Genomic DNA, 144,179 nt, shown 5'->3' with positions numbered 1-144,179 from the left:
AGGATATGTCTAGTGCTGGGTTTATGGTCCAAAATACAAAAAAAATAAGAATCATTCAAGACTAGACTAGCTGAACTCATGAATTTTCTACCTTCCCAATGAACTGTGCACTTGCCAGCAATCGCTCCTTGGCTAACAAATAAAAATCTAATAGAGCGGGTAGAGTTCTTGGTTTGTCTGCCAAGGTTGCAGTGAAAAGCATTTATAAGGCTGTATTAGTAAATCAGACGCCATTGCGTCCGATTACCCTCTTCACCACAGACCAAAGGAGAAGCTCCCAGAACCCCTCCTGAGAAATAGCTGACACCAGAGTGAACCAAGACCCCTTTGGCAAAAGTTCTTGTGAAACTTCCATCCATATTTCCAGACGAAAAGGTTCAGTTAATTCCGACGTTTACCTTGGGCAGCCCCATCCCATACACATATCTTCTAACTTGAGAGCTTCAAAAGTCGGTGGAAGCAGAATGCCACCCTCCTACTTCAGCAATGGCAAAAGCAAATGGCCCAGGCCCCCTCAAAACCCGTGACTCCCCATGGGAAGTCCTCAAGTGTAAAACTGAAGAGCTGAACCTCTTTGATTTCAGCACACTGACAGATCTCTAATCTTACCTCTGGCTTCCCTGTTTGTTTTTTAATCCAATAGCAAACATGTACAGTAGAGCTGTATCTTAACATATTCTTGATTTGTTTGGGGGATATTTATTTTTTTTTGCTGTTTTAATAAACTCCCAAATCTCAATTACTTCTTTATACAGCATTTCACCATTCCCCTAAGCAGAGAAAACCCCAGTTGCAGTTATCTGTGGGAACAAACCAGGTTATTTCAGGGCTGCTTCTGGATACTGTAAGACTACATATGCAATTGCTTAAATGTTCAGAATCTGCCAGTTCCACAACACAAATACAAAGGAACATCAGAAAAATAGAAAACAGGGGTGACAAATGCTCTGTCCAATAGCTTCTGCAGTTTTCAGAGGGTTTCCAAGAGCCCATGTAGCCCTATGAACATTCAGAGCATTCCTGGTATTTATCATAATATCTCAGACCGGTATTTCATCTCACCCAATTTGCTGCCTGTAACTTGCCAGAAAGGTGCAAGGAAGGCCTCACTAAACTGCTTCTAGAGAATGTGGACTCAGAAATGTCAATCAGAAGAGTTCGTACCTATTTACAATAGTTCTTATGAATCATCTCATGCAAAAAAACTGGTTTAGTTTGACTGACTTTACATGTCGTCAGCTGATGTCTCATATCAATAATTTCAAGACAAACTGGAATCTTCAAAGTTCATGTTCTCTTCCATCAGTTCCTTCATCCAGCATTCAGTTCCCAGAATTCAAATCTCCTTGTCTGTGGGTATTTTATCACAACAAGGACCAGCAAAACAGTGCAATTAGGTTCAAAGCCTAGGAGCGCAGCATATAAAAGCAATGGCATCTGATTTACTAATACAGCCTTATAAAAGCTTTTCACTGCAACCTTGGCAGACGAACCAAGAACTCAACCCAAGATCTCCAGCAGAGCTGTAGGAATAATTGATTTTTCAGCTCAGTAGCTGAATTGGAAAACTAAATAGTTTGAAATTACCCAAAATGCTTTTTGTTGTTTTTCTCATTAAAGTGAAACACAGGGTGAGGATATGGTACTTCTCCTTCACCCAACAGCCTGGCCATAAGGGTTTTTTTCAGCCAACACGTAGGTGACCCGGATTGAACCCTTTGATTCCTCTGCCCCTCTGAAAGAATGGCTCTTATCACCTTACAACATATTTGGAAGGAGGTTGCTCTTGTTCTCTCGCTGTTCTTGTTTCCATAGGCTATTTCAGCACCCATTAAAAGAGAAAACCAGGAATCCACCCACCAACACAAGAGATGTGTCCCAAATACCAGGTAATGGAATTACTCTTGGCACTCGGCTGCCTTGTATCAAGTGAAGTGTCACAGGAGAGCTGTCTACTGCAGACGGCCACATATGCAACGGCCGGGATGTTCCCCTGAGAGTGGAGGAAGAGTTTCAAATCCCTGCACACTGAACCCCTGTTTCCCAAATGAAAACGTGGGCTTCTCTTGTCTGGAGCTGCGGCCAGCCATGAATGCCTACAGAAAAGTGTAAGAACAGGGAAAGCACGTACTTACATTTCTCAGGAATACTCCCCCAGGCTGCAGCAATTGCCAAACACAGTTCAATCCTTATTTAGCAGCCTTCTATGGATACTTTTCCCAATGTTTTAACTATTTCAGAATGCCTTAACAGTTTGCTAACTTACCATTAGCCATCAGCTAAGAGGGCATCCTTCCCCTCCTGAACTTTGAGTCTAGCCACTGAAAAAAAAAAACCCCAAACAAATCAAAACACTTTAAAATTTGACCAAGATTTCTGATTACTTCCAGGAAAGCAACAGCCCCATTTTCCAGGTTTTGGAAGACCAGCCAACACACTAGAGCTTAAATTGTACCTCTACAGCTGGAGCTGCAACAAACCCAAGCCTTTGGTGCTTTGGTCCAGAAGGGAACTCTGTTTACACAGCCACCAGCCAGTCCCTGGCACGTGTGTGAGCATCAGCTTCCCGGGAACAATTGCACAGGCTGGCATCAACGCAGAGTGAGTACATTTTGTAGGCAGGCAGACTGGTGAAAAACAGCACAAAGGTACCATTAAACGGGAATGGCTTTTTCTTGCTGAAGTCAGATAGACAGGCAATTGAAGTGACTGCCCTTAGTTGGAAGCTAGGCACACTGTTTAACTGTAAATAGTAAAGATTAAAAACTACAGAATAAAAATGATCTCTGTTTTGAATTAGAAATGCAAGAAATGTAAATTCTTCTTTATAATATATTTATTTAGAAAGATAATTATCTAATAAATAGAAATGCTTTACAAAATGCTTGAATATGTTCATTCCAGTATTTTCTTAAAACTAATTGAGTTAGAAATCCCTAGTTTCCTTTTATAAACAAGGTCATAAAATGCCTTAAAAATCTCGCAGGAAATTCATGAAAATTTATTCAGTATGGTATGAAAGAGTAAATCTCTGTTATGCTTATGGATACTTCCCAAATACTTGTACATTTTAATTAATCCCATTAATTTTACAGGATTGCTTGCTTGTTCAACCTCTAAAGAAAGCAGCTTTTTTGAATGGAAATTAAATTTTGAGCTTCAAAGTATGTTTTTTTTACAATAACCAACACTGAAGAACACAAAACATTTCTTGCTGCATCGAAAGCTTGATTTGCTTTTCTCATCTATATTTTCACAGCAGTGACGGCAATTGATAGCATAGTACTTGCCTGCTATATATTATGCTATGCAGGACATGAAATAATTATTCATTTTATTATAGGTCTACTGAGGGAGCTACATTGGAGTTTGAGGTTAATATGACAATCAGATGAAAAGTATTTTCAGCTTCTTATAACTTTGGAATAATAGCTCTTTCCAGCTGGCAGTTGTATATCTAGTCTAAGATTGTAGGCTCCAAACATTCAAAAAATATTCACTTCTGCCACTGCATTACACTCAGGAGGAAAAAAAATAAATCAATATGGATCCCTTAATTTTTCTTAGAAATGGTTTTATTTACTTTAAAAGCTGAATTTAAACATAAGATTTATTAGTCCTTTAACATTAATCACTTTTGCTACCTGAAAACACCCACCATCCTCTGGGTTGCTGTGTTATCTTACACAGACACATTCAGCTCCAAAGCAAAGATATTGCCTCCAACATGGCCAGTCACTAAATCAGAGACATCATCTGAAAATGCTCCCTCAAGCTCGATGTGATTCCAAAGGATACTGACCAAAGGCACATCAACTCTTAGAAAATAATATATGAGGTCATAGGAGGTATATCCACGTGTTATTCTACCTTGCAGGTCAAGGTTTCTAAACCTCTTATTGTATCCTGACTTGGTTTGATTTTTTGCAGCAACTACTCTAACTTGGAGATCATATTTTATCTCAATCTTTATCAGCACTCAAGAATTCAAGATCAATTGAAACATCCTAAAGGAAAAACAGGTATTTGGTTTCATGATTTCTCCTAATATTCCATTGCTTGTCAGATTTACTAGGCTCAGTGCATTCATTAGTGCTCATTTCAACTTGATAAGCAAATAATCCAGAATTTTTGTTCAATTAAATAGTTACTTGTAATTTATAAATACGTTTTCACACATACAGAAGTTATATTGAGTAGTATGGTATAACTGTTAAAAGAACATTTTCGCAAGTAGAAAGGTGCAAGAGCCTTATATGATACCAGGCAATGTGTCTGTGTGTGTGTGTGGGGGGGGTGTTACCAGATATTTGTGTTTCAAAAATATTCTTTCTTTGAGTTCATCAGACACCATAAAAAGTCAGGACTACAACTGAAGGTATAGCTTTTTCTGGGATATCGTTCTCTATTTTCACAAAAATCCATGCAAAAACCATCACACAATACAGTTTAGTTAGTCAGACTTTAAAATCTTGGTATTTTGTGCATGCTGTAATGTGTGTGCTATGTTACCGATGGCACAAAAAACAAGCCTTACTTCAGTGTAGGGATTTAAATTGTGAAAAGAATTCCTCGTGTCTTCATAAAGACAGCATAAATCATGGCAAAAAATCATTATACATCCAACAGAACAAACCCATTCCCCAGCCTGTCTTTCTCTAGGCCTTTTTTTCCAGGCTGCCTCCAGAACCTGTCTACGACTATCTGAAGAAAATCATAATACACAATATGCTATGAAACCAAGTTTCATTTAAAACATCTGTAAGTTGATTGTATGTATTTGCTTGTAAAAAAAGCTAACAAGAAAAAAATGCAAATGCTTTGCATTTGTTTTTTTCTGCTAAATATGCTGGAAGCGTATGACAAATACCGATAATAAACTAACATCTCCAGGTGTAATGAAAGGGAAACTTGTTCAAGACTGCAGGGAAGTGGCAGCATCGTGTATCAGGAAAACCATCTAACAGCACAGGTAACAACAACAACATGGCTTGTCATCTGTAATTAGGTGCTATGAATCATAGGATGTGTTTTTCTTTGAACCAAAGCATATATACTGATTTTTTTGTTGAACAACAACCAAAAAAAAAAAATTACAGGGAATGGTTAAGTCTCATGACTTCCGAAATTCATCCCCTACCAGGCAATAGCGTTGCTCCTGGGGAACCAGGGGGAGCGAGGACTTCTCTACAGCTGGACGCGGGGTTCATACTTTGGCCAGACGGCGACGACCCGAGCAGAGGCTGGTCTGGCGGAGGGAAATAAGCCCCGAAGGCCGAGCCCACGATGTGACGACCCCGGCACATCCCAGCACATCCCAGCCTCCGCCGGCAGCGCCGGCTCCCGCAGGGCGACGCGATGCTCTGCCCTGAGCTGGTGATGAACTCGCAGGCAAGGCTGCTGCTGGACCTCTTCCAGGAAAACAGCTTTCAGAGCAATTAGATTACTTTGTAAACTTTAAACCTTAGCAATCTCTCTGGGCTGTTCAGATACTGCAGGATTATTTGGTAATCCCTTGGCATTTTTCTACTTCTGTAACTTCAACATTGCAAGGGCACAAGTAGGAAGGATGGGAAAACTCAGCAAGACCTGAGCCTGCAGCCCGGCAGCCTGCAGAAGGCACCCTGCGCACACCCCCGTCACGACTGAGTGTGCGAGGAGCGAGAGGCTGGGCTCCAGCATTGCATACTGAACTTGCGGCGGTGCAAAAATATAGACCAGAAGCGTACTGGAGAAACCGTGTGTTCACATCCAGGTTGACTGACAGACATCAGCTCTAGGAACAAACCGAGGTGCACTGGCAGAGAGGGGCAGAGGAGCCAGCACAGGCTTCCAGCCTCGAGCCTGGCACTGCAGCCCGAAACCATCCCGAGCCGCGGCGGCACACACTGCAGCCCCGAGGCTGCTCCCAACCGGCCACACGCCACCGCAGCCGGGAACGTCTCCCCTCCTCCACCTTGCTCAGCTGCACAAGGGGTGGGAGCACAAGTTCAGGGGGAAAGAAGGCCCCTTCTGCAAATGCTAAGGTTAAAAATATCACTCCTATAGCCTGTAAGGGAATCTGCCTTTCTGATACAGAATGTACTTTTCTTCTTGTTTTTCTTGAAGTTAAAATTATTTGATAGTGGGTATACCCTGCCATTCTGGTAGCTATGTGGTAGCAGCAAAGACAGAGACTTATTTGGGGACAGCTCAAGAAAACAGAAGCACATTTTCATGAAGAAAACTGTCTCTCCCTTCGGTGCACTACTTGGCAGAGACCAACAACCCGTGGATAACAGATGGTCAGCAATTTCACAATAACCTGGCAGGCCTGACACACTACCTACTGGTACAGGATCTGTGGCAAAAAGATAAAAATGGCACTGCATAACGGATGGGAGAGGTCTGAACATTCAAATACATTTGCAGAGCAGCTAATTAGATCTTAAATTATCAAAATCCTTGAAAGTGAAGTCTTTTTGGACTCTAGGCGTACAGGTAAATTTTCACAAGCAAATAATCTGATCTAAGCATGTACCAGAAACTGTTCAGACCCCACAGTTTTGACAGCAGTGGGGAAACAAGAACAAAAGCAGCATAAATAATATGCATATAAAGCTCATTACAAAGGCAGAATAAAGCCAAGCATTCCTAATAATCCAGCATGTTTTTAAAATAACGCATACAGGTTCATGGTCATTTAAGTAAAGCAGTCAGAAATAACCACCCTGGACAGAAATGCGTAAAGCAACAGTGGAAAGAAGGAAGAGCAAAATGAGCACACCAGAAAGCGCACGGAGTAGGAGGAAATTAGACCAAAAGCCCAGTCCAGAGATAAAACAACGTCAACATTGGAACAGTAATAAGTGTTAGCAGTTTTACAGAAGGCAAAATATATGTTCTTGCCTTAGCAGCTTAATTTTCTTCACAAGCCTAAAGAATATCAAAGCTGAGAACTTGCTAGGCGAGAGGTAAGTCACCGCATGCTCCCGCCACCCTAAGCCACGGCAACGCAACAGAGCGGCCACGCTCGGTGTCTCCTTTGATTAGTTTCTGACTGCAGACCGGATTATTATTTTTTTTCCCCCCCCAACCTGAGACTTTCTCGCACGTTCTGCATGGTGTCATACTTCTTATCTTGAGCCCTTGGTAATCCTAGCCTTTGAGTTTTTTATTCTTTTGCTGTGCGTACAGTACGGAGAGACCGCTTGCATTATCATTTCAGACAGCTGCAGCCAGGGAAGGTAGGAGCTTCGGGTATTACGTCTTCAGAAAGCAGCTCCAGCCTCACCCAGGCTCCGTGCCCAGGCGCAAGCCGAGTTTTCAGCTGAATAGCAGTTAACAAGACATTTCAAGACAAACCTGCTATGAATCGATAGCTTTTACCTAATCTGGCTTCCCGGGCTGCTGCAGACTGCCAAACCGCGTCGCAGATGTTCCCAGCAGCTGTGAGCTGCATCACAGCCTCGGCTTTAGCACCCCCAGCTCCCGGTGGGGCACGGCAGCGCTGGCAGGGATGGGGTGACGGTCAGACTCGACGGTCCTAAGTCTTTTCCAACCTAAACGACTCCATCATTCTGTTCTATGGGTGCTAGCGAGCCCTGCGTGGGGAGATGCTGAGGGTCTTCCCACGCCTCTGCACCCCTGGCAAGCCCATGCCCCAGGAATTTATCTGCTCTGTCCCCCTACAGATGAGCCTTGCTGAAAAACCTTACCACAAACGTCTCATCCTGTATGAATTCATACTCGTTAAAACCCATGCAACCGTCCAGCACTCGTAATGCACGATGCGGGGCAGGGTTACAGAGCCTAACATCTCAGCCAGGAGCAGAAGAGTTAGGAGCAAGTAAGAGAGATCCGGGAAACAGACATTATTGGCAGACATGAATTACAAGCCTGTTTGATACAGTTGGAGAGTCTGAAACCACTCTCTGCAAAGAGGTGCTTAAATCACAGCCCTGCGTGCCAGCAGCCAGGCTCTCCTTTCCTGGGGGGAGCTGCCTTTTCTGCTGTGTAGTATAACAAGCTAATGGTGAGAGCGGTTGCTGGGGAAGAGGGACCATAAAATAAAGCTGAGACAATGCTGAAGGAGAAATGTAATATTTATGAGACTGAAGAGACAGAAGGGGGGAGCCTGGCTCCACGGCTCGGTTGCACGGGCCTCAGGGATGGGGAAGCTGGCTGGAGCGCTCCCCGCGAGGCGGGGTGGGAGGCTGATACCCCCCGTCCAGGGACAACACTGAACCCGCATCTTCTGCTTCCACGGTAGGTGCTCTCACCACTAGGCTGTTGCAGAATAACAGCACGTGAACATAGGTTTTTGCATATTAGAGGCATACCTAAACTATAGAATTCTAAACAAATTAATATAAAATAAATATACCTATTGTATATACCTGTTTATATAGAAATTAAACACTGCTTCGAACGAAGCTTTGTGCAGTTCTGAAAGCTGCAGGGGTGCAGCAAATTCACCGCACCGGGACTTCGGGGCTCAACCTCAGAAATTAGAATTTCCGCAAGTCCTGCACCTTGATGCGGGCAAAATATTTGCTCAACCACACAGCAGGAGCTCTCGGCCCATCCAGCAGCCTGTCGTTAAACCCTCGAGAGCTGAGAAATCGTGCAGCCCCTCCTGTCTCCCTGCGTGCGGAGGGAGAACGACCCAGTGTAGGTCTAGGCTTGATCTGCAAAGCCGTAGTCCTGCCTTGCACAGCTGGCTTTAGCTCTCACAATGTACACACGCCACTTACGTGGCTGTTTACTACACAATCCCACTTCCAAAGTGCATTTTTGTAGCACTTAGGTGTTCAAGGTCCTTTTTCTTGGCTCTCAACTTTCCTTCACCAGAAAATCATTGTTTCTCTCTCTCTGCGTGAGAACAAAGAAAACAACAAGGCTAAACTGAAATTCAGGGAAGTTTTCTCCACCCCAGTGAATTAATTAATATTTGGAAAACAAAATCTCAGTCTTACTCAATTTCAGTACTTTGAGGGTTAGTCTCCCCTGCTGCAAGTCCAGGCCTCGGAAATTGTGTGAAAATCCCAATTCCTACTTTCAGCCTCGCTCTAAACCCTAAAAACAATTGCTACTCTCCATTTTCAGTTCTTTGCCCAAGGCTCCTAAAACATCATATGGGGATTTGGGAGCCCCATTTGAAACAAATTGTTTTAATTAAAATAGTAATTTTCAGCCCCAAGAGATGTAAACTATTAAAGAGTTGCCAGGAGGGAGATCTACTAATGGAGAGCAATGAGCAATTATAGCCAATCTGCTGCAGGTTCTCCAAGAAAAACACACTGGAAAAGCAGAGCAGCCACTTGCCAACTGACTATTTATCACTATAGACAGCATTTAACGGTATACAGGTTTTTCCTTCCATAAAGGCTCAGCAAGTGCACTTCATTTTCTCATGTGTCATCAAGTCATTTTGATATAAGAGGGGAGATCAGCAAAAGGAAATGTAAGAAACAAATCTCCTCTCCCTTAAATAGCTCTTCAGCACCTGAAACAATGGGTGTGCAGAGAACAAGGGAGGCAGATGAAAATGTTTTTCCTCATGAAAGGGAACCCTCTGTCTCAGACAACCCTGCTCTTTTTCTCCCAGACACCCAGTATTTCAGGAATATTCATATGGGGCATACCAGATTTCAGGAATATTCATATGGGACAAACCAGATTTCAGGAATATTTAGAAACCCCGACAAGTTATGTTTCCATTTTCCCACACAAAGTCAAAAGTGGACGTTATCCAACCCAAAACTAAATGCTTGGGTGCTTGCCTGGAAAGGTGAATGTGAGCAAAAGGAAGAAATGAAGAGGCATTTTGTGAGTTTCTCTTCTTTCTTTCTTTTTCCCCTCCAAATTACATCATGGAAGAAAACCACCAAGAACAATAACAACTTTGGCACGTTATCTGAGAGCCACCTGCCTTCTTCCTTAAATTTACCTTCACTGTTTTAATTACTTATTCTGGACTATACACAGATTCACTGGAAGGACAAACCTCAGAAGACAAAAATAGCTTGCCGTTCCAAAGGTCCACATTTTTGATCAACACTCTTTTCATGTTTCAGGACTGAATGTATGCCATAAATGTAGCTTGAAGCAATTTTACTTCTGTTCTGACTTACGGAATGGTTACTGTTACGAAGAAATGTTGGCTTGGTTTTATAGCCTCAGGTACACTGCTGTTCACAGACCCAATAGCCTAAGAAGAATACGATCAGCTGGAAATCAACAGAACAAAAGACTGACATCGAAAAATAAAAACATTTGCATTTTTCTAGTCCAATCTGGAAATCTGTCTGCTGAAGTATAGTTCAGCATTCATCGACAGCATCACTATGGTCCCCTTGGAGATAAAAAGGTACAAGTGTGGGGTGTCTGTACGTATATACAAATGTCTGCATATGCACTTTCACATATAGATACGTGCGTATACATACACTGACCCAGTCTACATCTCCAAAATTTCATAGACTTACCATATTCAACTAATTTGAATAAAAGCATCCTACTTCAGAAGCCAGGAGATCAGGTTTTCACTTTTAGGTGGCACCATCTCTACTGAAATAATCCAGGACAATCTGTATTTGGAAACAAAAAATAAAAATAAATTAAAAGTCATTTTTCATATGTGGATTGCTAGTGTAAAAACCAGTTCAGTTTAATACTGAAAAAGAAAACATGGTAGCAAGCTTCCTGGAAAATAAAAATAAAAAAAACCACACACAAACTTTTTCAAAATAAAAACTCCATCTATTTTCTGTAAATAACATTCAGTTATTCCTTGTTTTTCTATTCAGGAACCACAGAGCATCTGCCTCTGCCGCCCACAGACACAACAGAGAAACACATTACTCCAAGGAATATCTATTCATGTCAGCGCGGTGACCTACTAGAGATAGCATCAAGATGAAAAGTATTATTCTTTTTTATAATTCTCTTCTCGCTTGATTCAAACCTCATTAAATCAAGAGGAATGTTAACCATACATCTAAGCATGTGTTGCACGAGGCCCTTTTTTCAGAAATGCAGGCATTGTTTATTAACAACGGTGTCATCTGACTCTCTTAGGTAATGAACACCAGCAGATGACACTGTATTTCACCCGTGGCTATACTGTAATAATTAAATAATATTAAGTAGAAGTACCAGGGTTGGAATTACTGGAGAAATCAAGACTCTTAAAAGAATTCCACTGAAGGATGTTTAAACAGACATTCCACAAGGGCAAATAGATAAATTAAGTTTTCCCTTAGCAATCCCTGTGACAACAGGAGAATACTAAATAGAGAGCGTAAGGGACGTGTTATAGCAAAATGTTTTGCCTTATTTTTAATTTAAATGTAGTTATATAGATGAAGAGCCTGGAGGCATCAACCATTGCCAATCAAAGCTTACATAATGAATAAGTCTTACAAGTACACCGAAATCACCAGTGCCCAGAATTGCTCAAGTCATCTGAGGATGAATTTTTTCAGTATAGACATGTACAAAGTCTTTTTTTTTTTTTTTTTTTTTTAAAGTATTTTTGAAAAACATGATTTCTCTTTGGCAAAGAAATCCTTTGAAGCAGTCCAAATAGCCTTTGAAGTTAAAATAGAGAAGTCATTTCATATTCACGCACTCATTTTACCTCCCCCTTCCTAAAAAAGAAGGCATATAGGGTAGTGAAAAATGTATATAATGAAATAGGTGGACTCATCTCAAGACATTAGAAGCACTCAAGCAAACAAAATGCCATTAAAATGGAAGTGTATATCTCTTTGCATGTAAATCAAAGACACTGTGAACTGAAATACTGTGAAAAAAACAAGCTTAATTATTTCAGATTAAGAGCTATAATCTGCAAGTCAGAATACTGCAATATATGTAGTAAAGTGTATGCAGCATTACTGGATTGGTAAATAAGTTCTTGATTTGAGGAGTTGTCCTCACTCAACAGCCTAACTTAGACGGATTAAAGCTGGGTGCCTGTTTCTTTGCTAAATCACAAAGGCTGTTAAAAACTCATGGAAGTGGTAGATGTCATTCAGTGCATTAGTAGTAGGATTTTAACACCATTCTTTTCCTCCTTCCATTCCTATAAATGTATTTCTCTCCTTTACCATATTTCCTAAGAGTCTCTTATGTCAGAGATTTTCCCATGTACATCTTTCCAGAGCCTCAGAAAAATGAGAACGGCTGATCTTACTTGAAAACTAAAAGCTCTGAGATAGTTTTCTGTGGAATGATGAAGGATCCCACAGGTTCAAGAAAACAATCAGTAAATACAGGCTTCTGCTTCTATAAAATACAATTTGTTAAATACAATTGTTTGCTAATGGAAAGGGTTTTACTGCTGCAAATACAAGACTGCTTGAAAGACAATATGAAGTCAATAACCAAGCAGTAAAAGCAGCAGCACACACATATATGGGGGAAAAGTAAATAAAAGGCATGTTTTGCCACTTTTGTATGCCTTCTTGAAGAGTTACAACATTTTTGTTTATCCATCTACAGCGCAGAAAGTCATGTCTGTATTCAAACTCTACATTACTCTGACAAGTGTCCCTTCTTATTCCACAATCCACCATTCTCTTCTACACAAAAATGCCATCAAAAAACCAGCTTAAACTTTTTACCTGAGCTCTCCAGTGGAAGAAACAGTGACCTGATTTATTTATTTATTTAACAATACCTCACTACTTTAATCCCTTTTTTAGTATACTGGATGTTTAGGAAGAGAGAGATGGTCTTCTTGGGGGGGAGGGGGAGGGAAGCAAATAATTCACATAACAGAAATGTTCATAAATCTGTATTTATATTGGAAGAAAAGTAAACTCACCAAAGATGACTTACTGCCTCTTATAATGAATGTGGCTATTAGGTCCTCAGATTTTATTAGCACTGTGAAAGAACATATTTTATGTTCAAATATTTAAATACTTGTAGAAAGCAAATGAAAAAATATTGTTAATATTAAGCATTCAATTACTTCAAGTTATGTAAAAATTCATTGAAAAATAATTTTCTGCCTGCGGAACAATATATTGCCGAAATCTGAAACGTCGACTTTACCAGTGAATCCAACAAATTTGACAGCTCTATTTGGAGTCTAAATGAAGAAATGTATGCACTTCTCACAGAAACAGGCAGGACAGCAGTTGACATTTGGAGCGCTGACCACAGGACAGCTTCGGGGATTAATAATGAATCACTTCAACAGAGGAGCAGAATATAAAAGTACCAACTCCAGCAACAGGTGGAGACATTTCTTTCTCAAAGACAGTTCTTGGCTATGTCCATGCTAACCAATCCACCAGCAAAGACTATCACCCCCCCCCCCCCCCCCCCCCCGAAGTTTTTCCTGAAAATTAATTTCCAACATCTTACAGCAGCCCACGTGGCTTTGAAACAGCCACAGAATTGTGAGGCAAAACCCATAATTTCTGCCTTGCCCATGTGGCAGCCATCCCGAACCCAGAGAGCCGGGGTTAGCACAGACTTGTTCTGCGAAGAGGAGGAGGAGGAAGATGCAGGAAAGCAAAAGATGACCAATACCTTCCTCAAAACGAGTAGGAACGGCAGCTTAGACTTGCTGATGGCTTGCAGTAGTGGTGTGGAGAGAAGCAAAGATTTCTTGTGCTAAGTCCCTGTGATCGCAGCTTTGTTCTTTCCTAAGGGATGCCAGGATGATGGTGGAAGATGAAGGTAAACTACAGACAGAGAGAGCTGCTTCAGTGACTGCGTTAAAAATAAAATGAACAGAAACAGTCGTAAGGGTACTGAAGCAGGAAGATGCAAGTTCAGACAGTAGTCTGCAAAATAAAGCAGGAAAGCCTACAAATGTACTCATTTAACATCTCCCATGTTCAGACCACCACAGTTATCAGGACACAAAAAGAGCTTTCTTCTTCTAGATGAAGAGTTCTGGGGATTTTCAACTGTTCCGAGTTTAGCTCAATCCAAAACCAATGTTAACGACAATAAAACTTCAGCTCATCAAACCGCATTGATCTGCGGGGTTACGCAGGAGGATGGAAGAGTATTCTTGTTGATTTTATGTTATTTGAATTGATTACTATCTGCCTACTTACCTTAAATAGCCAGCCGCAGTGCTACTTTATTTTTCAGAGCTTCAATAAAGAAAATGCTTCCATTTTGTAAATTATAGTCCTGCAATTGATAGCACTATTTTCAATGTGGTTATCTCTGGCTTAAATCAAATCAAATACATACCTTAATGGCAAACCAACATTTTTCATGTGACCCTCCAAATCTGAAAGGACAAAATTCACTAAGAAACATTACGTATGATCTAACTTTATTGCAAAGATGTGTATGCTAAAGCATGATACAAATACAAGGGTACGGCTGGGGTTTTTTGCAGCCCTCCCCCAGGAGTCAGTAATGAACCCTATCAGTTAGGCAGGAGGTGGGCAGATTTCTATACCCAGCACTACTGAAAGCGCCAATCATTTCCCCATTGCCAAAGTATTTTGTTTTACATTGTGAAAACAATTACATTTAATTAGTTCTGTTCCTCATAACCCCTCTAACAGACTTTTAGCCATGAGCTCAAGGGCAAAACATTTTTAATTGTGCAAGTGTAATCCAATGGTGAGCTAAAATGTTATAAGACTTATGAAAGAGTAAAGAACTAGCAAGTGTGGAAAAATCAGAAAGATACTTAGTTTGAGTTTTGTGCTTAACTTTGTCATAGATAAACAAACATTGCCTTTTGCAAAGTTTTTCTGGTTTAGTATTTAACTGAAAAATTAGTTGCAGAAAATATTGATTTGAGGAATACAGTACTCATTTTTCTGTAGCTTCCCTTCCAATATTCAGGTAAAATGAATACTGAAAACAGAATTTCCTGAGGTATAACTGCATCCATATTAAGCTGGTGAAGAAAAAAAGAAACTCTCCCTATATTTTTTTTTCGTTCTGGATCATCCTCCTTTTCCCTTACTGTAGGGTCCAGCCCGGGAAGGCATTTTCTAGACTGCAAAGCAATGCACTGCTACGTGCTAAGGGGTGCACAGTGACAGAAGGTCACTTACTTTCTCCTTAGTAAAAAGGCTTTTCCACCAGAAAATAAATATTAACTATTTCATAATGTATCTGCTAAGAGCATCGAGGATGAGTGTTTTAAATCGCTTAAAGAATCACCATCAAAGGTATTAGCAAAAGTGATTTTAATATGATGCTGTAAAAGTGAAACTTAATGAAGTTCGATGGCAAGGTTCATTCTATTACTTACTACACACAAGAAACACAGAAAGGAAAACCGAGTTAGAATTGAGCTAGAGTGACTTGCACAGAGACCAGAGACGCAAAAGGAGCATCCCTTTGAGTCATGAGGTTCAGAACGGATGACCTTGCTTTCTAAACTCCTGACAGAGCCCAGGTGCAGCTAGGTCCAGTCTTAGTCTCAGACTTGGACAACGGTTTATGTCTAATGGAATAATCTATACAAAGTTTATATTAATTAATATTCAGTAGCTATATAGATTAGTAATGTTTCATTAGTATTATTAATTCAGCATGCTATCAGTCACTTACCAGGGATGTGTCGCAGGTAAGGGGTCTCTCTGCCTTGGGTAAGGAAGGATCTTGGTCGCAGGTAAGGAATCTCAGACCTCGAGAGGAGTCCCTGCTCAAGGCAGATCACCTGCCGCGCAGTCCAGCTGCAGTCCAGGGAGAACTCAAATTGGGCTCATCCAAAGACCCATCACTGGCAAAAGGTCTCTCTGCCTCAAGGAGCAAACCTGAGAGGCGTCGCAGGCCAAGCGGAGATCACTGCCATGCACCCACGCTGCCTAGCAGGGAGAGCTCAAAGGCAGCTCACTGAGGCTGCCACATTTATGAAATTAAGTGGTTGGCTCACAGTCAAACCGCATACAATGGGAAAGGTATGCATGAGACTCCTTGTACCCGCTACTTTCTTTGCTCCTTGATAAATGAGTCTTGGAAAAGCCACCCCGTATTCGTGCATTAATGGCATGATGGGTGTTCCAAGCTCATATGCACCGATGCTCACTGTGTCGCTCTGCTCCTTTGTGGGTTTTCTAGAGGAGTTCTTGGCCTGGCTATGGCTTAGGTTTTTACCTCCTTTGGACTATGGCTTAGGTTTTTACCTCCTTCGGACTATGGCTTAGGTTTTTACCTCCTTCGGACTATGGCTTAGGTTTTTACCTCCTTCGGACTATGGCTTAGGTTTTTACCTCCTTCGGACTATGGCTTAGGTTTTTACCTCCTTCGGACTATGGCTTAGGTTTTTACCTCCTTTGGCGCCTGTACCAAACTGCTGCTGGTTTGGTTAAGGGGTCTAATGCGTCCATCACACTCCACACCGTAACTACAGTCAATCCACTTTGACTCATAGAGTGGTAGTAGAGTTACCTCTTGCCTCTATATCATAAATATGCAGCATATTGCAGCTTAGTCGTAAGACTCCAATTATTTAAGCTGTTTAAGTGTCATAATTAATGTTAGTGATATACTATGTTGGCAAGCATGCAGATCCATGATAAGCAAACAGCTTTTAGTACAAAATATTACAATTAATTACATTATTGGGTGATTTCATGTGATGAACAAGGAGTATTTTCTTTGTTATGTACCAAAACTTTATATATAGAATGATTCCAAGTAATAAACATATGGTCAAAACTAACAAAACTATAATTGGATGCAGCATCAAATTCAAAATTCCAGTTGCTGTTGGTAACCATCCAAAAAGAATTTCCCACCAGGGATATTCTCCACCTTTCTTCACTCTTTCTAGGACACGTTGTATCTTCTCTGCATCATGATAGATGGTAATCCGGGTTCTTTGACCCTTGTGACTTCCTTTTGGCAATTGACTCAGGTCATCAAGTTGCAACAGTTTTCTTACCAAAGTGAGATTTATCCCAACAGGGATAGGCAATAAAACTTGATACATTTATAGTTAGATTGTAGCAGTTGGTGGGTTGTGACGGGAGCTGAATAGTTAAAGTAGCATCCCATAATTTTGGTAATATTAAGAATACAGATATTTGGTTGTATCTAGATTGTCTCCATAGAATCACAAAGGGTTCTTATATAAATACAGCCCTGTCCAACATATACAAGTACAGTCTCAGGGGTTTGATCAGGATCTATTTCAAAATGACAAATGTTTTGTTCAGTGTCAAGACAAATGTGTTGGGCCTCAATGGTATTACTTTCGCGAGTAAATCCTTGTTGTTCCCGTACAACACATGCATCAACATCAATAGTGAGCCATTTGTTCCCATTTCGTTGGGCCCATACTCTTGTGTTCTAAGAGAGAGAGGACAGTTCCAAACTTTGTCACGTGCAACGTTAAAGACTCTTCCCGTCACATCCACAATTCCCTGGGAGCTCTGAGATTTCCTTACTTCTTTTTCCCCCATGATGAATTTCTCTGAAACCTGTTCAGCTAGGAAGGACTTGCTTTCTGCCGATGCAGACTGCCATTAACTAGTCAGACGCCTTCACCTCATCAGCCTGATCTTTATTCAAAAAACCCTGCTGCCTCTGTCCTCTGCTTCCTGCCACAAAAAACATAGAGCTTTTCCTCGGGAACTACCAAGAATTTTTTGCTACCATGCAAACCCAGCTGTAACTGCAACACAGATGCTGATAAGATCAACCAGTGCAAGTACCAGCCTTGACTAAGCAGGGTTTCTTTTTGATACAGCTCCTAAGGGGCAGAAGTGCAGCCTCCAGCAAATCAACAAGGACTTCCCATCATTTTATACATGCATTTTTTTTAAATACCACCACAAAACAAGCTTTTACATAAGCCTGAAATTATCAGGAACACTGCATTATAACAAATGCAGCTGTGGAAAATTCCCCCTTTATTTAAGTTTTGAAACATGACTTTAGAAGCCTAAAACTAACTCCCACTGAATTTCATAATGAGCAGGGTATGCAACAGACTGACAGCCATCGTGCTCTGGCAGCTTACGAGCGTGTTACTCTACTTAAAATGCTGCCTGGGTATGGACTTGTAGCTTGGAGTATCTGAAATGAACCTCAGGTTTTATGCTCACCTTCCTGCTAAATGACATGGGAAACTTAACTCAGATTAATGCATGTTTATACATTTTAATTGTATATTAAAGTGTGTTTTGCGGATACATAAGAAACATCAGTAGCATATTAACTTATATTAGCTTTAACAAAAAAAAAAAAGCATTGACATATTTGCAATTATTCTGCAATTATAATGAAATTACATTACACGCTAATTGCTCTGACAGGTGCCTAATAGCTTCTCTAAACAGGGGGGTGAGAATTTACCCATGGGTATTCTCAATTATTTTGCTTGACCACCTTTTACCTCTCCTTAAAGCAATGAAAATATGAAGCAGCAGTAACAAGTTTCTGTTCTGCTGTTGTGTTTTTGGTTTTTCCCAACACAAATCGATGTGCTCCTTCCTCCATGCCTGCCTCCGTGCATCCCCCAGCTCTGTGCCACTCACCAGGGGAAGCCTTTCTGCCTCTGGCAGCACTCCTGAGCCTCTAAAAGCTTCTCCACCTTCGTTCCTGAAGTATCTATGGTCAAACTTCAGCAGCTCTTTAAGCAAACGGGGCCTGAGGAGGGGACCTTGCCGTGCCTAGCACGCTCCGCAGTCCTCGGTATGATTGTGTGAGCATAGCTAACACTTAATAAAACCTCCCACACATACCCCAGATACAAATGATCTCAGGCCAAGTACAGATAAACAAATAACCATCTTTTGTGTGTGTGTTATTTATCTCCATTAATTTGAAGACTCTCCTTACTAGACAACCATGCCATGAGGAAAAGGAATGGTCGTATTTCTGAGGGGTCCTGGCCACTAACTGATAAGAGTATTGAAGCTAACTGGCTGTAGGAATGACGACACCGGTGGAAAACGCTGCCCATACAGCTGACAAGCATGCACGAATATCATTTTACCCTACTGACAGGTTTACCATAGGTTGCTCTGGGACAGAACAATCTCATTTCACATCCCGCCTGCCAGTGCCCCAACCTTCCCTGGGCAGGCAACGGGACACACTGTCAGGTTTACTCCTCAGGCTACAGCGAAAACATTTTTCCTGTCTGAAGGCAGAGTGCAATCAAATGAGACAAGATGCACGTGGTTTCCCTGCCGTCGGGGAAGGACTCTAAGAAAAAGCTGTTGCAAACCAGTGACAAACCGCAAAGAAGAGGCACCAGCCACTGGGGATCCAAAGCTCCTCATTGGCTTTGGTCAGTGAAAACCTTTACATATTCTCAAATTAATTTTTCATGGTCAGACTTATGCTATAATGTTATTACAGGTGTAAGCTAAAGAAACCTGGAAGAAACAGCCTGTCCTATAAGTAAAAACCAGCAAGTGCCATTTCAGTTAATACCAAGCGCTCTGCCGTCCTTCCCAGAGACCCAGCCTCCCGAGTACTTCACCACTACAGCCCTCTACAAATTGAAATTTTATGTACATACTGTAATATAAGCCCCATATGTTTAATATAGTCTCATTGTGAAAATGCTTTCCAGATTTGTTTGCAAACTCTGTAATACTGAAAAACAAATGCCAACTCTTGCATTCAAATGAGAGTATTGCCTGTAAAATTGTGACCTTTGTTTTATATATAGACATCCACAGCTGTTAACCAGGATTATCTATACATCCCAAGGTGTATTTCATCCGAAATGCAAAGCATTTCTTTATTGCACGTATGGTTGACTGGGAATAAAATGAGTTTGTTTCCCTGTGACTGAAAGCTATTTGCATGACTTTCAGATATTTAGAGGTGATTTACAACTTCTGCATTCACATCATGGACAGATAAACAGGAAAACTGTACCGTGTATGACAATTACTATCCTCAACATCTGGTTTATCCTAAAAATAATTTCATGTAAAAGAAATCCTACCTTAATTATTAGGGCTGACTTAATTTTGTTTTCCTTTAATGTTTGCTTTCGATGGCACAAGACTCATCTTTTGTACAAGGCACAGACAGAATTTGTAGATATATCAACTGGTCACTTTGGAAGACATACACAGAACTTTTTACAGTCTGTGTTACACATCACACTTTTCTTAAAGAGAAGTTAGATGCTGATCGCTATTGCCTTACAGCAAATATGAACTGTATGGATAATTTGACTGGTGAAATTAAACTCAGCGTATGTCTCCGCCGCAATTAGGCAGGGCAATAGCAGCTCAGCGGCACACCGACATTAATTTTGACGTTGCCAGCTAGAGCAGAAAGAGCAGGGCAGGTACAGCTGCAGACTGCAGTGCCTGTTGCACCCTGAAGCCTACGCCATCGAGACCTCATCCCACAAGCAAGCGTGCCCTAAGCGACCCCGGCGATGCTTTACCGGCTGCAGTCAAAGCTCGGGTGCGCAGACCCCCCCGCAGCAGCGCCAGGGAGCGGAGCACGGCACCGCAGCTCCGCCGGGCAGCGGTGGGGGAGCTCGCTCACGTCCCACTCAGGTGCCTTAAACAGAAGCATTATTCAGCATCGGCACGTCAAAGAGCGATTCTTTCGCTGCAGAATGAGCAACGTACAGCAAGAATTCTTGTAATAAAAATGCTTGGCTTCTCCTTATTAACTTCTTAACTTCAGGGGGGTGTTGGGTTAAGAGGAGGTGGAGGGTGACAGACAAGAGTCACTGAATCTGTGGCCCTCTCTGACTGCCCTCAAGCACTTCTTGTGTTTGAAAATAATTCAGGCTTGCTTCAGCACTCTTATAATTATATCTATCCGCAATTAGTTACGGCACTTTAAAAGCGCACTTGAGTGACAATTCTGATGACACAAAACCTTTTTCTTCACAGAAAAGGTCTACAGTGGGCAAACACTGGGACAAGTATTCCACTAATTTATGCAACTGAGGCACCTGAAAACAAAAATATACCACGCTTTTTATTTTAAACATATCTGAAATAAGTAAGCTTGACCAGTTCTCATCCTTTACTATTTGGAGAATTCTCTTGCTCTGCTATTCTGCCTGGCAGCACTCTCACCAGATCGGTCTTAACACTACATGAACATAACTACAATACATTGCAATTGCACTGAGCTCAGAACAGTTTGCTTCCAATTTCCTCCTCACAGCCTTGTTTATGCTTTGGGTATTAGTATTCAGAAGTTGAGCATTCTTGCCAAGCTTACTCCAGGGACTTCTAATGGCTCCAAAGCCTCTTCTTTGCTCCTAACACATTAATAGATAAGCTCTGCGAAGCAGTCATTTATAGCTAGTCTTTGCCTCGACGTTAACTAAAGACATAACTCAAAACTTTGCTTCCAGCTCAGCTCTGCTACACACCCAAACCAGGTAAAAAACAGCTAACGTGAACGCTCTTGACAACATTGCAGCACTACTGCTCCAAACATTATCCCGTCTTCCCTGGTGGGTTGCACAGCCAATGCTGCTGGCCAGGACACTGCCACGGGAGCCAACCTGCCAGAATTAAACGTGGGCCTAAGTGACCACAGCGCACATACTACCTAAGCAAATGCCATAAGCTTGCATGGAGGAACCGAAGCGCGAGTGCTGTCGGCTCCTGGGGCGGTAAAGCAGCGGTGACGCAGCAGATGGGAGCTCCCACCATCCCGAGACGCTCGTCGCTGCTGGGAGTCCCGTCGCGTGACAGGGCTGACCTCGCTCCTGCTAGACAAGCTTGAGAAGTGCTTTACGGCAACGGCGAGCCTGGGTTGGACAATAACCAAAGTCTCTTTTCTTAGAGCTCGCTGCAGTCTTCCTTATTCAGATATTTAGGCTGATATCTTCCACTGCTAATGGCATTTCCTACCACCTTCTGTTGAATGCTCAAGGAAGTTAGCAAATCCGGGGAAGTACCAAGTTTTTCAGATGATCCAAGTCTCCCTCCTCCCTCCTTTCTCTCCTCTTTTACATTGTAGTAAAATTATTCCCCACGTCTTAAGTCAGCTTCAATGTCTTCAAAAGACCTATTTTACTACTACAGCTATAATTTTGCACTTTTATCAGCAGTTCGACCACACACCTTCAAGCTGTTTTGCTCATGATCTCTTTGAAATGGTTTCTTTCTACAGGTATGGCACTTCTATCATCGTCTGCTGGGTAGACCGTTTGGTGCAAACACCCTATGATTCACTAAGTGGTATTGGAAAGATCAAGAGGGCAAAAGTTACAAGAAGAGGGGAGGGAGGGGAAAGAGAGACTTGTTAATATCGTTGTCCCAGATTCTACCGTTCTTCAACTGAGAAAGTTAGCAGCAGCTGGAAATTCAACCTCTCATACGCATCAAGCCATCCATTCAGTATTTTGAAATGAAACAATATATGTCCAAAAAAAGGGAGAAACATGGAAATGGAAATGAGATCTGCTTGAAATGTTCATTATTTCTGAAGAGTATTTTTGAAATTTTTCTATATGCCTCTCATATGCAATACCATGTGATTAATTAAAGCAAACAGAGTGCATGAAAAGTAAAAAGTACCATATGCATACTTACATTTCAATACACATGAGAAATTCTATACAAGAAAAAGCCCTGAAAGCTCCCATTTCATTCAGGCTTTGAATTTGCGAACACTGATGAAAACTCTTCAGGCATTGGCCAATATTCACATTGCTTTTTTTAGTCTCCCCTTTATGTATCTTGATATACAAAAATTAAGATTTGTAGCTTAAGACAGAGAAGAACCTCATGAAAAGAGATTGTGAAATTACCATTTTTTAGTTCAATCACATTGCAATGAGCTATCAGAAAAAGCAAACATTGGAGTGCTACAGGTTTTCTCAGGTGGCAGGTACTTCTTCATTAGTGTACCCGTAGTTCCTAATTCCCTGTTAAAACTAGAATAACTGCTGGACGTGATGCTTTTGGAACTGGACGAGGCTGAAGGTACAGTACTCACCAGCTCTTTGTGACTGACAGATGTATATGGTCTGTCCAGCTTTGTCATCAGAGCATCTTAAAACCTGTGAAGTGTTTACCAGCCGACAACTGATGTCTGTCACTTTCTAGAAATCACAGATTTATCAGGCAAGGATGTCCTTTTGATTGCAATATCTTCTTTCTCTCAGAAGATCAGCAAGCTTTTGTGAAGTCCGAAGCTTGGTATGCAACATGGAGATATTTAACTTTCACTTGAATAGAAACTGTGGAGCAACTTTCCGTGCTAGATAAAACCAATATTGCACTCCCCAAAGTGCAGTACTCTCATAACAGCACTCGTGCTTTCTAAAACTTATATTGATCAAGACCCACATAGTAAAATCCAGCTATGGCATGATATTTTGATATCACACAGCGCAGAAAGCATCACTCTAACACAATTCCTACAGTTCCAGTGTAGAGCCCTACAGAACTCAAGTGGTTTGTTCATAAATATGGCATATATATCAAATTATACCAAACAGACCATATTACATCATAAGGGTTATGACTGATAACCAACTTAGAAATATGTTGTCCATGGGAGCAGTATAAGAGTATTGATATATACAGTAAGTATAGTCATTAGAAGGCACTGAAAAATAACTGCCTACTCCTGTGCTTACAAAGAAATAAAGGCAAGAAAGATGACTTTGGAGGTAGGAAAATCAGATGTAACTCAAAGATCAATAGAAAGACAAAGACTTAAATTAGAAAGACTGTGACACTAATGAAGGATAATGCTGTCTTCAGCTCTCAACAGTGAGAATGGAAACTCTAGGATGCTCGTAATCAGATTCACGGAATGAAAATCTAAACTTTCCATGTGAATGTAACAGCAATCAGAATTACTCTGAAAAATAAATTTATGTCAGGGGCAAAATAAATCAAAAGCATTAATGAGAAAATTAAAGGCTTTGTAGGAGCTAGCTGTAAGGCATTCAAATTTCTCTTTTTTTGTTAAGAGCAGTCTTGTAGGAATGTCAAAGAGTAAATAACATAGTGAAGTATCATTACAGTAAAGCTAATTTAATGCTACATTACAGCATATCTACTTTGACTATTGTAAATCTCCTTCTATGCTTCCTAGTAGTTACTTAATGAAAAAGAAGCAAAGGGATGTCTATTGCTATTGCTATGATATGTGTTCCTATAGCACCTAGAAACCTTAGTGCCACTGCAGTAACCTTTATTCAAACATGACAAAAAGACAGTTTCGGCATTGAAACAGGAGTGATCTTCATCAATCCCAGTGCAGCCAGTAAAAACACAGTATTTTTTGCTTCTTAAGATAAATAAATCTTTAAATATTCATGCTATAGCAAAAATTCTCTTCTTAAACACATACATAACTATGTAAGTCTACCCTCAGTTGTTCAGACACAACTAACATTTTCAGGGAAGAGACTCAGTAATTGAGGCCAAACGAATAAAAGCATACGGGTAAATAGAAGCTTAATTTCATGGAAGAGCTGTCTAGAAACAGTTTCTGATAAACCTAAGGTTTTTCTAGAATGGTATCCTTTCTTTGAAAGTGGCCATTAGCTGATACCTCATAACTATAAGAACAAGAAACACGTACAATGTTATTTTGCCTGGCTGTACCTTTTTATTTTTGCATTTTAAAGGTTACCCTTTTCCTGAACCCATTTGTAGTTTTTGCACTGTGCAATGGTTACAATTTCCCCAAGTTAAGTATGAACTGCATCAAAAAGTACTGCCTTTTATTGTTAAACGTCACCCTCTTCTATCCTACTACACTGTTAAATTACTCCACATTATGCACAAAATATCTGGCGTGTTCCATGTCGAATCAAGCATTAGCACAGCATATTATGCCTCTGTACACAACAGCAGGAGTAAAAGAAGTGTTTATAGTTTACTGAGCTAGCAAGCAATCCATTAGTTGAATTTTTTCCTGTAGTTTTCAAGTCTCTCAAATTAACTTTTACATAAGATGTTTAATTTTTGCACAGCAGACCAAACAACTTGTCTGAAACATGGCTTTAATTAAAGTGCTCCAGCATCTCATCTATGTGCATGCAGGGTTCTCTTAACAAAAAAAAATTAAAAAAAAATAGAAGGGACTGGACACTAGATCTGAGACAATGGTGATTGGCTGAAGGGAAAAAAGAGTCAAAAAGAGAGTCACACAACCACCAGGAAGGAATAAAGGAGAAGTGTAGAGCCAAGCCACAGACATCCAAACTGAAATACTTTTTCTGATGGGATCATCCTTCATCTCCCAAACGAATAAAAAAACCTGCTACAAGCATTGCACTTGGCATACAGTAGTTGCCTTCCTGCTCTGTGCAAGATAGAAAGCTTCTCACAGGGGCAATTTGGATCACGATAGAAAAATGCCTAAGAAGATACTGTAGAATTAGCCTACACTTAAGCGAGCTGCTGGACATCTACTTCAGGCTCTGAAAGCCCCAGATGTCAGACAGATATCCAGTAATGTCAACAGTTTGCACACAGACACATCAGTAACTATAAAATAGCTGCATACACAATTGCTTGGATGCCCTGTTTGTATAGACTAGTTAAAGTACATCTCAAACTATTACAAATGATTTGGCAAAGCTCCACAGCAACCTAGAGGAGATGCGAGTGCTAAACCAATCTCCCACCAGCTGGGCTGTGCTTTGGAGGCATTCAGCTCAGACTGGAATAAGCCTTTTCAGAAGCTAGTCAGGCTGCATTTAAAGCAGTTTGTACACATGAAAACCATCCACAAACTCAGGTCAAAATGAGTAACTAATTTAATTGGTGAAAGAGACAACAGTATTTCATCTAAACGTTAGAGTTTGACACAAATACTTTTTAAATATCCAAACTTAAATTAACTGTAAGTTGAATGACATATGCCTGAGGTACAAGGAAGTGGTTGTTCTCAGTAAAAGTATGAGCAAGTCATGAGTTTTGATGAAGAGAAAGTCCTTCAGCAAATGAAGCACAGGTCCAGAACTGAGAAACAGAATGACCGATTCTTCACCTTCCATTGCTGAAAACAGTGAAGAGGCTGGACAGTTCTCAAGTCTTAAAAAAATAACCATTTAAAAGATTTATCTGAGCAGTACTCCACAATTCAAAACTGGAGAGTGTTAAGGGAAAAGCTACAAAAACATATTAAGGGATTAGAAAGTAGGACCACAGAGAAAGATCTGCAGAGGTCATACTACTTAGTTTATCAAAGAGGAGGTGAAAGGGGAACTTTTATCACAGTTTAAGAACGTAAAAGGATAACAAAAATCTGCTACAGCAAGCACTTCAATCTAGAGATGAGTGTATATCAATTTCCAGGGGTTACAAGTGGAAAAGTGCCAGAATCACACAGGAAAAAAGAAACTCTTGAAGTAATGGTGTGAATAATTAATGACTGAAGAAAATTACCAAAGGTTCTCACGGACGCTCTATTGCAGAGCTCTTTAACACAAGACTGGGTGTTTCTCTACAAGAAACGTTCCAGTTCAACCTGAGTTATTGGACCCGAATTAGCTCAGAGAAATCCCACAGCCTATGTTGTGCACAGGGTTCCCAACTTTGATGGACCTCAACACAAAACAAAAACCAAATTTGCACTCTTGGGTTTTTTCCATAAATTGTTAGAAAGTACACACAAACACTCCAGGTACAGAGTATTTCCATTGAAAAATCTCATTATGGCTAACAGTGCAAAGAGCCGGCAAGTAGGCAAACTTTCTTGCCGCTGGTGCAGGAGCCATATTACTCCTTTCTAAACAGATTCAGAGAGAAGCATCTGGTGACAAACTTCTGTGCCCCAGAATCCATCTCTGCTCTTTCCAGAAGGTCAGGGACCAGATCTGATCCAAACTAAGTAACAAAGATAATTACCGTGTTCAGAAACACGCAGGTTGCCAAAGTGTGCTCCTCTTCCACCACCTGCTTCCTTGTCTTCTCCACCTCCCCAAACCACCTCTACTGCACAAATGGCAGGCTGGCTGAGCTCTGATACGGTTTGCTAAGTAACTCTCCCAGTGGCTGTTGCACAATTGGCCATCGCCAGCTCTATCCAACTCAAATTGCCTTCCACTTAATTGATTCATTAAGGTAATCACTACTGTCATATCATGTGCTCATTACGAACAACAACAAATTATTCAAAATATGTTTTCCCTTCTGAGCAACTGTATCAAATATATTAATCAAAAGTTGGTTGGCCATTTCAGCCGCTCATTATCTGCATGCCATTTATATAATAAAAAGCAAATGAACAAGCAACTTGCCATCAGGGAAAAATTAAATAGCCGACTGATGAGTTCTAAAATTTGTAAATTAAACAAGCAGTGGTGCTCCTGATTTATATGAGGAAGGTTTTGACCAAAAATATATTTCATCCATGGGCAAATCTGTTTTATATCCAACAACTTGTCAGTTTTCAAAAACTCTGCCAAAGGCTATTATTGATGGTAGAAGGCAGAACTGGTATGGAGAAGCCAACATTTTCACATTATACACAAGAAAAATCACACCGGCCATAACAAAATTGTTATTTAAGATGAAAAATGCTTATATATGAACTTGATCTAAATTCAAAAAGCACCCTTTGCCCAAAGAAGCAGTCATACACCACATCTTATCAGGTAGGTGTAAAATTAGCATGTAAGTGATTTATATAAATTTCTTTATACTATACCCTGAATTTGGTATCCTCTATCAGCACAGCAGACGATTAAGGTCTGCAGACTAGATAAAGCAATGAAGTGGGGCCATAGTAGTTTAAATCAGAGCAGCTGTGAATAATTCCCATTATGTCAGCTACGTGTTTCTGGCAGCTGATGTACCATCATCCAGGTCTTCAACTGCATGTCAGCCTTCTCATTTAAAATCCACACACGAGATTCAGCTAGATACCCACAGAAAGGCCTTAACTGACAGCGATTCCCTCTATTCTGAAGATTAGCAAATTAAAAGAATCGTGTGAGTGACTATTCCCTCTAAAGAGGAAACATTTCTTTCCAGAATTAAGTCAATGCATTATTTATTTCTTGCCACAGTACTATTCGTGTTTTCTCAAAATGGGATTCAGGGCAGGGGATGCTCCTAAAAGCCCATCAGGATACCGTGATTTGCTGCAAGCGTTCATTGTTTTATACAGCTCATTTTACACCACCCTTAGACGAGTCATCACAAGTTACCTTCAGTGCAAAAGGTGACGTTCTTTGGTTCCTCAGGAAGCACCAGCATCCAGGTTTCCAATTATCTTTGGCCTGGCAGATGACAGAACCAGCTGCACTAGCAAGCAGAGACTGTTGTGTCGCCTCGGGTAGACCAGCGTACACCATCTTTTGGGTTGCTGAGGCTCTCCCGGACACGTCGAGGAGCAAGCCGGTGACCATCCAGCAGCCTCATGCCATTCGCATGCCTGGCTGTTCCGCAAGGGCCGTACCCGCAGACCCGAAAAAAAGGTCTGCACTTGACAGCCCGACAGCCCAGGGCTTGCGTGCTCTGCTCAGCGGTGGGGCTGGCAGAGGGGCACGCTGCCCATCCACACCAAGCAAGCAAAATAGCACATCGCCTGCACGCCTACCCGTGCAGGCAGAGTTGCGTTTTTTGTGCTTTAAATGATGTTATGTTTCCATTTTCCCAATTTTTGAGGCAATCTACAGAGCGGCAGAGTTTGAGGGAGGGAGGGAAGAGTCAAGAGGGTGAGCGTGCAAGTATTGCAATAAAGAGGGATGAAATGAAGGATAAAGGAGATGGCCCGAAGTGATAGATTGGCTGTCCTATCAGAGATGATAGTCTTTCTACAAATCATCAGAGCTCCTGCCCTGAAGACGGATTGTCCAATTCATCTTCACGGGAGCACCGCCGAGACCCTGGGGGACGCGGAGAGCTGGCCAGGAGCCAGGATGGGAAACAACAGTTTTGCCTTGTTGGCACCCACGACGTTTGCCAAACAGCACTGGCAAATTGTTACTTTCTACTACCACATTATCATCCTCTCACTTCTAATAAGCTAATCATCTGAGGTAAATTAATTACAGCAAGAACCAGGGCAAGGCTAACAGATAATCACGTTAGCGACACTGCTAAACGCACAATGGTGCGGCTAGTCATGCTGGCTGGGAGTGGCAGCTGAAAGTGTTGAAAACAGACTGGCTTGTCACTCAGCTAGTCCTCTCTACAGCAATATTTCTTTGCCTTTTAAGACAATTTCTTGGTTTTCAGGGTTACCTGTGAAACAACAGATCTGAACTCTATTAACTCTATGCCTGACACACTGTTTATAAAAGATTCTGAAAGCGTCATCTGCTCATATTGAGTGCTTCCTAGGAGAAAGAAATACCCAAGGAACTGTAAGTCATGTAATTATTATAAATGAAAATATCAAGCCATAAAGAATACTCTAGCACTGTTCATATCGTTCAAAGGAAGAGAATAACAAAGTAGCACAGCTTTGTTTAAAATTTCTTTTTCCAATGTAATCCAAAGAAATCCTACGCTATCAACAGGGCCATGATATTACCAGACAGTGTTAAATAAAATACCAAGCAGGTTAAATTGTACTGTGAAGTACCCAGACAAAGGGTATTTTTTACAAATAGATGTGTAAATAGTATTCCTTGGGGATACAAAAAAATGTATTTAGGGGAGGAGACATTTTGAACTCTGTAACATATCACATATTATAACAGGACACCATAGGAGCTGTCTTAATTTTCACAATATTCAAAATTGTTTGAATGTGTGTTCGACTCACTAAATCATTTCATACATATATAGGTATGTATGTACACTATGAACATACACTATGTATGGAAAATCAATACCACATATCTCAAAGGTAGATTTAGCCCTGTACCCTATTTTCAGCACTAGCCAATTAGAGAAGTAAGAAAGAACAGGGCAAGTGTGTATGGAGAGTTCCCTAGGAAACTCTTCAGTCTCCGAAGTTTTGCAGCGTAGGGTAAGAAATGGTTCTTTAATACTCACAGACCTCTGTATTCTTTGCCCTTTAAAAAATTCAATCCTTTGGTGCCTTCATATCTTGGGCAAGCAACGGGTTAATGAAGAAAAGCATGTGAGATTACTAGAACAGATTTGCAGTTTCCCCTTCATACACAGGATCAGAAATGAAGTAGCAGGTTGACAGTCACCATGGCCCTTTCCGGGGGGGGGGGGGGGGGAAGTCTCATGCCACTTTAGGAATTAGAACTTAACAAATTTTACTTTAGGAATTAGAACTTAACAAATTTTACTTTAGGAAAACAGTTGAAACCTTGATTTAAATAGTGAAAATTATGCAGATTCTGAAAAGATTTGTTAGAAGTCTTTGAAATAAGAAGGGAGAATCAGATAATATTATTTAGACTTTCAAGCCTCTTTTAAAGACCATTATGAGAAGGCACCATAAAAACAAATTTTCAGAGGGCAAAATGAAGTTATACTGTGGTTAGAATCCAGTTAAGACGAAAAAATGAGTAAGAGTGAACACAGCTGATATTCAACAAGGCAAGCAGAGATGTTTTGCAGAACAAGTACTTGCATCTAATATACAACTGGTTTGGAGAAACACTTTAGAAATAAATGCATATCTGAGCAGAAGTAAGATATCCATTTTCCTTGTCAAATTGACACATCATACATGAACTTTCTCTGCTCATATATGATGAAGAAAAGTCTTTCACTTTTTTGATCACTGAAAGAGAGAAGAAAGAATACTTTTTCAAAGTTTTTCTTTTTTTATATTAGTGTATATAGAAAAAAAAACCCAACAAACTAGACCAGTCGCCTATGTGACTGCAGGCAGCTAACACACCATAGCACATTTTCATTTGTTAATTCCAAGCCTCAGCAGAAAGGCCACACTGGTACAGTCCAACTGTTCAGAGAAAAACAGCATAGAAGTGTTACAGGAAAATATGCTATGACTAGTCCATTTCTTGTAAGAAAAACATACAGTACTACTTGAGGCTACAATCTATGACCATGTCATTTAAAAAGCACCTAATAAATGTCATTACTTTCTTTATTCTTTATGGTTATGATTATTCTGATTTCTCTCTCAAGAATTATTTCCAAGGTAACTAGTGAGAGGAGAACAAGTCACATGCACGGGCTGGCTTTCTACTTGTTTCAAAGGTAAGATAAACTTAAAGGATCACCACCTCTTGCACTTCAAGCATAAGGGCCAAAAGAAAACCAACCGTTTATAATAAATTACTGTCAACTGAGTCATGAAATAGCTGAAACCGCAAGATCTACTGCCCACACAGAGGCAGAGCTAAAAGCTGAAGGCAGACAGCTGTATTCTTCAAACTGAGGGCACACGCATGCCAGGGTAGTATTCAAAAGAAGGGAAGAATCAAGCATAGCTAACTGGAAGTACAAAGGCAAGAGGTTCAAACAGGGGCATCTACGTTTTTGCCTCCAACACAGTTCGAAAGTAGACATGAAAGAGCAACCGATGAAAACAGACCTGGAATTCTTCAGAAAAGGAAGCTTTTTACTGGTTCTGCTTAGTTTGAGACAAATCACTGAAACACATTGGATACTGTTGAAACAAAACACATTCTCACCTATTGGCTAATTGCTTAGGTCAAAAGAGGTAATATTCTCAAAGCCTCCTTAGCGTGCTGCGCTAAGATGACCTCAGGTGACTACCTCTTGCTTCTAGCTGACTTATCTCAGCCCATTCCTCTGCTCTTTGGCCAGGTTCCTGACAAAGTATAGCCTAATACTTCAGCAGAAAAGCCATCAACAGTGGGATAGCTCATTACAATTGCGTGGCCAACATTTCTTGCAGACTCTGCGATGATCAACCTCAGGGTGAAGAAACCTACTGCAGCATGACCCTTCAGTGGCCAGATCAAAACATGGTTATACCAAGCCAAAACCAGAGCATGTCCATTTCATCCAGAAATACCATGTCATCCTCAAAGTACTTTTTCAATTTAAAAAGCCTTAACTTCATCCTTGTCCTGCCCTGTTGCAAGTGCCTCCTTGCCTATATGCCTTGGACGGGGCAGGGTATGCGGGAGTCTTCACAGAAAATGTCCCAGTCTTTCAACTTTAAAGTTTCTTCCGAATTACAGTTCTTAACATTTTTAGAGAACAAAATTTTTTATGTATAAGCGTGCAGAAGTTACCATCACCTCATCTGCTAGAAACTACCGTATTATTATAAAATCCTTTGCATAAATGAAACCTCTTCCACTCCAGGACTTTCCTGAGGCCATTGCCTTGTGTCACCAGACATCCATTTCACACTTCATCTTCCTTTTGTTTCCTAGCTGCAATATGGTCTGTTTAGGTTACCTTTTGCCTCTTTCATTTGTAGTCTTAAGATTGTTTATAGATATACACACATATATACATTATTTACGTAATTTCCCTATGGCTATGCATAGCTATATTTCTTGCTCTCTTTGTTGATTTTTCCCCTCTCTTTTCCACCTTCTCTGCTTTTACTTTTCCTTATCTGCTTTCTTGCACTGCACTTTCACCCCCTTCCCTATTCTCTCTCAGTTTTCTCAAACATATTCTACTCTCACAGCTACAGGCAAAAAAAGCAAGAAGGCAAGAGCAAAAAGAGACTGCTCATTGCAAGAGCTGAAAGGGTGACTGCATAAGAGGTGTTCCTATTGCAACAAAATACAGTTTGCTGTGGCTCTGTCCCTTTGCTACTTCACATGTTGTGGAATAGGAGAGCATTTAAAAAAATAATAAAAATAATCCAAGTATCCTTGTTGTTTAGTAAAAATTTGCACAGGGGTTTCTCAGTAGTCACCAAGATGTCAGTCCTGCTAAGAGCCCTCTTCACAGAATGACCACACGAGACTAATTTGCTGCAATGACGCCTTCAGGTTGTGATAAATAAACCAGATGTAAAGTAAATGTTCAACCTCCAGAAAAACACCAAAGTTGGCTCAGGGAAATAACATCAGCAACACAGTAGGAGGCAATCTGCTCTTTGAGTTAGCACTGGGCAAAGGGCCATGGCACACTTCTGTTTTCCCATGTATTTTTCTCATTGGAGAGAACTTTGTGGCCAGTGTTTATTAAGCTATTAATAACAGCTTTTAGCAGGAGAGCTCTTGACTGACATTTGAGCCAGTTCCAACAAAAAATTGTGTGCTGTTTCAGTTGGAGAAACCATTCTTTTCTCTGTTACTCTCAAAATAGTATGCTTTTTTTTTTGTCAAGGTAAACCTCACAATGTGCTAGTGATAAAAAAGGCTTTTTAAAGAAGACAGCAAGTCTAATAATTAATACCTGAACACCACCAGCCCAGGCAGATTCATGGCACTCTCTGCATCACTTGTACCTTTCTCCTCAAATCTTTGAGTAGGTAAGCAGGGAAAATTTAGCTCTTAGAAGGTTTTTAGATATCATTTGATAGAAGCAACCTGGGAGACATCTGACATCAGTTAGTTTTTTCAAGTTTCAAAAGAGAAGCAGCACTGTATTACCAGTCCTGTCTAGTGAATCAATGACATGTTCAAACCTGAGAAAGGAGCTTGTCCTGTAAGTCATAACTCATCAGATAAAATACTCCTTTAGGATCAAAATGAAATTTAGACCTGGAAGGAACATTTGAAACCTCTGTCTTCAATAGGGCAAAGATTACCCGTGCAGAACTATTACCTGAAACAAGAAATTAGTGTACTATCTCGCTCTACTGTGGGGCAATATTTCAAATAATAGCAAGCCCCTGAATGGGTTATTTTTTCTGTATGAACATTGGAATTTTCTCCTGTTACAGGCTCACTATCACAACCCAGCTTCATTCCACCAAACATATATTTACTCAGCCACATGAAAAATCTGGTGTCATAGGACTGACTTTCGGGAGTGCCATGCTCCCATATATGTCATCACTTTCTTAATTCTGGGAAAATGAAACAAAACAAAATATAGACACCTCAGACCTCGTATTCACTTCTCTCTGGTTTTGCAGCTGCTGCATTTTCTGCTTTACTTGTGTCTTTCTGAGACCCACCCTGTGCAGAAGGTACTGTACAAAGAAACCCTTACCAGGAGTTTTTGGGGTGTATGCATGCATGCACGTATGTACGTGTATGTGTGCACGAGTATATCTGAGAGTCCCAGGTTTCATCTAGAACAGGTTTTCCTTTATATAGATTTTTTGAAAAATCCTGATGTCCTAGGACTTATCAGGCACAGCCCTGAAAACAGAGTTCTTCCTGAGCTTTACTTCCCACACATCTCATCAGAGATTCTGTTTTGAGCATGCTCAAGGTTTGGCACTTCAGCAACAGCTACATGGAAAACCTCTTCCAGCAAGCTGACAGTTCTGTAGGACCTGTTGTCATCCACTTTTTCCCCCTCCTGTCCATTAGAGCTGCCAGCTGATCTAAGTTCACCTTGCAGACACCTCTAGACCAGCCATGCCTTGCAGGGTTTGTACAAACCAACCCACTCATCTAACCCTAATTTCTCAAAATTCCCATGGATGACTTCTGATTTCAAAAGACTGAAAAGAAAATAGAACAGAAATGATGCTGCTCAGAGAATTAGGAGGCCTGTACTGAGTTTTTTTGCTCTGCCACATACCCCTTCTGCAGGCCTTTAACAAACTACTTCAGCTGTTTGTTTCCCCTTCCACTGCCACCTTTGGTGTAAGGAGATGGTGCTGGTTGGTAAGGGCAGCTGCGGGACACCATAGACTGGCCAGGAAGACATCCATCCATGCTCACGGGTGCAAACTTATTACAGACCCCAAAGAAAAATGGCAAATCTAATGACCAGCTGCTACCAAGCAAACAGCACGCCTAAAGCATTAGGAAAACAGAATCTCACAGCATCACCCCCTAAACATTTTCCCAAAGATGAAAGGAACCAGTACCACAGTGAGAATTGCTGTGTAAAGCAATGACAAGGTCTCTTCTGAAGAGACTCATTAATCCCCATCTACTGAACTGTGACAGTGCCAGGCTCTGCAGTGGCAAGATGGACAGCAAGGAGACATCACCCACACCTTTCAATGATCTGCACAACCTGCCTTTTGCCCTATCGATACCAAGACACATAGTTACTTCCTGACTTTGTGCTACTTAAGTTAACAAATTATTACTGAAGTGATTTTCTAAGGTGTTGAGGTCAGCAAAGCACTAGGAAGAATCATGGCTAATGAGCAAGCCATCGCTACTGCCAAATGAAAATTGCTATAAGGCAGTGCAGAGTATCATATTAAAATTGGCCATGAATTTACAACTGCCAAATGGTATCTCTTGTTTCATGAAGGGTAGGGGTTTGGGTTTAGAATTTTTTAAAAGACTAACGGCATACAGCTTTTGAACTTAGTCCAATCACCTGCAAACACATTCTGAACTTACTGTGTTAGTAAAGAGAACAAAAGAAAAAAGAAGGGCTTATAGTTTCACTTTTTAACTTTCCTTGTATTTCTAGCTCTTAAACAATTTTGATAACTGGTTTCAGTGAGTTATGTACACGTCTTAACACTCAAGCAATGATTTCTTCGAGACATTTGTCATGCAAGTAAGGGTTCAAGATAGGCATTTTTGCAGTGAACATTCATAATTTCACTTAAAAGCAAGTTGTTACAGCCACAGCCGCTGTAATCCAAGAGCGGATCTGGACTAGGAAGAAAGGAGAAGCACTTCCAGCCACCAGGAGAACTTGGTCTGTTGGGCATTAGCATCCCCTCTGCAGCATCTGTGCTATTGCCCAGCAAGTCCCTCGGGAGCCGCAGTCTCTCCAGCCCAGCCTGGCAGTTGTGTGCTCATCAGAAGGGGATGACATCACCATAGACACACAAAAAGCAAAACCACCACCATTTCTCCAAGTAGAGTAAGTGGTGATGTCAAGGAGGTGGTTCCTGTCCTTGCTCTGTTCCTACCCAGTAAATACTCACAGCAGTTTACAGCCAGTCCTAGACCCAACTCTTGTGTGCCAAGAATTGAAAGGATTTCCCTGACATTTTCATCCCGGACTATCTAGAGTCAATGCACTTTAGCCCTAAAATGCTGACCCTCTCTCACCAATCTCCCCAAAACATAACTAATCTGTTTCATGGAAAAAAATCAGCCAAGCAGGGATCTTGTGATGCAGTTTGTCATAATGCAAGTTCAGTTTGTGGCATCTAAAATGGTAAAAATAATAATAATAGAAGAAGCAACACAACTGACATTTAAAAGAATTTGATTGATGCTAAAGCCTGTGGGGAAAAAAAACATAGATCTTCAGGGTAGGAATGCTACTCACTGAAATAGAGACTTTGAGACTTAAAGGTCTTAATCCTGGGGGGGGGGGGGAGCAGGGGGGGGACTGGGGAGAAGAAAAGAAGAAGATGAAAATAATTCCTAGGACTTTTTTTCCTACGGGACAAAAAAAAAAAAAAAGTAATGCTATTGAGGATGCATTTTCAAAATTGTGAGAAGTCCTAAAAGCCATAATACATTCTGGCTAGAAAACAAATTGTCTTCACAGTATTATAGGATTTAAAACAAGCAGACTTTGTCAGTGGCTTTAGCGTGATGAATCAGGTAAATTGGAGGCTGAATCATCACTATATCCCCAGGCATCTGCAGTGAAACAGAGAGGAAAGGAAAATAAAAAATTAGAGAAGCACCTAGAGGATGTTCGGGAAATCACAGGCAAACAGAATCACACTGATGTGGAATGTTTGCATCAGGTTTTTTAATGACAGGTAGTGTTTGGGGGCTATGAAGAGATACAGCAGGGGGGCTTCTGAACCTCCAACAGCTGGGGCTAAACCCAGCGAGAATCGGACCACCACAAAGCAGACCCCCCCAGAAAAGTGGAAGAACACAAAAGACCTCTGTGTAAGCAATTAGATAGAGGTAACAAACCGAAATCTCCAGAAATTATGAAGAAGGAACCCAAAATAACTCCACCAGCAGCTGGAGGGCTGCCCTTCACCCCCACTGCCCCAGCAGTGAGGGCTTTAGAACAGGCAAAGCCGTTCTCGCCCTCAGCCCGGGAAAGCTCCCCAGCCTGCTCGGCAGATGCTTTCATCACGTTTGGAAACAGCCCAGTGGCGATACCTTCTCCTGGCATCCTCCCCCTGTCTCCAGAACACAACTCTTCCGCCTGATTGAGGCGGCAGAGGAAACAAACCAGCCCCTCCGAGCTGGGCGTCAGCCGCGCTCTTGAGGAATGGGGAAAGCTGTTCTGCTGAGGTGCCGTGGGGATGGGACAGCAACACGATGCTGTCCATGCTTGGTGTCTTTTTCTTTAAGTTTCTCCCTGCCCCCTCCCCCCCCCCCCCCCCCCCGCCTCTTTTTCAGAAAACTTATGCCTGACCTGTATCAACCTAACAGGAAAAAAGATATATTTTTTTTTTTCAGATTGTTTATTTGTTCCCTTTTTCCCCCCACAGACTAGTAGCATCAAGACATGTGTTACCCTGACGGAAGAGACAAAAGTCACTCCAGTAATGCAAACCAACCCCACTCCTTGTTGTGCCGCACACCGGTCTCTGGTGGCTTCAGGCTGCCGAGGAAGGTGAAGGACAGAGAGCTGCAAGAGCCTTCCCACCACAGATGCCGTGAAAGCTCTCAGATCTCACTTCTGCTTTTCAGCACTTGTGAGAAAGGTACACCAGGACCTTTTCTTTCCGTCCATACAAAAAACAACCTGCTAGCTGAGGAATGAATAATATCTATTGTAAAGGCTGGCTGGTTTCCTGAAGCAAACTACAAAAATCACTTTTAAGCGATATGCACGGCTTATTCTGCACATTTTACACATGGCCAAATGGAAGTGCTAGATGGCAGCAAGGCCCCAGGTAGATCCCATTTTAGCTCTGACTCACTTAGGAAGTGCCTTGATATTTACTTGACAGTCATTTCAAATACTTGTCATTGGAATTTGTCATCTACATTTTAGATCTGGATGTCCTCAATTCATCAAAACTCTTGTGCCCAGAATAGCACATATGAGACTTCCAGTGACCCTCTGTGGGGAAGACTACAATTATTCCTTGCAATTCACATGCAGCCAGGTTTACCTGTGCCTGTCCCCAGTGAGAACACAGAGCATCGGCTTCAAAAGCACCGGTCCATAATTTCACAGATCTAAGAGTCGAAGCACAGCTACTGTGAAGCTTAAAACAAACAAAACGCAGGTTTGTGCCATTTACATAACAGAGAGAAAGTGGAAAGAAAACTTGCTCAGATCTTGTATGTTTGAACGTGGACTTCAGTGCGACTCTCTGAAAGCTCGATCTAAGATTGGAGCTGCATTGAAGAAAGCAAAACAAGCCGAAAGCCCAAGCAAAGCTGTCCTTCAGCTTAGGCACTAAAACAGGGTGACTGGTGGGAGAAGGGATGTGTCCTCAGCCCGCAGCCACGGCCCAGGTAAACTGCACACGTCCACGGTGGAGCAGTAAAAACACATAATCACTTTGGTTTGAAACTTCTCCTGAGAAGCCTTTCAACCTTCAACCAAACATGAGCTCATTAGCAATAGGTCAAAGCCACATGGTATTTAACTTTGGATTAAATATCACTCTCATTCTCAGCGGGAAGCCAGGGCATTAACATATGTCTTGTCATGTATTTTCCCTTCCTGTTACATCTGATTAATTATGCCTCTCTCCGAAATCTTTGCTTAGACTTTATGTGAAATGAAAACCCATGTCAATGGGAAGAGGACAAGCCTCAGGAGAGAGATGGCAGCAGGGGGAAAATAATTCTTCCCTCTCCGCAAAGCTCTGCCCTCTATTTAGAACTGCAGCAAAACCACAGGGAAGCGTTTTTTCTTGGTTGAACGTACCTTCCATTTTCCTAAAGACTTCACCGATTGCAAGACTTCGTTAACACTAATACAGGCTAAAAAACACAGGTTGTTTCCATATGGAGTGGTACTGGTCTCAATCACAGACTAACAAAACATACCGCAGTAATAATATATGTATATCACAACAGTGAAAATATAATGCCTACAGGTACTTCCACTTCTAACTGGAAGAACCAGTTCCATAAATTTCCCAGTTTCTCAGCTTTGCCACTTTTTTTTACATTTCGCAATAAATATTGTTCAGCTTGGTGACAGGATATTCCAAAGCTTTTAAAGCAAAACAAACTGTTTGATCGTTTTTCTAGCACAGAAACATTAAAGCTCTTTCACATTAGGTTGAAAGCATTTGGACTAATATTTTGATGTTAAAAACATTGATTTTTCTTCCAGAAAGTTAGCAATGTTATGGATGCAGCAGCTGATGTTCACACATGACACATTAATGGTCAACTTGATCAGAAGTTATAACCTCAGATTTTAAGGTGCCATAGCCTCTTTGTTTCATGGTACAAATTTATTATTTAATTATTTTCATTATACTTATAGAAACAGATTTGCATGTTCAGTAATAGCTGAGTGGAGCTTTGTAGAGCAGGTTTTAATACTCCATAGATTATCCAAAAAGCATTTGGAGCTGGAGATGTTCGTTTTCATGTTAAAGTGATAAAAACAGAGAGAGAAGTCAGACTGCATGTGTGAGAAACAAAAAAGCACTTCAAACAAAAAGCAAAGCAATGTCAGGAAGGTTGCAAGCAGCCACCAGCCATTCCCAAACTCACTCACATCTGCTCACGCAAACCCAGTCGCAAATTCTTTCTGCATTCATTTCTCCCAGAGGCTTTGTCTCTGCACCGTGCCATTCCTTGGGGGGAGAGATGCTCCCTGTGCCACGCACCACAAAGAGCCTGCCATAAGTTAACTGATAAATGCATTGCTCTTACCTCCTCCTGACTGGCAAAACATAGGTGTAGAGATTCTGCATCTGAAAATTAAAAAAAAAAAAAAAAAAAAAAAAAGAAGAAAAAGAAAAAGGAAGAAAAACCCACAAAACACATAAAACTGGCAAAGACAACATGAAGGTAGAACATATAGTATATAAGATACTATATATTACTATTAATAATGTATTACTACAATAATTAATGCATAACTATAATTATTGTAATAGTTTTATAATATTATTGTATTATTGACAGTGTGCTTATACATATAGTAATACCTATAATACACATATTACTGCGTAAGCAAAGAGACAGAATTGGCAGCTAGCACAAAATCAGGAAAACATCATCTGCCCAAAAAAATTAATGGCAACTCTTTCACCATAAAATTTGCATGGTAGATTACACACCTTCACAGCCTCTTCCCCATCATTTCTATCCTGCAACATGCGTCATGCAACCTCTCCTTACACGCAGCAGATGCAATGGGCTGCCACATCCATAACCACCGTTTTAAAAAAGTCCATTTCAGTTGTGTCTGCATGTGCCTACATGTCAGTTCTAATGCAAAGATGGAATTGAAGACTATGGTTCCTCTGCTGTCAGTTTTGGAGGTAAGCCCTCAGCACAAGCACTTCCGTGGGCGCAGCAATGCCCTGCCCATGAACGTCCCGGATTTCACAGAGGAAAGTTTTATGGAAATGAAGGATTTGTGCCTTTTGTAATGGGGCTTTTTACTCCAGTAAGCTGCCAAATGCACGAGTGCCATAGAGATAAAAGTGATTTTTAGGTTGTGAGGAAGTTATTTCAGGATTTTTTTCAAATAGCCTTTGAAGGAGCAAAGAGGTATTCACAGCTGAGTAGAGGAGGTAAGAGGGGATTTTCTCCCCAGTAATACATCACACAAAATAACATTGAAATTCATAAATGTAAGACGCTGTATTTTATACCAAGCCTCCAACATCTGACTATTCTCTAGGCTTCAAAAAAATCCAAGACTGCTAAAGTTTCCCTTTTAATTTTGGCTACAAACAATCGAGGAAGGTCTCCGATTATATTAATGGCTCTCATTTAAACACAGAGCCACTTTCTATCATCTCTGTGATCAGGGAGCAAATGATCCCAACAAAACAACTTTATTTTTTATGTCTTTCTAATAATTTTGTTATTGCTGAGTTCTTGTTTCAGAGATATCTCTGTGATTTACAAGTTATTGTTCTGGCTAGAGTATATTATCTTCAGCAGCAACAAACATAATTTAGTATCTATGGTGGTATGTACATATATGCACTTATAATTTTAGGTAGATGTATGCGTTTTATGAATGAATGCTACCTGCTAAAAATGAACCTGTTGCTTAAGAAATTAATTCCTCTGGGAAAAATAGCTTTCCTTACCCACTGGAGCCCCGGCTCCCCTGGGGAGTGCCCGCAGATCAAGGACACACACAAGCAGAAAAAGTGCATGGGATGCTTTACAGACAAATGCTGCTCGGGCACATTTCAGACCCCTAATGCACTAAAATAAAGTTCTTACTAATAACACAAAATTCTAAAGACCAGAGGAGAAAAATTTAACAACTGAGGCAAAACAGTCAATTGGGTTACAAAGCACCATAATCACTATTTATTTATATCTGTGCATCCACTGAAGCCGTTTGCTGGGGAAGGAGCTTGTGGTTGCTCGTACTGCACACACTGTGGGAATTTGGGATGAAGGTGCTGCTGTGACACCGCTGGTCCTCTCTTGGGTAGTGACCGCTTTGGAGCGCCTCCGTAATGCGCACAGATACCACGATGCTATGGAAACACTGCTGTTTTACACCAATTCCCTTCTTATCCCTGTGTTCTCTGCATCCCCGTCACAGGTTGTTAGCAATAACCTGCAAAGCAACGGAGTCTGCAGCGGATGCTGTCCCTCCTCAGGGACTTCTGGCTACCCATCCGCAGCCTCCACCGCACCATCAGGGCTTTGCTGTCCCTTCTCCCACCTTCTGCCACCCTACTACAATCTTCAACTATCAAATCTGGTGCTGAAACCCAGCTGCAGGGTGGGCTTTGAGCCTTGCAGCGCTGAAGGAGAGGGTCCGTGCTGTTTTGCTGCAGCGCATCATCATGCCCTGGGCATGCCAGTCCCAGTAAAGCTGCAGCCGTTACCACTCGACAAGGCAGGTTAGGCACCGCAGTCGGTCCTTGGCAGCGTCCGGCCAGCCCTGGCTGTCACAGCAGATGGTCGATGTCATCCTTGTCACCAAAGAGCTTCGTACCTCCTTATGGCGTGAGAGCACACGCCTCTTCTCTGCCCTCCTGGAGATGCCCAGCTGAGAAACATCAGACACGCGCACTGGGGTGTCCTTCAGCGCCATCGGCAGCTCTCGACGGTAACGATCCTCTCTCATTATCTCATACATAAAATTAGGGGTGCCTAAAGGGTTTTAACCAAGCCACCTTATGTCTTGATACGCAGAAACACCTATGAGTTTTTAGCACAAATTAGCATATATTTTTTGTAATATATATACACACCTACACTTTTTTATCTGTGTCTATACACCCACACATACACACTTTTCTTCTGCCAAAGCATTACTCTAGCCCTGAAAAAAACATTGTGGCCTTTGTAAGCCATCTCATTTTCCGTCTCAAACTCCCTAACAAAAATTTTACTTACCCTCCACCAGCCTTTTATGGGAAGACACCAGCCCTCATTATTTATCATGCTGGGAGCTCTCCTGCAGTTTCCTTCCCCAGCACCTCCAGGCCGTTTTAGCACAGATCCTTGCCAGGATGCAGACTGCAGACCGCTCGGCGGGTGTAGTCCTTTCGTGCTGTCGCCCCACGCTGTAGTACTTCGTCACAACGGCCAAATATTTTGTTTGCATGCACCAAAGGATTATAACCGCTACTCCTGACTGCCCTGTCATCATTATTTAATGCTCACCGAACTCTTGTCATCTATTTGTTTTATCACTGGTGAGTTTATATTTACTTAAAATACTATGATTAAATATATGTAGTGTGTGCGAGTCTATATATGTATACATACACATACAAGTCATAGGCAGTGAGGCTTTCATCAAGGAAAAGGTACCTTTTTTTTTTTTTTATCTGAACTTTGCATTTCTGAAGGGTTTTCCATGGGCAGAAACTGAAATTCTCAGCCCATGAGCAGCCACTCATGGGCAGCAGCAAAGCACTCTGTGGTGCAGCGGCCAAGCCTCCCTCCTCTGCATCTTCCCGGGAGCCACGAGCCCAGCAAGTCCTCTTCAGCCACAGCAGAGGGATATACGTGGGATTGACAACTGCTCAGTAAACAGGTTATTGCATGCATAATACTTTCTGAAATGTTAAATATTAAAACACTTTATCGTCCCTCATAACCAAAATAAACCCTGTACCGCCTGTCCCTCAGCTACTGTGCTACAAACCCCCCAAACCAACCAAGCTTAAGTTCTCTATTAGAAAAAGAAACTGAAATGATTTTGTACAACCGCAGCAGCGTGATGTGCTCCCCCCATCACCCTGCCGCTGCAGCCCACCCTGCGGAGCCTCAAGCCCTTCCCTGCAGCTCCCCAGTTACCTCAACGAAATCAGCACAAGTTACAGCTCAGCCTTGTCGGGCCTGGCTTACCTGAATAACTAATGTTTAGCACGAGGGTGTTTTCTACCTACTGAATGCAAACAACGTCTGAACCTTTCGACTAACGCAAAGCGTCCCTGGTTGCCCAGCCCAGCCAGCACCGGCCGCAGGGCAGGGAGCAAGGAGCTGCTCCGGCCACCCCTCCTGTCCAACAGGCGAGAGCAAGAACAGCGAAGCCTTCGCCCCACTCTGTGAGGAGGAAAAAGCAGCACATGGCAAGCATCATATGCAACACGGAGCCTGGTTTTCACCTGTTTTCATGGCAGTAAAAACTTTTAGGACTACCACTAAACCTAACACCCTGGGAGATGCTGCCTGCCCAACACAGAGGGATCCAAGTGCTCTTACATATCCTTCACCTGTGAGGGATCTTCTTACAGGTTTCAGTGGAAACAGGAGTAACCAGCACCTCTGGCAGTCCTTCCCCAATTCTCAGCTCCTGCTCAGGTTTCTTTGCTAGAAAGAAGATGAAGTATTTGCCGATGAGTGGGAAGCTCTGCAGCAATTCACGGTAGCTTCCAGAAAGCGTACCTTCCAGAGCTATGCCCTCTGACGGGCTCAGACGTAGCAGGTTACTTGGCAGCCAAGAGATTTTGGACCATGAGACGGCTCTGGAGCACAAGGACTATGAAAACAGCAGTCTCTCCCATTTAAACCTTGGGTTAAATTGAGCTCTCCCCCTCTTCCCTCTTTTCCAAACTGACTTCCAAGCACATTTTTTTTGCTTCTACATGCCAGTTCCTGCCCAAACAGCTTATCCTGACCCAGGAAATCCTTTCCCTAAGCTTATACTCTTTCTTTTCCAGCGAGCAATTTTATTTTTCACTCGCATCTCCTGATTTACTCTGTATACCCTTTAAGTCCAGATGTGCTTCATGCAATGATCCCTGAATTTAAGTGATCACTTATCTCACCTAACGCAAACTATAGAGATAACTCATTTTAAAAGCCTGCTCTTTTCATAGCATCCTCCAAAGCAGGGTGGCTTAAGACAGAAAGAAAATTGTTGCCGTAACTTTTTTTAGTGTCACTGCTGAAGTTTCTAGACTTTTTTTTTTCCCCCAGTTCCAAAAAACCTGAAAAATGCTGTTGTGATCCTAATGCAGGTTTCTTATATGATGCTTTTACTAGGGAGGTTAGTGTAGATGCTCATACAGTTTCGCTGCTTGTCAGAAAATCAAGATTAATTACTCCTCTAAAGCAACCACATGCAAGAAGTCCATCAGCATTGATACTCCAATGGCTGCAGCACTTCAGTGGGAAGACACTGAGAGATTTTTCTGGATATTCTCTGTTTAATGGCTTAAGTAGCCACAAACACTAAGAATTATGTAGCTTTATAACGTATTTTGCTATAGAACACAACATGCTGGGTAAGTCAGCCCTGAGAAACCAGTAGCCTTCCTCTACCGTCTGGCACAGCAGGAAGAGCCACTGCTGTGAATGTACTGTGTGACAGTTTATTAAAAATAAATCTCACACCTAGAGGAGGAATATAAATGCTATTATCTCATCATGCAAACAATTTTCAAAATTTTCTGTCAACAGTGTCAAATCTAATGACATCTTAGAAGCTGAGGGACAGCAAAGAGTAAAATGTTGGGCTTGTTCTCATTAAAAAAAGAAAAAAATTAAAATCTCTGTGGGGCAATGGAAGAACCCCATCCTGTGCCACATCTGCAGATCCATGGCTGATCTTTTTCAGTATCAATGACACACAGCCACGAGACAACCTTCCTCTGCGGGAAGCAGAGCGGGTGTCCTGGCTGCATCTGCACCAGGCAGAAGATTTGGGCTAGAATCTGTCCCTCTGATGTCCCAGCACAGTGCTGGGAGTGCATCGTCACTGATGCCAGCCCGGGGGATACGATTTTGAGCCTGGCCCCAGGGCGCAGCTGAGAAGCATGCGAGAGCACACGTACACCTCCGGTAACCTTCCCTGCTCCGGCTGTACCGCTGCCCTTGAGAGAACACCCAGCATGAGCAGAAGGTACAACCAGGAAAATGAATTAGAGCAGCGGGTTGGAAAAAAAATTAATTAATAGTTACAGGAGGGGGATAAAAATAGAAGAAAAACCAAATGATTCCCTATGTTTTTCAAGGGATTTGAACACTCACAGTCCACCGTGTCACCCAGCTGCTCTTCAGCACATCCAAGGACAAGGCTTCTCCACTGGGACGGCCATTCCCCCACTGGACACCCTTCGGCTCTCCTGGGCTTTCCACCTAAACATAAGCATCAAGACAAAGACCCTGCGTAAGGCTGCGGGAATCTCGGGTCTCACACCAAATTTCCCTGACACTCACGGAGCAGGGCCAGCGTGGCACATCCCAGGTGTGGGGGACACGGGGGGACTTCACCAGGGGCTGGCCTGGCAGGGACTGCGTGAGATCTTATAGCAAAAATGGGCTCAAACTGGATGTCTGTTCTTGGAAAGCTAGTAACTTTTTCTATAAATTTTCCTGAAATTAGGACCACTCTGCCCTAAGTAAACAGATTCCTTTATAGAAAAAGTAAGCAAAAAAATAAGAACTTTATCTTTTCATGGATAGGGAAGCAATCTTATTATTGCAGGCTATTGTAACTTTGCGGGTTCTATCAAAAAGTTCTCTATGGGAGATAAATATCACATTAAACTAGCCATACAGTCCCAGAACTCCTGCATTTTAAAATCACCCTGGAGGTCAGAAACTTACACAATTACCTCTACATCTTACATTCTCTTATGAACCTCTATATCAAAAAGGAATAGTCAATTCTATTCAGGGTTAGTATGGCTTCAAGATAGACACAAAATTTTAGCAGGAAAGGTCTTGCAATGGAAATCTGGAGATACGGGGGTGGGTTTTGGTTGCAGATAGCAGTATCAAGGTTACACTTGATTTTTTTAATGTGAATCCTGCTATAGTTTCATATTCATCATAAAATGCATGTATTAGTTATACTGTTTCTATTTGTGCTAGTTGGATAGGTTTAAATACGCCTTGGTTTCAATGTCATTTGTAGTAAGCCATGTTAGACTGAATCCATCCACCTTTGTATGCACAGTAAGCCTTTAGAGATGAGAGGATGCTGAAGACTAAAGCATAGTGGGGTTTCTTCTCCAAGAAGGACTTTAGTACATTAGGTAGTTAATTTACTTTTTCAAAGATGATCCAAAATAACTAGTATTTAAAAGATTCAGGAGCTACTATCTTTTATTATGTATTAATTTAAGCAATGTAAAAGCTAACAATTGTTAAAAAAAAAAAAAAACAAAAAACAGAAAAACATTTTTCCAGTTGGCTTATCCTTAACCCAAAAGTAATTTTTCCAATTACAACAAGAAGCTCCTTTCTGCTGATTTCACTTCCCTGGAACAGCTACAGAGCTAAGAACATTTCTGCCAGAAGTCCTGTTTAAGATTCAACTTGTATTGACTCACAACACTGGTTTTGTTGACTTCACGTGTATATAACAATCCTCTTATTTTGTCCTGTACTAGGAGCAGAAATATTCCACCTCTGATTGTGCAGTCTGCCATGCAAGTGTGTATAACTTGCATTTTCCTTTTGTGCATATAAACAGCGTTGTGATTTGTAAGGAGTAATTGGAAAGATGATCATTCCTGTTGTTATCTCATAATTATTACACACTTCTTGTTGTAAAGGCTCCCAATGAAATACCAGGGCAGCATCTTCTGCAAAAGAATTACATTTAGATCACCCTAAAGAATTGAAGAGCAACAAGGTTTCCTTAGAAGTACAGGGGCATCCTTTTATAGCCAAAGATGCACAGTTTATTCATTTATTTCTCCAGTATCTAATTTTCCAACATAGTAAGAGTATCTGCATGGATCCTTTGAGAGAGGTCTGAATTCTAGCCTGCATCACAATAAAGAGAAAAGAAGCAGTGTAGAAATGTATTGGCAAGCCACGTATAAGCAGCAGTCTAGGCATGAAAACAGAAAGCTAGACACAAATTAATTTATGCTTTCAGAAAAAGGAAAATGTTGCCCTGTGAATATCTGCTGCAGTTAGATTGCCTCTAATATCCAATTATTTCCGTGCTTTGCTGACGATTACAGGACAGAGTCTGGAGCTCTGATTTCTAATTTCGGGGCTGGGGGTGTGGTCTTCACTGAAACTATGTCCCATCTTTCAAGCCTGACATTAGCAAGTTCAGAGTATCCCCAAGTGCCACGGTGGCCAGAAAAGGGAGTGAGCAAGTGGTCCCTCTGATCTGGGGTCCTTATTTTTTTGACCTATAACTCAGATTTAAATATTAAAAGAGTACACAGGTAACAAAAGAACTATTCAGTTAGCCACTGTTATCCGTATTTCACTCAGATGAATTTCTCCGACAAAGATTTCCCTGAAAGGGTTTTTCTCACTTTTGCAGCTGATAGTAATTAGGAACACATAGCTAAGAACTTTCATTTGTACAACGAGGAGTACTTTTCCTTGTACTTTTAAGACTCTGCCCTACAATAGCTCGTTAACTAGCACAGCTTTAGTAATCGCTGCGAGACGGCACTGCAGATAAGAGGCAAACCCAGTCCCTGCTTCCCACAACAGACGGCGCAGGAGGTCAGCGTACACCACACAACTACAGAACAAAGCCCTCTCTTTTTCCAAATCACTGCTGTGATCCGTTTATTAAACACCCGTTGCTGGAGCCACCCAAGCAGTCAGGGAGTCCTCGTTCAGGGGCAGAGCAGAAGGGGTGTCCCTGGCAGAGGTATGGAGAGATTTGTGCCAGGGTCCCTTTTCCCACAGTCCCACGCAGACGCCCTGGACGCGATGCCACGGGGCAGGATGAGGGCATCTGCAGCAGCACAGAGATGCTGCTGCACATTGAACGGACCAGCCAGGGCTGGTAAGTGATGCCAGCAGCCCCCGACACACCAGGTTTCAGAGACAGCCAAGCCTCTGACATTACCACCCAACACATCTTCAGTTCCCCAGGAACTGGGATTTTCGTCTACTTTTCTCAACACCTGCTCAAAGACACACAACTGAGCCAGTTTCCCAGAAACACATCTTGTTTATATACACTTACTTTCTTCAAAGAGCTTCAGAATTTAATTTTGCTTTTCGTTCAAAGCCAAACAGACGTGGTCCTGGGAGATTCATTAGTGGCACAGAGGAAGCTTTCGCAGCACCCTGCTCTGCAGAAGGCGGGTGGGGAGTTTGTTTTCCAGTCCTGGCCCAGGGTCCAGCCTCACTGGCAACGTCTCATACAGATGCAGAGCTCTGCTTGTAAGGATTATGTTCTGGGGATTTGCCTATATTTTTGTTTACTCTTGCTTTATGAATTCAAAAAGCCATTTGAAATTTTAATATGATTCACTATTAATCGCTATTACATTTTTTTCTATCACCAGATAACACACACATTTCTATGCTTTTTTTTCTTTTTTGTTGGTGTTTTCCAGGATTAGTTTCTCATGGCATTTAGAGTGGCAGTGTAATATCACACATTTTGGGGTGCACCATGGGTGCCCTTGCACCCCTGTGGCACCAGTCCATGTCTCTCCCCCCTTCCACCGCAGTGGGCCACCACATCAGAGCAAACCCTTCCCATCTCATGCTTTTCACTTCTCCAGCCCCAAATCTATATCTGCTTTCATCCTTTCAGACCTCCTGTTGGCTAAATGGAAATTCTCATCTCATGCAGGTTTTTAAGCACATGAACTTTAATATAGCATAATCTCACTGTAAGATTCGTTTTCCTTAGGTGCTTGTAGTTTAGGGGTGAGGTGCATTACTACTCCATACCAGCTGCAGAACATATGAGTAACAGAACATCTCAGCCAGGATTATCCAGGTGATTAACGTATTAACCAATTAATTTGCTAAAAACCTGAAGGCACCTAAACCAGAGACCTGCTGGTCAGAAGCTTGGACATGCCCACCTTCCACCACCAGTCCCTCGTGGGGAGAAGGCACCCGGCTGACGAAACCTCCACGGGAGGGCTCTCCCTTCCCCTCAGCCATGCCCTCCTCCACGCCTACAAGCTCTGGACGCCGATGCGCAGAGGCAAGAGAGATACAAGGATATTTGGCTAGTTAACCCCCGCCATCCAACCACACACAGCAGACAGGGTGCCTGACACATACACTTTACGTGCTTGAAAGCAGATGGCATGGCAGCGCCCAAAGACATTACAATTTAAATATTCCTCCATTATTAATTTATACTTTCATGCCAACAGCGCTCCATGCCATCTCAATAGAGATTATTTTTGAGAACGGAAAGCTCAGCTTTTACTCGGCAGATTTGCAGCAATTAAATCTCTTAACACTGGCACTTATTTTACATTTCTTACCTAGGGAAATGTCTTTTTCGACCAATACAGCACCTGTTGTCTTATCAGATGGCCCTATAATGAAAGTGAACAAATACTGTTTAAATGATGAAGTAATAAACTATAAACTATGTTGCTTATTTAGCGAGATTGTATTTTTCAGATTTAGTAATACTGAAAAAATATATACATCAGAACTATAAAAACAGCAAGCAGAATCACAATTTTAAAAAACTGACCAAATTGTCATGATCAACAGTGCTATACTGACTGAAGTATTTAAGCAATATTTTATTCTTTTTATTTATCTTCTCCTGTAAGCACAAAGACATAAATCACTACAAGTTTTAGCAAAACATTGGAACAAAGCACAGACCCCTGAGGGGTTGGGGCTGGCAGGAGCTCAGGGGGCTCTGTCCCATCCAGCTCCCAGCAGGTCCCCACAACTGTTCGCTCAGTTGGGTTCGAGCATCTCCAAGGATGGAGACCCCACAATCGCTTAACACCCATCCCTGTTCTGAGAGCTGAAGACCCTCAAAGAAATCACAGGTGGTTCCAAGTACTGAATGGATTCACCCTAAAGAGTAAATAGTGGGATGTGGCACTGCCCCAGGATATCACACTCCCACATCAACGGTGCATTAAGCTCCATTCCTAATAGATTGCAAATCTCCATTTTTGGAAATAGTAGTGAAATCCGGCCATTTCTGTGCCTACGCCCAGACTCTGTCCTGTCCCTGGAACCAGGCTCTGCATTTTCAACCCAAACTAAACAAGAGATTTGACAAGTACTTGGCTCCCGGCGCATGGCTCCCTCTGGTCAGTAGATGCTTACCCCAACCTGTCTGTCCTCCATGCATCTCTTTCCAGTGATCAATACTGAACACTTCACACTTCATCAGTGCACTGGCACTGGTGTTCCTTTTTTTTTTTTTTTTTTTTTTTTTTTTTTAAAAATCTATATCATTCCCTCCATACTTCCACAACTCGGAAATAACAGGAACCATATTCTGGTTTAGGGTTTTCCCTTCAATTTTAAAATTACTTCTAAATTGTGACCTTGAATACCAAGATTTTGCCTGAAGCAAGGTTTTATTGCCATGTTATCAACTCCAGAAAATAAAACCTTCACATTATAAAAAGAAACAGACCTTTAATTAACTGCAATGATAGTTCTGGGTACCATTATCACACATTTTAGCTACAATAAAAAGCTTTTAAGAGAGTTGACAGCAAGTTCAGCCCATATTTCTCCCTCCTTCCCAGTACCTAGACTTAAGGAAGAAGGCAAGCTCTCAGCCCCCTCTGCAAAATGCAAAATTTGGAAACATCTCAGATACTTGAGCGGTTGCACTGTGAGTGCTATGTTAAACCCACACAAGCTTGAGGGCTGGTGTGACGGCATGGGCAGCTCCCTGGGAAAACCTCTAGCAGACATGGAAGAGTTTGTCCAAAGGATTAAAAACAAAACAAAACCAGAAGACAACCAACCCTATAATAAGCATTTCCTTCAGTATCCTGAAGAGAAAATGGCTTTGGGAAGGGCAGCCCCAGGCAAGCTCCTCTCCAGTTCACATCTCAGTTCTGTTTTCTCTTCAAGATTTTGCAATAATTCCTTTTTTTTTTTTTCCCCTCCTATCCCTTTGGAAGAAAAGTCTAGGTGAGGAGTCACATCTAACATCATTCCAGTTGCAACCTGAGGTGGAACAGGCAAACATCCTGAAAAACCCTTTTCCTGAAAAGCATTCTGACTTCGGGATTTTGGATTTTCACTTGATCTAAGAAAGAATTGCCACTAACTTTCAGCTTTTTAAACTCCCAGCCACAGTGGAGCTGATTCTCTCCTCCCTCTACAAGTCCTACTGGAATGAATAAGAAAGCATCGACCACAGGGCAGGTTACCACCTGGGAATGCAGCAGTCAGCCTGAACACTGAAGGAGCATCACTTGTCTCAGACTCACAGGCTGGTTGAAGTTGGAAGGGAACACTGTGGGTCATCAGGTCCGACCCAACTCCTTGGCTGTACAAAAGAAATTTCCTCAAAATACTTCCTGCAGAGAATAACAGCTTTTATCCACTTTAATGTTAAAGAATGTCAGACCATTATTTACTTTGATTATAGCCAACTGCATCACAGGGCACTGGCCTCAGTTGCTTTTCCAGGCACAGTATGCAGCGCAGGAGCAGTGTAAACCACTAGCCTTCAATACAGGAAAAACCAAAATTTGCCCTGGATGGCAAAGCATTTTCTGAATTTCCATTCTATCATCAAGATGGTTAGTATGCAAATTATAATTTGTCAAAATTTTTGCAGGCTACAATTACATGGCATGAAATGTATTTACATGCTGTATGGAACCAAACCGGCGGGACTAAAATTGCAGATCAGTCTCAGCATTTAATTGGACACAGTAAATTTAATGAATAAAAAGGACCAAGGCAGCATCACAATGGCAACATTTAGCACATAAAAATTAGTATGGAAAGAGAAACTGCTAGGAAGGGCTCTGTTAATGAAAAAACACTTGTTCACAAGTGAGCCATTAGAACAGCACAGGCCAGAGGAAACATCAAGTAACATAAAACAACCATTTAGCTTTGTGTCTCATTATCTGCACTTAGGGTATACCAGGAACCTTGGCAGACACAAGGGAGCCAAACCCTCATCTGGAGGCCACATCATCTGCAGTTATAAACTGGACCTCCTCCGGAGACTGCATCGTCTGCAGACCTACCCTGGGCAGCTGATAAAGACCCCCAGATTTGGGGCTCCTGCCTCGTGGGACCCACCTCTCCTGCTGCATGCCTCCGAGGACTGCATTCTGGTGAGGCCATTTTTCCATACATTGGCACTAGCACATAGTTTAAAACGCAAATATTTAATGGCCAAAACCGTTAAATCTAATTTTGGTTCAAACTTCTTCGGCTAGTTTGGCCCATAGGTGAGCAGTCTTCCCTCAGAAATAACGTAAAAAGACCAAGGGAGAGGGAAGAAACCCAAAAAGTCCGGTCTTTCCCGTCCCACATTTTCCCGATTCCTCCATCACAGGAGAAGGTCCCTGAGATTCTTCCATCTACACACAGATTTTCACCACGATTTCTAGATTCCTAAGATATAGTCAGATCTTTCAGTGATCAAGCACATCTTGTCCTTACACCCCCATTTTCTGTGATTTTGCTGTTTTAGATTGAAGGAAACTTGCCCTTGCGAGAAACCAATACTTGTTCTTACTGATGCTAGATTTTCCCTACGCTCTGGTAATTTGCTTTTAAATTAAAAGAAACTATGGTTTAGAATATTGATGTATTTCTCAAATTAGTTTTGGTTTTCCCAAGTCACTCTATGCCAAGTTATAATTACTACTTACGTACTTTTTCTAATCAACTGGTTAGATAATCTACACAATAATTCCAGGTAGGCAGTCACTGGAGGGGTTTTAGCCTGTATTTCTTTGGTGCTCCCTAAAGGTAATAGCCCCATTCTCTGCCACCTAACACCTTTCACCACGGGCAGGACAGAAGTTACGTTACCCTGTGCTGCAGCTCCTTTGGAGCTAATCTCTCAGTTAGTGCTGCCCTCAGAGTAAGAAATATCAGTAGCAATTTATTTTCTTAATCTACATCAAAACCTTCCAAAACAGAAAGAATGAAATTAGATTTTTAGCACTCCAAGATTGTTCCAGCGTCAACAAGGAGAAAACCCCTGCTACTCTTGAAATTAATGTTTTCATTCTCTAGCAACCCCAGCATCTCAGTCAAGGAAAATAACAGAAGCATTAATATAAAATACACTACTTGACCAGAAGGAAAGCATTTCAAAATTATGTAGAAAAGTGTCTCAAAGGGCACACTGTGATAAAATATATATATGGTTAAAAATGAATCGTACTTTAATATGTTAACCAGAAACAGAAAAATCAATAACAGCAATTTAAATTTGCAACCAAGAGAAAAAGACATGGTTGAGTGAATGTTCAGAATGCTCCACTTGCTGCTCAGTGTGCTTCATTAGGTTTTTCTATATGCTGGATTTGAGTAGATATAAGAAACAGAATTTCAAATGGACAGTAAGAATCCAGAGCTGTGCTGACCCTTTGATCAACTTTGCTCAGCCCATAGCTACTCAACATCATTTTTTAAAGGTGAACAGTGTACCAGACCAGAAGCACTTTTTTTGGTCATCTTTTTTAGTTTGATGCCACCTCATTTTACCACCTTTCAGAACTGGACATGTTAAGATACTGTGTTTCACATAGTTCTCTTTTTTTTTTTTTAAACAGTTAGTTTATGAATATTTTTGTTTTAAATTCAGAATGGCAACACAGCCATTCTGAACTCCTCTTTCTTGAGTACATCCCTGCACTCCTCTTTCTTGAGTACACTTAAGGTATTTCATTGCATCACAGAAATTATCAATTGCTTTCCATCTTTTTAAGCCCTGTCACTTAAGGCAAAGAGATGATGTCTTTGTGTGAACCACTGTCCGTTCTCCTGCTGTCCCCAATGTTCAGCAAACTGTGTCTTCGTTAGAGCTGTACTATCATAGTCACCTTCTCGCTGTATCTCATTGCTTTTCCCTGCATTGGTTTTCACCTTACTATTTAAATAGAGCTACTCAAGATAAATGCTAGCAGAGCAACGTGATCTAAATTTGCCATCAACTTTTGAACCCAGACTCTAGTTAGCATGTTCCATCAGAAAACAGTCATAGCTTTTTCTTGATATCCAATGCATCATTATTTTTTAAACAGCCTCAGAGAGCATTGCATGAAGTCAATTCTTCAAAGAGGCCAACAGGAACATAAAGATGATGTTGCTTTCTCATGGGTTAGGCTGGGAAGAACTAATTCCTTTATGATAGAAAGTTTCTAACCCTTGCAGAATATGAAGAAAGAAGAAGGTATTTCCATAATTAAATAGCACAAATGCCAGCTGATACAGAGGCTATCCCTCAGCAGACTGAAGTAAATTCCTGCTAACCAAAGTAATCACCTCTGACTTCAGAGAAAGCCAAACACTTGGAGAAATAGCATGAAAGGTAGAGCTGACTTTCTTGCAAATTTCAATAAAACCAAGCCTCAAAGGGGAAGTTACTCACTGGGAACAATTATGCCATGGTGTTTGATTCCACAAAAAGGCACAGCAGCACTGGCGAGCTGAAAAGGCCAGATCAACAACGTGGAACAACTAAGACTACGTTATTTGCTGAGTATCTTAGAAGTGCATGAGAAAGAAGTGACAAATTTACTACCTGCATTTCAAGGCATGAGTGGCAGGGCCATTGCTTCCTTACTCCCAGCATTTTCTATTATCTTATAGCTTTCCTCAGCTGAAGTAAACGCTCTTCTCCAAAAGCACTAACAGAAGAAGACTGAAAGCAAGTTTCTTAATATTACTGTCATCTTATCCACTTACCAAAGACTTGTTAAAAACTAAGCGTTCCCCAAGCATCTTTGCCCAAGAGCAGACAGAGCCACTATTGATAGTATCTTTGATAACTTAAAACTAGCTTGAAGCCCAAAAGTTGAAGTTGGAGCAGTACAAAGGAAACAGAACTTAGCTAGACACAGTCAGCTCTGATGAAAAAAGTTGCCATGAGTTAAAGGCAGATGGACAGGACAAGCCTTCTAGTAATACTTTGGTTGGCTCTGAGTCAGTGACTTATTCCTTGGTTTTTTGGATTCATACCCGTATCCCTGGCAGCTTGCAATGCCTGAAGACCTGCCGCTCAGACTTAGTGTGTATTATCACCTTAAAGGGCTTGATTGTGGGGTAGAGCAGAGGTCCACTCTTGCACATACCCATTACTAAACACTAACGAAATAGCTTCAAAGACTAACTTTTTGCACTACATGAAAACTTACTTTCCCTTTTACTACTGCTACAGTCTGTTAGGACACAGCTAGGTCAACACATGATCCACCAAGCTGGTCTTCTCATCCAGCACCTTCCCAGCCTTGCAATGCTAATGGTGCAATGCACTTCCATGAAACTCGATGGTAGAGGCCAATGTCAGAAAAAGCAAAATGTCAGAAGGCCATCAGTGAGCTTTGTGAAAAAAAAAAAACAAAAAAAAAAAAACAAACAGCACATTCCAAAACCTGTTTTTGCAGGGAACAAGACAAACAGACATCCCAGAAGCAGCTGACATGCCACAGAAAATAAAGGGCCAAGACACAAGAAACAGTGTCATCTAAATACCTTTACGAAATGATGCTACGTTTTTGAAATGGTATGCAGAAAAATGTTTATAAAGACTAGCTATAAAGCATTTAAGGAGATACAAAGGAAGAAAGAGTATCACATGAAATGGACTCGACAGGGAGGAAACACATTTAATTACTGCTGCAATAACGGAATGCACAATGATCCAAAGCATCTTCTCAGTCTATTCATTCAGTGGGCCGTTTTCACCTTTCTATTGGTCTTTTGTACTTGTTTCTTTCTTTTTATCATAGCACCTGTGTTATCACAACTCCCTGTGATACACATCTTGGTTTTAAAAAAGTCTAGGTTAAAGAATGAAGTACTACAATATTCAAAGATCCCTCCAGTAAATCTTATTGGCAATTATGAAGCAATGATAAGTTGAATGCTTGCCTAAGTACTACCCATCTTAGCAAGAACTGCAGAATCAGCTACAAAGATTAGATTTTTAAAAACACCCTTGCTTGGCTTTCAAAGTAGAAAACTGTCCAGACTAAACCTCTCATGGAAATTCCCCAAAGTCACCTCACCTTTTAGGAGAGGACCAACTTCCAAACTTCTGTTGTTCAGTCAACAAGTGACAGATCTGGGATGTCAATATTGGCAATTACTGCCCACAGCCTGACACGTTCCTCTTCTTCACAGTGTAAATATCTCACAGAAGGGATCGGATGTGTATCTTTTTTGCACAAACTCCTCATTAAAGTCCTTAATTCTCTCTGTGACTTACTCATGTTACTGACAATTACTCCTGACAATTATACACGTCCTGTTGACCTCATGTGCACTGCGAAACAAGATATATTCTGCACATAAATAGCCTTTCAGTTCTCTAAGATAAATTCAAGTCATTACAAAGAGACTCTAGATAACTGATCACGAACCACAGACACCTCAAAGTGCCTGATCAACCCTATCAAGGCCAACGTTAAGCATTTGCCAACATGGCAGCAGTTTTATGGCTAAAGGTGTCCCCCAGCAGTAGAGCACTAGCAACACAATTTCAGTCCCTTGCTCACATCTACTGGGAGAAGAGTGCCTCAATCACAGTCCTCTACTTTTTAGCAAATTCATTTAATTGCTGCTTTCTCTACAGATACTTTTTTCCCCAGAGATTCAAGTGAAGCTGCTGGTCAGAAGCAATGTCAATTCAAACCAAATTCTTCTCGATTCAAACCTTCCTTCTCGAGCAAATCTGTCCAGCTGAGTGATGCATCTTTCCCAACTGTCTTTATGGTAGGAACAATAAAAATGATCAGGTGTCAGCAGACATGTACTCTGTAGTACTTCACCAGAAGTTCTACAGTTTTACCCAGTTTAATAGGAAAGAAAAGCATTCAAAGATGACTCAATAGTCCCTGGAGGTACTCCAGAATCTACAAAGTCTAAAGCAAATTATAAGTGATTTTACATACTTGGGCACAGCATGTTCTGAGGATGGTTATGTCTTACACCTGCATATACAGATAATCATTAAAAGAACCAAGATACTGTGGTCATACAGAATTCAGTACTGTATAAAATAAGGATTGAGGTGAAACAGTAAGAGATGTAGCATCTGGCCTCTCCTCACCGAGAAGACATCCTGCTCATAGTAATAACACCTCTTTTCTGCAAGCAGGCTCAGTGGCAGCAAGACCTGCATGTGTAGTTCATGTTGATATTATCAATGCATTAGAATGACAGCACACAGAAAACTGCCTGATCCCAACCCCAGCAGCCTCACACGTTCCCCTTTTATTTGGAGGACACTAACATCAGTCAGGTGCCAGCTGGCAAGTACCATACTCCTCTCTATCAGCTTTTCTATGGGTGCCTTTTTTTTTTTTTTTAAATAACCCTTTGAAATGTTTTTAAAAAATATGTAAACCCCATTTTTAAAGTAACACAGACCCCAAATCACATCTGCCTTTCATAGCAGTATTACTTACCAAAGCTTTTTGTTCCACACATCTTGACACTATCCATAGACCTATGAATCAAGTATAATTAGCTTTTATTCTAAAAAGAAACAGGTGCTTTTCAGTTTATTACTTCATGGCCTCCCACGCTACAGAATCTGACGTAGGAAAAGTTAGATTTATTATGTGCTCAAGAATTATTCCACTATATTAAATACCAATATAAAGTGATCTCGTTGGAGACTGCATTATCATACAAGCACTTCAGCATCTGCATGATGCAATGTATTCCAGACCCTTAGAGAGGTAAATAATTGATAGGAAATGACTCATTTTTCATCTTTGCAGCTTTTTTAAATCCTTTTTTAATGTACATCAGAGCATTCCTAGGACACCACAGTGCTAAAGTTTTGTTCAGGCAACTCGCTTATCAGCACTGTGGCAAAAAACATATCACACGCTGGATATTTTGATGGGGGCTTAGCAACATGGTCAAAGATAGCCTTATTATTGTGGTATTTTGCAGAATTACTATGTACGTTAACAAAGCAGGAAATTGAATATCAGGTACATGTGCCAAATCAGGAAATTACTTGCAAAGCTCTTTGATGAGAGCAAGTCTACTGTCAACTAGGACACAGTATGAGTACCAAGATACAATATACAGCAAAGCAGATCCTCTGGTTTGGGACAATATTGAGGTTCTGGAAGACACTGAAAAACTTGCAGATAATTGCAAAAAAATCAGAAAATGGCAAGATTTTCTTCTGCTACTTTCCCATTGCCTTTCTTGTTTGATGTTCTAATCTCTGGTTACTATGTAGTAAGTATCTGAAAGAAAAAGATAAAAACCACAAAAAACAGAAAATAAACAACAAACCACGAAAAAACCCCACAAACAGAAGTAGTGAAGAAAAATAAGTTAGTAAGGTAAAAGAAGAGGTGAGAGAAGAGTGATGGCCACATGAGAGAGAAACTGAGGGAAGTGACTGATCAGATTTCCTTTGTGGTAGTTTTAGGAAGAAAAAAAAAAAAAGTGTTGTATAAAGGATCAACCAGACTATCTGCACTTCTGATCAACCTACCCTTCAGAGAGACTACAGAAAAAAATCATGCCATTAGCAATTCACTCTGTGCTCTGTAGGAAACCTAATTACATACGCTGCTCCAAAGCAAGCTCTCTCTCCGCCCATCATAACCAACGAGCTCTGAATCTCCTCCTTGCGTGCAGCCCTTTTTCTAGAAATTGGTGCATGTGGCATGATTTACACTACACCCACAGTGACTCCCTGCGGCCCTTTGAAATGCACATAAATCAGCTCCGCTCACTTCCCTGTTCTCTTGCTTCAAGAGTAATAATTTTGCTCCTATAAAGTTCATAAAATCTAATTGTGGGGGAAAAAAAGGGTACCCACATCACCAAAATGTTGGCTTTTTGAATGACAATTAGCAACCATGCATTAAAGTCCCATTTTCTTTACATGCTAACACAACATCTTGCCAATCAACTTGATCTGATACAGCTTTTTCATTACAGTTTCTCAGGACTTTCCTCCTGTTTCTATTTCTCTCCCATTTCCATTTTTTTCCTGAGTCTTTCCTGCTGCTGTGCAGCACATCAGAGGCCCCAGAAGAGCCCCAGATCTCAAGCTGACAGGAGGGATATCGCCTCTGTATTGCTGTTGCCATCCCAGGGCTTTGAATTGCTAAGAGATAGTCAGCTCCCACCCAAGGATTTACAGTCCAGCAGGTATTCCCCTGCACATACGTTTCCCTCTGCTCTTTGCTGAGTGTTTCTGAGCAGAATGGATGCAAAAGAGGCAAACCCATTCTGACAAGTCACCAGCCCCTCCTGCCTGGCCCTGTGGACAACTTAAAACTACTCTCTCCTCCTACAGCCCTTGCTGAACTCCCCTGGTGAGAACAATGAGGATATATGTGCAGGTGAGGACGACTGTGTTTCTTGTTACTCTGCCCTTCTCCACCCAGGTAAGTAAAATGCCTTATCCCTATAGCCCCTGGGGGTCTTCAGAAGTCTCCAAGGGAGACACACAGAGCAATAATAAATGAGCAGGGATCAAATACCAAAAAGCTCTGAACTCACTGCTACATGATTTGGTCATCACTCGTACCTGACACTCGATTCCTTCACTTCTCTATTCCAAGCCTTATATCAGGAATTAAGTGCAAATGTGCATGGATCTCAGGAATTGCAGTAGCTCCCTATGTCACTTTTCCTCGACACAGAAGCTATGTAATTGTTCACTAGAAATTAAAATAACTTAATGGACAGCCGTGCGTGAGGTATTTTTGTGTTTTCTTGAAGTTAGAGGACTACTTAGTCCCTCTGAGCAGAAATGAAGAATAAATAGAACTGGAATTAAATCTCTCAGACTATTAGACAAATGAAAATTCTCTCTGCTGTCAGCTTCTCTGGCCTTTCATCAAGTACTGTCAAATACAGCAGCACACCTTGCATACCTGATGCAAAGTCCCCACTGCTCAGAACAAACCTGAAGCAACACAGAGGCAAAGCTGGACGGTTAGGCTAGTTAGGTCTGGCTTGCAATATTCCTAGGATTTCTGTACTCTACCATGAGGTCTATTCACATGTTTTCAACCCAAATGAGAAATTATACATTTGTCAGCTTTATGAATCAGAGCTACCATAGATAATCTATTTTGTTCCCACAATACATCTTTCTTCTAAATAAGAAACTGTTCATCAGTCTACCTCTAAAATCAGATCTACTTCTCTCTCTATTGGAGAAAGAAGACAGATTACTCATAATGGTGTCTTGTATCCTATTACAAAAGCCCCGGGAGATGTGAAACGAACAGAGCTATATGTAACCAAAGAACGCATGGAGTAGGTTCACCAAGTTGAAAAGAATTATAAAGAGACTTCATGATTTATAAAATGATACGACTGTAAGGCAAAAGAAGAAAGTTAAGCCATGCAATGAAGACAAGTCTAGTTAGGATGAATTTAATTTAATTTTCCTGTCTTCTAATAATTGGGAATACCTAAAGAGTTTTTGATATGGATGACATGTCCCACCATCTAAGAAAAAAGGATGGGAAGAAAATGCAAAACAGAAAGAGAGAGATGAAATCCAAACAGACCAGGATCAAGCACTCAGTGACAAGAGATCACCTGCTCCATAGGGAACACCCAGTTCAACCAGTGGTACCAGTTACAAGCACAGGCAGAGCACGGTTGGCACTCACATGCCTAGATGCCTTTATTCACCCACCTATACAGCATGAATCCAATCAAAGAAGGTGAACTCAGGGCCCTTCAAAAGCCAGAGGTAAAACTACTCCTTCTAGTAACTAACCAACATTTGTGTTGTGTTCAGAAATTATGAGATTAGGAATCTTTTTAGACTTTTTTTCTTTTTTTTTGCTACAGTTTGTCCTTTATTCTACCATTTTGCTTGCAGTTGAAAACAAACTATTGCCTATGCCTTTTCCTGAAAGCTAAAAAAATACCTTTGAATCCCGTCTGTGCCTGAAACTGCAAATAGCAGCAGGGGTCTGTGCCAAGGCAAGGGTCCCTCTGCACAGGGGAAGGCACGAGCAGGACATTACTGGTCAAAGTAAGGCTGCATATCAAGAGAGCAAAAATAAAAGGAGACAGAATCAAAGCTCTCTCAAGAATCTGGACTCAACAGGCTGTATATATAGTATGGAATGGAAAAGAATAGGTGGCTTTCAAGCCTGACTAAAAATAGTTTGCTCAAATTTCTTTCTAATGCCTTTGAAGATAGGAAGTGACAGTGGAAATGAGAAATCGGGCTGCCCGTGCTCAAACCACAGAGCGGATGAGGTTGAAAGGGACTTGCGGAGATCACCTAGTCCAAATCACAGCACCACAGTAATATTTTTTTCTACATCTCAGGTGAACATGTATTTTCTTTCCCTTATAACAACACTTCCAGTTTTGGACCATAACTGCAAACTGATTGTTTCCCTCCCTTTAACCCCAGTTTGGGCACAAGCTGACTCTTCTTTACTTGTTCCCCATAGGTGATTGGAGTGATGTTTGCTATGACAATTTAACATCCTAAGTTCTATTTATAGTTTTAAAACCTATACACTTCTTTTAACTGTCTCCTTCCTTTCATTGACCGTGCTCTGTTGTTCATTTATCGTTGCAGGTGAAACCTTCTCACACACATCCTATATTAATCTATTTAATAAAGTTTTGATTATGCCATTGTATTTAGTAACATTTCCCTCCCCAATCATGTTTTAGAAAACTGCATTTTAGTGAGCTTCCTCAAATATCTTTAATCACAAACAGAGAGTAGATGGGCAGTCTTCTGATATCAAAGTCCAGAATTTGGGATAACTTCCACAGCACCTCCAGCTCCATTTGCAGAATAGCATCACACGATATGACAGATCCTTTTTTATGCCATGCAGGTGTGCTGGGGAGTCCCAGAGGTAAATGGATTACAGCGGATGCCATAATCCCTATCCCGCATTAATGCAGTGTTTTACCACTAGAAAGACCAGGGAGAACTCCGGCTGTTTATGCATTGCTTATCTCCAGAGCACTGCCTCGCAATATGTCAATTTTCATGCCAGTAAAACAAATCATTGAACCACGGAAGAGAATTCTGCATCCGGAAACAACACAAATCCTCTTTGGTAGTGCACCATCAGTCCCCACACAATGACAGTTAATTCTTGCTGACTGTAGCAGCCGTCAGCTCCGAAAGCAGCAGCATCGGACTGCGATGATCAGACCATGGTTTCTAACCCCTCCTGCACAAATGGCTGCGTCTGCTGCCTGCCACTGGGGCCAAGCACTTTCATGGGGGTTGGCCATCCCTGATCAGCATCAGTGCACGCCTAAAGCAAGTAAAACGGCTCTTTCTCAAGGAGGTGATCTACATAGGAACTACCCCATCTAAATGTTTGACAGCAGTTGTCCAAAAAAGTAAAACAAGCTGAGAAATGCTCTCCATAGTCCCAAATGTTACATCTGACTCCAGCTGCCTGTACATTTCTGAGGAAGGAAAAAAACCTGCTTATACTTAGCTCTGGTTTTCCAAAAGTACTAGTGTTCAGTTTCTTGTGGCCTGATCTCAACAATTACCAGATCCAGAGCCCTGCAGCCAGGCTTGCCACAACCCTCACCGCTCAGTGCTGAAAGGAGAAAGGAATCACGCATTACTGCAAAACAGAAAACACACAGCAAGCTTGCAAGGGGGACTTTATCTCTCCTACCTCATTTTTAGGGAGATTTTGTGTCTTAGTTATTCAAATGGTAGGCAACTGGCTTTGTTTCCTGGAAACAGAAGAGTTTCTCAAAATAAGGAAGTTTAATCTTGGAGATGATTCTTGCCAAATGCAAAAAAAGCTTTTTATTGATCCTATTGCTGTCAATGAAGGATTACTTCTTTATTACTGTTTCATTTATTTCAACAGAATTTCTAGAACTAAGAACATACAAAAAACTTGAACATTACAAGAAACTTAAGACAACCTTAACCTCTTCTAGGATCCTAGTGCATTTGTGATGCACCCACACCTACAGATGGAAAACGTGTTAACGTTGGCCTTTAGAAAGGCTCACAGTTCCTCTTGGCTCACCTTGGACATGGCAGGTGAAGCCAAGTGCTCGCCGCCTTTAAAGGATTCTGTTGGATTTTGCTTTTCAGTAGGATTTTTACCTAGGCAAGCATTAAGAACAGGGTATCCACTCAGCTCAGTTTCCTTCTGCAGATAAAAAACCCTAATGCCCAATATTATTTCAGTACAGTATCTTCTGTTTACTTCCATTATGAATATTAGCTCACTGCAAACATAAATACACAGTAACACAAATATGCCGAGAATCATTGCATCTTCCAGGCTAGTTTCAGTGAGTTGCCTAACAATGTTGTTTCTCCTTTAAACATCTTTATATTTTGGTACACTGATAAAACTCCCTTTCATTTATTCAGTCATGTCGCATACATTCTGCTTTGTGCACTTCTGCATATTTGCAACTGCACTAATCATCTCAGTCTATTCTCCTTTAGGCTTGAATGAGATGTTCTACATTAATCAGTTGATTGTTATTAACCCAGTTACATTGTATCTTTGCATAATGCTGCTCCATCTCTAAATCCATAGTCTAATCAGGTATTATGACATACGTTTAATTACAGTACTTGTGTGCTTCATAATAATCCTCTTATTAAGTGATTGGGGTTTTATGGTTTAAGCCTTACGATATTTCAGCAAACCAAAGGATGGGAAGGCTGGTTTATGGGTCAGGATCAGGTACCTAACAGATAATGCTGCTCTGTATTGAAACAAACAAACAAACAAAAAAACAAACCCACCACAACTCATGTATGATATTCCCAGAGAACAGAAAAACCCTGCTCCCTCAGTCATTTCTACACCCAGGCCAGAAAAAGCAAATGTCCACTTTGATTCTGCTAAGAACAAACCTTAGGGGTTACTCACCTGAACAGGAGTCCAACCAATACTGCCCGTCATCAAAGACAAAGGCAAAACCTACACATTCACCTCCTCAATCTACCCCTGAAACAAAAGGGTCTGCGTGCCAACAAGTCTGTACTTCTCTCTCACAGGAAAACACATGAGGCTTTGGAGACAAAGGCAAATCCCCAGGAGGCAAAGCCACCAGCAAGAGCCTAGAGCAAAGCCATGCAAACCAGCGGGCTCAGAACTGGAAAGGAGGAGAACGCAACGAAAGACCATCCTCTGAAAGTAGGATAAATGTATATTCGTTTATCAACAGATACGCTTACTGTTGTCCAGAAGGGACTTACCACCACCGTGGCACCAGAGGACAGGAGGACTCCGAGGATGCTGAAGGAGGCAGGAGATACTGTCGTGAGGCTGCTCTCAGCAGTCTTTCCAAGCTCATGGAGATCAGGGGAGGTTCCCCATGGCTGGAGAAAAGCAGATGTTGCTTCAACCCCAAACAGGGCAAACACCACCCCAGCCTCTGGAAAGATTGTAGATCTTCAAACCTTCACGTGCCTGGAAACAGCATGTGAAAGGAAAGAAGGGAACTGGGATCACTCTACCAAGGACAGACTGTGCCCAATGCCCATCAGCTGCTGGGATGAGATGACAGGATCTGTGGCAAGGTATAAGCAAGGGATGTCATTTATTTCAATTACACCATGGGGAAAAGGAGGTGAAGGAGGGATCTAACAGCTACCTATAAAAGATGGCCATGGAGAAAACTCATCCAAAGGTGCTCAGCAAAAGAGCAAGGTGCAATGAGGCAAGCTCCACTGAGGCCGAAGGGGAAAAAAACCATCACAGGGAGGCTGGATAAACACTGGACCAGACTTCCCCCTGCAACACCCTGTGAAATCCCCATGTTTGGAGATGTCCCTAGTTCAACAAGGCAAGACCCTCAGGACCTGGTGACTCTGGCCACCCCCTCAACTCCGAACACGGCCTGTAGATTATGTTGCTGTGGCTGCTACTGCCCCTATCTTTTCGGTGGCAAAGGAAACAAACACAGGCTTATTTTGCTTAGGTAGTAGGAAATCAGGTTTATCTCTTCCAGGGCAAATCACTTAATGGGAGATGTTAAGAGCTGGGCTGTGTCCATAAACAACGGTGTTTGCCCTCACACAAACTGAAACATAAATAACCAGTGCTACAACAAATCCATAGTGAACTGGGAAGAGAAGCCACATTGTTCACCAGCAAGCAATGCCCTTCAGAAAGTGGCATGTACTGGAAATTAATAAACACAAGAAGAAAAATAATATAAAATGTAACTAAATCCTAAAGGAACAACAACAACAACAACAAAAGGTTCAGCCACAGATCAAAGCATCACCTTCCCACCACTGAAGTCTGGCCATAAACTACCCATAGACACAGAGTCCTGTTTAACTCAGCGGTTAGCTCAAATACTTGAAGACGTGTGGTCACCTAACTGCAGCCAAGATCAGGTTGTACATGTGTTTTCTTCCCTTCTTTCATCTGAATTTTGATCTCATTACGTAAATTTTAAAGCACATGTGCAACTTCAGTCAAATAAACACCTCTATTGATTTGGGTGGTTATTCCTCAGCACAAAGTTACACATCTGAATGAGTTTCTAGGGTCATAAATCTTAAATATTTGAACTAAATATGCCTCTTCCTATACATCTTTCCATGGTATTCAGACATACTTGTGAAAAGCCCAAATTAAATCTGTAGTTCACTTGTTTGTTCACTTGTTTAGAAGAACATAGCTTAAAATACACACAGCTGTTTGCAGAATTTTGGCATATACAGACAGTCATAATACAGTGATATATTTTTTTATTTTATTCCTCATACCACAGGGTAAAGTGAAAATATATTTAAACTGTCATCCCAATTGTTTTTTAGGCTTTTTTTTTTTTTACTGTAGACATCCCATAAAGATCATTTATAGAAGCAGACTATTCTGTTAGTGTGTGCTTTAAATATTTTATTTTTCATTTTATTACCTGCAGGTCTAATCAGACTTTTCATAGTGTAGAGTCTGATAACAAATAATTTAGCTACCAGACATCTTTAGTCCCAAAAAATGATTTTAAGGAAGTGCACAGTGACACATTAAAAATGTAGTTTACAGAAAAATTATCTTTATAAGTTTTTTTTTTAAAACATGCAGTTGCTGTGTATACACAAAAATAGGCTATACTTGGAAAAAGGATTTGCAGTATCTACATGAGCTTTCTTGGAATCATTAATGTATTTTAATAACCACTGCCACACTAACTATAGGCACACTATACAATGTAGATACTGCTTAATTATTAACATGTTTACAACACATTTGCAAATAATGAGCTAATTACTACAGTTATGTGTTTTTCAGTCCTCTGAAACTGCTCAGCTCCATTTCAGGCACGGATGGAAGATGTGCCCTCGTTGGCTGCATGCTCTGCACCTTGGGTGCGGGTTCGGTGATGGGACCAAAGGTGACCCCCAGCCCCAGGGACCACCGGCAAAGCCACATGGATGGACAGCGGGTACCACACACTGCCAGTGAGTGATACAGCTGGTAGGAGCTGGCTCAGATGCCTGGGACAGCCGGCAGCTCCATGGCACATTCGGGAGCAGGTCTCTGCTCACGTGCAATCCCGGCAAAAGCGGCATTGAAGCCTCCATTTCCCAGGCTGCTGTTTATTTTTGTTGACTATTGATTTTATGCCAGAAGTTAGTAGGATTCAATTTTAACTGATTGTCTAGTCATTCATGCCAGCTTTAAATTATTAACGAGCATCATGTCTCAGTCACCTGTTCGCAGTACTCCAATGCCTCAGAAGTGACTGGCTTCAATACATAAATACCAGAATGACTGAATACAGAAAGTGAAATATTTCACCGTGGTGGCTCACCGTGAAACTTCTGCTACACCTGGACCGCTGCAGGATGAAGAAACCCTAGGCTACTATAAATAAGCAAGACATAGCACAGGTAGAGGTAGGTTTCCCACCCTTTGAACTCTGCTATTTTGTCCCACAGGCTGCTATGGAAAGGAGAGCTGTCAATTTTTTTGCTTGAACTTAAAAATAGTAATAATAGATAAGGCTAGCCTGTAGGTGAGCCAGGTGTAAGAGTTCCTCAGCAATCTTAAAGAGAAGTAGAGCAGACAGAGATTTGATTCACAAATAATCATGATTATTCACTATCTACTATTCCTTTTGCAGTGGGGGAAGAGGATGTTAAGTCAAACTGCTTTAGTTTAACAACATTTACTGTCAAACCAAGCAAGAAAAAATAAGCCTCAGGGTTTTATTACCAAATTGGGAATTACATATAATTAATATAATGTGCTCAAGTTGATTATAACCAATGACAATTGATTTTGTCCAAGTTAGCATCTGCTTCACACTATATCCACTACACGTATACGCTATGGACTATATAGTGCATAGTATATATGCACTATATATGGTGTATATAGTGCACTACATACATGTATACAGACACACACCCATATGGTCAGTGAAGATCCGAGTCTAAAAATCCAAGTCTAGAACTAGAAGAGATAGCTCCCCCAGCCTCAGGTGCCAGAGACACAAGCCTCTCTGGCTTCAGTGTTTATTTCTTCTAAGCAATCTGCTCTACTACATATCTACATTTCATGGCAAGGCTCATGGCTTAAAATGAAGCCTTTTTTTGGCTTAGGAATAAATAAAAATGTCACTGTTCATTAGGACAGAGAGAAAGCCAGGCTGTGTCAATGAAAAAAGTGGCTAGTGCCCATCCCTTGTAGGGTTATTGCAATTTTAGCACAGATACCTCACTCAGTTTTAGAGTTTCCTTTAGGTCTCATCACTTGTCAGGAGCTCCTTTAACACAAGTCAAACAAAACAGAAAGAAAGAGATGTGACTTAACAGTCACTAAATGTTCCAAGTGGACATTTCCCCATCCTGAAGCACACCAAGGCCAGACCACATGCACAGGCTGCCCAAATCATCACTTCTCAGCAGAGGGATGAAAAAAATCTAAACAGTAACGTGAATTAGAAAGACAGCAAAAGGAACAATGGCATCTTCCTTTAGGAAGAAATGTTCATTTAATCCTAAGGAAGAAGGGCATACCAGCACAGCATCCTGGCTGTGTTTGTTAGGCATGGATGACCAACGGGGCAGTGATGCTGGAAGAGTACATCACACCCCGTTGTAGTTGAAATGCAACACAGATCTCACTTGAGAAGGTCTAGGGCTTCCAAAAACGTCAGCTTCAAGCATGTTGTAAGAACTAACAAGCGTAAAATGAAATACAGAGAAGTAGGAGAACTATCACACACTATTTTGCAGGAGCACAGGGCAGAAACAAGTCAGATCCGGTAAGTGCCAACAGCTGATGAGGGGACACTGCTCTACACGGGCACAAAACATGAGTGAGCCAACACTAGGAGCCTCAAGTAGAAGATAAAAATCTCAGTAGATAAGCATTAGTGAGACAGCCATTAGGATTTGCTCTCAGGCTATTTCAAACTGATTCACTGCAGATAAAAAAAAATCCTGTAGATGACTCTGCTGTAAACAGCCCAGTAACATTTTATAATCTACAATAAACTGATCAATTAAAAACCCATAGAAATGTAGAAGACGAGGAGCGTTTGAAAGCATTGCCATTTATGTTAAGTAGCATAAAAGACCTCTTCGACTGAGGAACCTCACAAGAGATAGAAGATGACATGACATTGGCCTGCTGAGGATGAAAAGATACTCTCATTTAACTCATCCTCAGAGAGCATCTTCCAAAGAACAGGAAGAATGAGGTAGACTATGGCACAGAAGGACAGAAGGGGTTACTGTACCAATTTATTTATGCGGCCCTGTAAAGTCTTGTAGTAAAACCAAGTGTCTTTATCTTTGTAGACCATAAGAGATACAAAGAAACCCCCAGGACTAAAAATGATATTTTCTTCTCACCACTAAGATCAGTCCAGACTGACACATCCCATTCTGGATGACTAAAGGGCGAGAAATCTTATTACAGAGATAGTGACCAGGATTTTGCAAAGCTCTTGGGAAGAAAAGGCTGGTAGATGCTGTAACTTAAAATGCCGTTCATAAGAGGGAGGAAAAAACCCCTTTTGTGACACAAGGATACATCCTAATAACAGTTTATCCTTTTGAGGAATGTAGGTAAATAAAAAGTTAGATGTAATAAACAACTTTTGTTCTCAGAACACGTAGTCAATTTCAGAAGTGAGCAAGGACAAGTCCAGAAGTTAGTTACATTTTCCTCTGAAACATCTGGCAATGGCTGCTGCTGTGGGAAGGATAAAGGGCCCACCAATCTGGTCCAGCAGGGTGGAACATATATCCCTACCTTCCCATTTTGGTACTTCTACATCTCCTTGGTAAGATAACACTTTGAGGGGGGGGGGGGAGGGGAGAAATTCATTTATTGAAAAATTAGGTCTTCACATAGTACTCATAAAAGACAGTTTTCCAAAACAAATGGGATTTGACCACATTTCCAACAGCAGCACTCGATGCTGTTCCCTGCTTCCAGTTACTTATACCTCTTTAGCCAGAAAACTTCCCAGAGCTTTCCCCCGTTCCTCTGGCTGCAGGAAACCTGCCCCCCAGCAACAATCCATCAGGAGGTCCCTGCCAGGGGCCAAGTGCTATCTGTGCAACCAGAGGTGTGGGATGCTGGCTTTGCGTGTGCCATGTGCATTTAATGACAGATAATTTTCTACTATTGAGAAGTTCATCGTGCCTCACAAAGAAACAGAACTATCTGAATTACAGAAACCAAATTTTCATTTTGATGCAAGAAAGTAATAGGAAAGGAGATCTTAAAACTTGGGGGGGGCCAGAATATCAGTTGTCTCAAAATTTAGAGGTTGAATTAAAAAGGGACAACTGCTGTGGTACAAGGCCATGTTAGCTCCTATCACCAGGGCTATTCATTAGAGTAGAGAGTATTTAGTGACATAGGAGTGTCCATCTCCTTGTGGCCCAGCAAGCTTCACAGCAACAGTTTGTGTCAAAAAAAAAAAAAGGCACTAAACTGGCTTCAGATGAGGAGGAGTCATTAGGACCATGAGGTTAGGTAGTAAAAGGCTTGGGGTTTTGCATGCAAAATATCCTTACCCACAAATTGAGGGTAATAATGACACCAAATGCAACAACGGGGAAGTGTTTTTTTTGCCTAAGTAATTTTCTTATTATTTTTATTGTTTTTATTAAGATGCACTGGGAAAAACATAGTTCAATCTAAAATAGGATTTTCATTAAATTCTCTGGTTCAATTCTTTTTAATGTTTAGGGCTAAATGCAGCAAATAGCCAGTAAATAGAAGATTTGTCCTGTTTAAAACTATTAAATATAGTTTCATAAATTCCACAGACATCTCTAGATTTTGCTTTCAGATGAAAAGATAAAAACTGTCGCCACAAAATTACATTCTGTCTGGGCATGAAATTCAGGAAAAGGGTGAAACCATGAAGGCTGCAGTGGAAAGGGACAGACAGAGGATGCCATCCTCATGTGAAATGCAGACGGCGCCTTGCCCATGATCTGGACTTCACTAGGTGAGAGCTTTCTACTCTTTTAATACATTTAAATTGGGCCTTTCATAAATTCTTCCTACTATGCTTGCTTGGAGCACAGAAATAAAGACTTAGCCTTTGCTTAATGAACAACAGTAATGTCAGGTTTCAAAATTGCAAGAAAAATATCCTTTGCCTTCCCTGTCTGCTTTGACACAGTGAACAGCCCAAGAGGGTGAAGCCAACTCCCAGCTCTCGAGGAGAGGAACAAACTGGCCTATTTTGCTTTTGTGGTTGGCCAAAGCACTGACATCTACTACCCAAATGCAAAGACTCTCCATGCCAAAGAATCAGCCCTTTTCCCTGCACAAGGCTCAAACTGCCAGACAGTGACACAGGCTCCAGCACTGTAATTAGTTCACAATTATTTTGATGCATGTGCACCAATTATTTTTTTTTCAAGTATTCCAAATAACCTAAAATCTGAATTCATTCCTGTGCTTCACCTGAAAGTCCCAGATATGACTGCAGTGCTGTATGCATCTGCAAGTGCAGCTGACACCAAATTTCGGCCAAGTGGTGGGTTAGTGAAATCCAGATCTCTATTACTCAGTGGAAAAAACAACACAGAGCAACATCTTTTTTACTTGAGAAATCAAGGTACTAAAATACCAGCTTTCCAACTAAAAGCACTGAAAAATCGAAGGTAATACAGACATTACCACTGCCCGTTAGGGTCTATAGTCCCTAAGTGTCTCATTAAATAGATGCACACTTTGCACAGATAGAAAAACATGATTTAATCTGAGACTTCAGAAGAACAGAAAAAATAAGAATTCTGGTAATGTATGACAGTGATTCTGTTTAAACCTGATGTTCCTATTTCACATTTTGATTCTCGCAAATGCCTATTGTGTTTTATTTATGTTTTTTTAAAATTAAGGTGAAGGTTTCACTAATGTGAAACCACATTTTTCCCCTCCCACAGTAGTGGGGTTTTTTTATTTACCCGTTCTACTTCAGAAAGCCACATCCCACAGTTCTCAGACGCACACCACTCATCAGATGTTTCAACACACAGATGCAGTTCTTCCCTGGAGCTGGGAAGAACTTTTCAGGTGAAGATCTTTCATTTGGCAGAAGTTATTTAGGGCAGGCAAACCTGTTTAAAAATTCAAATTAGGTTTTCAAATAGTTTTTGAATGCTTTAGCTAAAAACATTTCCTGAAATACAAAATTTTAGTGCTTGTTCTCAGAGCAACTGGAAATGAATTCTGGATAAAAGTTAAGTGAGGGGAAAAAAGACACCTTTTAAGAAAAAGCATTTTTTGAAAATTACCATTTCAGGAGATGAAATTGTGTTGCATTTGATCTGAAACTAATGAGGTCTGCTCAGTTACTTGGCTGTCCTGAACAAAACCAACAGCTTATTCGCCAAGTTCTGTCTTGCACCATCTTCACTGAACAGCTACATTATCGTAGCAAAGACGAGGACAAAAGAGATGTCAAAATCGAGGTAGATGCTTGTCATACTAGATATTTACCCTAACAGCACATCAGCCATTGCAAGTCTGAAACAGCTTTGCAAGCCATTCCTCTCAGAAACAAACACCTCTGCACACAACGTTACTGCTCTGTTTTCTATTAGCACCTTTGAAACATTCCAAACAGAGACACAAAAAATTCATCACATGTTCATGCTCCCACCCTCAGGTAGGCGAGCCACAGCACCGGCACATCGTGCGAAATTATGTATTAGTTTTAGATGATTACTGTGCAGTTCAAAACCAGGAATAGTGCCAAAATTTCTACTCAATTCTTTTGGTCACCTCCCACATTTCAGGAGTTTCAGATGGGGCTTTGTAAAGCCCTGCCACTCATTAGCCTGAATTCCCTGCTAAGTAGCGAAGGAGCTTTTGTCACACTCTAAACTTATGACTTGTTTCATACGGAAAAGTAATTCATCTGTTGGACTAAGAGACATTACAGTAATCCTTCCCTGTCCACAGGCCAACCTCTCTTTAGTTGCACTTTGAATTCTTGGAAAGCAAATTAAGGCATTTTATAAAATAAAGGAAATTTATTATCAAATATGTTGGACATTTGAAAGAAAACAATGATCTACCAGTTTTTAATCTTCAGCAACTTCAGCAGTGCTTTGTCACGCTCCTGATGACTAAGGTAAATCGGGACTTCCATCACCTCCCTCTGCATAACCTTCACGCACACACTCCCATACTTGCTCCTTTTTTCCTTTCCCTGTACCCATCATGTCACAAAAAAGCTTCCTATGCTTCCATTCCCACAGCATTTTAACAGGGAACAGCAGCCCTTATTCACCCATCTTATTCTAAGCCACTTCCCCCTTTACCAGTTTTCTTGTAAGGAGTCTCCACGTCCATTGTTGCCCCAACACAGATGACTCACGATTCCAGTAAAACCCATGTATTTTTAATCACAAGAGATATGAACCAATTAATGGATGTGATTTCTTTAGTTCCTCTGCATCCTTAATAAATCAGCAGGATTTTGTTTGATACCAGAACTAAGTGAAAACCCTGGACCAATAACATAAGCTGGTACAGCATGTGAAAAGCTGGAAATTAAAGAAAAAAGCAATGAAAAGAGGCAGGAGAACACTCTCTGAACTTCTACATGTGTAACTTAACCCAGCCAAGAAAACAGTAGAATGCAGCCTCCAGGATGGAAGAAAGCCATACGCAGTATTTCATCCTGTGAATGCAGTTGATACCACAGATGAGGTTTCAGCCACAAGATCACCACCAGCTCATAACCCCTTTTATCTCCTCACAGCCCAAGCACGCACGAGAAGATAAACCTAGCAGACAGGCTGCGTGGAGCATGCAGGTGACTTCTTACTGAATAAAAAGGTAGGAAAGACCATGGTCTTGGTCACTCTGATAACATGCTGACTTAGAGGTAAAATGCGAAGCGTTAATTATCTCGACTTTGGTTTCTTGCTTTGGTGAGACGGACTCAGCAAAGGCTCAGACATGAGCTGCAGGTCACTTCGTTCTGTGCCTGCCACGACAGATTCCCCATTCATGAGCACAGACATCAAGACCCAGTAACAGAAAGCTTGTCATTCCCATAGGATTAGTCTAGGTTTCCTTTGCTTAAATTAAAATAAGGATGGTCAGAAGCCATAAGATACCTTTAAACATGGACATTCAGAACGAGAACAAGTAAGAAGCTGACTTTTAGGATCACACAGTCTCTTCATATTTATGAATTTCCCAGCAATGCTTTAAAAGGAGTACCTTGCCAGCACTTCCAGAATGCAGAATTCTCAAACGATACCCCAAAACCAGCAATGAAGTGGATCTGCATCTCCTTTGTTTGTCAGGAGCCTTTCACAGGCAAAAGAGAGGTAATCTAAAGGAGGACTGGGAGGTATGACCTGTTCATATACTCCAAAGGCATTTGATAAAGTTCCTGCCTAGCTAGAGGCTGTAGAGAAAACACTGTTACCACCAGGTGAACAATAAAGTCTTGTCATGGATTAAAACAAGTTAAGAGATAGGGAAAAGAATAGAAATAAATGGCCAATTCTCAGCATGGAGAAAGGTTAATAGTGTAGTGCCCTAGGGATCGGTCTTCAGGCTGGTGTTTTTCAAAATATTCATTAACAGCCTGCAAGAGGTGGTGAATAGCAAGGCAGCAAGCGTGCCTAACAAAATTGTTTTAGGTCAGTCACAAGGTGTGGAGGCTGGGAAGGAGCAACCACCAGTGCACAAATGCACACTAAGCAACCCAGGCCCTGCTCCCCAACTGCAGCGGTGGGGAAATGGCATGGAGACATCAGAGTGCCTGGTATTGCCAGATAGTTGTAAACACCCAAGAAAAGCAGCCAAAAGTCCTGTAAGAACTCACCTAATGCTATACGTGATATAATGCCAAACATCTGCTAAGGTCCAGGAATAACCAAAACAAACGGTGAAAAGAAAAAACTCTAGACACACAAAAACATTATACAAAACGTCTCCCCAACCTATTATCATTACGATTTTTTTTTAATAAGATGACAAAATAAAACTAGCAGAAACAAAACTATTTTGAAATATCACAGTATCCTTAGAATAGTCCATCACCCCTTCCACATCTCTTTAACCTTTTTTGCCCACTTGGTCCTCTCTGGTCCTTACAAGCATCTTACAGCATATCCAAAAGTTCTCCTTGGAAATCACCCACATTTCCAGCATTTAGAGCTCATGGCATTTTCTCCTTTATCTGCATTAGTGGCATCACTCTGATTAAATAAAGGCAGAACGTTATTCATAGGCATAGAAAGTGCAAGGAACACTTGATGATAAAATACTATAGTTTGATCTGAGATTCATTGCTGCTCACCAAGCCTTAGATCAAGGGAAGAAGCTACCCCCAGGAACGAACAGTGGGAACAAAAATATCCCAAGAAACTAGTGGGAATTAGCGCAACAATGGGTATTCACCCAGGGAGGTAATTTGCAGCAGGAGCCTCTTAGGTGTTGGGGGCAAAGGAGGTCAGTTCATTCTCAATAAATCTTCATTCCTAAGAAAGAAACATTGCAAAAATATATGTATGCGTGTGGCCAGACCAATGAACTATTGTTATTAATACCCACAGGGTGACTGATGTCTTCAAAACACTTGCATACCCACCTTCAAAGTATTATCAGAGGACCTCAGTACACACAGGAGGAACAAAACGTGATCATCACAGGTAAGAGAGAGACACGGATTTTGTTAGCAAGTAGGTGCCTAAAGAAAGGATTCAGATACTCAAATACAGGAGTTAAAAGCCATGCAGCTCACGCAATTCAGTGCTTTACAGAGCTGTCCAAGCCGGTTGTGAATAAGCCAGTACAGCGTACTGAGGGTCAAGTAGCCGGATCTCTGCTTTATCCTTAGAGCAACGCCACTCCATTTTGATATCCCTCCGGCTGGGATTACCCACATCCCACTATACATCCCTGTGCCCTAAAGCGACAACAAATGACTGCTGCCTTGGAGCCGCTTGCAGCCAGCCGAGCACTGCCTTGGACTGACAGCCCGGCCCCCCCCAACAACGAGGGATTTCAAGCAAAGATCCCCAAAATGACACATTAGGATGCCTCAAGGAATTCCCCATCTGCAGCTTGTAGATGGCTTAAAACCGCTCTCACCACGGCCCCAGGTGAGAACGGCCAAGCATCAGCTCTACGACTGCTCCCTTGCTCTCCCTGCGCGGTGCGTCGGAACATTATCAGCATCGAGACCGAGACAGCAACATTTCTGTTATTAACAACGCACCCCGTACCACTACCGCAATCCCGGGTAACGGTGATTTTAATACAAAGATAAAGTACATTTTCTGAGCTGGCCCTACTAACACCTCTTTACTTTGCTACACAGCACACCGATACGTGGCTGAAGTAGAAAGCGGTAGCAATTTAGGGGAGAGAGGATGAATGTCAGCTTTGACAGATTACTTTTTCAATTGGTTGTAGTAATCTTTTAAAAGGCCACTGACAAACTCTGAGCAGCACATGAAAGCCATGTTCACCTGAAAATTAAAGGAAAGCTAGTCAACACAAGGGGCCTGCATATCTGATGACTTATACCATGCAACACAAACTTAGAAAGGCACAGGTTAATTCAGGTGGTTTAGGAGAAATATCATTGTTCTGAATTATTTATAGAAATTAACTGAAACTTTGATATCCTGTTGGTACTGCATTTAATTTACAAGACAAAATATTATACTGTGGATGATTTTGCCATCGTTTTCAACTTATTCCTGTTACTTTACTAGATTGAATCCATCAACCAAAACTTTATAAAGTCTTTTTCGGTTGGTTGGCGAGTAGGCAGATTACAGGCAGTGATTATTTCTCACTGATAAGAGACTATCAGTCCATTTCATCGACTGATTGGAAAGCCATTGGCAGCCTCTCCTGTTCCATCCCTTACTGCAATAATGCAATGAAAATAGTGTCTTACGCAATGCATGAGCAAAGCATATCAAGGTAGGAAAGAACTTTTATTCTAAAAATACAAATTTTTATTTTTCTAAACAATTAAGCAGCACATGCTTATTTGCTTAAACATAAGAATTTTAAAAGCATGTCTTTATGTGTAGGAGTATGAAAGACTTAATTATCTTTTCATTTTTCCACTGAAGAGGCTATGATGAAATGATTCTAGTAAATTCATTGGGAACTATTCAGCTGAGCACAAAATTAAAGCAGTATGCATAAATACTTGCAGAACTAGGTCATTAACCCATCAAGGATCCCTTTCTGCAAGGTTTGAAAATTTTTGGCAATCTTTTGGTCCAGAGGCTCTATCCTTTGTGTGGCACCGTGCATGCCTCTGTGAGAGTTTTCTACAAGAGCTTCCTTTCAGTTATCATCCTCAGTACAAACATATGTAATTTGCCCAAAATTTGTTTTTTATTTGCATTTTCTCAGTATCCTATAATCATCCTGGATGTCAGCAAGATGTACTAGTTGTTTATACGCAGTCTAAAATTTGCAAAGAATAATTAAGATGACATGGTTCGTTTCATAATGATGTTGCAATTTTGTCTTCTTGGAAACTAGCATTCTGTAATCTGCTTTCTTGGTTGCTTTCAGAGGCTGCATATGTGCACAGAATGCTGACACCGCTCTGCTTCTGCAAGAACAACACTGGAAAGAGCTCCCCAACGTAACCACCACCACCATCGCATTATTCAGAAAGATCAGCAGCCAGTGCGCTACAGCACTACCACCAAAGCCATACTATGAAATAATAATCAGCTTATTTTAAAGTGTCAAAACCCATCATATTTTGAATAATTTTCCTAAGAAAGATAGTTGCATATGGTTGTGGAAAGCCAGACATTTGAAGGACAGGAACAATTCTACGTATATCTAGATGCAGGCACGTGGTCTTAAAGCCACATACTTAAAGCCTCTACACATACTTCAAGAACTGCTTTAAAAATGATGTGTACATAATCTTCACTGCTATAACCATTCTAATTCTTAGTTGTGATGTATTTTTTCATGCAAAGGGAAACACCACATGATTTTTGCCCTCTATAGGTATAAGAAAGAATTTCCTACCATGTATTTCCCGTTAAATGGCATCCTTATTGCCAGCAAATACTTGCATTAACACATTTTACAAGACACTGCTGGAAGTGAAGAATGCTGCTCTGAACTCTTCTAACTCCTCTCTGCTCCTCCAGTGCACAGAAGGCTCCATCTAGTGTTACAAACACATAATCCTGGGGAAAAGGAGGAGAGAGGAAAAAAGCCAGTTGATAATAATTGATATAGATTTTTAAGTTGTCCTGGCAAAATAACTGGACTTTCCTGCCCATGCTTTCCCATGCTTGCTTTGCTATCCACCTGGAGGCTTAGAGTCTAGACTGAAAAACGATGAAAACAAGTTAGAATAGGGAGCAGACTTTACTACACAGAGCTCTTCAGCCTCCTACCTAAACCCCTCACACATGTACAAACAATTGCATTTAATCATACAATAACAGGAAAGGAACTAAAATTTACACCAAGCGGGAATGGTGCCAGGAATTGGATTTTCACCCATTTTTGGCAGCATGGCCATGCTGTGGCTGCTCTCTCTCTCATCACATTAGGGCTGTGGGGGTGTTAAGGATCACAGGTCTCCATCCAGAGACAGCTAACAGCGGATACTGTACCTTGAACCTGGAAGTCACATCATGGATAAAATGCAACACAGCATCTCCAACCCAAACCAAACCAGCTGAGGACCAGGTCTTCCATCCTGACTCGCACCTAATGCCATTAATGCTGTTGCCATCGCTTAGTTACACTGAAGTCGCACTGTAACCAGCAATGGTTTTGAATACAATAGGTTTCTGTACAAAGCCAAGTTCTTGGACCGCAGTGCTGGGCAGGCAGACTGGCATCCTGAAAAAACATGGCCCGGGGTTAAGCCAGCTCAGCTGACAGATTATCGCAGGCGCTGAGCAGGCAGAAATGCCAGACTGATTCTGCTGGGAGCCTGAACATCCCTTGGCTTATTTAAGAGTTTCAGTCTTCATGACAGCTTCAGTCAGCCTACTGTTAGGATTCTTAATTTCAACTGAAACTTCCAAGTTGTAAGAAAACCTTGTCTGCCCATCCTTCCTTCAGAAGCAGAGGTGATGCTGCCAGGCTTTCAGAACCACTCCATTAGCTGTGACACTGCTTGCACAGGGGCTGGTGTCACCAGTCACCCAGGCCACGCTTGGGGTCTAGGAAGCCCCCCCTCAGGAGGCTCAGCAGAGGTCCCCAATTTCATTCCCTGCCTCGGTTTCCATTGCATCTGCTCCCTGGCCCCCTTAGCCACGCAGCCGTCTGCCCCAGCCCTGCAGATGCGCCTTTCTGTCCCCCTTGTCCCCAGCTTTCCCCGCCTGCATCCCTCCATACTCTGTCGCACATCGCTGCTTCGTCTGCTGCCACCCCTCGAGCTAAGACTGTCTCATTAATCATTTACATCTTTATTTCCCATATAACTGGGCATTGTGCAGCACTCCCCGAGGACAGCCATTTGGGGGATTTACCAGTCACCGTGGGCAGCTTTTATTGTTATTACTACCCAACATGTAAGCTTAAAAAAAGGCTGAAAAGAGCCCAAGTTTGCCTTTGTAAACAGCTTCCTACCGTTTTAGCTTTAAACTTTAAAAAAAAAAAAACAAAACAAAACAATAGAGCAACATTCGAGAGAGCTCGCTGTGAACCTGGTAGCTGTACCAGATGATGTGCTGAGCTAACAAACTCCCAAGCGCCAGCAACCACCAGCTCCCGAACAACAAGCGCCCTCAAGCTGCACTTCAGCAGCCCATCACGGAGCACTTCGTTATATCCCCCCCAAAACCTCCCCGGTGCCACTCCACGGTGCGCACCGCCGCCCTGCGGTAGGAGAACACCTTAGGGCTGGGGGTTTGGGGGGGGTTTGTTTGGTTTGGTTTTTTGTCGTTTGGGGTTTTTTTTTAATCCAAATTCCATGCTTTTCAATATACTGAGCAGGCTGCTCAGCATTTGCATTCATGGCTAAAGATTCACCTTTATCAAGTGGTCTAACTGGAGACAGACAAGGCGGCTTTCCAGGTGGAGCACTGGGGAAGCACACTGATGCCCGAATTACATTTAACCATTCACTGTTTTACTAGTTTTAAATATTCATCTCTCGATGACTATGCTGCAGAAGAACGTGCTGACTGAAGGTGCACCCTCCACCAGGTCACAAAACCAGCAATGTTGGCAGCTGCTTCTAAAGATTTTGTCTTCAAGGCAAGTCTTGACTATTGCTAAAAATAACACTGCAAACTAATTCTAAACTAGGCACAGCACTGGCAAGGAAAGGCGCTGTACTTCCACAGCCTCTATTCAATGGAATTATTTGGAAGAGGCAAAAGTTTGTGGCTTTTTTGAAAATCTGTCTCAAGAAACCATCTCATACCTGTGGAAGTTACCGCATTTACCATGGACACAGCAGCACAAGAGACCAGCACAAAGGTGATGGATGATGAAAGCAGCTCCCCAGCCCGCAGCAGGGGTCTGGGCCTGACCCTCTGCTCCAGCACAGGGCGGCCGTGGGGAGCATGGCTCTGCCTGCCCCAGTGCCACCACGTGCCTCGTCCTCACACCTCGCCGGGGTCAGCTTTAGCATTTGTGCCACCGTAAGCCACGCTGGGAGGCTCTGGCATAGCCCACCCTAGGGACTGTGGAAAGCTGACCAACCACACAACCAGACCCTCTGCTGCCTCGCCTTACGTTCAGTGTTCATGCAGGACATGGAGGAAGCATCTTCCCCTGGAAACATGTTTTTCTTTCATGTGGGTGAACCTAACCAGTTAGAACTGGTCAACCTGCAGATGAGATAACCACGTGAATTTGTGGATTTAAAGAGAGAAGGCTGCAGCAGTCCGTGACCCATCCTTCCCCCTTCCCTTCACATCTTCTAAGGAAGACCAGAGCTTCAACAGATCTCAATTTAAGATAGGAAATAAGATGCGATATTGGTCAGTGGGAGAAGCATTTTGAGAGTAAAAGGCTATGAAGCTCAGCAACCTGCTTATCTGCTCCATTGAACCATGAGCCTTGTCCTACCAGCCTCTGCTTGTCTCGGATCAAGAGCACTAGCAATTCCTTCACCTCTTGCTCACACCTCACTTTGCCCGAGGCTACTGTGACCAGAGCAACCAGCCAAAACTTGTTCTGCATGTCAGCCATGTGTGCCAAGGCCCAGGAGCCCACCTGAACCCGGGCTGCCCATCAGTACGCAGAGGCACTGGGCACTCAGAGAGCCCTTACAGGGACAGTGTCTGCTGGGACCCAACGTGAGGGGGCACTGCCAGTATTTCTTTTAATAAGCCCAAGGCAGTTTCACATGCTGGATGTCAGCCCTCCCAGTTCAGGATTTTAGGAAACCAGAAGCTCAGCTGGAGCTCAGAGTACCACCAAAGCATCGGTCCTGTTACATCCAAGGTCTTCAGCACATGCAGAAAGGTCTTTTCTTTCTCCAGTACACACCAGGAACCCCTTTAATCAAGTTTTTAAAGATTTCTGTACACAAGCAATAAAGTCAGTAGAAATACTAGTATGGCTGCTGGGCATAAATAGTTCTTGTACATGGAGAAATACTTTACAGACACAGATCACAACTACACTGCAACAGAGAATGGTAAACACTTACCACATGGCCAAAGGACTTACAGAGCCTGAATTTACAGTGGGATGCAAGTTTTCTTACAAAGGAGGAGGCAAGAACTGTATCAACATCTCTATCTCCTCTCCCCTTAATTTTATTAGCCCACTTCCCAGTGTTCCCCTTGCTTGGAAAGGGACTCTGCTCTCCCTCACCATACACATCAGGAGAAAAGGAAGACAGCGACCAGGCTTTTTACACCCATGTTCATTGACTGTGCTTTGAATAGTTCGATGGTCTCATCTGAATCGGCTGCCTGGAACTACAACTTGAAAGAAGAAAAAAAAAATAAAAAAAAAATCACTGCTTTCCTTACCTTCTGCCTCAGTACTATGAAATGAGATACTGTATCTTTCTGAATACTTTCCATTAAATACTCCCCTTATTAAAATTATTAACTGCATCAAATTTCTCCTTGGACTGTCAGAAGCCTTTAACCAATGTTCACATATTGCCAGATTAATCTGTAATTTAAAAATTATATTGCATTACCTATCTCAGCTATATGACACTTGCCTTTAAAAAATGGAATACTTCATGGCATTTTGAAAGTGTTTCTTATTCAAGCACAGAGGAGGTGATGGGAGGTGGCATTTATCTGTTATGCAAAGTTATTAAATATAGTTAATACCATACAACAGTTAATCACTGCAGCAGGACTCTCATTTTGGCCAAAGGGAGCCGTAGGTGCCGTTCTGCATTCTATTCACCAACACATTCACTATCCACTAACACTTCACTACCATGCCACTCAAAAGCAGAGATTAATTCAGGTTGGGACAGACCTCTGCATGTCATCTAGTACAACCTGCTGCTAAAAGCGGATCAAATCAGATCAGGTTTCTCTGAGATTAATCTAATTCAGTCCGGAACAGGTCTGAGGACAGAGCCCCAACCTCTCAAGGCACCCTATTCCCCTTTTGCCCATCCTCACGATTAATTTTTTTTTCATTACACCCTAATATTAAAGTACAGGAAAAAAAAACCAATCTAACTGAAATCTTGGGACAAGCAAGGAAAAGAAAGCAAAAGAAAGAAAAATACAAATAAGCAGAATATAAGTTACATTATTAACTGCACCTGACCACCAATGTCAAATACTTCTCCACGGTAAAAAGTAACATGCTGTCTTTAGCAGCCATAAAAGCTCAAGACCTCACTTACCTCTTCACCTGCAGGACTGTAGCTCCGACACTTCATTGCCTTTTCTCCCTTCTGTGCAAAACACACATTTTTCCTTGGGTGTCTCCCAACACAGCACCCCAGGCCTCCCCCCATTCAACTTTAGAGGCCTGGGAACACCATCTGACTGTAGTGCCCATATCATTCTAATTTACAAAAAAACAGTTCAGGAACTCAGTCTGCACTTTTCTATTGGTAGGCAGGAGGAGTGACTTTGGGAAGAGTACCAAGGAATGCATTTGTAGAAGGCAACATCTGTGCGTGAGCGTGCATGTGGAAAGCTGAAACAAGAACCAGCACCTACACTGGTTACAGGTATCAACCACATAACTTACACCAGCACTTCTTATCCCTCAATGAATTAATCTATCTCATCTTCATCTCATTACAAGTACTAATAAACTATACACTCTCTCTTCCCTTCCATGTAAAGCCAAACTTTTTTTCCCAGTAGCAGCAGTCTATTCCAGAGGCAGAAGGATAACGTATTCCTATGGAAGGGAGACAGTTAGCCCTGCAAGGCAGCATACAAGCCACGCTTCTCAGTGGTCCCTTGAATTAAGGTTTTGGCCATATGGCTGAAATTGTTTCCAAGCGCATTTTATGTAGCTGCAGATATCCCTTGTTGAGCCAGGAGGGGACTGCAGGCCAGCCACACTGGTGGAATGTACGCTCTCCTGCCACGGAGAGGCAGCCTCCACCCACACATTCTTCCCTTTGCCAAGGCAGCTCGGCACTAAGAGCTCTGCAGCTCCTTAAACACAAACACACCTAACCAAAATTACAGCTACAGGACAGTAAAGCCCATACACAGACTCGGTACAAATTCTTAAAACTACAGAGCTGCAGGGGTGTCCCCACACCATGCAGCAGTGCAAGCCCTGTGCAGAGATATGCCACTTTCAGAAGCATTTTACCAGCACCAGTGTGGAATTTGGATGTGACACCCCCTTCACACCATTAAACTGCTGGAGGTTGATGTGCTGGTTGCCATGTTAAACACCCCGATCTGGAGGGGTCCTCCCCACACCACGCTCCCCAGCGTTGCTTGCGCATTCCCCAAGTGCTTCGAATGCAGCCGCAGGCTGCGCTCACAGCCAGAGGCAGAATGGGTTAGAAAAGCGCTCCTCAGACAAACCACTTTTAAAAGTGCTTGTTTCCAGAAGGCCTGGTTTTGTCGAAAGAAACACCGAAGTGCCATTTTAAGTTACACAGAGTGGGTTTACAATGAATTCTGACAAAAGAACGAGTACAAAATATACCAAATGTTGCTAATTACCAAAGCTGAAGACCCCCAGTTGAGCACCATGAAAAGTTAAGAAACAGTCACCAAACACAAAGAGCAGCACAAGTAGTTTCACTTCAAGAATAAATTCCGTACTGGGTTAAGTGTAGCACTGGAATATATGGAATATAAAAACATAAACTGTCAGAGGAACAACTGTTATTTACTGGTGGCCTGTTGCAAAACATATTAACAGGACTCTATAAACCTCAAGTAGTTAAATTCCACTATAGTGAATTTTGAAGGAAAACTATTGCAGAAGAAATAGCATTTTGTATTTAGTCTGGCTCTTAATTAAAGCTTCTAACACCTAATTTGACCACAGGGATGTTACTTTTTGGTATAATTTTTTTTTATTTTTCTTTAAATGAAGTAGGTTACGATTACTACTGACAACTGCCTAGATGCATTTGCAATTCACTTTGAGAGATTAATTAAGGCTTGTTTTCATCAGAGGGACAAGATTTTTTTGTAGCAATCAAAATCAGTTTTAAAGTTATAAAGTATTTTATAGTAATTACTAAAATTATTCCTAGAAAATTGATTCTTGGATTGAATTAAATATCAGTCACTTTAGGAATTCTACAACATGTATAAGTACCTTCTTCAAACTTTACCAGTTTGGGACTAATGCCCATAACAGTCTTGCTTCAGGTTCCAGTGTATTTAGATAGAATTTAAGCAACAAAGCCCCAAACGTGCTTCCAAAACCTTACTTCTCAGCTGCTGCCTAAAACTTCGCACCAACCTAACTCATCAGGCATCTCTTCTTCCAGGGACATTTTGAAGAGCACACGGTCAGTCCTGACCCCTCCTAACAAGAAAGCAACTCCTCAGAAGTTTCTGGCCACAAATCTTGAGCAGACACAGGTGTTTCTCTGCAAGCACAACCAACACAGAAATAAGCAAGGAAAAGGCTTTCAGCAATACCTCTCTGCTCAAAATGTATTAATGGTAAGGTTCAGGCACCTTTCTCCTCACCAGTACTTAATTTGCTGGGTTTCATAAAGGGAGCTTGCCCCTCTTCAGGTTCTAGACCTCTCTAAGAATATGGTATCCTTGTCCTCTTTACCATGCATAGCCAATGCACTCAAAACAGTTTTAACTAGTATTTCACAGCTAGGAGTCAGTAGCAGCTGATATTGCTGTCACACACCACAGTATATTGGTAGTTAACCAGAAATATTTCAGTATTTCACCGACACAAAAACACCTTCCAAAATAAAAACCCCATTAGTCTCAGCACACATGCTAAGACCTCAAAAGACCTGAAAGTAAAAAAATGTTTCTCTTGAAGAGAAATACCCTCCTGCACATACTTGCAAGTACACCTCTCCTGTGGCTGGTTTGATGGTCAGCCCATTATTAGAGCCCATTATATTTCAGAGCATTACAGGTATTGAAAGAAGGATTAAAAACAAATTCAATCCTCTGAATAGAGAAGTGAAAGATTCAATATGTTAACACGATTTAAATTGCCAAAGTCATAGCCCAGAAAGTAAACCTTTCCGTCTAACTGAAGGAGTGCTGACGATACACCAAAGACTGGCCTAATCACTGTGTTTATTGGCTCATTTCCACCATAATTTAAATATGTCCAAAACGCTATGTTAAAATAGGTTGAACATCTGAAATTAACAATTACTGTACCTACTAAGATAATGAAGATGCATAGTATACAGCTGAAACTCATTAATAAAAACTTCCTAATGGTGCATTGGATTAAGGTTTCAATAGTGTTTTTCTCACTCACTAGACATGAAAACAATTATTAACAGTGACAGAAAATTATTCCATACCACAGAGGTATACCCATTAATATTCTCCTAATGAGAGCTGAGCCCCCCCAAAAAGATGTAATTTAGTCCTATATAGCACTGCAATGGATAGTGGTGTCATTACTAATTCTTAAACATCTATATGCAATGAATACACAGAAAGAGTGTAATAACAAACCCAAAGCTCTTTAGCATTACATTTTAATTGAATTTGAAGATCTTGACATTTTTGTATCTTCAATGGAAACACATTTTCATATGTAGTATGGTCTTGCAAAATACAGAGTACATAAGCTGTCTTTATTTACTCCTGATCCGTTCCACAAGACTAAGTTGTATATTGCTCCAATACAATCTATAAATGAGTAATTGTTCAAAGTATTTCTGTTCCCATTGATGTCCTTTTCCATTAATTTTCTCCCTTCAGAATAGGCAACAATTCACCACTTTCCTTTAGTTCCTGTAAAGAAATATATACAGCAATTATTCTTTATGTACATTTTGTGATTATGCTAACAAGATTTCAACAGGGACAGTTTAGGGATAAGGAAATCAATTCACTGGCTATTAAGGGAATGCACTAGATGACCCACTAGAGGTCCCTCTTGACCAAGACACTGAAGTTCATAACGTTGTATTTAAATTCTATTTTGTGTCTATTTAGTAAGAGAGGAAACTTACTTAGTTAAAAGATACACCTTCAAAAGAATTGGTTGTTGTCAACTTTACCCGGTAAATCCCATGGTATATCTCCTTCTGGATGTAATTCAGGATACAATTTAGGCAAAATTTTATAACATCCAAAATGCCTTCCACAAAATGAAAAAATGAGCATCCATTGATAAGATTGTTACTACCACACATTAAAATGAGACAGTAAGAGAGTTGTAGGAGTTCCAAATAAGACGTGCTTTCCCATATTATCTTGATGACTTAAATTCAAATTATAAGGCTGTTAACTTACTCAAGAGCTAGATAACACCAGGAAATAGTTTTAAAATAACATGTTGTGGAGTATATATTCTTTTCCCACATCTCAAGAGAAACAACTGTCTCAATTTTATTACATGTTATGCTATATTATGGAATGCATTTTAAAATACTGACAACATTCATCTGCCCATACAAATTAGTCAGTGTAAAGTGAATACAGTCCTACAATGCAAACAGACAAATTACATTTAAATACCAGTGAGAGAAGTATTTCACAGCATCTCTGCAATGCCCAAGACTATACTTACTGATCACTGAAATAACCCACACACTTGTTAAATAAATAAAATTAAAGTAATCTATATAATTTAAGTAATACTAGTATTTTTAGAACTAAATGAGATTTATTGATTGTATCTTCCCAGGAGTTACAATGTCTGAGGAATTGGCTATAAAACATTCAGACAAGAATGGGCTCAAGAGTATTTGGGGTTTAGAACACTGTGCCTGCTCTGTTACAAAAATCAAAAACCACAGTTACAGATGCAGATCTATTTTTGTTGCTTCAGGGTCTGTTCAAACAACTACAATAAACCTTACTTTCTTCCAGGAATGAGACTGTTTGCTAGGAAGAAATGTCTCACCCACCTTATTTGAGAAAAGCAATGTCAGAAGTGAAACTAGGAAGAGAAACCTGTAAAAACGCACCCATGGGGTAAAAATGGTCTTTACAGTAGCAGTAACTGACTGCTGTCAAGAAAATACATTTCACTGCTAAATCTTGGCATATGAGAATGCTAGAGATTTAGAGCTCCTTTCAACTGTATGTTGAGCTAATAGAAGTCACAGTAAAAGCAACCAAGTCATTTGGTTTCAAGATCTAGGGCCACTACACAGGAATTTCTGTATGTTATGGGCAGAACACATTTCTACACTTTTAAACAAATGGTCAATTTACATCTCAAACAAGATTCTCCCATTCCTACCTTAACAATGTCCACCCCTCCAACGAGTTCACCTTTCACATATAATTGAGGATACGTTGGCCAGTTTGAATAGGTTTTTAATCCTTGCCGCACCTAAGAAAAATAATCTTATATGTAAAATTCAACTTCAGTAAAAGCAACAATGAAATCCACAATGGAGAAGCTTAATTACCTCTTCATCTTCCAGTATGTCAAATGTCTCATAATCAACGCTAGAAAAAAAAAACAACAAAATCATCTACTGTGTAGTTTTGCAATCTAAGACCCTCAAAAATCAACACCTTATGCACCAAGAACTGTAATATAAAAAATGTCTAGTTTCATGGGAAACTCCTTATAATGCACATATTTAAAATGTATACCTTAAGCTACGATTGGCAAAAATGTGTTCAAAGTAATTCCATTCCCTATTAGCTTAAACATTAAAAAAAAAACACACCAAAAAAAACCCTACCACACACATATACTTCGGAAGTTTGGAATCAACCAGCTGCAGCTATTTCACCATCTTCATATACCACTTGCATAAAACCACAAAAATAAATTTGATTTCTGGTTGATTCATGTATGAGTTCTGGTATGCAATTCCTAGTATTCCACGAACTAGCACTCTTCAATAACCAGCAAGTATGTAGATTCCTGCAAGTGAACTAGGGCCAGGGACAAGGAACAACAATTTGAGTTAACTGCTACTGATTTCCAAGTTGTATATTGATATATAGTTATCTGTTATCTCAAAAAGCGCATTCTAACATCTAGTAATCAAGACAACTGCTTAACCTTTAACTAGCAGTACAAATGAAACAGGAGTTGTATTCAAAGGAAGATGATACTAATCTCTCTCACTACAGAAAGAACTGCTTTGAAGAGGAAAACTGAGGCTAGATAACATGAGAGACTCCAAGATTAAGGAAACAGATCAAGAGGGATCTCTGCTTATCAGAGTGGAAGGATTTCTTTCATGTCAACAATCACAGAAAAAAAAAAGAAAAAAATCAGTGTTGCAATAAACTCCTCAATCCGAGCAAAACAGTCACTACATAGTAGTGCTAAAGCAGTGTTAATATCTGACACGCCACATTTGACTTGGTATCAAATAAGCGTAGTAGTGATTTACACTATGCGCTTTTACATAAAGATATTTTAAAATACTCTTGAACAAAGAAAATTATATTTGGGGAAGTCTTCCACTAGTATTTTCCAAACTCTTTATTTACAAAATGTAGTTTTTATAACAGAACCGGCTTCCCAGATTCAATAAAAAAAATAACAAACCCAAAACACTTACATACCCAGTACTATTTATGATTTCTATAATTTGCTTGCTGAATCCACATTTTGCCATCTAGAATGCAAAACACACATATGTTAAAACATATATTTGCTATATTTAATCCACAAAATTCCAGGTCCTCAAGCTACACCAAAGCTATTACCAATTTATTGCCAGTGATGACCTTACTGGATGAGCAATACTGCTAATCCCTTTTTCATTCTTCTTTATATTCTTTGAGCTTTAAACAGTACTGAATGTCTCTTTCTTTACATACTTTGCTGAAATAAATGAAAGCATTAAGAATATTAAACACTTTCCTCAGCTGTGGTATGAAATGATACAAGGTGAATCTGTTTTCCGGGTTTGGCAATGCTATCTTGTAAACTACTTAGGCTTGATTATTTTCTGAACATTCAAAAAGCCAAAGCTATAGGTATGATAGGTATAAATAGCTTATATGCAACTGTAAAATAGACATATTTTATTTTCAGACACACGCTACCCTTTACTTTCCATTCTGGAGAGAGTAGCAACCTATAGTCAACTGATATATAGGTTGCACGTACGGCAACTCCCAAGTGAAATTAGTAATTGAAAGTATCTACTGCAAACTCTTCATATTGACAGTGTAAGGACATAGAACACCCATCATTTTTTAGATATTGAATTTTTAATCTTCTTATTGGTGATTTCACTCCACCAGTAGCTCAAGCAAAATCAACGCATGTTAAGCAACCTGCCCAAAGTCTTGCTTTTCATAGGCAAGACACAGGGTTTTATTGGAGATAAAGTGCGTCTCTTTAGAAGACCTAAGCCCATCTAGCTCATCACCACTGTTTCAGTGAGTCAGCCTAATCCACAGGGTTCCAGTGGCTATGAAATGGCTTAGTAAAACAGCCTACAACACTCTTAAACGTATCGGTTGTTAATACACAGAGAAGGCTTAGGGAACTAATGAGAAAATGAAATGGAAAGACAAGTCACATGAACGAGCTCAGTCCCCTACCTCTGTACCCTTTAAAAAAATACCATATAAACAACTCTCATAACATGCAGTCACTAACAACAATTATTGTTTAGGGTACACCACTCCAATGAAAAGTCTGAGTTAAGTGCCATTCAAGTAATTTTGATGGGAAGAATTGCAGTGCCTTGCTGTTCAGAAGGGAATCATTTCTCCCTTGGCTACTCGGAGTATGCAACACAAAGCAACAGACTGACCTTTCGTTTACAGTCATTTGTTATTATTTTAATCGTAACTGTTAGCAGTTGTCTGTCTTCAGTCACTACCTTCATTTCAGTGAGCAAGATAATTAAGTGCAGCTTAAAGACACCAGGCATAGACCATTCCATGCACATGAGAAAGTGGATCATTTATGGTATGTGGCATTATACTTTAGCCTTAAAAACATCTAGCAGCTTTTTTTAAATGCAGTTGTGAAAGCATAAAGTGAGAGAAATTAAAAAGGATAGGACACCCAATCCAATTAGGTCAATAGAGGGAAATTTCAAGAAACATGTATCCAGAGATAAAGTTTTGGGCAACACTCAAACTGTAATCCTCAAGTAGGCTAGCCATCAGGGGCAAGCACTCAGAACATCAGAAGACAATCCATTATCTGCAAAGACATTCAATAACTAAAACCAAAAGGACGTGCACAGTTCTTCCATTCATTCCTGAATTGTAGATCAATTGATAGATGTCACTGCAGGGCATCAAATTCCCTGATTTTACCGTAACACAGCTATTAGCATTTTAGCAATATATATCCATCAGGTAAAATAGGGACTGCTCTTCTCTGGCTTATAGAAGCACCAAATAAAAAGACAAATCTTCCCAGCACCATTAATTTTCATTAAGCAGGGAAAGCAAGGAAAAAAAGGTAATTGTCAGTGTTTAAAAAACCTGTTTAAATATAATATATTCTGCAACATTTAATCTTACCTGTTTGCTTCCCTTCATAAAAAGCATCACAGGAGCTTTGTTTATCAAGGTTTTAAGCCTACAGAAGGCATAAAGAGACAGACATAAAACAGCTCGGTTATTACCCCACCCTTTGTTTCAATAGGAAAACGAAATGCAAAAGTGGAAAGATAGCACCTTACAGCTTTACCAAATACATTTAAAGCATTATTATAAGCAAGGCTATTCATTTAAATTGCTTACAGTAACTCTAGTGAATGAATTTGAAACATCCTGTTACTTTTAGACCAACAATTTGCTTTTCTAGATTGACCTCTAAGTATCAAGCAGCAATAAGTTTAAAGAGAAACATCATTTTAGGATATTTTAAATACCATGCCTATATTTAGTGACATACTGCTTTTTTTTTTTTTTTATACATACTGAATATAATACTTGGCATTTCTTATTCTCCATGTGAGAATGCCTTTTGCAGAGTAAGATGGACACCTATGGTCCAACAGTCATAAGATCTATGGACTTACGGACTAAGGACTAATGACTACTGAAATTCAGGAATAGGTCTGTTTTGCCTCACTGTGCCCTGCCCACTTCTGGTCTACCCACACGACCCTCAGACACTCCCCCTCTTTCCCTCTCCTTTTAGGAAAGGCTTTCTGTGACAACTGATGGAAAAAGTTAGCAAAGACTCCCGTCCAACAGTTGCCTGCTGAGGGCAAACTACCCTCTATAAAATGCATAACAGGTGATCCTTTTCTGTAAAAGGTCACTTTGAATGATTTGCACAGTGCAAAAAGACTCTAGACTGGAGAATCCAGGGTCTTTGCAAAATAAAACTAAATGAAGTTGTTTTGGTGACCTACAGCCTTTGCATGTGTAAACCTCAAAAGAATTTTTGCAATCAAGTTGTCTTTAGGGCAAAAAGCAACAGCAAAACTAACAGCTACAGCAAGGGTGAGCTACAGTAATCTGAGCTGGTTCCCCAGCTGTCAGATCTGTTTTGTGAAACCAAGCTGATTTCCAGAGTTCATTTTCAAGGGTATTTTCAAGTGAAGACGCACAATTAATTGGTGGAAAGAGATCAAACATTGAGTAAAGGAACGTAATTTAGCATTAAATAGATTCTACTACTGATATCCCTTCATTCTATTAAGTCTTAGCATGTTTGACTAACTACCACATAGGTTTTTTTCTTGTGAGTGACTGGTAAGTTTGAAAGAGAAGTCAGTTGCTCAGAAGTTAAGTATGAGGTTACCTACAAAGAAAAACTAATCTCTGTCATGGAAAAAGAACTTCCCACGTGTCACCAGAAAAAAAGAAGACAGACCTCAGCTAAACATCATGTGTTAACCCAAGAAACAAACACCTATTGAAAGACGAAGAACAAACTAGGCAACAAGAAGCTACTTGTGACTTATCTGGTAAATTTTTAGCCAGTTTTCCTTCAGGCCACTTCTACATCAAAATTTGATAAAATTAATAAAAACTTCATACACCTGTTCAAAACGTGATGATGATGCTCCTTTAGGGAGACATTTAGCTATACCAACATTTTTAATCTATTAAAACAGATTAGGTAAGCAGAGGACATTTCCCATTACCTTCTTTCTCCAAAATAATTAAGCAAAGCAAAAAACCCTATGTATACATTTAATAAAGTTGCAGCTTATGCAAGCTTGCAAAAAGGAAGAGACTAGAGGAAACTTTCTAAAATAAGGTTTTCAAAGCCCATACTGAGACAATCGCATCTTCACCTATAATTTAATCTCAAAATCCAAAAGGTAGTGTTTGTTTTTTGTGGCCTTGGTGAAACAATTTACAAGTTACCCTACTAGAGTAACAAAAAATAAACGTCAGCCCACAGAACAAATTAAAAATTAATTAGTAAATTCACAGCTGTAGAAGTACGACTACTTTATCACTATATTGAAATGGCTTGCATTAAATTATTTCTCCACTGTGCTGAGAAGGCAAAAGAACCAGAACCAGTCACATCTAGAGCACTGTAAAACTTGTGCTTACCATCCTCAGACAGCAAGTGGGAATCTATGCTAACATATTTGCCTTCAAGGTACAGGCCACCTTCTTGGTAAACCAGCCCCCTTTGCATGTCTTAATGGCACTATTCACATAAAAACTAGAAAAAAGTCACATCTACTAGCAACTTCTCAAACAGAACGACTTGTCAGATATCTAGAGCTTGACTGCCTGGGGCACATCAGAATTTCAAACAAGTGAATCTTCAAATGGGAAGGTTAAAGGACGACAAATTGGTTTCTAGATATTACATCTGATTCAGGAAGCAACACACTTCCTACTGCTGCACCATATATTCATTTTGCCAAGGTGAAAGAAAACAGGAACTGAAGGACATGAGTAATCAAGAAAAATGAGAAGACAAGCCTAGATGTTTTCTCCAGTGACATCATAGTTATGAAGTCTACACTACATGAAGGTAACAAAAACTACTAATGTTTAAAAGATGATTTTCCCAGTTATCTTTAAAGAATAAATTCTTAAAAGAGAGGCAAGAAGGAATCTATATATTTCTGCTATAATTAAAAATTTAAAAACTACAGATACAATAAGAGTAAAGCCTATTGGAACAGTATAGCTTTATATTAAGTGATGCTTACTGTATAGGAAACAGACCATATTAAACAACTGCAGCTGTTCTGTAATTAAAGAAAATCTTAGCACACTTCTGATAAAGTCAAAGAACAGGAATTTATATAGGGGTTCCCCCTATACAAATAAACATACAGGAAACCTCAAAAATAGACACCCTTAAAACAATGACATAATACAACACACCTGTCCTCCAACTTCTGTGCCTTCGGACAGACTGTGTCCAGCTCTCCAGATGCCTCAAGCTCCTAGAGAGATTGGGGAGAATTAAAATCAGATGTAAAAAGCAAGAAAAACATGCTTCTGACAACTACAAGATTAAAAATGTCTCAGTTTCTAACCTTGACAATATCAAGTCCACCTATAAGCTCTCCAGCTACATACAGCTGAGGGTAAGTCGGCCAATTAGAATATGTTTTCAGACCCTGACGAACTTCTTCATCAGAAAAAATGTCAAAACTGCTAAATGAAATACCATGTTTGTTCAGTATCTCCACCATTTGTTTGCTGAAACCTGCAAACACAAAAAGAGGAATTACATATAATTTTAAACAAGCATTCCCATGTCTGTATGAAACCTTATTTATTTAAAAAATTCAGTTCTTCTAGATGGTAAGTTCAAAACAGCTCTAGTGTGTTATTCTTTACTCTGTAAATATCCTCAAATATTATAAACTGGCAAAAAACATATTTATTACTGCGATTACAAAACCAAAGTATATGGACAACTTGGCAAGTCTGGTGCTTCTCCATTTAGAGCTACACAGCAAGTAACCTTCATATAAGAGTCTGTTGTTCCAACACACAATTAAAGCAAAGTTAAATGCATCCCCTTATTCTGCCTTTTCCAGCTCTTCTTCACTGAGCATTCACAAAGAATAAAAGCTTCTTAATGACCATAACAGCATCTTCAGTAGCTTTCATTTCATTCCTCTAATTGCACATCACTTTCTCTACCCCTGTCATTTCTTCCTCCAGCTACTACTGAACTTATCCTACACCAAATGTGGATAAAGTTGACACACCAAGTGGCAACCAGGTTTTAAACACACTACTGTGTCACTAGTTTAACTTAGAAACTTGGCTTTTATAATGTTTTCTACTACTTTTACTTTAAGATCACGTACTTTCCTACTTCATGGTAAAAGGCAGACTCCTTTATTTTTTTAAAATCTTTATGTTCACATAAGTACTTAATATTATTTTACTACCCTTGTGACACTTTCATACCATGTTTTGTTTTCCTTTATGACAGATCTTCATTATGTCCTACTCTGACAACACTCTCTCAGCAGGATATCAAGCACTGAATATTATGATGTAAACATCCAGATTTTCCAAGTATATTATGTGGCCAAGCTGTGAAGTTTCTCCCTTCTGTAACTAAGCACCTTTTCCCTAAGAAAATAGTCACATTATTTGTAAAAAGTTGCACGTATGAAAATTTTAACATTATAGAATTTACAGTCCATAATCATCTGAATCTTCTTACACTAGAAGGAAACCCACATGAAATTTCACTTTCAAACAATTCTCCTTCAACTCTATTTTAAATTCACCATTCTCATTAAAGTGAAAGATTGATTTATTTTTTTTAAAGAAGATAAATTGGTTTTTTAAATCATTAGTCTCTACAGAAACTCTTCAAAATCACTTTAAAAACCAAAACGCACACATACACACCACCCACACATAGTCTGTACCCTTTATGCCAACAAGTCCATTCTTTGTGGAGTAACTTGAAAGGAAACCTTAGACTGATGTTCAAAGTCATCTTCATTCACTTAACACTGCCACTGATGCAGAAGCACAAACAGTCCTCCAGAGAAGAAGTCAGCCTACTAGATGTTTCACAGTGTGTTCCAGATATTTACTCCATAAAAAAACAGATGAGAAGAGGTCTGCTACACTTTACAACACAAGGGAGCCAATGCCTTGACCTTTAGGACTGGTGATCAAATCTTGATTCAGAACTCCACTGTTCCTCCATAAGCTATTTGCCCTGCTATGAAAATCATGCTCATCAGGAAAAAACACTAAGTACGTTGCAACACCTTGAAAGATTTTGGAGTTTTGCTTCATTTCTAACACATGGTCTTTATCCTGCAGTATTTCAACACCTGCCACTGTTGCTTGCATGCACATCCCTTCTAAGGAAGTAGAAGCCTCCTAGACAACACTATCATATGGTTTGCAAAAAGGATCCATGAGAATTTGTCCATAAAATCAATGTGATCATAATGTGTGTTTTATATCATTGTCAACTCATTCTGTTTTGGATTCAAATGCCCTTGCAATCCTACCAGTTCCCTCAAAGAAATCCAACAAATGCTGTGCAGACAAATGAAAACCTCTATACAAATATTAAAAATAATAAAAAAAAAGACAATGCTTAAAGGCTTTAATAAAGGAATAGAAAAATAAAGACGCTTTAAATGGGAAAAAGAATCAAAGTGCCATAGAAGAATAACCTTTGATTTCAGCTTGCAAGACCACCTATTAGTTTTTGAAATATGGATTTTTACTACAGCTTTCTGCACTTTTCATGATCTGCAATTTATTGAGATATGAAGTAGCAGTATTTATATGTACAGCATCTAAGTTGCTTTTCTTTCTACAACTGAAGTGTTAAGTTCATGTACAGCCTGAAGTAAAACACAGATTCTGAAATTTTTCATACATCTGGGAGTTCATTAGTAAACAGCTAAAGGCTGATTGCTGATGGTTATTCCATCGCCAATATATTAACTCATTTCTACTGTAAGGAACTGGGGAAAAAAAGCTTTATTTTAGCTGTAGGCAATTACATGCAAACTAGAAAGATTGATTGGTTGTGTTTCATTTTGAAGGGTTATGGTAGCAGTCTGGAAGTGTTATGCTTGGGGATAAAGTGCCAGAACAGCTTTACTTTCCTAACAAAAGATTTAGGTTGAATTTCTGAAGAAATGCCATACATGCATTACAAGGAATAATTAAACTGCTAACAAAATGTTTTAAGCAATTATCTAGATGATCACAAGTGCCACTCCAGATTCTACACCAATAAAAACACCCTAAATAAATTACGGTATTGATGAAGCAAATAAATACTGCCACAGTCCAAATGAATTCGCTGAAATAATACAACATACATAGTACCCACATACAATTGCCAGTAAACACATAGCCAAGGGCACAAACCTTACTTTACACTATGCTTAGCTGGCTTTTCCAATGAAGAAATTACAAACTACAAGATTATCCCAAAATACACTGCTGGATAGAGTTCCCTCTACTTGCCAACTGCACTTAAGTCTTGAGTGCAAGACTATTATTTGTATCAAAAGAGGTACAATTCAAAAGTATCTTCACCTTTAAACAAGCATGGCTCCTTTTAGTTAATTTTATTTCTATTACTCCTACTACTGTTATAACAGATCCATATCATCTTTGACAAAATGTTAAATTACCTTTACCTTGAAAAAGACTGTCTATTCTAGGAAATTTAATGGACCCAACTTACTAACATCGCCCAACTATTGCCAGAAACTACCACAGCAGTCTAAAGCCGGCACAGTATTTAACTGCAAAATTAAGAGCTGTAAATTCAGATTATTTCATGTGTTGCACTACATTTGAATACTTCCAACATACCTCTATTTGAATACTTCCAACATACCTCTATTTAGGCAAGTACCTCCTGTGCATATTTCATGGGGTACCTTGATCCTAAACCTTAATGCCTCAATGTCTTTTTTTTTGCTTGTGTTTTTTTGTGGGGTTTTTTTGTTTATTGGTTTTGAGGTTTTTTCAAATAGCCTCACAATGCTCTTCCATCAAAAATTCAAACACATAAGAAACAGTAAAGGGTCTTTTCTCTATGTAACTTTAAAATCTGCCCAGTGTTCTGCTCAATGCCCTTTAGAAAGCCAGCTCTCTACTGAACACCTGCAGAAATCCAAAAGAGAAACGGTGTGCCAGTGCCATGAACTGATCACGCCGACACAGAGGCTGACTTGGGTGTAACAGAGAACCTGGGCACACAAGCAGTGCAGGGAAGACTCACCACTGCCTGCACAACACCTTTGAGCTCACCACAGACATAGCAAGAACCACGCTCTGCTCCGACAACTTGCCACACACCTGCCAAACAACTCACAGCACAAGCACAGCAGGTTCATTAACAATAGTGCCACATTAGCATCCAGCACAATTAAACTTAAAGCACATGTATCTGAATAACCTAAACTGCAGAAACCTCAAATGCACTCATAAACATCAAGAGCTCATCAGAGCAGTGCTCTATTATGTATAGGTAGACTTGCCGAGTCTAACTTCTGAATAAGCCAAAATCTCCATTCCTGCAAAATTATCTATAAATTCCTATGATGGTATGCAACTTTCACACACCTATAACTGTACTATTACATAATACAAATACAGAATTATCTATACATAAATAGATGGAACTTCATCAGCTCTTCGTAGGAGCAAATGCCTATGCACAAACTGCTAGAATCCCAGCCTACTACACAACAGCATAATGAACGTGGAAGTTCTGAAATCTATGGTTATTTCTGAAACCATTTCTACCAAAGTGATTCTGGGACCTGTTAGTGCATTGAAATGAAACAGCCACCTTGAAATTAGAAAGGGAAAAAGAAGGAGAAAAATAGAGTGTGCAGGTACCAACACAGTAGAAGCCCAATACAGTATGTGAAGCCTCAGTACATACAGGATCTTGCACTTCCTCTCGTATTTCTGTAACCCTTTCACAGCAACACCTGAAAAAGCAGATTGTAAAATGGCATGCAAATATTTTAAAAGCAGCTGAAAGTACACTTAGGTACGGAAGGCAGAGGCAATAAGAAAAGCTGCACACAAGCTGTAAGCAAGTGCTTCAACAACCTGAAGTAGCCTGGACCAAGTTACAAGACTCCTCTCACTCTGCCAAGGCAGGATTACCCTCTACAGCAAATGGCCCAGACTGACATATAATTGACATGCTTTAACCACTGCTTCTCTTTCAAATATTGTTTCATGACTTTTACACATAAACCTTCCTTCTTGAAAAGAGCAGCACATACTAAACTCCCTCCAATTAACAGCACTTGACAGCAGACTCCCCTCCTTTCCTGCCCCATATACACAATATCAGTCCAAAGCTGCTCTTTGTAATTCAATCCAGACAGGCCCACCCAGCAGCTTCACCACTGTTACCACTCTGCTCAGCTCTCTCATTTATCAAGCATTGGTCCTGACACAAAACCACCTGAAGTTAATGAAAAGACTCTTATTTACTCTATGGACCCAAATCCTCAATTTCAATAACTAGAACTATATAGAACTGTGTAAATAGAGCTCTGCTGTAATAGAATGCCTTCCCAGATAAAATGCAAATTAGCAGAGGCTATTTGGCAAGTCATGTATCACAAATCTGCATTATTCTCACGTCACCAAATCAATGTGTTCCGTATCTTTATACCTCCCTTTCCCCCTTTTAACAGCACATGGCAATATGACAATTTGAATCCTTCCAGATTAACATAAAGGGACAGAACACAAAATCAGGGGGTTTTAGGTCCTTTTATAATACTTCATCCATTTTCCTTTACATAGTTCTGCACTCAGTTACTTTTGGAAACTTCCTGGACACAGTCCAATAGAAAGCACAAGAAGCAGCTACCTGGGGTTGTCTGCCCTTGAAACTGTTAACTGGATTTAATACTTAAAACTGTGGCAAGATCTTCCATGGCTGAAAGATCAGCAGTGCATGCACACCACAAGGATATTTGGCAATTATGTGAATATAGCATCAATAAATCACCACACCCAATAGTTCAAACCAAGCATTTGGACTCCTGACTAGACATGAGAAGCACTGCTCTGCCTCTAGGATGCACCTGCTGAGCCCTTACCAGAAGGGGTCAAAAAGTATAGTCCTCATTTCTTTCCTCAAAATGTTCTAAACACATTTAGTTCACATGCATCTCTGTCATTACATAGAAACATTTATGAGGAATCTTTCAAGCCTGCGCATGCTACTGTTTTGTCCATCTGTCCATGAATTACAAGTATTTTCATTATTTGTTTTTAGACACAAATAACTGAGGTTTTGCATCACAATTTAACTTTTTGAGCAGTTATCTCTTTTTTGGTTCCATAAATATATGCCATGGGCCTTTCTTCAGGAGCTTGGCTGTAAGGAGTTAGCTACTGCTAGTTCTTTTCTTATTCTCCTGTTATGTTTCACAATTCCTTCATCTCTTTGGCCCAGCAATGTAGCTGATATGATTTGCCCCACAGGATACATGTTTGCTTAGCAAAGAAATCAGTGCAACTTCTTGAGACTGCAGGAGCAGAAGGATGGCAGCTTCACAGTACTTACAAATTTTGCCTTTTAATATTTGTTCATGTGCTTTCCATATAGATCAACACTTCAAGTTAGTTATGAACCAACCACTCTAAACAGTGAGCAAGAGTTAAGAGAACTAGGTTTAAGAAAAGGCATTTCCACTGTAGCAGAAACACATGCTACTTGGTCTTTAAATTTTACCAGCTGGGATAGTTTTATTTTCTCTTTCCAAATGGCAACAGTGATCCCAGATGTTAGGCAATTCTTTTTATTCCTTGAATTGAAACATTCTCTTCAGACTATTTTACATTTTCAACATGTGTAACTGGATGTACAAAATATGTCAGGAATAAACACTGAGCTACCTCGGGAAAAGTGTCCTAGTTCAAGGATAGCATTGCACATCACACATTCTTTAGAAAGCGCCTAATCTCTGCAATTCCATTTCCAAAATTTAACTAGGAGAACAGCAATTCTCTAGCTGCTTATAAGCAATATGAAAATACTTTCATTGATACTTCCAGGTATACAAGACACTGTTGGGATGTATCTTCCCAAAATTGAGTAAATCTGACAACTAGCCCAAAGCAAGTACTGTCACACTGAACACGAACTTCAGAAAATGCTTACCGCAGCGAGGTTCTTTTGGAGACCCTTTCATAAACAGCATGCAAGGGGCAGCATTGATGAGTCTCTTTAGACGCACATTAAGATCTTCTTTTACGCTGTCATTAGAGCCAGCAGAAACAGAACTGCTGGATGCATGGCGCTGCACTTTTTTGGTCAGCTCTGGGGCATGGGCACCATCTAATCTGTCAACTTTCTGAGAATTCTAAGGAAACCAAAACACAGGCTCGTGTTACAGGATTAAATTCAGAATTTGTACTCTAATAAAAAGAATAGTAAAACCACCATATAAAGTATAGATTTTCAGATGCAGGGTGGATTAGCGTATTGATCTTTTGGCCAGTCTTTAGTTCCAAGACTCATACCATTCTGTTGGCTGGCTACCGTTACTGCTAGCAAATTTGCTATTAGAAGAATTTATTAAAGAAAATATTTTTAATTTTATTATCACAGGCAAATGTGACCCAGACGGACTTGTAATTTCTACCAAAAGATTATTTACTTGGATTTTTGCCATGTTGTAGAACTAGGGCTAGACAAGGAAACATTACTGAAATTTTTTTGACCCAATACAAGGTAGGACAACTAAAATATAAACTATGTAAGGATGCCAAAGCAATTAAGGAAGCTCTAAAATATTACATATAAAGTGTAAGAACCATTTCTACCTACTTTTTTAGGTTTCACTGGATAGACTTAAATGTAAGAACCATTTCTATCTACTTTTTCAGGTTCCACTGGATAGACTTAAATCAGATACATAAGTGTTTCTTCACTGAGAAAGTACTTAAGGTTCTGCTCTTCTGGTAGCAGTATTGAAAAAAGTATACATATTAAGAGTCCACATGGAATCCATTTTCTCTTAAATCCGTTTTCTCTTACCTTAAAGAATAAGAACGTTGGAACAGAACTAATTTCATATTTTTCAGATACTTCAGGCACAGCTTCAGCTTCCAGCTAAAAAAAAACAACAAAAAAAACAGAGAAAAAGATTATTTTCATAATCTTCTTTAAAGTTTGACTGTGGATGTAAATCCTGTCTAGAATGTTCTTCTAGGCATTTTATACATTTAAAAAGGATTTGACGCAGAAGTTTGTGACACATTTGCATTTAAATGAGACTCACTGGGTTGGCGTGTCATCCAGTGAGCCTACACAGTGTCAAAACAGGTTCAGAGGTTTTTATTTTGTTGCACATTTCAAAAGATGCCCGGAGGCTGCGAATAAAATTTTTGGTGCACTAGTGACCTAGTAAATTTTCAATCATATGCAGCTACTACTATATTGAAATCCATAAATCATTGACCCCAGTTATGTCATGATTACAGTGCTTATTTTCTGCCCACAGCAATTCTTGCTGTTTGCTCTATTGACTAATTTCAAGGGGCAGTACATCATGACTGACATTTGCAGCCTTCTGCAAATTATGAAGAAAAAAGGAGTGTTTCTTCAATAAGCTATTGATGTCTACTAAATTTTATTTTTAACTCCTGCAAGGCTACCAAGTATTGAGTGGAAAGCTTGTTGAGACTATTGGTTCTAATTTTATTCAGCATTCAAATGCATACCTTGAAATTACATAGTGTAGTAATTTCTCAAGAAAATATATCTTTTAATTAACTCAAATTTGTTATTTTCTCTGCATAGGCTAAAAGCTTACTTGAGTGACAGAAGATCTAGTACAAGGCTGTTTAAGACACTAGCTCTGCAACAGCTGCAGTTAATGGTTAAAAAAGTGGTAATAGACCTAAATGTTTCAAACAGAAAACTGCAATCCAGTGCACAGGAGAAAAAGCCTTTCAAATTCTTATTCCACCAACCATACAGTGAATGAACAAGCATCGAGAGAGCTACTTAACAGTTTGCTCCTGCCCGTCTCTGTCCATCCTTATGCATTTTAGAAAATATCGTGATTGTTCTCACTATTAACCAAAATGTAGTGAACCTCTGAATACTGTAGTATTACAGCATGTTTTGATTTGCTCCAGCTATATAGGCTCTTAATGAACTCACTAAATACAGAGGCAGCCCAGCAGACTAAGTCAAAACTGAGAGTCCAAGCTTCACCTCTACTTCTGTAAGTCAACGCTCCAACAGGATCAACTGAGAAACTAAAGCTATAAATTGAAAACTGTAAATAGATTCCAATTACCTATTCTCTTTCAAGTGGCGAATGATTAAATGACTTCTCCCTATAATATTAATTTTCTTTTCCACTAAAATTTCCTACTTACTTGGATACTTAAGTTCCACTCTGGTGAGGTTCACACATACTGAACAGATTTAATTTCATATTTCAGTAACTTGCTCTTATTGGTACAACTTTCCAAAGCAGTGTTTCTAACTGTTTGTGGATACAGACACATTTTAACCAAGCCAAGGATCTTAGAGTTAGGCTATGCAACAACTAAAATGAGAAACTACATTCAGAAAGACTTCAAGATTTACTGACAGTTTTGAAGTTCATTTCATTATTACTTAGGTCTATTCTAGAATGTAACTTTATGATTTGCAAGGCAGTACACTACTCTAGGTCAGTCCTCTGTAACCATCTGATGAGTTAACAGGTTCTTCCCAATTAAAAGGCAGACTGCCTGTTCTGGAATACAGACCAAAATCCCACAAAGAAGCTTCCAAAATCAAATACATTCACCATGAGGAGCTTCCCCTCTCCTCCCCCCTCAAAAAAAAAAATTCTATCAAGAAAATTCACCCAAGTCTTTCAGTAGCTTATTTTCTCTAAACAGGTACACCAATAATATTGGGAGGAGGGAGTGGGGCAAATGAGGTGCCATTATCTTAGTTCTGCAACACTCAATCACTTTGGAACCTTGTTATTAAAAAATAAATTACAGCTGAATAATAAACCTTATAAATAAGTAATATATGAATATGAATAATAAAGAGGCAACTGAGAGTTTTCAAACTTTCTTGGGCATACTAAAAGCTATAGCAACTCTATATAAATATAAGCATCTTGAATTTTCAAAATGTTGAAAATTGGTCTTTTGAAGCTCTAAGCGATAAAATACTGCCATTAACATAGTTCTGCCCTAATGTTTAACAGAAATACCAACTGAGAGCAGAATCATTGGAAAAAAAACAAACACAAAACCTAAAGGCTGTTAAGAAATCAAATTAAAATACTCACACACAGCTGGCTGCTCCATTACTCCCTGCCCTCATAATCACAGAGGTGTCTCATTAACAAGAGAAAGTTGTTTTAAAACAAACAGCACATTGATGAAACGCATTCATTTTTCCCTCCACACTGGCTCCCTTACTAGGATGTGAAGACGATCTCACAAATATATAGCATCTCATTTGTGTTTATACCATCCAGCACTATATGAGTGTCATCTTAGAGTGACAGTGTTGCACAGACTTATATTTACCTTCCTTTAAACTTGTTGAAGATTATCGTTCATCTTTAAGATCAGACAGAAAATCTCTATGAATTCTGAGATCTATTTAGTTAACAAACATCATCACGGGAACAAATGAAATCTCCAGCACACTTGAAAATAACAGTGTTGCCAAATTAACCTCAAATCCAGCAATAAAAATCATGCTTTAAAAATATGGCTATCTACAGAACTGAAAGACTGAGACACTGCAAGCACAGAGAAATTTAAAAGACTATTTTCTAGGTGGAGTAGCTAGTGGAAAAAAACCCCTTCATTGTTACCTTAGGAGACTGATTTATTTTTTTTTCTTTAAACAGCATGATAAAAATTAAGGTAATATTTAAGCTTGCAATACCAAGTTTGGAAAGATGAACCTAGAATTTTCATTCCACAGACTTTTGATGCCTCTTTTGCATATGTTCAACTCACATCTTCAAACATGAAGCCATAAAGGAATTGAAAAAATAACTTTACCCATATTTTGTAATAATGGGTCTTCTCTGTTTAAAACAAGCTCAACTGCTTGACTTACCTTCACAAATGTAACCTGCGTGTGTTCCTTTGCTAGTGCTGCCATAACTTCATTCATTTGAGCACACTGAGGAGCCCATGGTGCCCAAAAGTGGACAACTACAAGGCACCTATTAAAAACAAAAAAAGTAAGAGCATTTACTTTTAAAAAAGAATCATGCAATATAAAAGTTTGATACGCCATGCCAAAAAAAAAAAACATAAACAAAAACATATGCAAAAAACACCACCACTACCCACACCATATTCCTGAGAAAAAAGAAAATCAAACAAGTAAAACCAGGAACACTTTCTACGACTCGCACAGAGGAGTACTTCAATGCTTTTTCAGGAAACATTCCAAAACCCAATCAGCACTGTTAAGGTAATGCAATAGAAAGAAAAACATCATCCTGTATTTTGATAGTAAAAGGTCATCCCATATGAGTGTCGGACAGGAAGCAGAACAAGCAGAAACACTAAAGATTTGAGTCATACAATACAGGATGCAGATTTCGCAGCACCTGTAGGCCAAGCAGCCAGAATCGCTCCTGGGCATCCTGCATTTCTTCCCAGGCAAGCCTTCTATCTTCAGAAGCTCTGGGAGCAAGAGAGCTCAGCAGCTTCATGCTAGAAGCTGCACCACTGCTTTTCTCCTCTCAGTGCCACTATTGCCTCTTTACTACTTATGCAGGTAGCAACTTTGCAAGACTACTGGGACTTTTCTAAAAATACAGTATTTTTATGCTGAAACATTATTTTCTGCTTTTATTAGCTTCAACTTCTTCCAGCTTCAGTAAGGCTCCCTTGAAGGTTTGGTATTGATTATACACAGTATTTAAAGATGAGAAGTCACATATGTGAGCAGAAATCCCATCAAGCTCGGTACCATGAGATAGTTCTCATGAGCTTAAACAAACACACTTTGATGACAACAGTGACAAGATATTTGCATCTGATTTTCCATTCCATTTTTCAGGTTTGCTGAAATCAAAACCACTAGATAATATGGGATAAAGAATAAAAGACATATAATGTACTACTTTTATCTACTTAAGAGATACAGAAATCAAGTCAACCGTACCACAGAAGCCATTTAGTGTCTTTTAGTACTAAATAATGGAAGTTCATTATAAATTTTAATAGCTATGCAGGCAGTACGACATTCCTATTGGAACAGTTAACAGCTGTATTATCTGACCACATGCGCTGAACACAGCACTAAACTCAATTCAGACACGGAACTTTAAAATTCATAAACCTGATTTTCCAAAGCAATTATAGGAAGCTTTGGTAGAAATATAATAGGATAGCCTCTTTTTATTTTTCATCATGCCATCAGTCAGAGTGTGGTTCTGCTTCAAAAGCCGATTAGAACTGGCAAAGTTTACAGGCTAGTAAAAACTTAAATTACGGAACGACAAGGCAGTTCTGTTTTGCAAGTGCCAGCCTTGCAAATTTAGACCTGAGCTCAGGAACAGTTCAAGACATCTTCTCCAGGGCTGTCACCTGTATAGATTGTTCCAACACTCCTGTACACGAGTCACCAACAGCAATGATCCCAAAGGCAAAACATCTCTCTAATTACAACAAAATAGCTGTAAGGCTTCTTTGGACTGATTTCACTGCTCACAATTGACGCCAGCATTGAAACCCCAGTAAAGGCCCATTTAAGTGATTTACTCTCTACATATAGATGGGATTTGATATGGACTCCTTGAGAAACCTGAGACCACGTGTCATGGCAAAACTCCGTTTCAGCATGTAAACTTTCATAGCAATGCTCTTTGTGGAGCCCAGCTACAGGGCAAATGAAGAGGCAGATTACAGCACAGGTAGCTCGTGCAGGAGCTTCATCTGCCCTCATAGCAGACAGGTCTTCCGAACTTTACTACAGCTGTCAGCTCACGCAGATATATTTTAATTACAACTTCCCAGCCAACAGGGACAAGCACTTCACATCATGCTGCAACTAACATTTTTTGCCACAAAGTAATGAGGTGAAAATAATTAGGTAGGCTGGGAGACGTGGAAGTCATTTATATGTATGAGAACACCCAGTCACAATAGACAGAAAATTCTAAAATGAAAAAAACAGCAGCAGTTCAATATTTCAGAAGACAGACCAAGCTCTGATGCAGAGAGTAATCAAGAGTTTTGCTCCAGGATTGGTTTTCCAGTACTTGTTCATCACATCCTACACTCCTCCAATATCATTCTTTATATATGCACTGTTTACTGACACTGTTAAGAGCTCAGGGAAGTTGTTACAAATGGATCAAGGATGAACAAAATGTTGGGGTTTTTTGTAAATCAAGTTTTGTAATGTTACCTTAGTCTTCACAAAACAGGCTACTCTACTTTGATCTATTACAACTTTTGCAATTAAAATGAATGAAGTTGTCAAGCTGTCATTACAACTGCACAATGCCTGTACATTTAAAAAAATATTTTTTACATCTGTTAGACTACAAGTAGGACAAGAGAACGCTTCCACTGGCTAAAAACAAATAGTGGAAGAAAAGAGAACAGAGAACATAAAAGTAGTATAGTGGCTATCCATCAGGCCAAAGCACTAACAACTAACTCAATGCACTTTCCTTCCATTAACTGAACACAGGAATGCATACTCTTCCCTGCTACCAAGAAGTATTTCACAAGTGCTCAATTTAATTTAGTGTGCATAGTGGGACACATCTGATCACATGAATGTCAGCTCATGACAAGTAGAGGAGAAATAAGCACATGGTTATTTAATCCTCATTCCATCAGAGCCTGTTCTTTCCTTACCAACACATAGCTGTGATGCACTTAATTTTTATCTTCATGAAGAACATACTTTAATTTGCACCAAGGGTTTGGAGCGTGGGGGGTTGACAAATTCATTCACAGAACAAGTCTAATTTTGCAATTAGACTGCCCTGTTGGTATCTGAGCACTTCAAATTAGGCTTGAAAAATAGCAAGAGTAATGCAAAACATTAAGAAAATAGAGAGTCAGTAAAATGAAGCACATACGTGATTCTAAAGAAAGTATTTCTTACATTCAACCAATATATTTCTAAAATCTCTACTACTATCTATAAATGAGGATTGTGACAAAAAGCTTATGACAAGTCCCAAAGTTTCTCTTCCTGTATCATATTTCACATTTTGGAGGAAAAGCTCTGGGCCCAAAAATAAAATTAACTTTCTTTAATACAACTTTTTAAACTTTAGTAGCAGAAAAAACATCAGAAGGCCATATCATACAATTTCTGCGGAGATGCAAGACCTTGGGCTTTTTGTTTCTATACTGTATTAAAAGAAAAAAAATAATTGGTTGAGACAGACTTACAAAGTAGACCTTTAAAACAAAGAGTCTATTGACGGTAGAACCAAATAGCGAGACATTCTCTGGTAGGGATATGCAGAAAATAATTACTCTGTAGGTTACCCTCCATTTGGGCCAAGACACAAGTATTTTTTAAGCATTTACACTTGTTCTATAACACAAAGCTTACTAATAACTTGGTGTCAGAAAGATTCATTTTCTGAAACAAGAACTCCTATGAAATTAAGTGTCAACATAAAATGCTGGCAGTTGCAGCTGACTAGTGGTAATTCTGTTAGTTTGGAAAAATCAGGAAGCCCATTTGAAAAAAAAAAAATTAGCAGTAAAATAGCATTAGGCCTAGCCTTAAAAATTCAGCACTTTTTTTTCTTAAGCTTTATCTTTCAAGAGAAAAATACTTCCTTGAAGAAACTTTCTCCTTTCCCACTTTATTAAGTGGATGTTTAAAACTAAAATTTTTTTTTTTTTAATTTTTTTTTACACCATTGATTTTCAAATACATTTGATAATCTAAATATAGAAGGTACCTGAAGTCAGCCAATGGGTATTTTTAAACTTCTACAACCATCCAGAAACAAGCAGATCGTTAAAAAAGAAAAAAAAAAAACTATTGAGGGATTTGTTATGCTCTGTGAGCACAGGTTTGTTTGGTTTCTTAGTAGTAAGAAAACCCAAAGCCAAACATTTTTAAGTGAAGTAGAGGAAAAGAGTTATCAGTGCTATCAATTCATCTTGGGACCAAAAAAATACACATAAAACAATCAAGTCCATTAAAGAGAAAACCGAATCACATTCCGTGGACAAAGGGAATGAGAGAATTACTGAGGGTTTTGTTGAAAATAACTTCAAAATACTGTATTTGTTCCTGAAGCCATTTTCATTTCAGTACGCCTCAGTGAGCGTGAGAGTATGACTTTCCTCTGGGATGTCCCCACACAACTTAGTTGAAGAATAATTCCAGAAGAGAAAACTGAAAGTCATGCAGCAAGTTTCAAAGAATCTAATTTTTTCTTCCCAAAATCAAAATTTTTCCATGTTTCCTTATGTTGTCTTTACAAATGTGAAGCTGGTAGTTTCATCACCCTTTTTAAACCACTGGTTTAATCAGTTTTCTCTCCTTATTCAATTAAGGGCCCTTGCTAATGCAACAGTTAAAGGATGCGCAAATGTCTTTGACCCAGCCCCTTATTTTAATGTGCCTTACAAGACCTAGTGAAATACACACTCAGCTAGTGGATTAAAAGATAGAATAATAGTTACTACACCTCTGATTCAACAAGACAAACAAGTAAATTTCATAACCAAACCTCTCTGTCTTCGGCAAGGCACTTGAGTACCTGTTCACCTTTAATTACAGTAGTAGCTATTACAACTCTTTCCTACCAAAGCAGAACGCGTATACAATTTTCCCACACACAACCAGAGCCCAAGGCTTCCAACACCAGACCAAAAGCCACAGCCAAGTAGCTACAGAGAATCAGTGGTCCATGCTGAGATACACCAATGGAAAGAGAGCCCTGTTACGTGTTAGCAGCGCATAAAACCAGATTAATGAGAAACCAGCCCTGTTGCAGGAAAGATGAACCACTTAGTTTCACACTGTTTCTCAATAAACAACCTAAAGCTGCTGCTTTCACTGAAAAAGTTGTGCACTAATTGTTTGTTCTGTTGACACCTTGAGGCTCAGGAGAAGAATAAAATCCTTAGGTTGCATGCAAATTCTGTTTTGCATAATTTTCCTGCCAACCTGCCCATGTAGGCCTCCCATCCCCTACAGAAGGTTTTACAGCTGCAGCAGTCCTCCCCCTCCAAACGCCCGAGCTCCCCTACAGCCTCACAAGCTGCACCTGAGGAAACGGCCGCTTAAGAAGCAGTCTCTCAAGAAGCGAACCCAAAGCCCTTCTCCGGCCTGCGGGTTGTTTGGAGGGTTCTTTTTTATGTCCCCGCGGAGGTTTTACCCAGCCCTGAGGCAGCACCGGGCCCGTTTCCCTCAGCAGACAGCGGCCTTTCACGAAACTCGCGCCAAACGCCCGAAGTCGACTTGCAGAGCCCCGTTTTGGGGGAAAACCGGGCCAAAAATCCAAAAGCGCCCTTTATCCCCGCAGGGCCTGAGGTTTCGGGACCCGCTGCAGTCACCCGGCGGAAAGCCCACGCTCCCTCGGGGAGCAGGGCAGTGTGGAAAGGCAGACGCTGCAGGCGGCGCGGCCAGCCTTTCCAGTCAGGAAAAGCCTCTCCGGCGGCGGGCCCCGCTCCCTCAGCACCCGGCGGGCCGTACCCCGTCCGTCCCCCCCCCCCCTCACCTGTCCTTCTGCTGCAGCAGCTGCTGGAACTGCTCGACGGAACCCGCCGCCGCTACCTCCCCCGCCACCGCCGCCATGACCGGACCGCCGCCACAGGAAGGGGGGAGGGGGGGGGGGGGGAGGAGAAAGACGCCGGGTCACGTGGGGGAGGCCCCGCGCATGCGCCACAGCGGCCGCCCCTCCAGCGCATGCGCGGCCCGCCCGCGCAGGCGCAACGGCGGCCCGGCAGCGGCGGGCGGGAAGCGGCGGCCATGGTGGGCCGGGCCGGGCCGGGCCGGGCCGGGCCATCCCCGGTCAGCGCAGGAGGCGGCAGGAAGGGAGTCGCTGTTCGGTTTTACTCCATCTGGTTGATGTTCGGCCCTCTGAGGGGAGGGTGTTTTGTAGGCGGGGGAGGCCGCTTCCCCCGCCCAGTCGCAGCCTTCGGCCCCACTGAGCAATAGCGGTGCGGGTTGATGAAGGTAAATCTGAAGTTAATAGGCTCGTAGGCAGTAATGAAGGCGTTTTGTTAATGAGGCCGGTGGTTCCGTTATCCACACCTGCTGCACTCGGTAATGGCTCTACGCGGCCGTGACCTGCTGCTGGTGGCATCAGCGGAAAGCAAAACCTCCGACTGCTTTGTTGTCTCTGAACGAGAACAGCCCTGAAATTTGTGTGTCTCGGGTATATTTTTAAGTAAAATCAAAAAGGCTAGCCAGGGCTCTACCTAAATACGGAGGTAACTCTGATACTCAGAAAAGGTCCCGGTTCATGATGCAGTTACCAAAGACCCACTTGAATTCTGCAAGAAGATATCCATAAAAGGTTTTAGTGTCATACAGAAAATCTGTATCTATCTTGAATAATTTTGTTGGTTTTCTAGAATCTGCCAGTTCAAACAAGGCCTCGGGTTTATCTTCCCCATCATTAACATCTGCATTACCAAAACAATGCAGCTTCTGTTTCTAGTGAAGAAAAGGCTTAGAGATTACAGTCCAATGTAATTTGCACAATAAAGAAAGAAACCCAGAAGTTTATAAGAGTTTATATATTAGCACATAAAGCTGGAAAAAAGGCTAATCTGGACATAAGAGGTCTCAAAGGCTTGCACCCACACTCAGCGCTAGAATGGATTTGGTGTATGGAATGGCAAGGCAGGCAGTGTGCCCTCTCCTTGCGATGTAATCTTTTGCTTCAAAAGCAGCATCAAGGCAGTAGTTTTTCCAAGGAGTTTGACACAGGAATGGTCACACCATAAAGTAACAGCAGGTCACTTAAACACTTGAAACAAAAGGTACGATAGGGCAGGTTTTATGTAGTTCTTACCATTCGTATCAGGTTGCTGTTCAGGACCGACATATTACCATTTTCCTTCACATTTGCCAAGATAGTGTATTGAAAAGAGTCAGGTATAATGTCAACCTGAAATTAGATTTTCACTTCTCAAGCTCACTGCCCATAAATATGCAGCTGTTACAACTCATGCCAGTGGAACCAGGATTACCACTGGTGACAGGGAATCACATTGTGAAGAAATGGAACAGGATAAGAAGAGTGAATATTTTATTTTGTTTTGTCTGGTAATACTTACATCCTTTTGATGCGGAAAGAGAAAAAAAAAAAAATCCAAAATACTGTCGTATCTCTGTGCTGTTAAAAAGATGGTCATAAAGCATCCTGAAGAATGTTTACTGTTCTTATTGACACATTAATCATCAAAAACATTTTATCTGAAATTGCAAAAAGCAAAACAGAAATTAATCCAAAATAAAATATTAATACCTCTATTGAGTTACTGTCTTTTCTCAAAGAATATTTCTAAGAAAACAAAGGCATGTAAGTACTTTTGAAGAAAACAAAGGAAAAGTACAATGTAAAACTACATGCTTTCTATAAACAAATTCCAGTTGACGTAAAGCAAACTGCTACCACGTTGCACAAATAGCCACCCAAGGGAAAGACCTGAAGGCAGTGTGTGACACCATAATAGAGTCACAGGCAAACTAAAAAGAGATTCAACTTTAAGGTTGTTCTCAGACCACCCTAAATCTTCATTGTTCAACAATATGGTTGGTTTTCGATTACTTTTTAAAAGCAGCAAGTGGAGGATGTATTTGAAAGTTTTGATAAAGTCGTCTTCACTCTTTATCTGTTCAATGCTTATTAATTGACTACATTATCAGAGGGAAAAAATAGTTTAGAAACAAACTTTTGGAATAAATTAGAGGTATTTTAACAAAATTCTAAACAAAGGGTATGATCGTGAAGCAAGATCACACATTTTATTCATCTTAACAGTTATAGGTTTGTCTTAAGAGCAATACAAACAGATTTCACAGGCACTGCAAGAAGTATGAGAACCTCAGCTGTGTTTACTGATTGTTGCATCTCAGATGATTTAGGATGAGTGGAGGGAAGAAAGTCTAATTCTATATATTTTCACTGACATTTTAGCCTGACAGAAAACCTGTGGCGTAATCAGAAATTTGTAAGAATATAAAATCTTTAGGGAAAGCATATTTGGGATTTTATACCATGTTTTGCTGAGTTTCAGTGCTTTTAAAAATTACTGTTCCTTTCAGTCACAAAACAAGGAAAAAAACCAGTGATTTTTTTTTTCCCATTAAATACTTGTTTTAAAGAAAATAATTTTGCTTAAATTCCAAATTCTTGTGCTAGACAAATAAGTCCTACAGATGGCCCAATTTTATTTTAGATAGAATCACAGAATGATTTAGTTTGGAAAAGACCTGTAAGATGATTGAGTCCAACCATAAACCTAACACTGCGAAGTCCATATCGCCGTTCCTTCCCAAAACATGCACCCTGCAGGATGCTCTTGCAGACTAACACTGAAGTAAAGCCCTGAACAGCACTGGATTTCCACCGACTCTGCCAAGTATTTCAGATCATTAAAAAAAAAATCCCATATTAAATAACCTAGAACACTGAGCAAATAGCATATAACCTGCTCATGCAGCTCTTTCATGAGTAATGAAAAGCATTAGGCTGTGTAGAGTGCCATAGGACAGAGCGCTGTGCCATTAATAAGACTAAAATATGTAATTCCACAAACAAATCTATTTTCTAATGGTAAATTCTTTTGCCTTTTAAATTCCCTAGTACCATACAAAATGTGCATTCTGATTGATCTAAGCATTTCTGCTGTATTAAAGACAGGCTTACATTTGTGGAAAAGACTATAATTTTTGCAATAAGAAAACACGCTGTTACAGTCTGATTAACTCTTGTTTTATTATTTACTGTCCCTATTGTTGGTCCCATTGCCTGACCCATTTTCTACAAATGGAGCTACTTTTCCACTGCGAAGGAATTCAGCGCAAGATATCATGGCCTATTCGCTGTTCGGGTCAACACAATACAGGACAGAGGTTGTGAGTACTCTCTAGTCTGCGGGCCAAAGCTCAATGACACGATTACACTGTAGGAATGACTCGTCCTGCTTCAGCTGTAGGACAGATGTAACTTCTGGAAATAAATGTCTTCCTCTGTAGCCTATGTCAACTACAGCTATGTCACATAATTTAAAACCTCATTCTTTAATAAGGTTCACAAGACCTTTTCAAGGTTCATTTGGAAGGTAAAAACAAGGATTGCTGTTAAAAATGTATAGGCCCATTGAGACGCAGGAGAACTAAATCTCCCTAACATTAGGCTATATTTCTGGGCATCCCATATGGAGTATTTGGCAGCACGGTCCCAGGGAAACCCGGGGCTTCAATGACTCCAGATTGAACAACAGGCAGCAGGCCAAATTAATCTGGCAAGCCTCCCATAGTGCCCAGTTGATCTACTGCTCACCTCAAGTTGCAAAGAACTTGATTGCAGAGGCGATACCCACATCAGGATGAAAGAAAACCTGAAGACACAGCACACCGCAGTGGCATGGGCGGTCACTCCCGAGTGCCACTCCGGTTTTCCAGCCCTGCCTGAATAAGTCAGTTTAAGAAAGAATTGTGTCTTGGTTTTACATTTGCTAATTACCTTATTGTACTGCCCTGATGAAGTACTGAAATGCATATTCCTTACAGATACAGGTTTTATTCTGCTACATCCAAGCTGGGAAATCCCCGTAAAATATTGATGTCTTTTAATGTAATTCTCTTTCTAGCCAGTCCCTGAACCCATGAATTTATATGTGGCAGAAAAGTTACTGGTGGTTAATACTATTTTCCTGAGATGTGCTTAGGCCGAGACGTAACAGTAGAGAGACTATGTAATTCCAATTTGAAGAAATTAAAGTAGCTGGAAGTTGCTAAGCATTCAGGATATATATAAGCTAAGTTTTGATACAGAAATAGTATTTATTACAGTGTAAAATAAAAACTAACACATTTAGACTATGCCTAAGCAGTACCTCTTCTTGTTTTATCTGGTTACATCCTTTCTTTATTCTAATATACCATAGGCTATACTTCTGGGACTTTAGTCTGTCCGTTGCTACAAAAGACTTCTTATTATGCACTAATTTGTTGTCTTATTTATACAAAGTGATTAAGAATATCATGGTTTTATTGATTCTTGCAAAAACAGCTTCTTGGGTGTCTGAACTGGTGAAATTTACTCAACTGTACAAATTAAGAGTGATCCTAGAAAAAAACTCTAGTTAAAGAAATGGCTGCATTCAAAGTCAAATTAAAATTTATATTAAACCAGATTACTTTTATTGATAAAATTCTTGTATTTTTTAGTATTGTTTTTTTCCCTAGGGGCCTTGACTGTGACTACTGAAGATATGATTAACACATAAGATTCTCTCCCTCCTTAAAAACCCGTTGCAAATCAAAGCAGAATTGTTTGCTGTGCAGCCAGAGATATCCAGGGGTGACAACCTGCTTTCACTGAAGCAAAGATGAGATTCAGCGCATGTGTGCAACCACATGTTCACACCATTCTTGTTGGTTCGTAGAAGGAGTCTTTATTGTCCCCTTTTATTGTAGGGGGCTCGGAGAGCCTTGAACATGAAGAGAAAAAAAAAGCTTGGGTGTGATAAGAATGTGTGATATGATTATAAAGGGTGAAGATGACAGATTCAGATGAGCATAGAAAACTCATAACAATTAGAGGGTAGGAGTCAGGACGAGGGCACTGACAATGGTAAGAATGCATAATAGAGTTCTGAAAAAAACCTTTCATGGCAAGCAAAAACGTGGTCCAGCATTATATTTTGACTTTTGGATGCAAGACACAAGGTAAAACAAAAAACACTTTGGTCTGGAAGAATGTATAGGTTTGGGAGGTGAAGAGATTGTGTAGTATGAACACTGCAAAACAAAGAGCAAATATTCTGAAACAAGACAGGAATTCACTTTAAGACATGTCAGGTCTTAGTATAATAGCAGTGGGAAAAGGCTATGACAGGTCACTAGTTTTCTTGATTAAATGTCAGTAAGAGTTGTATACACAGAATAAAACAAAATGAGAGGGAATTTAACAGGGAATCAAATACAGCAAACATGGAAATACTGACATTTTCGTCTAGGAAAATGGTAACATTAAGGTCCCAGTTGAAGATAAAGATATCAGTTAGCTTTGGACCAAGGATGTAAAAAAGAACGAACATGTCTGTAATTGCAGACTTCCCACAGTCATGAGTCTTTCCCTAACAGCAGTCAACAAGGTGTGCAAAGAAACAGGTTGGAAGGTGTGACAGGTTTGTGACTGCTAAATCTCTTTACTAAGTGTAAACACGAACACAGCAAAAAACAGGGTTTTCTACTGTGAGGGTGGCCAAACTCTGGAGCAGTCTGCCCAGAGAGGCTGTGGAGTCTCCATCCTTGGAGATGCTCAAAACCCCCCAGGACACAGTCCTGGGTAACCGCCTCTAGGGACCCTGCTTGAGCAGGGGCTTGGACTAGATCATCTCAAGAGGTCCCTTCCAACCCAAATGATTCTGTGAAATTGTCCTCCTTTTAAATTACCTGGTACTCCATGAAATGATGGAGTTAACAGCAGAGAAAGCATGGAGAAGCATTTAGCAAATGAGTTTAATGGAGGAAAGGGAAAAAAATCGAGCAAACGGAGAGAAGAATGAGGAGGCTTGTGAGTCCTCGGTTTCTCGGGGTACAAGAACACCAAATCTAAGAGTGGGATTTTGGGGCAGTACAAAGTAATTTCTCTGCAAAAAAAGGGCAAACTACTTCAGATAAAAGTCAGAAAAGTCCCAAAAGGCAAAGGTCTATGAATTTAGCAAGTGCAAGTAGAGTTGATAGTCTGTGGATGGCAACAAGCTACCTCTGACAACCAAAGTAAATCTCCATTCTTTTGCTGGAGGGTTGGTTTTTTTTTTTGGTCAGGTCTCACCTGCAGAAGACAAGGTGCATCCCTAATTGAAAACATAAGACATTGCATTTGGAGGTGTATTCATGTAAACATCAGCATGTCTTTTATTTCTAGCCTCTTAGTTCCCAAGATGTCTTGAAAAGGTTTGTAAATTATATATCCTCTACCTTTGTTACTGAACTCTTAAAAAATCTGGGGATGATAGCATGTGCATTTTTACTTCAGGCCATGCAGCCTTCACAGCATAAGCAATTAATTACTTCACAAAATTACCCTTTTGGATTTGCACAACAACTTTGCAACTTACTGAAGTGATCTTTCCTACTCTTTATCGTAATCTTTACAAAGCTAAGCTTTTTCTTACTCAGAAAAATATCCATGGAGGGAGAGAACCGATACTCATTCTGTTCACACAGGTACCACTTAACTCCACAGTTTGTATGTCAGATGAGACTTTTCTAATGCAACTGCCATTTGCAAAGCTTGCACCTGCAGAAAAGGATCCCCTGCCATACGCTGACACATTTAGATGGATGTGTCACAAAATGCATGGTTTTTATAGTGCATCCTATTGTTCTACATGTGAATATAAACAGGAAGCCAGTCCACAATGCTAGCTATACTGGCAAGGCACATAAATAGGCTCTGGGGGTGGAATTGGAAGGTGGTTTAGAAATAATTAAATAAATTGATTTGATGTGAATGGATTTGGGTTTGGTTCAAACTCTGAAATGACTTATGCTTCAGATGTTCTGCAAACTGGATTACCCAGATTTAGGGTTATTTTTCTATCAGGCATGTCAAAAGCTAAATTAAAAAAAAAAAAAAAAGAAGAATCTGTGGATTATTTTTTTGTGATATGCCCTCAGGCTCAACGAATATGACAGAGCATATACTGTAAGTACAACTGGATCCTTAGTGAAGAATAAGCTCTAGAAGGAATGAATGCCAGGGATAGCTTGACAATACATGTTCTCTCCTGCAAAATAGCTTGATTTAGCAGAGCAGAAAAGACGAGCAGTATATTACACCCTCCTGACTGAGGATATCGTCCCATGCTGGCCTCAAGACCCAGCAAAAGTAAAATGAAGGACTCTGATTTATTCTGTGACATACAGCGCCAGTGAGTGACGAGCACTGTTGAATTCTGCTCAGTCACACTTCCTCCCTTGCATTTTTTTTTCTCCCCTTTGGTAGGAGATAATGGGTGCAGAAGACACCTTTGCTTCATTAACGAAGGGAGTCATCCTCTAGAACAGAATCCTCCGTTGACCATTTTCAGAATGAATCTGAAAGGAGTATCTGCCTGTTCTGGATTGCCATGCAGTTTGCACAGCCAGCTCTCAGGTCCAAGCTGGCGCTAATGATTTTGGTCTTCTGCTGCCATGGGTGGGAATTTGCAGATGATCCTTGGAAGCTTCTGAATGATTCTGTTTGGCAATTGGATATTTCTATATTGAAACTCAGGTACGTTCCTGTGACTGAATCAGAAATAATGACGAGCAGCTCATTGCCTGTCATCCCAACAGGAAGGGTGACCTGCAGTAGGCAATAATAGAACAACATGCAGCAGCCAGGGCAGAAGGACACCAGGTCAGTGCAAGTCCCTGTAATGGTCAATCGCTCACCTGAATGTCTGTAAGTAGACTGAGGTACCCCGAATCTAAAAGTCATAATCATTATTCTCAGTGCTGCTCAAATTTGCAACTGCTCCCTAATACAGAGTTCTTTGGTGCATCATCACATGGCATTTAAATGTTTCTTTTAGAGAAGGACAACTTCTGCAAAAAAGGTAGGAACCATACCAAGGTGTTCTTGTCAATTCTGTGTTCAGTCCTTACTCCTCAGCGCAGCGGGTCATATTTGAGGAGTGAACTTATTCCCTGGCTTTCGTAATGCACACGATGCTGGGCACATGTCATTTTCAGGTTGTAATTTCCACGTGGCTTCAGATCTTTCCTGGTACTCTAGAGGAGGTTTAGTTCCATGGGAAAGATCTAATTACAAAATAAGCTGAAATCACTGCTGGCAACAGCCGTGGTCGTATTGTTACCTAAATGGATGAACTGCTCCTGGTGTTCACAAAAAGGTGACGGACACACTTCACGGACAAAACCAGGTCGGGCGGTGTTTTTTCCGACACTTGCTTTAGGCAGCACACAGAGAGAGCAAGCCTTTTTACTCTTCCCTAGGAAGTACCTTTTTTTTTCTCCCCCATCTAGTGTGTCAACTTTAAAGCTCTCTATTTCCAGCCCCCACCCTAGTGCAGCCTCAGTCGTACTTTCACGTGGCTTTTGTTTTTTGACGTTTTGGCATTCCTCCAGCCAGCAGGCACGGAAATTAGACTGTAAATTACACGAAGTCACAAACACATATTTTCTTTTCGGCTTTAACGCCACCAAACCCCGGAGAAATTCAAAGTGAGAAATAAAGCCTGCCGTGCATCCAACACGCTTCCTACCTGGTGCAGGATGTGGAGAGTGGGGAGCAGGTAAGGTTACCGGCTGTTCGAAGACCGCTTGCCTCCCTTTTCACGCTTTCCTTGCCAATTTAGGGAGCGCTCGGTTAGGAAAACTCAAACTCCCAAAGCCCATCGGGATGACCCACCACCGCCAGGACCACCCAGGCCTCCCTGCGAGCTGAGGTCACCTCATGAGGCGGGGAGCCTGACCGCTGACCGGGACCCCGGCGGAGCAGCTGCTTAATTAAAAACTTTTTCCCTCGCCCGCCGCGGGGCCCCCTAAGATGGCAAACGCGCGGCTGAGGGACGGCCTCCCGCCCCGGGCCCGCCCCACACGGGCGGGCAGCAGCGCCCGGAGCGGCCGCGGGGTTCGCCCGGGGACGGGGAGAGGTCGAGCCGGGCGCCATGACGGCGCTGCCGTTGCCCGCCCGGGGTCGGCGAGGAGCTTTGCGGGCACCACGCCAGCCGGAGCCGGGGGAACCGGAGCCCGTGAGTTGGGGAAAACCGGCGGGTCGGATCGGCCTTCCTCACGGCGGGGAAGGGGGAGCGGCGGGCAGGGCGGCGCAGCGCAGCGCCGGCCGCGGGCTCGGCGAGGCCCCGCCGTCAGCCCTCCGCCATTGGCGGGAAGGCCGTGAGGGGGGGAGAGAGAGCGCGGCGGCAGCGGGGAGGCGGCGCGGCGGTCCCGGGCCTGTGAGGCGGCCGTCGGGCCCGGGGCCGTGAGGCGGCCGGTGCCCTCTGGCGGCAGCGCGGCGGCGGTGCCGGGAGCGGGAGGAGGAGAAGCGGGAGAGCGGGGAGCGGAGGGAGGCGGCGGAGCCCCTCGGCCTCCCCCAGCCCGTCCCGTCGCGGGTCCGCCTGGAGACAGCGGCTGCGCAAGGCGCGGTCTCGTCACTTTAAGTGGAATTCCACTGAACGAGCTTTCATGTTTTCATTATTTCTTTCTGGCTGATACCCTCTTTGCCAGGTGGCGTTATTTACGCTGTCTGTTTTCTGCCGTCCTTGCCTCCGGGACGTGCCTCGCAAGAACGGCACGTTGAGCGCTCTGCGTTGGGCTTCTGGAGTAGTTTTCCATTTCAGCTAAGCTCGTGTGCGTGTGTTTCATCCTAGTAATTGCCAAGCTGCAAAAGTTAACAGGAGTTCCAAGAAAAACTTATCCTGGTGTTCACACTCTCCCCCACCGTTACTTGACCATCCCTGTTCACGTGGGACGCAAGCAAAAACTTGCGTAGTTAGGGGCTAACTGCGTTTATCAGAGAAACCGTTTGCAGAGAAGAACGTCTGTTCAGTGAACTTTCTGACTGTGACTGACAAGGTTGCATGGGAAAGAAGGAATTTCTCTTCCTCCTCTTTTTGAGGGTAGAGAGGCAAACGATAGCTTTCTTCTGGTTCATGAATTGCAGCTTGTCCACTAAGGTAAGCATTAATGAGCCAGTGGTCTGGAGGCCAGATAAAATTCCTCTGACACTCCTATGACGGAGAGCAACTCAGCATTGCTGTCACTGCCTCTGTAGATAGCAGAATACATGAGTCAAGCTCTGCGAGGTAGTTTTAAAGGAGAATTTTCCTTATCAGAGTTCAGAACATTTTCTACGTGGAGTAGCCTAGGCAAGACAGTAGAGGGTGGGTTTTTTCTATAACAGCAGTTGTTATGGTCCAGATTACAACTGAGTCACCATGGCTTAATGCGTTTAAGCGAACAGTTGAGCTGCTGCCATCATGTGCTTTGTCACAGATACAAGGTGAAACACCTACGCTTAACCTCTCTGACTGTTGAGGTGATGCATACTGATCAAATTGCGCTTTCCGTCTTCTAGTACCTGCTCACTGTGGTGCAGGGGTTTCTTAGCTAAATAACTGACAACTATTTTCTATTTTCAACTTTGGCTTAACAGCATAAGCCCGAGTGGCGATGCATACAGGGTGCTTTCCTTTGTAACTCATACAGTTGTTATGCTGTACAGAGTTTTGTGCATTTAAGGTCTAATATCAGAACATTTGTCACTCTTCTTCTGTTTCTGTCCTTTTGGGTTTCAAGCAGTTGCCAGTACTGGGGCTTGAAGTCATTACGAACACTGTAGCCAGCCTTTGCAGAGCTGTTATCTCTGAATCAGCTGCTCAGGGAAGGGAGCTCAGAACTCTGCTCTACTAACTGAAGCAAGCAGGGCCAGACTGATCCCTGGGTTTGGGGAGACAACTATTTTGGAGTCTTAATCATCCCCTTATTTGATGCTGCTATCATGCAGTGGTCCTGTGCTAGTGGCTATTGTAACCAGGAAAGATTCCCTACATATTTTATGCTCTCCCTCAGTTCCTACTGTACATTATAGATATGTATATATGATTTTCTTTTGCTTTTTGTTCATTGACGTAGTTATTTACATATATTTCAGAAACTTGCTTTAGGTTGGAGCTCATTGATGTCGTACTGGTTTTAAGGCATTTGGATTTAAAGGCTAGTAAAGAATAACAGGTTTTCAAGGCTAGAGCTATTCACATGGCATGTTCTGGTTTGAACTGGCCTGCAAGCAACGTTTCCCAGAACAAGGACCTGCATGGACTTCACATTCCTTCTGCTTTCCCAAACTGAGCCGCCTGCACCTCTTTCAGTAGGGAGCTGGGTCCTAATAACAGGGAGCATCTACACAAGGCCATCATTGTCCTTTCCATAAAGGTATGCAGTGGAGCTAAACTCAGAAAAGCTGGGCTGGCTGGAGACCTGTTTTATACCTATACAACAGCTGTTTGTGAAACACAAAACAGAAGCTAGCCTGGCTTTTAAAAATGTGGTAAACAAAACAGAAACTGCTTGTAATTAACAAATTTATAGGAGATCTTTCAAATCTGACAGCTAAATTAAAAAAAAAAAAATAAAAAACCAAGTGGTATTCCATTGCATTTAAGTTAGTTATTGCAATGTAGCTAGTTTTTGCACCAGTTTAATTTCACTGTTTATGAAAAGCAGCATCTGTGAGGCCTTTATCCTTTCAGCATCAGTGAAAATGCATGTGTTTTTCCAGGACTTTCCAGCTGGAAAAGAAAGTTACAGAGTATCTTCTCTGCAGAGACCTGCTTTCTACCTGTTGTAGGACAGTATGTGATTTGCTGTTGCTTGTCTTAAACTACGTTTCCAAGCTGGATGTAGCATGATCATTCCCTAAAAAAGTAGTTATTTTGATGAAAACCTTGCTTGCCTTTTTAGCTCGTTGGTCCTTATTAATCACAGGCTCTTTGAATCCTGTGCTGTGTTCTGTGTGCAGGCAGGATTGATGTATTGATTGTTTCTTTCCTAAGAGAGAGAATTCCAGAGCGTGAAGTCTTCCCTGAACCCAGCCTCTGCTAGAAACTTCAACAAATTGTCTTGGCATTGGTATGATAAGTTTGTCAGCCATCTACTCTGTATGCTGAATTCCTGTCACTGATGCCAAGTATCTTAACCCCCCCCCCCAAAAAAAAATACTTTGAATTTATTTTTAATAAGCCAAATTTCTTCTGATGTATGGCAGTAAGTCATTTTTTTCCCTTTTCTCCTTCATCTCACACGTCTTGCCACTTACGCTGCTGTACCACTATGCTGTACCTTTTAATAAAGGACGAGTTCTTCAGCAACAAAGAGAAGAGAATGTTTTCCCAGTGGAAGGCGGTCTATCTTTAGAGGACCTTCTCAGACTTTTTGTTATTATATTATTCACTTTCTTAGTACAACACATATTTCACTTTTTGATTTACTTCCCATCCAAATATCCTGTATTCCTTGATAGTGTTCTCGTTTCAACTGTTTTCCACTGAGGTTCCTGTTGTATTGATCCATTTTTGCATAACATATTCAAATTTTAAATTTAGTTTCCATGCTTCAATAGCCTGTTAGTTCTGTGGCAACACATCTTCTGCCTGTGAAATCATATGCTTGTGAAAGAGATCGAGTATTGTTATTCCTTAAACAAAGTTTGTTCAGAAAGGCATCAGAAAAAAATTTCAAAAGGATCTGTATCTCTTTGGAGAGTCAGACCCTGAAACATCTGTGTCAGTTTTGAAATTTCCCATTATTCTGTTAATTTGCTGTTACAATTTCAAGGAGCCCCTGGGATTTAGGTAGTCCTCCCATTGCATGGGATAGCAGTCACAGGCCAAGGATACTCTTCTTAAAGTTTTCAGTCGGTGTCTTCCACAGACTTGCATCTTAACCTTACCAGTTCCTAACCTGTTTCCTACAGAGTAGTAAAGCAGTGTTTCTGGGGACCACTGATCTTGTGTTGGGTCGCTGGGCACTGTGAGAAAGACATCCCTGGTTAGGCCAGCACTGTCTCCGGAGGTGGATGCCTTTGATTCGCGGACATCCAAATGTCATTTGGTACTAGATAACAGCTCAGGTTAGAGCTTCAAAGCGTGAAGTTAATTGATTATATAGCAATGGAAGGCTGCGAAAACATGACACTATTCAGAGAGAGATACAAAAATCATTACAAAATATGTCTTCATAGCTGTCTGACTTGGCTTCAGGGTTTTCCTTCCGTTTCCTTGATGTAATTAGTCATTTCACACAACTTCCCATGATCCGCTCCTTTGATAAATGCCATCTTAAATTATACATTAATGGAGGGTGAAGTATGTTCTCTTCCCAGTGGCATTTTATCCCCAGTTCATGCAACTGAGGCACAGAGACATTTAGTGAGATCTGCAGATTTCCATGCTCATCCAGCATGAGATGCAGTGTTAAGTACAAAATTCTGGTGTTCTGGCCTCGTGTCTGCTAGTCCACATTTTACTAACTTACTGTTCTTCCAAATGAATGTGAGATCCCTATCAGTCATAAATAATAAAATCCTGAAAACTGGTATTCAATGGCCTATGGCTTGCGAAGATCTGTAAATATTGCTTTTGATTCTTTCAGAAGCGAGCATGCAAGCCGTTAGAAACCATTCCAAATGAGGCCGATGCTCGCCTCATTGACTGTGCCATGGAGCTGGATTCTAAACAGAAAATCTCCGCTGACTGTGATCCCTGGGCTACAAAGACAAAGCAAAATTCAATGGTATGTTTACACTGTCAACAATATCTGTCTTTTAGAAGAACACATTTAAAATACAATTTATAATAAAATTGCAAATAATTGCCCCCCCCTTTTTTTTTGATGGTGTTGTATGTGTTTTTGTTCATTAGGTTTTTGAAAACCATGGAAGCAGAGGTACTGCCCAGCCTTGCCCAAGATGTATTGCTGGAGAATCTGTAAGTATATTAACCTTCTTTCTGTGACATAAAAGATAGACTTGTTCTTAAGTATTAGATCCATAAAACATAAAGTTAATAAAAACCGCAATTACATTTCTCAGGAATAAAGCATGTAAATAAAAGAAGGCAGATTGATTTAGCATTTCTGAGGTACGCAGCAGAGCACAAACTAATATGTTTCCAGCAGCAGTTGGAAAATATGGAGACTGCGAACACATTTTTCAAATTCACTCTAAAAAGCAGAGTTTAGGAAGTAACTGAAGCAAACACTAACATACAACTTCCTCTACCCCATTTTTATATTGTCCTTGATTTACTGGATCATACTAAAATATTCAGGAATCCCATTCTATCTCCTATTTTTTCCTCTAATTGGATACTTCCTTTCCAACGAGTAGACATGGCCTAAAAATATTACACTGTAGACATATGAGAGCTAGTTTTAAACAAGCTAGCTAAAGAACCAGGAGCAATTGGAGCTCGGCATAGACAACTTGACTTCCCTGAAAAACAGTGCAAGTATTTGGACAGCTGAATAATGCTGACTTCTGAGCTGATTCAGATAGGCTCCTCTTGGTGTCCAAAGCAAGCTGTTTAAAACCCGTATTTTTCTTTTATGTAGGCTGTAGTCACAGCTGTGACTTGGCACCATGTAGTATGCCGTAATATTGCAGCAGTAGCAGTAGAATCTCCCACTAACAGATGATTGTGATCTTAACCACTGTCTTTTTAGCCCTGGATAGAAGGCCAAAACCCTCAAGAGATAACAGCTAGTAACAGTGAAAGAGGTTATGGTATTCCTACAGTTTAGTTTTTCACGCAAATTGTCTAACCAAAGTTTAGGAAGTTTCTTAAATGTATGGGAGCTACTCTTGACTTCTGTTTGCATCCTCTGCATTCTTTTGAACCATCATACAGGATTCCTTACAAAGCCAAAAATGAGGAGAGGTGTGGGGGAATGCCATGCATTTATTCAGAAAGGCTGTGTGTTTATAGCAAAATCTTTGATTTGATGGAATTAATGACAAGGTTTCCATTGAATGCTATGAGGCTGAGGTTGCTGTCATAAGTCAGGAACTGTGACTGAAAAGACATTTACTGTGTCAACTTATTGCTGCTCATCTTTAAAAATAAAATAGAAACCAGATCCAGGGCTGCCTTTAGGAATAAGGAAACTAGTATGACCACATATGTGGATTACCAAGTTTGAACTTTCAGATATGTTACCGTCTTTGGGGACATGGAGAACATCTCGGGGATTAAAAAACAAAAAAGAACATCTTGTGATTAAAAACCAAACTGGCACATTAGGAAGTAAATTTTGTTGTATTCCAGAATTACAGTGACAACATTAGAGTTTGTAAAAATCTTCTATATCAGTGACCACTTAATTTTGGAAAATTATGACTGAGTACAAATACTGTAATTCCAAATAACACCATTTCTGTTTTAAGTCAGATTAGCCTGTTGTTTTTTTCCTATGGCCTAGTAATGAACTTGATAAAAGCCAGATAACTTGAAGAGTCAACATTCATCTCTTCCACAGACATTTATGTATTGAAGTTTGGTTATAATGGATGACCTATTCACTTTTAAATGCTTTTCAGCTACAGCTGTAAGAAACAAGGAAAACGACTTGCTAACTTTACTCGGTGAGAACCAGAATCTCAAAACTAAAGAATTTTTCTACTTGACTGTCCCTCTGTGCTTTCAATATAGAAACTCAAGGTAGTGTTATAAAAATCTGGAGTCCTTGTAGAGCTACTTAGTAGGCTTCTTGCTAAATTAGCCTCATATTGTTGAGTTGAAATGGAAAACGCTTTGCTCAAGGCAGGGTGATTTTAAATATGACTGATTTGAAGCATGATTCTGATTTCCATGATGTACCCTGTAGTGGGGGGAAAAGTTTACTCATGTGTGTTGCAAAATGTCAAATATAAATTAAAGTTTAAGAAGCAACATACAATGTTTGGTAATAGAATCATGAAGTTAGCGTATATATTCAGTTCTCCATTATTTGAGTCATGGGGCTGGAACAATCTGGATGAAAGAAAAATATGGCTACTCTTGCACAGGTATCTTGCTCTTGCAGAGAAGAAGGACTCTTCTGCTCCCAGTTTCTGTTAGGAGAGTTTGCTAGTTTGGACATAATGCCACACAAATACAGGACTAGAGCAGCCAGAACCGTCTTCTGGTATAGCTGAATTTATGTCGTGTTAAGCTAGCACAATCACCCTGATGTAAACGGGCTTGTGTGAGTGTCCTTGCATTCACAGCATGATTCATGTGTAACCTCTCTACCTGTCAACGATGCACTGATTGTATAGATTTGTTAACTGTGTCCTCTTTGGATAATCAATTATTTGTGCGCAGTGACATAACAGATAATTCAGTTAAATTTCAATAAATTTGGTAGGAATTATATTAGTAAATTTTCTTCATTCTTAAAATAATAAAAAGCTTGTACTAAGAGTATAGTGTCTAGTAAGCCAGTAAGAGCTCAGAAAACTTTCTTTAGTTAAGATTTCACTTCAGGAAAACCAGGCTGTCACAGTGATTAACATGCATCATGGAAGTCCTTCTGAACAGCTGAAATGAACAGAAGGGAGGAGCCTACAGATAGCAAGATAAAGAATGTTATAATTTTTTTTTCATAATCAATAATAATGTTAAAATCCTATAAGGAGCTTTATTCTACTGATGGTAGGGAAATTTAAATAAATTAAAACATCCAAACTGGAACAAGTCAAACACAAAGCATATTGGACTGAGAAAATTTTTCATTTTTATGGGTAGTCTTATCAGGATTGTATTTTGCATCAGGAAGTCCTAATACTTAAGCTAATCAGTCATGTGAGGAACTTGACTAACATCAGCCTTCCTGAACACATTTAATTCTGTGTCACTACTATAAGTGCTGTGAACTTCAAATTGTATTTGAAGGCAGTATCACTATTAGGTTTGCTCTCTTAACTTTTAGAGCTCTTTTGATACATTTAATGACTGCCACATGTTTCAGAAGGAATAATAGATGTGTATTAAACCACAGTTTGAGAAAAGAGTACTACTATAGCTGCATTTTTTTGTAAGTTTTCTTTGGACTAATACGTTATTGACTGTTTAGGCAGGGGCTTAGAAGAAGAGGAAGAAGTGGTGTTAACTAGAAGGAAATTAGGTAGGATTTCAGGGCGGGAAGAACACCACCATCATTCTTGAGATTTTTCTGTGTTACATGATAACTAGAGGTAATGCTTTTTTTTGTTCTAAAGTATTACTGTGAATACATTCTTTTAAAAAATACAATGTGATATAAATAAATGAAGACTTGAGTTTAAAATAAAAGTTGCCAACCAGAAAGTAAATTTCTATTCTATCCTCAAAATCTTTAAACATTTAATGGTAGAACAGAATAAGGTATACAAGCATGATGCTAAAATTGTCTATATTCTCTATGGGTATATTTTAACTTCATGTGCAAAACTGGTATCATAACTCAGTCATGGTCCTTATATAGATTACACTGAATGGTCCATTTACTGTCCAAACTTTTTAGTTGTCCACTAGTCCTTCAGGAAAAAAAAGGGGAAGATTTGTGATGCAGTTAGTGGAACTGACAGTTTCTTTTAAAATAAAGTTTGAAAACATATACTGGGGAAAAGACTTCAGTTTTTGATGAGATAATTTTTAGTGACATGAAATTTTGTCATTTCAGGGACACTTCAGTCATATCCTGGGCTTCTAGAAATTGAGAGACGGCAAGTCAGCAGCACTGCTTTTCTGTTTACGTTCTAAACATGCACCTGTGAACCCTGTACAGCTGGATATCTGTACATTCACTCACGGCGTGGATTTGTGTGTGGTATTCAGCATATAGCAGTTTGCTGTATGTGTTACTCTTTTAGTGCACAATGATGGATATCATTGTTTTTACACTTGAAAAAATGCTTCTGCTTTTAAGGTAGCTCGATATATGTTTAAAAAAAATTTGATTTAATATTTTAGGCTAATTAAGTTGATCTGGCCTTTGGCCCAGTCTTCACCTTGGACTGGGCCAAAGGTCATGTTGATACAAGAGATTTTCCTGTCTCTCTTGGGCACTTTCTCTGATACTCTTGGAAACCGGTCCTTGTATTTACACGTGTACAGGGCCTGCAGTTTTAGCTCAGTCCTATATATGCAGGCAGATATGGGAGGACAGAAGTGTCTCCATTTTTAGATGGCTATTCAGCTTTGCAGCTGTGAAGGCCAGTAAAAATCCTGTTGAAACTTATGTTTAAATCCGAAATATGCATCCAATTCAGATATCTTACACATTATACTTCTAGTTTGTTTATAACAAGCAGTTTGTGAATGTGGTACATAACTAATAGAAAAAAGAGTATTATTTGAACAACCCTCTATAAAGTGAAGATGAATAGTAATTTGGAGTCCTCAAAAAGTTGTTAAGATACCATCTGACATTCCATGACTCTGTCTTTCCAGTTATTGTGATATTAGAACAAATATTTTTAAAAAGTCTTGAAGTTGTCATCCAGCATAATTTTATTGGTTTGTCACAAATAATTTCATCTACATTTTGCCAGTATGTAGAACTACGTAATTTTTAAACACATTCATATTTTTAGACTCTTAGGTAGCTGAGTTGTGCTATTTGGGTGGAACACTTCACTGGCTGCTCTGGTTTAGGCAGAAGGGTCCTGAAAGCTCAGAACTGAATGGCAGCATGTTAACCCTCTGCACTGGAGGGAAATTGCTGTGACCTGCCGAAGTTCACAAAGCAAGCAATCTCCACTGTCTGGAGAACTGCTGAGCTATAACTGTGCCCTGCTGCCACTCAGCTCTCAGGCGGAGTTCAACCCAAAACAGATACGGCAGGCATAACAGCATTTGGCCTCTCCTGTTCTGAGAGCAGCCAGTAGCCAGTTTAAATTAAAATGGTAGCTCCGAAGTTGCAAAAATCTAGTGACAGGCTTTTAAAGGTTAGTTTCCCAGTGGGGTTTATCAGACTGCAAAATCCTTAGACAAAGGTTTTTCAGAGTCCTGAAATGCTTCCCATACTGTGTGTGGAGTTGTAGCTGGCGCTGAGTTGACTGCTCTTAAGGAGATTCTTCCTAAATATAGGACTATCATATAAATACTGAATTCAATTAAGTAATAGATAAGGAAATAAGTCTATAAAGCAGACCTGCACTAAATTGGCATATAGACTGTTTGGTTAGGAAAGAATAAGTTTCCTCCAAGCCAATATAAATTTTAGTTACATCAAAAATAAGTATTTTCAAAGAGAAATTTTTCAGACACTTCAAAATTTTCTTCAATCACAAGAACAGTACAATCCCTTAAAAGATCAAATCTCCAAGAAGCACAGCGGTTTTAAAAATTGTATTGTCCCTGTCACCTTGAAGATCTGAAACTCATCTTCAATCCTCCCACTCCCAATGCAGGTTGATGCAAGCAATAGTATCTATCCAAGCTAGAAAGGAACATATCCTCATTTGAAATGACAGTATGATGAGCAAATTCCTGCATACTGATATCAGAGTTTATCAATTAGTGCAAAATAAAAAACAAAAATGTTTCCTAAAGAGTGAAATTTCATATTTGCTACCAAGATAACTAGACCATATTTTGTGGGCAGTTCATTTTCACAACTTTTTCCAACCCTTGTTTTTTAAAAATCCTGCTAACAATGGCAGTCAAAAAAAAGATGCCTAAGCATCAGTCCCTGTGCTGTAAAAGTTGAAATAAAGTAAAAGGCTAAAAGGTATCTGAAAGTTTAGTTACTGCAAAATGACTCAAAACCTGTTATGCTTTATCAAGTAAAATGTATGACAAGTAATGATTAGTAAACAGTGTATGGTCAAAACTTAGGGTATCCAAAGAGGAGAATATCAAAAGTAGACTTGGACTCCATGATGGAAGAGTTTTTTGCTAGAATATATTTGAGCAAAGTAGTATGCCATCATGTTTAAAACACGGAGGATACGTGTATGGATTATCAAACCAAAAGCGTGCTTTTCATTTAAATAATTCAAATTTTATCATGTTAAGAATTCACAGATACTAGTGCATGTATTTCTTCCATTTGCTTTAAACTTAACTGTATTTTAGTGTGGTATGGAATATGGTAAAACATAGAAACAGCTAGTTTTCCTTATGGTCCTCATAGGTTTTGTGCCATGTTCTTTTCAATTCTTCTCCTTTTAGAATAAACATTACTTGGTTTTTGTAAAATCTTATCGTACATAAGTCACAGGACTGGTCATAGTTCATGGCTGCATTACAGGGGCTGATGAACTCATACTAGTGTTCGATTTTTATGTAATTTTTTCATATCAGTCTTCCCATTGTTACTGTACACTGTGTAGGTATTTTATTACGCTGTCCACCCTGAGTCTCAAGATTGTCCTTGGAGATTATTGCATCTATACAGCTGAAGAAAATAGGAAAACTTTATCCTATTTTTCACTCTGTTACCTGCAGTGTGAACATGGGCCTGTTGTGCTTTCTCTACACTGTTAAAAATGTAATGCTGCAGTTTACATCAAGTCTAGCTGATTAGTAGTTATGTTATTTACATGTACACTTTGAACATCTAAATGCTATGCTATAGAAACTAAACTTGAGTAAAATGGTCCTAAGTAGGGTTCTTTTTGTTTGTTTTTAACTATAGCTTTTTGCATTCTCCAGGAACACAATATAGGATATGTCAGATCAATTCCATAATAATATTTAAATAAAAAAAGAACCACCTCTGTTCCCCTACCAATTTAATCTGTTTTGAGAATGAACTCTAAAAAGGGGTGTAGAAATAGATTAGCTAGTGGAAGGTTAACTCCCCTCATTTTCAGCCTATCCCAATTACCACTTTCACGTAGTTATACTGTTGTCAATAAAATACACTAGAATAGAAGAGGAATGAAAAACACTTGGTAGTTACCATCTCTGCTGCATCGTAACACAATTTGTAATGGAAGAGTGAGTATTAAAAAAAAAAAAGGTTTTGATACAGAAATGTGATGCCTTTCTTCCTTAGCAGATTTCTATGAAAACCCGTCTGTATCTTTCTATTCCTTCAGAGTTGATAAGTGTTTTAATTTTTGCATCCCTAACATTTCAGTGTCCAGGATAATCTTCCCTAGTTATTTAGCTGCAAAAGCACCAGACTGGGTCAAATGGGAACACCTAGCAATATCCTATATTCTCTAGTGACTAGTAGCAGGCAGACGCATGGGAAGAGTCCAAGAAACAGGACACGTGCTACATGGAAAGACTTTTTACAAATACAGAACCAGAACCGGTGTTTTATATCAGGTTTTGTTGTGGGCGTCCTTTCTTGCCTCATAGCTAAGCTTTGAACGTCAAATATCACAAATTATGAAAACGTCAATAGTTTCCCACAGTATTTTTTTTTCTTTGCTATTGTTTGTTGATATAAAAAATGTATTGGCTATCAGGAGAATGTTAAACTTGACTTTGCTCTTTTTATTAAGCATTGGAATCTTCAATATTTAAGAAGTTGTTCCTGTATGACTAGAATTCAAGTGTGTGTGTATACTCACACTTAATTTGCACAGTGTAGGGATAGTCTTCCTACTATTTGTTAAAAATAGCAGCTCCCTCCTTTCTGTTTTTCTTGAGTTGGCTTACAATATATAAAAAAAAAAAACAACAGAAACCTTTGGGAGCTGTAGTTCAAGGCAGGAGGCAGATAACTGCCCTGTACCTTTTTATTAGTGTTCTACATTCCTTCGTGTTGCGGGAGGCCGTTAAGTCCTAACAAAAACTTGAACAGATTTTTACTTACATTTCTGGTAATGCTACTGCTGATAAATAAAGTATTCTGGCTAGACGTACATTTCAGTTATATTCTGTCTACAGGATCTCGAAGTGAAATAACTGGTGTTGCTTACTTTGTGAGCCAGGGTTTACATCCAAGGGTTCATTGCTTTGCGGGGCAAAGCAGCACCTGCTGTGGGTGGCTGTGCCTGCTTCCCTGCTAAACGGCTGCTGGTCTTACTCGTTCTGAAGTGGTAGCTGACCTCGCCAGCTGACTAGAAACGTGTTTAGCTGTTTAGGAACATCATTGTTATCCCTGATTTTTTCACAAGTGAGAATGCGTACATTTCTGGATAAACTTTCAAGTGAATCTTTCAGCTAGGATGTGATTCCTTGCTCCATGCTTTCTCATAGGGGAAGGAATGCATTTATAAGTCAGCCAGTATGAAAACAAATTGTAGTTTAATAGTTTACTATATTGAAGTCTCATAACAATGGTATTCTTTTAAATAGATGTACTGTGTTTGTAATTTGTTTCAGGATTTGTCAGTCAGAATCATAAAGCTATTGTGATAGGTACAGATGAATGCCATACAGGTTGGGACAGGTGAATATTTCTTTAAAGCAGATTTGTGTCAAATCTGCAGTGGAACCACAAAATTATTTTTGTAAGACTTTTCTTCACCTTGTATAACTATGAAATTCTGTTTTATTGATAAAAGTTATATACTCTATATTTCCTAATGCTGTGGTTTGTACACAAAATCACCTGAGTGATACTGTATTTACATGTATATAGTAAAATAGGCACATGGTCTGTTTTTAATTCAGGTTAAAATTATATAATCTAATATTTTTAACTTTGTATTTTGTAAGTTGTTACTTACAAAAGCAGAAGCATTAAACACCACTGTGGCTACAGTATGAAACTGACTGGTTTTGTTATTCCATTAATAATTGAATTGCATTCTGCAGACACTAAGGTATAAAGCTAAATAAAAACTGTTTATAGTTTGCGTTATATAGAGTTTCATTTGTGCGGTATAGCCCACACAGTGTTTTCCCCCTCATGGGCCAGATGTATGAATGATATGCAGAATCAGTATTTTGAAACAAAGTAATTCCTCTACAGGTTTGGTTTAATAGAGAGTTAAACATTAGTATTTTTCAACTGATCCCTCTCCATCTGCGTCTCCAGATTTTGTTTTTCCTCACCTAGTTGGAACACCGGAGGATCAGACCTGAGTTCTGGTGGATTTCAGTAGAAACGTAGGTGTCTAGATACCTTCCTGAATCTAAACTGTGAGCTCCTTCAACTATTGCTTTATTTAGATTATCATTTTGCTTCATAGCAGTGTGGTTTTGAAGCAAATCCCCCGACCACTGCCACTTGCTGCGCATCCCTACAGTTGGTCGCGCAGTTTCAGTGCACACGAAATGGTTTCTTTCAAAAGGAGTCTGCCCTGGGACCTCCGCTCCAGCTGCATGTCAGGTTCTCCCCATGGGAGCCTGAACCTTGGGCAGCTCCTGCTGAGTGCAGGAGGCTAAGTTTAGTCCAGCGTAAAACCTCCAAACTATGTGCGGTGTAGGTGCCTTAACAGGAGCTGCTGCGATAGACTTCTCACCTACCGGATCCAACTGCGTGCTGGTATGCTCCTAAGCTCGGTTGTTCTCCTCTTCTTAACCCAAAAGAGAGTCCGTTGCCTTGTGCTCTGAAGGTCTGCTGCTGCCCGAACCCTTCCTGAGCCTCGGGACGGCTGGTAAACCCCAGACAGGGTGCATGCTGCCCTTCAAAGCCCTTGCCTTAACTTGCCATTTCTGCAAAAATCATCAAACAAGTTTCACTTCATTTTTTGAGAAGTGCACGTTAACTTGCTTACTTGCTTGCATTGATTTCTTTCTGGAGAAAACAGGTTTTAACTGTCTGCCTTGGAAAAGTCTAAGCTGGGCCATGCAGGAAAGGCTAACGGTCCTGGAGCAGGAACGATGGACCTCAGGACAGCAGTATTGAAACAAAGGGCAGGAGAAGGATAAAGGCGTCATTTTTTGCTTACTTTTTTCTTTTCTTCTTTTGTCACCTATTCTTACATGTATTGAGGGTGAAGTAACTTTGTCTATATATAGATGAACAGGATTTTAGCTGGTTAGCATTGTACGTACATTTTGTATAAAGGTAAGCAGATGAAGCACAAGACGAGAATACATCCTGGTTTGATGTCTGGAGTAGCAAGAAGCAGAAGACTGAATAAGAAAGGGGTTGGGTAAATGTAATATTGATGAAAATAATAAATATATTATCTATGTTACTTAAAATTTTTGTACTAGGTTTAGTTGCTTTAGACTATGGTACTAGCATTCACTTAACTGTTCATTTGATGATAATTACACATCGACTTGTCACCTTGACTGCCAAAAAAAAGACGGAACAACAAAATTTTGAGTTTAGTATGTGGGGTTTAAAGGCAGCCTGTATATGACTAACCATGAAGACAAGAAATTTATACAACATGTTGAAAATAATATATTTAAAATTAGTGGTGTTTATGTCTAAATTAGTTGGGAAAACTGTATTCATATTAAAACCTCAGCAGCCCTCCTGAGAACCCCGTACAATGCTTCCTGGGAAAATAATATGATATCCTGTATTAACAGATTAATAGTCACACATTAATAATGCTTTTTTTGCCTTGAGTTCTGGCAGTAGGTATAAAATTGAGTTACACCTTGACATTTTATCACACATGAAACTTCCACGCAGGATAACTGCCCATAAACACCACATATGCAAAAATGTACATATTGCTCTGAGAAGCACCGAGGGCTTCCATTGCTGGGGGACAGATGTTTTACTAAAGTGACCGTTACTGAAAACTAAAGTCCACAGGTAGAGTGGGAAATGTCCAGCGTCAAGGGGCACCAAGACTCGTCCGTTGCTCTGTCTTCCCGAGTTGTTCCCAACTCTTTCACAAGTAAGCAAGAAAAACATTGGCCATCTTGTTTTCTTTTTAAACACATACAAAAAGAAAGAAAAAAAAAATCCCAGGCAGATCAAATAGGCATTCATGGATCTGAACCGCATCCTCTGTCAAATAATACGTCCTCACCAACTTCAAAAAACCCATTTGCCATTCCATGACAACATACGTGTTAAGGTCTTTAAATTGCGACCTCCAGATCTGAACACATGATGCTTTGTTCTTTGCTGTAATGTACCACACTGCATTTCTGAATCTGAGTTTTCAAACAATAGCTTTCAGAAAGCTAAACAGCAACTTGCCTGGTGTTTGGCTGCCCCATGGGATACGGTCCCTGCTAATACTAATGCGCACGTGTTCAATACACGGTGGCTTATTTAGCACTAGGTATATATTGTGTTAGCACCTGAAGTCCATACTATTTAATGCCATTTGCTTTGTAGAATCAGGTGTAGCGATATTTGTGCATGATTATAGTGTTGTTACTGAAACAATATAGAAATCACTGCATGATATTTGCTTGCAACACAGGGTGTCATTCATGAGTTATACATAAATGGCAGCTTTACATATTTAAAAGGAACATGGACTGCTTCATATCTGAAGTATGTTTCCCAGGAGATAACACCACCATTTGATCTATTTTTGATTAAAATGTAAAAATTAAAAATTAAATCAAATGGTAGTATAATTCCTTTGGGAAAACATACTTCAGTTATGAAGTATTCCCCATAGTAACCTTGAGAATCTTACAGCTGTATTGTCTCATCTGTAGGTGGTCTTTTTATGTCTCACATAATTAAAATGAATTGCTGTTAGAGAACCCATACTACTGCATACAGATTTATGAACCTTGAGGCACCTCCATTCACAGACAAACAGTGATATCAAAAGCTAACTGTGCAGATACACTGCATCAAGGCAGGTACTGGTAATCGAGATGTTTACTGGGGAGCGTTACTTACCTCTGCCCTGAAAGGGTAAACAAGGAGCGTACTGTAAAACGATATTGCATTTCCAGTAAAGAACGGTGTCTAAAGAAAGATAGCGTACAGTACAACTGCATTATGCTACACTTTGTTGTAGAACACAGTAGTTAAAATATTCAAAGAACGTTTTATATACTAAGGAATGGCTAATATGTCACCAGAAAAAGATTGTGAAATTGGATTTACTAGGAAAATGTGCTCTACAGAATCTAATGCAACTTGTTTATAGCAAGCTGCTTTATCAGACTGACTCACAATATGGGAATGTATATTTGATAAGATTAGAGAGTAGTGGGGATCAGAAAAAATAAGACTATAGAATTTGCATTCGCATTTTCACATATCTGAAGGACAAAAATGTCATTTATTTTTTGTTTGGTTTCGATTCTCTTAGTCCTGTTGATGCTATCCATAACAATGACTTGTGACTATGCACTCTGTTCAGGCTGTAATTAAAACTTCCATAACATACATTTCAGTAAAAAAAAATAATGGATGGAGTGAAATGCTCGGATTTAATGTTTAAAAAGAGAAAAGAAAAAATTTCTAACAATGAAAATATAAAGTCTAAGAGTTCCATAGTGCCTTGTAGAAACATTTTGTAATAAGCAGCAGGAGTGTTCAAATTTCAATGTAATACTTAAAAGAAAATGTCTCTGATCTTTGAATTTCTTTATAGAGGGGAGTTTTTCATGTATAATCAGACTAAAATCCTCCTGTAATTGCACAGTGAGAGGCCTGTGAAGTTTCAGGAAGGCTGCAGATGGAATACAGACCTGCAGAAGCAAGAAGATTTTTCCTGATCTACGGAGCCAGCAACGCGAAATCAGCCTGAGGTTTCCCTCCGCGCGTGTTCGGCATGGGATATCTCTCCACCAGCTGTGTTGCCACCTAGTGATGGCCAGTAATGGTTCCAAGTAGGCACGACGGTTAAATATTAAGAGCAATTACAACGAAATCGTCTATCTCGGAACATTAAAACAGCAGCACGCAGTTGGTGTTGTACTTTCCCTTTCCAGTTGTTCAAGGTCTGCAAGTCCGTCTGCGCTGGAGTCCGTCCAGCTCCTTCTGAAAGCATCCCCCCCCCCCCCCGGACTGAACCTGTGCTATTAACGTTTACCTCTTAATTACATTAACATAAGCACCCACACTGGAGCGACTAGAGCTTTGCACTGTGTATAATCCCTCTCCTCTCGTATCCTCACACTTCACCAGAGGTCCCCTCGCTCCCACCTCGGCAGTAGAAGCAAACCGGTAACGTATGGCGCGGTCCCGGGCTTCCTCGGGTGTACGGGAAAATCCTGCCTGCTGCGTACCCCCATCTACGCCAGCAAGGCGTGATACCCCCCGGCAGCCTCAGAGCTTCGCCCTTGGTCAAGCACAAACGAAGGGAAGGAGGGAGAAAATCTCGATGTAACCTTCCCTATTTCCGAACTGAAATAGCGGCGCTCAGAGCCGCTCCGCAAGACAGCAGCAAATAAAATCTAAGAAAACAAGGAAACCGGCGGAAAGTTTGAGAGAGAGTGCTCGAAGCGGAAAAATGAAAACTGCAGGACTGCCTTTCAGGTTTCCACAGCTACAAAGGACAAAATGCCGGCTGTGTGAGAAAGCAGAACCCTCTCAAACTAGTAAAAAAAGGTCACCCAAAACATTAGTAGTTAAGACCTTGATTCTGCAAGTTACTTCCCAAGCATGAGATTTGGATCCACCGAGTTGCTTGGTTAAACACCCCCTGTTACGAATTAGGCCTTCATTAACAAAGAGATGTCAACGCCTTCTCTCTGCTTCTCACTCCTGTCCTAAGCCAGGCTTGTCCATACCCTGGGAAAAACAAGACGCAAGCTTAGCGGAACGCGGGTATTACACCACATTTCACGAGGCCGACAGCAAGGCAGAGCACAGCTAAAATCCTCCGAGTGCCTCCCAGCCCGAACCCAAAGGCTCCCTCCACCTACAGACGCCTTCCCGAGCATCGGCCTTCATCCCCACCACCCTCGTCTTCACACCCACGAGGAGAGGAGGGAGGAATCCATCCCCAGTTCCTCAGCGCTCGCTGCACCCAGGGCTGCCTCCAGCACCCTGCTGGATGCCACTTTGTTCAAGTCTTGAACAAAGGTATTTTTTATCAATGTGATATGGTGCCTTTAAATAAAAGGAAGTTATCTGAACCCAACACCTCTGTCTAGAAAATGCCCAGTAAGTGAAAGATGGTTTGGGTCCACGATTCAAGAAGCTCGCAAAGGAAAGAGTCTATGAAGCTTTTAAAATGTTGACTTCTGAGCAAAAGCCAAGAAGGAAAAGAATTCAAAAGAGTAATCTTTAAAAGGGTTTGTAAGAAAAGGGAACTAGATCTGTTGAGTTCTTTAGTAAAGAGATGCTATTTCACTGAAGAGCAGATAATTTAGAATCGCTAGTAAATAACAGAATTTAGTAAATAGCAGAATTTTGTCTGCTTTTAATTGCCAGGGTTACATCCATTTGACAATTTTGTTGATGATCACGTTGAAGCCATTCCAATTCTGTTAAAAGCCAAGTCACAAAATCCTGCTCTTTACAAACTGACACTTTCTCAGTCTTTATATGCAGCAAATCACTTTCCCAGATCAGAGACTGCGACGGTTATTTTAGAAAAGGAACCAGAAGTTTTTCTCTCCCATTTCTTGACAGAAAGTGTTGCTATCTAGGTTGAAAAGCAGTGGGGGGATTCGGTTTTAGTGCCAGCCATTATGATGAGGAATTTGGGATTTTTATTACTGCTGCATTGGGCACAGCTGCGGAGGGTACGCTCCTGGAATAGCCTGTGGGTTAAAGACCTGCTTTACTTGGGGGGATCTTTCTGAAGCCTTATGGCCCACCGAGGGCTGCACATGCACAAGATACAAACATGATGAAAAGACCACTCGGTGTTGTAGGGGTGGGAAAAGAAGTGCACCTGGGACCGGGCAAGTGGCTTTAAATAAAACTTTGGTATGAGAGAGATGCTTTTTTCAAAACAAGCAAAAGAATGGGTTCATATGATAGCAATCATTCAGGGTACTGCCACAAACATGGCACGAGAGTGGAAAGGAATCAGTGTTTTCATGGGTTTATGCTGAAGATGGTGAATGTCTTCTTTTGCCGTCACTAAGTCTTCAGTAATTCAGGTGTAGCACATGTCTAGACCTGAAGGGACAGCCAAACAGCAGAAGCCCTGTAGAATTTCAGAATAACTAGGTCCAAGCAAAATGATCTGTTTGGAGTCCGCCTCTTGATGTAATTTGGACTGACGCAAACGCAGAGCTTAGTCTAACTTTCTGGTAGAATAGCATCGGCAGGTAAAGCAAGCTCCGTGGCTTTACAGGTTTTGAAGAGCGGATGATTCAACAGCAGTATGAATAAATAATGAAAGAAACAGATTATAAATTGTACTTCCTTATTTGAAAGGACTTGTCTCCCGATTCGTGATTATAAATGCGTTACAAACTTCGGGTCATTTACAAAATAATAGAACACTTTAAGATTACCCTTAGCTTTATGTAAATGTAATTTTAATATTCTGTCTTCATTAATTATCTAATCTTGGGAGCAAATAAACTACTGACACAATTCTGTAGCTATTTTGCCAGCAGGATTTCCTTTGAAGTCGGTGGCAGTTGTAAGAGGAAGTGGATGACAGGACCGAGCCTCACCATCACTTTTAGAAGAGGAGAAACTTAAACAGCAGCTGAAAATCCAGACTTTGTATCAGCGCGGAGCTATTTCTGCCCTCCAAGATATTCATTAGTGCAAGAAAATAGGTGGCATTTCATTCCCACCGCTCGGCTGTCGTGCTCTCGTCCCGGGAGCGCAGGAGGGGGTCGCTTCCACCTCCACGCGGTTTTGCGCGACGCGCAGCCCCGAACGCAGACCCTGCAGCGTTGGGGGGGCCAGGTTCCCACCTGGTGTATGTCTAGAGAGGGGTACGTACCTCAATTAAATTTGGCAGTTGCGTCTAGGCGAGACCGTGCTCCGTGGAGCAGTGTAGCGCAGGCAAATGTCACCCACGGCCCGGACCACAAGCGTCACGGTGGCAGCCCGGAGCCCTGCTCGCCTTCCCATTCCTGTGTTAATACAGGCAAATTAGCCCTGGATGTTTTCTACTTTATTTGGAACTTTACCCAGCTATATGCATATAAATGCTTATATTAAAAGGAATTCATTAATAACTCATACTTAGTTTCTTCAGTACAAAAAGAGCAAAATCAGTACATCAGATAGAAAGAGTAGAGTTCAAAATTACCATCTACAGCCCAATCAGCAGTAGGTCTGCTAATACTCCCCTTAGAGCTCATCAGCTGAGACAACAGATTTCAAAGTATGAATTCTGGCATTGCACAACCCCAGGGCTATTCATTACATTATACAGTTTCCCGTCTGTTTTATGAAAGGTAGAGATGTATATTACAGTAGTTTGCAGGCTATAATTTTCATTAATAATCTGATCCATGTCTTTAGATTATTTTAGTAATTACTTCACATAAAAAGACTACTGAGTATGATTACAAATATGTCTTTGTTTTGATTGTCTGCTTTTGTGGTGAATACCAGATGTCTGAATTTCTTGACTTTGTTTAACAATATAAATAATGTTCACTGAGGTTTCCAAATGCCTCGCTCTGACCCCAGGAGTATACAACTTAATAATACAACACTCTAATAAACTAATCTGCAAACTGTTCAAAGTTCAGAAATTAAACCTTATTTGCATACAAAAAAATACATCAAAAGAACATTAAGGGCCAAATTCTGTTCTTTTGAAGATCCACGTGCACGACTTGCAAATTACTGCCGCCTTCCATGCGGCGAGAAGAGCAGGCAGGACCGGCGGCTCTGCCCTTCGCCTCCCGCTGCCGGGGGCTGCCCGGGCCAGGACCCCTCGCCGCTGCCTGGACCACTGCTACGCCTGGGCTACGTACGCCGCTTTGCCTTCCCCTCGCTCCATTTTTACATACCCAACGCGAACTATTCCACCCTTCCCGCTCGGAAAAACACGTGCGGCTGCGGTAATAAAGAGGCCTTATAATAAAAGGGCCGTACCGTGGGTGACCGTACGGCCGGCCGAGCGCTTCTCCTCCACCGTGCAACTGGCTGGTGCTACCGCGCAGGTCCCCTCGGGTTAGCCTACGTAGCCGAAAGAGAGCAGAGACCCGCGGGTGGGTTGCCCGGCCTCTCCGCCCGCCTGGTGCGGACCCCCAGGCACCACCGCCGGGCTGCTCTTCTCCTCCCAAGGGGCCGGCCGGAGGAGATGGAGGGCAGCAGGGCTGGCGGATGGACGCTCAGGCCCATCTCCTCCCGAGGCAAGGCTGGTGGTACACGACGAGTAACTCATCGTTGCCACCACAGGAAGGAGCTCAAGCACCGCTCGTGGAGCATCGCTCTCCGCGCTCCCCGCTACCTGGGCTCTCCTGTGCGTATACAGCTCTATTTTCTCTACTCTGTTTTAATTCTTCTCCTGAGCGCTGCCTCTCTCTCTGCAGTTCAAACCCTGCCCGTAGCCGAGGGTCCTCGAGGAAGCTCCCGCTGAGCAATGTCCTCTCCTCGCTCCGGCGAGGGGAAGCTACGGGGCCGCATCTCGGGACCGCTGGGGAGGAACCTCGGTTCATACAAGTCTCCTTTCTGCTGGAAACCAGCCCTGCCTGACGCTGGCAAAGCCGCCTACAAGTACCTCGCTGTATCTTCCAGGAGCAGGCGATTTGCAATTCTGAAAAGAGTTCAAAGAAGACATTATGTTCTGTTTTATCTAGAGGGAAAGTGCAAAGTGTAACCTTTGCCGGGCGCTGTCAGCTGCAACAAAAGATAGGCTCAAATATTGATCAGCCCTTCATAAAACTAGCGAGGGCTCCTGATCGCCGGCCTCTTTCGACATCTGGCGAGATGCTGCGCGGCCGGGTCCTCGGCAGGCAGCACCGGCACGCTGTTGGGTCGGAACCGCATCCCTGCCGTGGGAGAGGGAGCAGAGGACCGGCCGGAGAAGGCACAGCACCACCGGTTTGATCCGAATGAGCTCTAACCCCTGCGAGTTAGCAACAACCCTTTGGCCATACCGATAACTCAGCCACCCGCTCACCAGTGCGAATATTCAAAGGCAAATGTCCGCGGCCCCTCTCGCCCGGCAGCCCCAGGGCTCTGTGCAAAGAGCCCCCTCGTTTGCCAGGGACCCCCACCCCGGCAGCCCCACAGCCGGGTGCCAGGTGAACTGACACAGCTTTTATACCATCGCCCCAAAACCCACGATGCCCACCCAAACCCACCCCAGCACCAGCTCCAGCAGAGCAACCTTCTTCGAAGTGCAGGTGCCTCGGTGGAAAACGGTAGCAGTAAACCACTTGGGTGGATAAATTAACAATCTCTGGGTGCTACAAAGGCGTCCCTCCCGTGCTTGCCCTCCCCGTCGCTCACCGTTTCCCATTTTGCCCTCTTTTGGGGGCCTGAATGCCGCGCAGAGGAGCAGGATGGTTTGGGAAGGGGGTTCCTGGCAAGGGTGGGCACTGGTGGAGGGGATCTGCTCCTCCCGGGCAGGGGAGCAGGCGCCAGGGCCGAGGCAGCACCCCCGCTCCTCCAGACCCCCTAAATTCAGAGCTTTGAACACAAGGGTGTGCGACACCGGGAAAAGCAGCCCAGAGGAGCGATGCGCTCCCGGTCCTGGATCCCAGGGAGATCACACTGCTGCAGCCGTCCCAGTTACCCTTTCTTTAAGAGCCGATGTTTCCGAACACAATAAACCAGTAAGCCAGTGAGGCGGCAGGAAATGCACATAAATTTGATGTCGGTGCATCATTAGCAGGAGTGAATAAATCCCAGGCCAGTGGTGCTGCACCCCTCCTGGATACGCAATTATGTGGGAGATGAGCACCTGGAGTAGAAAACCAACCAGAAAGTGGTCGGAGTTGATAATTTATGAATGGAGAGAGCGTTTTGTGGGGAAGCTCTCCTGCTTCCCCAGCAGCATAACCTCTGTCTTTCCTGGATTTTCTTTCCACCTGCGTTTCCTCAATTTGATGCTGGCTTCCTCAGCCAGACAGCGGCAGCCCGCTGATTACGAGTCGGGAATGACAGCGCGCATCTATCCTTGCCAGGAATTAAGTCCATAGAGTTTCAACATTTTTTCCAACGAGCTGCATATAAATATTCAGCAGAACGTGCGAGGCAATAAAATCTGCAACGTTCCCCACCCGGTGGGTCTGGTGGCAAAGGTGGAGCTGAGCATCGCTGCTCTCCTGCCCGGTAATGAAAGGGTTTCCAGCCGCTCGCACTAACTCCCAGCCGGTACACAGTACTGTCCTCTCACCGTTTACGTGATACATTTATATTCAGGTTGCATTCCTTCTCCAGAGCTGATAAGAAATAAATTTAGAAAATGTACATTATATACATCACAGGCTGGGCAGGATCGCTTGGAAGTACAAGTACCTGGGCTAAGGCTTAAAGTCACTGTAATCTATTAAACTTACTAACCTATCAAACCAAGAAATAAAAGTGCTGCGACCTACCAAAGAAACTCAGGTGCTCAGAACTAGAGGGTAACGCTGCGCGCATCCAGGGGGACGGTGCCCAGCTCTGGCAGCCACATCAGCATCTCTGTTTGTCACAACAGGCTCTGCCGCTGCAGCGCGGTGCTCTTCCCGGGCTCTCGCCAGAGTAAATACCCGCGGTTACACGTGTTCAAACCTACACGCTTGTCTCCGCTGTGCTGGAAAACTTCAACACTAATTGCTTGCGATTTTTGGACTGCCTGGAAGTGCAAAGCGGTTTTCTTTAGCTTTGCTAGTTCCCCCGAAATTGAGAAAATAGTTGGAGTTTAAAGATAACGCTGCTTTCCTTTGCTCAAAAAAAAAAATCTATGTGCGAGAGGACGGCATCTGCTAATTCGGCAAAGCAAAGGGCAAGAGGGTCGGTCGCGGTGGGCGGCTGCAGAGCGGCACAGAGCCCCAGCACAAATACCCATGGCTGGGTGCATGTGAGCACCCCAAAAGGCTTCCCCAGAACTAAATGTGATCATTTCAGCCTCATGTCCTACTGCCAAATACATTTTAGCAACTTTTCTCAGGTATACATCTAACAAAAAACACCATCTACATGAAAAAATGCTGCTCCATCCCTTTGCTGTGTTCCAGTCACCTCTCCTGCTGTAGTTTGATGCGATGAAGTATAGAACACATGCAACAAAAAAAAAGAATAAAAATAAAGCAGAGAAATGTTTTTTATGTAAAAGTAAAATTTGAATAAAAGTACGTTCACAAAATACATAAGCAAATACTATATAGTCTTTGGTAAAAAAATACCACCCGATTTGTTACAAAGAGAATTTTAGTTCCAGTACATCACCAAAGGGGACAGACCTTTGTTTAGGAAACTGAAGAAGTACAAATGCAAAGCAAATTAAAAAAAATCAATTACTTAAACCAAGGTTTCTCACTTTTTGATTTAAATCATGATTAAAAGCAGTTACTTGACTCACTGATTTAAATCAATCCACACCATCTCTCTCAGATGATCTCAAGCAGTTAAATAAGAAAAGAGAATATCATCAATAACCCATCTGTGTCACAGATGAGAAAGCATCCCCGTGGGACCGCCTTTCCCCATTTTTCATGTGGTGGTCC

At 40.9% G+C, this 144,179-nt stretch overlaps 2 protein-coding genes across 3 annotated transcripts; one reads left to right on the top strand and one right to left on the bottom strand.

The window, feature by feature from the left end:
• Window positions 1-84,404: 84,404 nt before the first annotated feature.
• On the bottom strand, window positions 84,405-109,957 carry GLRX3 (glutaredoxin 3). 2 transcript variants are annotated; one of them, XR_007507378.1, is made up of 12 exons: window positions 109,853-109,957; window positions 104,242-104,350; window positions 101,185-101,259; window positions 100,306-100,507; window positions 93,683-93,855; window positions 93,528-93,589; window positions 90,735-90,792; window positions 88,806-88,858; window positions 87,686-87,725; window positions 87,514-87,606; window positions 85,793-86,054; window positions 84,405-84,694 (listed from the first exon to the last, which is right to left on the bottom strand). XR_007507378.1 is itself a non-coding variant. In XM_049811384.1 (11 exons), the coding sequence occupies exons 1-11, from the start codon at window positions 109,927-109,929 to the stop codon at window positions 86,004-86,006; spliced, it is 993 nt and encodes a 330-aa protein (XP_049667341.1). In that variant the 5' UTR covers window positions 109,930-109,957; the 3' UTR covers window positions 85,765-86,003. The 2 variants fall into 2 exon arrangements, 1 of the variants encoding a protein (XP_049667341.1); XM_049811384.1 differs by lacking the exon at window positions 84,405-84,694 and having other exon boundaries at window positions 85,765-86,054.
• Window positions 109,958-118,898: 8,941 nt separating this feature from the next.
• On the top strand, window positions 118,899-132,578 carry C9H10orf143 (chromosome 9 C10orf143 homolog). Its single transcript, XM_049809905.1, has 4 exons — window positions 118,899-119,081; window positions 123,478-123,618; window positions 123,747-123,812; window positions 127,528-132,578. Exons 1-4 carry the CDS (start codon window positions 118,998-119,000, stop codon window positions 127,555-127,557), a joined length of 321 nt encoding a protein of 106 aa, XP_049665862.1. The 5' UTR covers window positions 118,899-118,997; the 3' UTR covers window positions 127,558-132,578.
• The last annotated feature ends 11,601 nt before the right edge of the window (window positions 132,579-144,179 follow it).

This window comes from Accipiter gentilis, chromosome 9, assembly GCF_929443795.1.
Source record: "Accipiter gentilis chromosome 9, bAccGen1.1, whole genome shotgun sequence".
Classification (NCBI taxonomy): Eukaryota; Metazoa; Chordata; class Aves; order Accipitriformes; family Accipitridae; genus Astur; species Astur gentilis.
Note: the sequence above shows the minus strand (reverse complement) of the source record. Positions and strands in the feature narration are given on the sequence as shown.

Coding starts and splice junctions, on each gene's coding strand:
- GLRX3 (XM_049811384.1), bottom strand. CDS start 109,929: ATGGCGGCGGTGGCGGGGGAGGTAGCGGCGGCGGGTTCCGTCGAGCAG. Junction 100,508..101,184: donor CAACGTTCTTATTCTTTAAG/GTAAGAGAAAAC, acceptor TGGTTTCCTTAG/AATTCTCAGAAAGTTGACAG. Junction 87,607..87,685: donor ACATACTGGAAGATGAAGAG/GTAATTAAGCTT, acceptor TATTTTTCTTAG/GTGCGGCAAGGATTAAAAAC.
- C9H10orf143 (XM_049809905.1), top strand. CDS start 118,998: ATGACGGCGCTGCCGTTGCCCGCCCGGGGTCGGCGAGGAGCTTTGCGG. Junction 119,082..123,477: donor AGCCGGGGGAACCGGAGCCC/GTGAGTTGGGGA, acceptor TGATTCTTTCAG/AAGCGAGCATGCAAGCCGTT. Junction 123,813..127,527: donor GATGTATTGCTGGAGAATCT/GTAAGTATATTA, acceptor TTGTCATTTCAG/GGACACTTCAGTCATATCCT.